The following is a 144,179-nucleotide window of genomic DNA, read 5'->3' on the forward strand; positions in this document are numbered from 1 at the left end:
AATACATCACTATGCATTTAAGGGTTAGAATATAAGCATTGTCTGGGAGAGCTGAAGAGATATAATAGACCAAATAACCTTCGCAGTCTACCCAATGAACCTAATTTTATGACTACTAAAAATAATAACGAATATGGTAATAGAACCTGGTCCTCTTATGTCCCTAAAGCTCTAAACAGCTTTCCCAGTCATGTAATTGAAAATATTAAGAAACCTAATAATATTAAGGCTATTGTTAAAAAGGCACTGATAGAGATAAATGTAAAAAGACTCAGTAGCATGTAAAAACACTTAATGGTAATGTTCAATAATTTTGATAGGGGTTGCTCCCCATGTCCCTTAGTTCTAATAATCTTAAAAATGTAAGATTAGTTCTAAGTTAATTGTATGTAAATTCTATTTTAAAAATAAACAGTTTAATTTTTTTTTTCTTTTAGATACTTCTGCGGAAATGGCGCTGGATAGGACATGTTTTACGAAGGCCAAACAACCACCTATCCAAGCAAGGGCTGACCTGGAAAATTCCCGGAAAAAGAGGGCAAGGTCGCCCACGTACCACCTGGAGGCGCACAGTGGAAAAAGAGGCGACGTCAGTTGACCTCGGCTGGGCGGAGCTGGAGGAGGCCGCACTGGACCGCGAAGAATGGAAATCCCTTCTGAGAGCCCTATGTCCCTGATGAGGGATAACAGGATGTCATCAAACAAATTGTACATTTTCGGGTAGTTATAACATTTATTGATTAACCAACCAAATACAAAACCACCTGGATCTGTCACTGAACGAACTGACTTTAACCTACATTATTTGATCATGTAATGCAGCGGTCGGCAACCTTTTAGCAGCCAAGGGCCACATAGCAGTTAGGGGACGCGGGCAGCACGTTGTCAATATTTATGACTTTATCAGACATTGTCATTTGTCAATATTATATACAAAATAGCCAGGGAGGCTCGCGGGCCGCTGGTTGCCGACCGCTGATGTAATGTAAAAACATTGGTAGATGAAAATCTACCCTCAACTGACTTAAGAAGCCATTTGAGGGTAGATTTTGTTTACTCTTTTTTAAATACCTAAATATACAGACTATAGGTACAGGAGAAACAAACAAAGCAATAATTAAAATCAAATATTTACAGTTTACACATGAAACTTGTATACCTACTTTAACATACCTACCCGTGAATGCGAAATCACAGTCCGATTAAGTAGTATAAGGTCTGTCACCTTGTGTCTAAAATTGGAATCATTACTTTGCTCAAACATCATCAACAATTATTCAGCAAATACATGGTCTAATAAAACATGGTCTTCTATTCCCAGAGTGACACGGGCCTACGTCACAATAACATTGCCACTTTATTTCAACATAACATGTTACATGGGTACATTATACCTATGGTTAATAAGTTAAAATATTTCTTTATAATTTTCATTTATATGTATTTTATCTTAAATTTTACAATAACACGTCATTTTTAATTATTCGTTAGCAATATCTTCCGATTCACGAAAGAAATTTCAGACGTTCGGGTAATTCTGTTTACATTACTGGCAACACAGGATAGCGCTGTCACATTTGACAATTCGGATCTAGATAACTTCATGCCCTGACCGTCATCCTTGTCGAACGCGTGTTAATTGTTATTTCCTTCTCTCTCAGTGTCAGCAGTCGCAGTGTTTTCCAAACTTTTCACGTCGTAAGCTTGGTAATTAATGTGTAACTGTGAATTAGTTTTTCAAACGTTTGTCTTGTACAGATAAATAAAGTTTAATTTAATACATTAGATTTGTTTTATTTTACTATGTTTCTACATGAATAACTTAAAATGAATGCCGTTAAAATAATTTTCACCGTTGGTTAAAATTCTCCCACATTTTACAGTTAGAGAACCTGTAAACAGCATGATGACGTAGGCCCGTGTCAGTTAGGTCATACGCGAATCTCGGAATAGAGTACCAGGCGGAGTATATTATTACACCATGAGCAAATAGGCCAAAAGGCCACTTTTACACGTCAACATGGAATTTAACTACTTACATACAATAAAAAAAAAACATATCAAAAATTATAAAAGACATCTAATCGCAAATATCAATTCAAACTAAAGTAGTACAATTGACATTGACAATTTGACCATTAACATAAATGTTATTGTTATTACAGTATCGCCAACCCCGTCATCCGTGAGCGCATCCCCGGAGCATGCGAACCAGTCGAACCCTGAGCTGTCCCGCTACCTGGACCGCAGCTACTGGGAGCAGCGCATCTCCAGCCAGAGCGCGCCCACCGCGCCCATCTCACACACCACCAGCGACACCTCCGAGGTACAGGGGCCTTACCATGATGTCCATATTGCGATTCTGCTTAGGACCTAAACTGAATCGCTAAAGGACGAAGGTACATAAGTTCACCAGTCGAATCCTGAGCTGTCCCGCTACCTGGACCGCGGCTACTGGGAGCAGCGCATCTCCAGCCAGAGCGCGCCCACCGCGCCCATCTCACACACCACTAGCGACACCTCCGCGGTATAGGTCGATTCACAAGAGCTGGCATGAACGGAATGAATAAGCAGTGGCGGATTTGCCATAAGGCCCAGTAGGCCCGGGCCTAGGGCGGCAAGATGTTAGGGGCGGCAAATTGTGGCAAAAAATTCGCTGATGAGAACAAGAAATATTTAACTCAAAATGTAGTCAATATGATGGGTGATGAGAAAGTGGCGGCGACAAAGACTGCAAATCCGCCACTGTGAATAAGTGAATGCTTGAATGAAAATATTGTCTATCCCATTCTCTCTCTCTCTCTCTCTCTCTTTAGCCTTTTTCTACCCTTCGGGTGTAGGCCTCCTTCATTTTATGCCATTCGTCACGGTCCTGTGCAACCTGGAGCCACTTCTTCCTCGCAGTCCTTTTGATGTCGTCGTCCCAACGCATCTTGGGTCTACTTTGAGGACGCTCTTCCCCCCATGGTCGTATATCACATTATAGTTCGTTTTTTTATTAGCATTAGAAAAAGACAACGCGATCTTGACGTGTCTTTTAAATTGAAAGTGGCTTTTTAGAAATCAGTAACTATTACTTATGAAAGCAAAAGAATGTAAATAATCGTATATGGTTCATGATTGTTACATACATATTTGCCGTGACTTATTTTTCAATTAAAAGATACTTCAAAATTGTTTCCCTTTATTCTAATGCTAAAAAAAACGAACTATAATCAATAACATGGTGGCTCTGACTGTGTACCTATACAAGTGTCACTCATACAGTTAAAGTTTCATTCATTCGACGATGATGTACAGTCAGGTTTGACGACTTCCGGGTCGCGCGCCATCTTGATAGTCACGCGTCGTGATTAATTCCTCTGTTTTTTGCTCATTAATATTGTTTAAAGTGTAATATCGATAGCTTATTATACAGTAAACTAATGTGGTAGTGTGCAGTGAATGGAGAATGAATCTTGAAATGCGTTTAACTACCATTTTGGAGTCAACGGCCGGTAGTCCACGTGCTACTTGTAAAGTCTAGCTATCGCTTTACAAGAGCTAATAAAATCACCGTACACTGTCTTGTACTAACCGTACATATTTAGTCGTCGTATTTAGCTCCTAATACCTTGATACTGGCGAAATAGTCCCACTGGACTGAAGTCATAATTTTAAAAGAATGAATGAATGAATGAAAATCGTTTTGACAGTTCTAAAAAAAGAAACTGATTTGACTAGTAGGAGAATACCCTATTTATGGACTGATCTACGTCCTCCTGTAAACTATGAAACTTCCCATAAAATAAAATTTTGCGGACGAATGGTTATACAGACGTTTTGGTGATATGTACCATGTAACCTTATAGTAATGTCTTTAAATATATAGTCTGAGACGTTTTTTTTTTTCAGGAATATGTCAAGCCGGCCACAAGCAAGGCGCAAGAGGACGACAATGAGGACAAAGAAATTGACGAGTTCGTGGAAAAACTCAAGTCACAAGTCGAGATTTTTGTTAACCGAATGAAGAGTAACTCTTCCCGGTACGTTATATTGATGTGGGGGTCTTGAATACAAAATTTGAATTTTGCGCTTTTTTGTACTTACAAATTGGGTTTGCCAGAGTATACAGGGTGGCTAAAAATAACTGCATTCCCATTGTCAGGGAGGTTTTGGGATTACACTGAGCAACTTTTACTATTGGACCAACCCCGAAATCGCGAAGAAAAAATTGGCTGTTTCAGACATTTTGGCTGGTCCATTTTCTATGGGAGGGTAATTCTTTGTTCGCGATTTCGGGGTTGGTCCCATACTCGTAGTAAAAGTTGCTCAGTATAATCTCAAAACCTCCCTGGCAACGGGAATGCAGTTATTTTTTTGCCACAGTGTATAATCGAGTAAAATGTACATACTAGCTATTTTTTTTTATATACTTACTAGCTGTATTTTTTGTTATTTTTGGTACGGTCCACGGTCCCGCATACCATATAGGTAGGTACAGACCTAGATAAAATACCCCTAAATTAGTAACAATTACACAAGTCAATACAACGTTGGCTTTCTTAAAAACAAGTTATGTATACCTACTCATTAGAACTATTTGCGTATTATCTTTTAAAGTGTAATTCTATGGAAATTGCTAACTATGTAAACAAAAATCACTAGTAAATTTATAATTCAGAGACAATTTCAATATGGCGGTTTGTTTACATAGTTAGCAAGTTCCATAGAATGACACTTTAGTTGTTAATATTTTATTGTGTTATTTTTATACAGAGGCCGATCCATCGCGAACGACACATCCGTACAGTCCCTGTTCATGAACATAACCGCGATGCACTCCCAGCTACTGCGCTACATTCAACAGCAGGATGACAAGCGAGTGTATCTCAAAGCCTTCAGGTATTAAGGGGTCCCCAGATTACCAGTTCGCCGGACGATATCAGCCTGTGAGCTAATCGCAAAAGGTAACACTGGTAACAGTGGCGAATAATTGACAGGCTGATATCGTCCGGCGAACTGGTAATCTGTGGGACCCTTTAAACATTCTTCAGTTAAATAATGGTAAAAAACCGGGCAAGTGCGAGTCGGACACGTTTGTTGTATGGGAGCCCCATTTAAATCTTTATTTTATTCTGTTTTTAGTATTTGTTGTTATAGCGGCAACAGAAATACATCATCTGTGAAAATTTCAACTGTCTAGCTATCACGGTTCGTGAGATACAGCCTGGTGACAGACGGACGGACGGACGGATGGACGGACGGACGGACGGACGGACAGCGAAGTCTTAGTAATAGGGTCCCGTTTTACCCTTTGGGTACGGAACCCTAAAAATGAGCTTTGCTTTTCAGGCTTAGTTGTCATATTGAGAAGCCGACATATTTAGACTTCTGATTCTAAATAGTTTTGTAAAGTTCTTTTGTCCACACGACACTGTCACTGACATTTGAATCTTTCACTGGATTTTTTGAACTTAGAGTTAGACCAAGCTAAGTATTAGCAGCGAGTTTGATAGCCCAGACTATGCGAGTGTTATAACGACATAATTTCATAGAAGTTTGACTTCTAAAATAACCCTTGCACAGTCTGGGCTATCAAAATCGCTGCCAACTTAGCTTGGACTAACTACGCTTCTTGCAATTTTGTTCGTAATTACTTTCCTAATAATTAATATCGTGTTACAGTGTTTTTCACAACACTTCCCAAAAATCCAATTGTTCGGAGCCATAGCCCCGTCACTTAGTAATTTTAAACGATATAAGTTGGAAATCCATTCGGCATACATCATGATCGAAAATAGTGTAATTAAATCATGTACGTACGATATACTCTTTCAGGACAAAATAATCCAGATCCGCGACAGCCGCGCAGCGCTCGACACGCTCCGCGCCGAGCACGCGGCGCGTATAGCCGCGCAGGCCGAGGCCGCCGAGCGACAGAGACAGATGCAAATGGCCGCCAAGCTGCAGGCCATGCGCAAGAAGAAGCACGAGTATTTGCAGTACCAACGCCAGCTCGCGCTTCAGAGGGTGCAGGTATAGGAGAATTCCATTCGTGTTAGGTACAGCGACAGCGAATATGTATAGACGAAGCTCTTACTCTTAGTACATTTTTGACTTCAAAAAACGGTCGATATGACTGATACTTTTCTGACTAATATCTCTTGTATAGCTTCCGTATCCCCGTAGCTTTGATTTACGCAATACACAATGTGAATATTTAAAAAAAGTTGTGATTGGTCAATAAAACGTGGGGTCATTTTTGAGCTCTGGTCAGACTTCTATAGTTATTCTAGTTGGTTGGTGTTGCATACAATCACTGCTGTTTAGGGTGGTATTCCACCTGTCCAATGTGCATTGCGTCTCAGTCTCTCATTAAGCAAGATGTGAGATGCAAATACACATTGGACCAAGATATTGGATAGATGGAATACCACCCTTAAGGGGCCCACTGATTAACAGTCCGCCGGACGGTATCGGCCTGTCAGTTAGAACAAAATTTTGACAGTTCCGAACAACTGACAGGCCGATACCGTCCGGCGGACTGTTAACCTTTAGCTAATAAATAATAATATAAATTTTAATGAACTATTCTAGAATGTGCAGTGTTTTTATTAAGTCTTTTCTCCTTTCAGGAACAAGAGAGAGAGATGCAAATGAGACAGGAACAACAGAAACACCAATACATGATGGCATCAGGCACCGGTTTCTTCATGCCAGGAGTCACCATGCAGCAGTACCAGCCCGGCTTCCCCAACCAGCCCATCTACGCCAACCCACAGTTCCACCAGATGATCCCGCAGACCACAGACGGTACTATCCCCCCAACCGGTCAACCTCAGATATCCCAAGCCATGGCTCTCAACGCCAACCAAATTGCAGCAATGTCACAGTCCCTGCCTCAACACAGCAATGCCTTCGCCATGCCCACCTCAGCTATGACCATGAGCCAAGCTCCAATGACTTCCCACATCCGACCAAACATGACCCCGCAGCAAATACAGCAAATGATGATGCATCAACATCAGATGAGAATGGCCCAACCTGGGCAGAGCGTCCCACAAATGTTCCCAGGGCAAGTACAGCAAAATGGACAGGCACAGCCAAAGAATCAACCGCCAACATCCATGATGGCTTCTATGTCTCTCGGACAACCAAACCAGCCTCAACTAACACAGGCTAACCCGATGCTCGGAATGCAATTGTCAAACATGAGAATGCCCATGATGCAAGGCCAAAACCCACAGTTTCCGATGAACCAACCAAATAGTCAGCAACCTCATATGCAGCAACCCCAATTGCCCGGGCAACCCATGTCGTTACCGGGACAGCAAGCACCAAACCAAAGTATGCCGCAACCTAATAATAATCAGAATATACAGCAGATACCACAAAACATGCAGTCTATGTCAATGCACGGGCAACCTGTACCAGGACAGCAAATGAACATTCAAGACCAGCAACCACAGAGCCTTCCTCAACAGCCAATGATGAACGCGGGACAAACGCCCATCCACATGGGCCAGTTAGGACAAAATCCGCAGATGATACAGCAAATGGGTCAAATGCCTCAACAAATGTCTCAAGGGCAACAAATGCCTCCAAATCCGACGATGCCTCAAAATCCGACCATGCCTCAAAACCCGGCCATGCAAATGGCGCCCGGTCAGCAAGTACCGCCTCAACAAATGCCAAACAACCAAGGCCAACCAATTAAAGTGCCGTCACAAAACTTCACCAATGGCCAGCCGGCGCCGCCGCCCAATCAGCTGCCGCCCAATCAGAACCAACCACAGACTCAACCACAAACGCCTGTCAAGTCGGAGAGCAACAACAACACAGCGGAACTCATCAGCTTTGATTAACACTGCTAATGAAGTGCTAGGGCCCATAGACAACACTTGGAAGTTTTATTCACTTGCTAAGTTTTAATCATATAGAGAGATAGGGACACAGTTGTATATTAGAATGAGAAATTATTGCTATCTCATTTTAAATGCTTATGGAAGTAAAACTTCCAAGTGTGAAGACGGAGCATTATTGACAATATTGTCTACCTGACTCATTTTATGTAGCCTGGCTGTCAATAGTTGAATCTATAAAATTCGATTAGGCAGGAACATATATGTTTTATGTTTTGACATACGGGGCCTAAATATGCATGCAAGTTGCAAATCGGCGTGCGGCCCTCTCACTATTTTTATTGCCCTACCTACAAGTTGATTTCGGCCTCATAATAGCAGTGTAGTCGGTAGATTATATTGTGCAATAAAATTGATCGTATATGAGAGGCCTGTATAGGAGATTATTAAAATGACTGGCGATCATCTGTACGTAACGTAAAATTAATACGCAATAATAAAAAGCACTTAGAATTCACAGTAAGATATAGCGTTTCTGAAATTATAATATTGATAGTATAATAAATGTTTTTATATTATAACTTACTATAATATAATATGATATATTCACGCTTTTCATTTTCATCAATATTTCAAGTTTATTGTATTTACCGATCAAACATTGCAATTTATGTTTCATAATTGATAGGCAAATTATTAGTCTTCATTTTAAATTCACCTTTCATTTGGTGTAGTTCTTTAAATAAACCATTCTTATGGCCTTTGTAACGTATGTAAATGTGTAACATGTAAAATATTTGTCATTTTATAGGTTTAGATAATACAAGAATTATATTTAGAAATTGAAAATATTTTTGTTTAAGTACCGATTTTTTTATTTGCTGATAGATGTTTTGTTATTTATCTAAGTTATGATTTATGATGTATAAATACAATAAAACATTTAAAATATTTATTTTTTGTACTGTTTTTTTAATACCCAAAATCATATCCCATTCATACCCTATCTAACAGAAATTATTTACTTAAGGTAAATCAGTCTGTAAAATTCCGTACACGAGCGAGTGTTTCAAACATCATATATAGTTTGTCATAGGACTGTCTCATTTCAATCATAGACAGAGAGAATCATACTATCTTTGTCTTACACTAGTACTAGGACCCAAAAGAAAAGGATGAGTATAGTTTTCCTGGTTCTTATTGATTGACAAATTGGTTTGACCAACTATACCTACTTATCTTCATCGGTAGGTACCTACACTTTAATAAACTTCAACGATAAAGAAGTAATTGTTTTTAGTCAAAGTAGGTAAATAAATAAACCTATATACTGGGTCAAGCAGATCTTGTCAGTAGAAAAATGCGGCAAATTTGACAAATGTAGGCGCGAAAGGATATCGCCTCATAGAAAATTTGAATTTCGCGCCTTTTTCTACTGACAAGATTTGCTTGACCATCTATACCTACTAGCTTTGACCTTGCACTCGTAAATTGTGTCGCTTAACTTCAAACTCGGAAAAATCCATTCGACCCTCAGCAAATTACCCTATTACCTTTTCTTATTAAGTTAATACCAAAAATTCACGTTCGGCATTCGTATTTTGATTCGGAGAAATGCGGATACGGAAGTGAAGGTGGGTCATATTTTATAAAACGATTAAAACTGCTTGGAACCTAAACTTGGTCAAGCAGATCTTGTCAGTAGAAAAAGGCGGCAAATTTGAAAAATGTAGGCGCGAAGGTATATTGTCCCATAGAAAATTTGAATTTCGCGCCTTTTTTTACTGACAAGATTTGCTTGACCAGCTATAGAAGCTATAACAGACGGGTATACCGGACCGCGACATTGGTCCGGTCAGCATATCTTTTTCTCGTTCACAGTTATAGCTGCGTCCTTAACGGACGTACGGCGGACTACCTTCTACCTACTCGATCGAACACACCTCGGACTGAACCAAAAAAATGATAATGTTGAGAAATAAATAATTTATGTATTAGTAAGATATACTTATCAATAAATAAAGAATAATATTAATTAACGCTTGCACAAACAGAATAAGAAACCGATAATATTTTAATGGTACATGACATCCCTATGTATTTAAATGGCGGGAAATGAAAATCACTTGACAGTTGATAAAGCAAGCGAGTTGTGACTTGTGATTGAATGTGAGGAAATAAAAGCAACTGTTTATTTAAAATTTCATGGGTTTAATTATTTTATTAGAACCAGCGCCAATCGTGTCGTGTCGGAGGTGTCATAAACTTTACAAATATGGATGAAGAGGGCCAAGACGGGCCCTTCACGGTATGGCAAATGTTCAATGCGCCGACTATGGTGCTCTTCAACAACTTGGAAAACGCAGCTGACGGTCTTGAAAGACTGTTAAATTCAATACTCAAGCTATCAGGGTAAATACATTTAATTTTTTTATAAAGGGTAAATACCTACCTATATATTTTGTTGTTGAAATTGTATTTTGTTGTTGGAATTGGCTAAAGAAGACAATTTTGAAATGTATATATTTTCAGTGTTTCAGAAGTCCTAGTGCCTCGGCCAGGATCGACAAAGTATCCTGATGTGTATTACAGCGCCTTTAATACCTGGTTGATAGGACGGCTGTTCTATGTGTGGTCAGTAAAGGAGCTAAACAGGTAAATAATAAATAAACAGATGTCAGATTTAATTAAATATTTCAAGGCATTTCCATAAATATGAAGTTCAAGTTAGTACAATACAAGCTTTAGTTCAAAATATAAAACAGATAAACATTAATATTTTAGATCTATCTATTTTTTCAAATGGTTACCTATAGCAAATTCTATACTAATAACAATGTAAAAACACTAATACTAGGTTCAATTGGTACTTTGCTATTTTACTCGTACTTATATATTGACAATGAATGAATGCAACTTATTTTCAGAATAAATACATTAAGTAAAGATGCACAGTTGAAAATTCTACATATTCTGAGTATGAATGACGCATCATTTTATGACAAATTGCATTCTGAATATTTTTCAATATTAAATAAACTTACTCAGTGTTATACTGATGCTGCAAATAATCAGCCTGTAGAGATATGCTTACAGCATTTTACTCCAGACAAAGTTACAATTCCAAATGTGGAATTGAAGTTAGAACCGATTTATGTTCAAATAAAGGATCTAAAGACATGTAAATCAATGATAGATCTGACATTGCAACTGTTGTCCGAGAGCATTACATTTAAAGCAATAGCCATTGATCAGTATAAGGAAGAATATGAGAAAATCTTTGAGCAAGTGCTGTATGTACTTGACAATTTTAGTGCAGACCTAAAACTTGAATCATTGAAGTTTTTCACCAATCTCTTTAGAAACTATGAGCAAATGGCTATAAGCAAGTTCCACCAAATATTTCCAGAGGTTTACAATGAAATGTTGAAGAGCTTTGAAGCTGTAGTAAAGTCTTTGCATGTGTACTATGAAAAAGGTGAAGTGGACAAATTAGATTTGGAGAATTTCAAATCTATATCTTTGACATTGATGAAGTTCATAGATGTAAATATAGAGCAAGAATATACAGAAATATTAACTACAATATGCACAGTTATTCTTCAAACTAAGAGTAATGATGTTTTTGGGAAAGAGTTAAAACTATATTGCCTCTTGATGAGCAGCAAAATTGAGCTACCGGAAGATTTGATGGACATAAAAAAACGAGATGCTTCCGAAGTAAATATGCTAGCGGAATGCTATTGCAGTAACATCATAACTCATGTTCAGAGCAACATAGAGAATAAGCAACCTGTTAATTTAACAGAAAACTGGTATTATAATCAATTAATGTCAGTTTTTCAAGAGTTACGAAAACATGACAGCATACATGGTGAAAAGGTGCTCTATGAGTACACTTTACATAAATGCCGAGCAGTTCTGAGGATATTATACCAAGTTTTTATACAAGGAATGAAAAGTAATAAAAGACAAGAATACATAAGCTACTTTTCATTGTTGAGTAAAGAAACAGCAAAAGGAATATGGTCATTACAACTGCGAAATGTAAAAGTATTTAGAGATGAACTATTACATCTTCAAGATATTCTGGATACAATGCTAAATATGATATTAGACGTAATTGGTCTTTTAGACAAATCTACATTGGCAGTTGATGATACCAATGAACTACTCCGGTTGATATGTCTGCAAACTTCTTCAGGGTTTTCATCATTTTCATCCAATTTTGATCAAAAGACAACGGCAGTTATTTTAAAACATGTGCTAGCTGCATTGACCATTATGAAGAAAAATAAAATAAATGAGGCTTGGTCCAGATTTGTGACACTCATGTTCAACTACCTGATCAAAGTTAAAAATGAATTGATGTATTTAGAGGTAAGTTTCTAATTGTTATTTTTGGATGATTTATTTTCAAGGTAATGGTACTGCAAAATTGTGTGGACACATTATGAATAAGTTTCTTCATAAAGTGGCCATGTAATCTTGTAGAAAATGTACCATAAGAAATTTTTTATTTACTATTATGGAGTTATTTTGTTTTACTATCCAGTGCTACATAACACCAAAGAGTTATTGACTGTAGAAGAGTTGTAAAGCCTAAGAAAAATACGTGCCCGCGTGTTTGACAGCTGAACTAGATGGCGCAATAAGACGCTAAATCTCAACTTATGACAACCAGAGTTACTGCATAACATAATGTACCTTCATGGCCAACATTATGTTAAACTTGCCATACAAAGTATTTTTTTGCACCCATATTCTTATACTTTTTTATCATTTCAGGTCATATCCATGAGCGGTCTCCTTCTCATCAACAAAGTTCTATCCGCCAGCAAACTCATAGGCGATATACTCATGCCTGCATTCCTGACCAAAAACAAAGACATACAAAAACTCTTAACCAAAGAACTACCCGCAATCTCTTGTATAGCATTGGGCACCTACCATGTTCTCTTAGACAATGCCGATGGCACTGAAGGCCATTCATTATTCAATAATGGCACTATAAATGTGTCTGTAATTTGTTCTAATTGTCATAAAACAAATGTAACCAGTTCTGAACGTCTGACTCTTCATTCAGAAAGTACCAATACAACAGAGAACCAAACGACAACATTAGGCTTGAGAAACCTTTTTAGCAAATTCTTGAATGCTAATCAGTATATAGACCTGAAAAATACATGCTACTGGGATCTTGTTAGGAGATTATGTAGCCACTATTATGTGTTTAGTTGTGGTGTGCCAAATGATTTGGTGTGTGAAGAGAATTGTCATCATATCTTGGAAGCTCTCAAGCCCCTATTAGGAAATGAAACGGTAAATATAAAATCATTCATTATTAGCTCAGATGGCAGAGCATTGGGCTAGTGATCCAGCCCAAATCAGATCAGATCCAGTGGTCATGAATTCAAATCTCACCCAAGACAGTAAATTTTCCGCTTTTAAATTTAACCAGTGGGGAGACACTCCTGACTTCGGGTAAACTCGGCTCCGTTCGGCTCAGCATTGCTCCGAGCAATTATTAGGGTTGGTATCACTTGAAGTCCTTTTGCGTGCACGACCACAGATAAGATAATGACTTGAATTTTGACTACCCTAAATAGCCGAAAGGGATAGTGGCATACATTTGAATCGGATAGCATGATTCATCCCTGAATTGCTGTCAAACTTCGGTTTTGTAACTTCCTACAAAACCGAAGTAATAATAGTACTCTATTATTTATTCTGTAATTTAACCTGCTCCTTTGTTTTTCAGGAGAACACAGAGGTACATGCCCATAAAGATGACGCATTAAATTTGTGTGTGAACCTACTTGTTAAGTCGACAAGATCTTGCCTAGAAGACAGCTCTTATAACAGACAGACACAAACCCTTAACAATATAAAAGTGTTTGGTATTCACGGTAATGAAAAAGTGATTTTACCAGTGACAAAGTTGTTGGTATATTTTATCATGCATCCACAATGTTCCCTTGGGCCCAAAGCGGTTCTCTATCTAAGAGAAATATGCGAAGTACATGGATATACACCGAACCAAGTATACCACAGATATAAGAAGGACTACTGCAAACTGTTTGTTGAATGTAGCTTATACAGTGGGAAAGAATTCACTGTGTCACTTCTAAAGGTTGTAAGAGCGTTTGGCTTTGTTGGATATAGAGATTTCATCTCAAAAGATGTCCATCATTTTCTTCCGTATCTCATGCCATATTCGGTCATAGTGAAGCAAGTACCAGCCATGATTGAGGAGATAGCATCGTTAGTCCAATGCTCAGTTTCAGATTTTCTAATCGACAGATTTCCACACGTTTACGTGCATGTTTATTTGAACGAAACTAAAGAGGTTGCCCAGAAATGCAATAACACGATAGAAAAGCTGACAAAAACGTCTACGTTGAGCCTTATTAAGAAGCATTTTAGGGTTATTCTAACAGAATTCCTGTTGCAGTACTGCTGCAATCCTGAAAAAGTTTTGAATGCGTGCAGATATTTGGCCTGTCACGATCCTGACGTGTCCACACCAGATGGAAGTATGAGCATGAGTACGTCACAAATAGCAGACTTCCTAAATCCTAAATTCTTAGGAGTGCTGGCATATTTTGATCACAAGCTAGTCAATGCTAAAGTAGCTTTATCCGTAAAACGGAAAGCGTTGAAAAGCTTTCCAGATATTATGCAACTGATGGGTGAAAAGTACTTAACACCGTTAAGGTTTAAGGTGTTAGCTACGTTGAGATCGGCCCTTCCTTTAGCGAAAGAATTTCCGAAAATTTTGGCTGATGCGTGGGGTGCTTTCATACACAACATAGACAGTATGTCATTAGGGCCATTACTGACAAACCTGGCAGTTTCTCTGTTACAACAGCTCGAACACGCGCCTCAAGAGATCAACAAGATATTCCAGTATCTCGTTATAAACAACGAGAACTTATTAAGCTCTCACATCCCTGAGCTCTTTTTTTTGGAAGATACAAAATTATCCGAAAAAATCAAGATGGTAGTAAAGAGACACGTGAAACGAACGCAGCCCGAATCGTTCCTTGATAAAGTGAAATGGTACTTGCACCATTTGGATCAGGATATACCGAGTATAAAGGCATACGCTTTCAGCCAGTTGGATAAGCTGCTGAAGAAGAATAGAACTGAGATTCATAAGTCTATATTTGGTGGGAAAAACATAGATTCGGCTATTGTTGAGCTGATAGATGCGTTACTGCAAGGTGAGTGATATCCGTTCATAAAATATGTAGTGGATGCAGTATCGATTGCACTAAAAAACATACCTATAGTGCTTCAGGACTTGCATCATGAAGCCTCATGAATGTCAGCTGTAATTCCGTGTGCAGGTTGAGTAGCCTCACAATAATTAATTTCCTCTCGATTGAGGATTTTTTGACGCAAACCAAACTGACGACCGGGGTTGTAAAACTTCTCATTCACACTCGCGTGGTCGTAGCTAGAGTGAGAGTAGTGACTAACGCATATAGGAGTTCCGTAGACTTGTCGAGGTTGGTCCACTATCTGAAACATCATGCCAATGAGTGCATGTTCTCTATTATTATTATTATAAGCCTATACGGTGTCCCACTGCTGGGCAAAGGCCTCCCCCTTCGATTTAGATTCGTCTCGGTTTTGAGCAATCTCCTGCCAGTCATTAAGATATGCGTCCAGATCATCCCGCCATCTCCGTCTGGGCCTACCAGATCCTCGCCGTCTTGTTGCACCCGTACCCTGGTTATTTTGGCCCACCTCTGTGGGTGCATGCGGCAGACATATACGAGTCTGAAATTTATAAAGCGTTTAATCTCTCCAGGTTGCAAGCACCCAGACCCCCAAGTAAGCGCAGCCAGCGGCGCCTGTCTAGGCCAACTAGGCGCCATAGAAGCCGGTCACCTACCCCGCCAATACGTACAACCTGATAGGTCGCCATTCGCTTTCTCTATTGGAGACAACTGCTTTGCTGCCACAGCTCTCATGGAGCTAGCTAGAGCTTTTCAATATGAGAAGGATACTATGGTAAGTCACCTATTTTTATGACTTTGTATATTTTGAAGACTGTCTAGGCCAACTAGGCGCCATAGAAGCCGGTCATCTACCCCGACAATACGTACAACCTGACAGGTCGCCATTCGCTTTCTCTATTGGAGACAACTGTTTTGCTGCCACAGCGTTGATCGAGCTAGCTAGTGCTTTTCAATATGAGAAGGATACCTACTATGGTAAGTGACATGTATTTTTGAAGACACTTACCATAGTATCCTTCACTACACCTTGTAAAACAAAGTCATCCGCCGCGTCTGTCTGTTTGTATGTATGTTCGCTATAAACTCAAAACTACTGAACGGATGTTAATGCGGTTTTCACCTATCAATAGAGTGATTCTTGGGGAAGGTTTAGGTGTATAATTTGTTAAGGTTTTGTGAAACCCGTGCGAAGTCAGGGCGGGTCGCTAGAGGTATAAACGGGTTAGCACTGATCGACTTAGCACGTTATTATTTCGCGAATTAGCAAAGCAATACATTTGTTTTAATTAGTGAGCGCATTCAGATTCAGTTATTTGTTATTGTTTCAGAATATGGACAGTTATGCTCTGACGATTCAAGAGATCCTGAAGATATACGACATTTCGCCGACCGGTAGCAAGAAAGATGTGTGGGACAGCTTTCCAGAGCACATGCACCAGATCATGTTTCCTCTGCTAAGTTCGAGGTTTGTATCATTTGTATGGAATAATGGGAAATGTAGAAATAAAGACAAACTCCACGAAAGCCAGCTCCGATCGTACGGGCATGTAATGCGTCGAGAAAAACATCACCCGGTAAAAATTGCTCTTGAAATTGACATAGGCAAACAACCACCAGGACACCCAAAAGCCACCGTGGGGAAACCTGGTGAAATAGTCGCTAAAAATACCAGCAACCTACTATGATAGAGCCAAATGGCGGAAGCATAATTCAGAGGGCCGACCCCAAATGAAATGGGAAGAGGCACGGAGAATGAAGAGTAGAAATAAAGACAAACTTTGTGACATAATTATGCATTATGATAACCTTTAACATTTAATTTTTTATTTTGTCTCAATAATCGTAAAATCTGTATTCCAAATATTATAATTATATTATGTGTATTATATCGATTTTATTCTGTTAATCTTTGTTTCACGGTAGAAAATGACATAAAAAGAGACTCACAAAAATAACCTGCAATAATATCTTGCACAACAAAGCGTGAAAGAAACAACGGGTTGAACTCCGGGAGTGCCGGCAGAAGTAAAAACTCAATGACATTGTAACAGTTTTTCGACCAGGTCACGTGTCCATCTTACGAAGCGTCTTACGCTGTCACGAGTTTAACATTTTTTCCCCATCACAAAAAGTGCACAGCGCCGCTAAAGAAGTTTTCACTTCAAAAATACACATACGCGCATCCATTGATTATCTTTTTGTTGGCAGGTATACCTTGGCCTATCCGTCTCAACCCAAGAAAGCTCATCCTCTGTTTGACAGTACGTTCGCCACAACTTTCTTGGAATGGGCGCACAAGTAAGTCAACAAATACTCTTACTTCGATAATATTTAATATTTCTTTTATGTATCTGCATGAAATGCTGCTGCTCATATTTCTTCGTCATCTCTGGGGCTCTGGGCCTTCGAATGTATTGACGACCTTGGAAGAATAAGGTCCATTATTCTTCTGCATGTCTCAAAATTTAAATATTTTTCGCATGAGTGTTCCGATGCCTAAATAGCATAAAAGTAAAGTAAATCTTGAAATGTTTCTGTTGTGCTATTTCTTTGCCACTGAAATGCCAAAATATATTTTCGTTTACAGCTGGGCCGGTCAACTGATCCCTCTAATAGAGTCAGAGAACATTCGCGAACTATTACGCACCGTGCACCCGAGTATGCGCCGTGACGTCAGAACCCTGTTCCTGTTCCTACCATACGTGTTGTTGCACGCCGTCATGGCCAACAACAACACGCAGTACATATACATACAGGAGGAGATACTGGCTGTTATAGGTACGATATAAACACTTGTGATTCCTTGCTTATGCCACCGTGCACCAGAGCATGCGCCGTGACGTCAGAACCCTGTTCATGTTCCTACCATACGTGTTGTTGCACGCCGTCATGGCCAACAACAACACGCAGTACATACAGGAGGAGATACTGGCTGTTATAGGTACGATATAAACACTTGTGATTCCTTGCTTATGCCACCGTGCACCAGAGCATGCGCCGTGACGTCAGAACCCTGTTCCTGTTCCTACCATACGTGTTGTTGCACGCCGTCATGGCCAACAACAACACGCAGTACATACAGGAGGAGATACTGGCTGTTATAGGTACGATATAAACACTTGTGATTCCTTGCTTATGCCACCGTGCACCAGAGCATGCGCCGTGACGTCAGAACCCTGTTCCTGTTCCTACCATACGTGTTGTTGCACGCCGTCATGGCCAACAACAACACGCAGTACATACAGGAGGAGATACTGGCTGTTATAGGTACGATATAAACACTTGTGATTCCTTGCTTATGCCACCGTGCACCAGAGCATGCGCCGTGACGTCAGACCCCTGTTCCTGTTCCTACCATACGTGTTGTTGCACGCCGTCATGGCCAACAACAACACGCAGTACATACAGGAGGAGATACTGGCTGTTATAGGTACGATATAAACACTTGTGATTCCTTGCTTATGCCACCGTGCACCAGAGCATGCGCCGTAACGTCAGAACCCTGTTCCTGTTCCTACCATACGTGTTGTTGCACGCCGTCATGGCCAACAACAACACGCAGTACATACAGGAGGAGATACTGGCTGTTATAGGTACGATATAAACACTTGTGATTCCTTGCTTATGCCACCGTGCACCAGAGCATGCGCCGTGACGTCAGAACCCTGTTCCTGTTCCTACCATACGTGTTGTTGCACGCCGTCATGGCCAACAACAACACGCAGTACATACAGGAGGAGATACTGGCTGTTATAGGTACGATATAAACACTTGTGAGTCCTTGCTTATGCCACCGTGCACCAGAGCATGCGCCGTGACGTCAGACCCCTGTTCCTGTTCCTACCATACGTGTTGTTGCACGCCGTCATGGCCAACAACAACACGCAGTACATACAGGAGGAGATACTGGCTGTTATAGGTACGATATAAACACTTTTGATTCCTTGCTTATGCCACCGTGCACCAGAGCATGCGCCGTGACGTCAGACCCCTGTTCCTGTTCCTACCATACGTGTTGTTGCACGCCGTCATGGCCAACAACAACACGCAGTACATACAGGAGGAGATACTGGCTGTTATAGGTACGATATAAACACTTGTGATTCCTTGCTTATGCCACCGTGCACCAGAGCATGCGCCGTGACGTCAGAACTCAGTTCCTGTTTCTACTGTAGGTACCTACGTATTGCACGCGGTCATGTCCAACAACAACACGCAGTACATACAGGAGGAAATACTGGTTGCAGGTAGTTCCGCCTTATTTATAACGACCACAATTAAATACATAATAGCTTTTTATTATAATACAGATTGCCTTTAGATTGACAAAATCTCAGTTTGAATAACATTGGTAACGGAAAGTTCAAAATTCCCGATATAATCTGTCATGTAGGTATAGGCGTGTACGCTAATTTCTATATAAAATAACTTTTTCTTGCTACACGTTCAGATACTGTGAACACAATACCTACGGTTTTATTTGTTAAAACAGGTTTTCTTTTACAACAAACACTAATGGAAATATGACAAATGTTTTTGATCAGATACAGTTTTCAGGGTCCGAGAGCGCTAGAACCGAAAGCGGGATATCAGATGGAAACCGATATAAAATGCTTCGAGACGTACGCTTGACACCTAACATTAATACCGTTCAAGCAGAGGAAGGCAACCAGGTAAGCCTACACTAAGTATATTTTTAGATACTCCTAACTTAGTTCTGCAGGTCTAGGGTTCTAGAGTAAATTCAAATTTCCACACCACAAGCATACTTTACATGCACATGATACAAACTGATCCCGCAGATCAAACCGTGGACACAGCGGGTAATACTTATGTATGGAACCTTAAGTTTACTCTATTAAGATCTGTGAAAATTGTCGATAAACATAATGATAAAGATGTATTCTAATTTCAGAGCAAATGTAGTAAAACTATCTATACCCTGCTGGACTTCTTGAATAGATGGATGTTGGAATGGTGCCATTCAAAACAGCGGCCTTTGGAGAATGAGAATTACAAGTAATGTTATTTACAATATTGAAATTCTTTGTAAAAGCTTGTGTTTTACGATCGATTAATGTTTCAAACAGCCCATCTGTCCATTATCACTGGGTTTAGCCCAGTGACAATCATTTATAGAAAACGCCAAACGAAACTTTAATTATATACCTATGTAGGTAAATGATCACGTGACTTTTCGTCGCGTTTGTCATCCCGTTACTTTGTACTTTTCGATTGGCGTTTGTTAATAAAAGATTGCTATCTTGGCTATGGTCCCTGATTTATCTAAAAAGTTTTAAATTTTAGGGCGATATCAATGTTCATGGACAAATTCGACAAGCTTCTAATAGCTCGCGGCAACTTCGCTTGCGGCGAACTAGAGCGCGCCCTGCAATACCTAGAACTATACATGGGAGAGAAGAAACACAATATGCAGGAACAACTGCCGCTGCTGGCCGAGATATACGCGCTGCTGGATGAACCGGACTCGGTCGCTGGTAAGATATTAATCATTCAAGGATATTTTATTCATATTCGTATATTCATAAAAAATCATATTACATGTCGTTTTTCATAATTACATTAAAAATAAAAATAAAACAAAAATTAACAATTAAAATAAAATTAGCATAATAAATATTTCACCGTGAGTTCACCACATTAACTCTTACCTTATTATATTGTCATTTTTGGACGGTTAGCCCAGTGTTCATTCAGTACTATCGAAGTTATTCTGATTATGGAGGCAGGAGGTAGATAGAAGACCTTATCCGCAGCTACTATCCTAGTATACCGCCCGAGTGTAGGTTGACGAAGCCCAATACTTTCAACGTGCGAAGTACAGTAGGCATTAGTGTGTAGTGAAAACATAGTTGTTTTTGATAATGACTTTTTTATAACTGTAAATTTTCAGGCATATTATCCATCAAGAGGTCAGAACCATCTCTGAACGAGCTAATACTGACGCAAGTGGTGACAGGCCGGTTGCAGGATGCAGCTCTTTGCTACGAACGACTGGCGCAAGAGGGCCAACTAGATAGGCACAGTTTGCGGGTACTTGTTTTCTATTGGAAGTTTAATTATTGTTTTAAGTGTTTTTAAGTATTTACTTGTATTTGGTAATTAAAGTGCGTGTCACTGTGACACATACTTTACACTTTTGTAAACCAACACTATACGTTCGTCGAGGTTACAGATCATCTATGTGCCAAATATTATCAATCACGACTTTAATCTCATCCTAAACCCTGTCTTTTTAGGGCATGGTAGACTGCTACCTAGGTCTAGACCAGCCTTTCACAGCGTACCGCTTGCTAAGCGAGCACGAGGCCGAAGGTTCTGCCGCAGAGTTAGCCGCAGAACCACTGTGGAGGCTCGGCCGGTTCGAGCAGCTAGACGAGTTGATAAACAAGCCACTGGTAAGACATAGGACCTAGGTCTAGACCAGCCATTCACAGCATACCGCTTGCTAAGCGAGCACGAGGCCGAAGGTTCTGCCGCAGAGTTAGCCGCAGAGTCACTGTGGAGGCTCGGCCGGTTCGAGCAGCTAGACGAGTTGATAAACAAGCCACTGGTAAGACATAGGACCTAGGTATACTAAGACCAGTTCACAGTGTATTAATTAAGTGAGCACAATAAAGGGTCTGCTGTAGTTACCTCCGAACCACTACGTGGGCTCGGCCGGTTCAGTAGATAAGCAGACAGACGGTTGTGCAGCTAAAGTCATGTGAAAAGCACATGTTATTTGACTTAGATTCGTTTACCAAAATAATGTATGTCCGACTGATCAAAGGTTTAACGATCCCACCCACCGCTTAACGATCTTAGGGGCGACTTCCATAAACTGCTCCAATGTTGAAGATTTTTCATAAGTGCTCCTCTAAATTAAATCTTGTTATACCAAGGACTCATCTTAGATTAGTAAATATCTCGTCGCTTGACACATCTATGTGTAGGGGAACCCCATGACATCGCACATAGGGCCACGGGGGTTTATTAGGCTTCCCTTCTGCTACTTGCACTAACTTACAATCCTAGTTAAGCAATAATTTATTGTTCCAGCCAAGTTCCCGAGAAAACTGGGGAGTCCTAATGGGCCGCATTCTCCTCTCGTACCGAAATCAAGACAACACTCTTTTGCACCTCTCGTGCAAAAACGCCACAGCCAAGCTATTAGCGCAAATGGATGGAGAGGCGAAGGGGGAAAGTGCTTTAAGGAGTGGATATCAAAGCGTGCTGGGCTTGCATGTTATTACTGAGGCGGGGCATGTAGAAGAAGTCTTGCAAAGGTAGGATTATGTCATCTTTAGTTCTAGGAAACTACGACAAAACTGCCATAGCCAAGCTATTGACTCATATGGATGGACAGGCGAAGGGAGAAAGTGCTTTAAGGAGTGGATATCAAAGCGTGCTGGGCTTGCATGTTATTATTGAGGCGGGGCATGTAGAAGAAGTCTTGCAAAGGTAGGATTATGTCATCTTTAGTTCTAGGAAACTACGACAAATTTGCCATAGCCAAGCTATTGGCTCATACGAATGGAGAGGCGAAAGGAGAAAGTGCTTTAAGGAGTGGATATCAAAGCGTGCTGGGCTTGCATGTTATTACTGAGTCGGAAGTCTTGCAAAGGTAGGATTATGTCATCTTTAGTTCTAGAAAACTACGACAAAACTGCCATAGCCAAGCTATTAGCGCAAATGGATGGGGAGGCGAAGGGAGAAAGTGCTTTAAGGAGTGGATATCAAAGCGTGCTGGGCTTGCATGTTATTACTGAGTCGGAAGTCTTGCAAAGGTAGGATTATGTCATCTATAGTTCTAGAAAACTACGACAAAACTGCCATAGCCAAGCTATTAGCGCAAATGGATGGGGAGGCGAAGGGAGAAAGTGCTTTAAGGAGTGGATATCAAAGCGTGCTGGGCTTGCATGTTATTACTGAGTCGGAAGTCTTGCAAAGGTAGGATTATGTCATCTTTAGTTCTAGAAAACTACGACAAAACTGCCATAGCCAAGCTATTAGCGCAAATGGATGGGGAGGCGAAGGGAGAAAGTGCTTTAAGGAGTGGATATCAAAGCGTGCTGGGCTTGCATGTTATTACTGAGTCGGAAGTCTTGCAAAGGTAGGATTATGTCATCTTTAGTTCTAGAAAACTACGACAAAACTGCCATAGCCAAGCTATTAGCGCAAATGGATGGGGAGGCGAAGGGAGAAAGTGCTTTAAGGAGTGGATATCAAAGCGTGCTGGGCTTGCATGTTATTACTGAGTCGGAAGTCTTGCAAAGGTAGGATTATGTCATCTTTAGTTCTAGAAAACTACGACAAAACTGCCATAGCCAAGCTATTAGCGCAAATGGATGGGGAGGCGAAGGGAGAAAGTGCTTTAAGGAGTGGATATCAAAGCGTGCTGGGCTTGCATGTTATTACTGAGTCGGAAGTCTTGCAAAGGTAGGATTATGTCATCTTTAGTTCTAGAAAACTACGACAAAACTGCCATAGCCAAGCTATTAGCGCAAATGGATGGGGAGGCGAAGGGAGAAAGTGCTTTAAGGAGTGGATATCAAAGCGTGCTGGGCTTGCATGTTATTACTGAGGCGAGACATGTTGAAGAAGTCTTGCAAGGGTACCAAATTTGTAATGCTAAGTTGTACTAGTTACGCCTACACCGCGCGTTTGAATTTTTGCACTTTATGAGTAGGAGAGAGAGGGAGATCACTTGTCGATCGCCGCCGTATGAGATCATATCGTGGACGGGCCGTTAAGCTCTGTTTTCCTAGGATAGCGGTGCCGTTATATAGCTGCCGTCTCCATACAAGATATTACGGCTAAATATGGATGAGTATTTTGTATGGAGACGGCCGCTATATAACGGCACCGCTATCCTAGGAAACCAGAGCTTAACAGTTGAATTAAATTGGCACTCATTACAGTAATAACATATAAGGTAAACGAACTAGTGCTCGACATGCTAATGCCCAATAGATGACACCTCTATTGACAATGGCTTAAGTCTCAAGACGACACGTACTGGGACCGCGTCGAGCGCGAGCGGAGCTGCGGGCCCGTCTAGTACTAGTATAAAAAGCAGACAGTATGTTTCTTTATACCTATGCTTCACTGAAAAACTGACTCTTATCAAACTCACATGAGTTTGATAAGAGTCAGTTTGTCAGTAAAGCATAGGAATGTATGTACTTTGCCTTGTTTTTAACATAATTACCTAACCAAACTTTCTTTTCAGACTAAAATCCCTAAACGATGGGGACAGACAGGCCGCTGACGTATTAAACAAGTTGTTAGACGAGTGGCGCCGACGCCTCTCCGTAGTACAGTCGGACGTCCGGACCGTGGAGCCTTTGTTGAGGCTTCGGCGGATATTGCTGCAACAGACACAGGTATAAATCTAGGCTACTCAATCTACGGTCAAGGATACATAGGTACTAGCCCGGCATTTTAAGCTCTGTGAGTAAGGACTCATAAAGCTTAAAATGCCTGTAAAATTTTGTCTCTTTAGGTATAACAATCACAAAATTATATTTGACGGAATTTTAATCTTGACATCATTTTATGAACGCCTAACGCTATTATTAGGTCCCACTTTGCTCATGGTTAATGGTCCTGCCACTGTCATATTATTGGCGAAAACACTCATCAAATAAATCAACCGCGACCAGGCGTGGCTCACTCCGCGATTTCGTCGCTTCGCTACAAGTACATGCAAGCCTCACCAATTTTGGTGTCTAGCCATATGGCTGCCGCTACTATTAGTTGCCGCGCACCGCAATGGACGCCTGCTCGCGCTTGCGCCACCTGGCGGTCATATTTGTCGTAATAGACGCGTTTTGGTAGAGAGTGAACCTTCAGTACCTAGTACTATTATTTATTCTGTGCCGCGTGCCATTTATTAAAGAAACTATTAATATTAAAATAACCTTGTATGTTTGTAGGAGTTATTGGAGCCAACACACCCAACGACGGCGGGCATCTTCAAAGCTTGCATAGGCGACCTGTGGCTGCAAAGCGCGAATCAGCAAGAAAAGCAGGAATATTTCAACAGGTACTTAATAATTATTAACGATTATACGAGTAGTATTAAAATAAACTATAAAGGTTTCCGGTGTTTCATCAACATCGATTCATCCATTTGATTTTTCATAGTTTCGCTGTTCTGTGACAAAATATGGATCTACACTGAAAAAACTATCTTACTAAAACGTGCATCCACGAAGTGGTAATTATTGTATAAACCTGTAAACTATTTAATGTATGAGCGTGTCAACAACACCATCTCGCCTGTAAATATTTTTTCTCCACACTGTTTTTTTTTGCAGTCATACATGTACATACTGAATGGAAAGCTGGCAACCCGAGCCAAGTAAACATTCCATACATGAGCTCCGTCAATTTATATTATCTAAAGTACGTATAAAACTCGATAAACAAGAAGAAATCGTGTGGGAGGAGTGCTCTGCGGTACCTACCATGGAATTAAAGTGTCAAACATTCCAACTGGTGCGCACTGGACACTGAACAGAACGGTGAGAAGATTCATTTAACCGTTAATTCACTGTTTTTAAATCACAAGTACTTCCTCACACCACAATTCACCAAATAAATAACGGTACTGCTAACAGCTGATTGGAGTTACAACTGGCACTGACAGCGTGCCGATCTGACAGGCACCTCGAGTGTTACCATATCAAAATAGCGCAAAGCTGCGTTCAAGTTACTGTTGCGTTTACGAAGATAGCTGTTAGACCGTAACTTGTTTAACGCCCACTTACTTATAACAAAAATCCCAAAATGATCTGTGCTGAGTGTAAGAGGAAAATCGAGCGGGGGGAATTATTGAGTTGTTCCCTCTGTCAAACATCCTATCACTTCGCATGCTTTAACTTTACGACAGCGTTTGTTAGAGAACATGGCAATGAACTGAAAAACAACTGGAAATGTCCCCCGTGCGCAGCTACTGCCCGCAGACCTCGTGATGACAACACACCCGTGTCTCCAGCATGGTTGAGACCACCGCCGATAAATGACGCAAATATGTCCTTAGATGACAGTAGTGCCTCCTGCCTAGGCGAAACCAGTTTAGAGAACTTGTCAACAATATTAACCAGTCACAATAAGAATAATCAGATAAATAACCGAGATAGTCTAGCACCTAATATAACTGATCAACACGGTGTATCTGGAACCAGACCACAAATAAATTTCCTTTCTGAAACCATCCTCACCGAACTAAGAAGCTTTCGCTCTGACATCACCTCAAAGCTTGAACAGCATGATCAAAAGTTTACTATCCTCTTTGATAATATAAAAACAAACGTTAATGATTTATACCAAAAATATAACGCTCTAAAAACGGATATTGATGTCATTAGAGAAGATACTATTTACACTAAAGCCCAGGCAGACAGCATACTGCATACAACTACTAGCCATACACAAAGTATTGAAGACACCCATGGAAAGATCGCGCACTTGGATAATGAGATAGCAGTGCTAAAGGACCGCATGAGCAAGCTGGAAACTAAGCATTCATGTTCCTACTCAAATATTGTAAAATCCAAGGGCAATATTGTCAACATCGTGTCACCAGATGGCCCCGACAACCCTACTCCAGTAATCCAGGAATCTTCTTTAATACCTCATGAAAACCATGAGCATGACGCTAAAGACAGCGTTAAACCCGCCAGCAAGTCTAAAACTCAAGTAATAGAATCTATCGAAATGAAGAAGCATAATCGCAGTTACCATCGTCGCTCTGTAATCCGTGCTACAGGAGATGTGGACTCCGACCTGAAAATCATGGAACCCTTGAAACACATACATGCCTGGAACTTCCATCCAGATACAACCGAGCAGAATGTCTTGGCGTACCTGAATAAAAAGCGACCTTGTAACTCTTACAGCGTTAAGAAGCCTGACCAGTTGCATACTCGTCATACCTGCTTCATAGTATCTGTGCCACATGCAGACTTTGATTTTTTCATGACTCCGGATAATTGGCCTAAAGACACTATAATACAAGAATGGTATGCGCATAAGCCGAAAAAAACCAGTCGCAGGACAACGTTTTTTCGTTCCGAAAATACCAAAACCACGGAAAGTTAATTTGTTTTATCAAAACGTAAGAGGCTTAAAAGGCAAACTATCTGTTGTCAAAAATACGCTTATCACATTCCACAGTGACATAATTGCACTGACAGAATCAAGGCTGGATGATACAGTCCACGACTCTGAACTGTTTCCTCCTGACTACACTGTGCTGCGAACCGATCGCCCCGGGCGCGGCGGCGGAGGCGTGTTGTTAGCCGCGCGCTCGCCCTTTAAGCTCCAGCCGCTGGATTGTGGCGCGGAACCGGAAGATGAAATCGTTTGTGCTCGAGTTATGATAAATCACCTTCGTTTCATTGTCTGTGTAGTCTATCTTGCACCCAACATTCAACAATCTCGGTACTACTCTGTATTTAACTGTTTAGAACGTGTTACCTCTGAACATTCTTTACCAATAATCATTCTGGGCGATTTTAATTTGTACTCTACTACACCTGTCACACGTAAGGATTTTGAGCTACTATTAACATATTGTAATTTATGCCAAAATAATAGTGTTTTAAATAGCCTAGATCGCCTGTTAGATCTTGTCCTGACTAATCAAGCTGTAAAAGAAGTGTCGGTTACGGAAGCTGTCGCTGGACTTGTATCCTCGGAGAAACACCATTTACCTCTTGATGTAACCATATTATGCAGCACTTTATTTACTAATGTGACGACCAGCTCAAATAGTGATAATACCGATGCGTCGAGCTTGCAGCGCAATTATAGAAAAGCAAACTTTCCCCTGCTCTATTATAGGTTATCTAACACTGATTGGTCCCCATTGACTACTTGTACTACCGTTGATGAATGTGTTAAAAGTTTTTACTTAATATTGGATGCAATCATTTCAGAATGTGTCCCACTAAAAAAGATCGCAAAAAATAGAAAAACCTACCCCGATTGGTTCACTAGTGAACTAATCCAACTAAATGAATTAAAAAACCAACACCACAAAATTTATAAACAAACAGGAAACCAGCTCCATTACGCATTCTTTTCATACTACAGGAAGCTAGTATTGTCCAAGTCTGAAGAATGCCAGAAATCGTTTCTTGAAGCCCTCCAATCAAATATAGTAAAGGACCCATCCTCATTCTGGTCATTTGTTAAACGAAATAGGATGTCTAACCAACCAGCAACTTTTGTAAACTTGTCCCCTAAAGAAGTTGCCGATTCATTTGCCGACTTTTTCAGAAATGTCTATCTACAGACACCTCCGACCCTAGATGTATCTGTCGCACAAGCGTCCGCAACTGCACGCGGTATCCAAGAAACCCATCGCCATGTAACTATTGATAACATTAGTGAGGATGATGTCCGTAAAGCAATAGCACGCTTACGCTCTAAACACACGCAAGGTCCTGATGAGATTCCTCAGTATATAGTCAAGGACTGTCGAGAAGTATTCGTGCAGCCTTTACGAGTAATTCTTAACCTTGCCCTAGACTCGAAGACATTTCCCTCGGCCTGGAAAATAACAAAAGTACTGCCGATACACAAGACTGGTTCAAAAACGGACATTCAAAACTACAGGCCAATTGCGGTGTTATCCATATTCGGGAAAATTTTTGAAAGTATCCTCTGCTCACACATAAATCGGCAGCTCGAAGGCTGGTTCTGTGATGAGCAGCATGGGTTCTTATCAAAGCGTTCGACCTCATCGAACCTTATAAACGCAACAACCATAATTGCCAATAGCCTAGATAATAAAAAACAGGTCGATGTTGCCTATTTTGACTATCGAAAAGCCTTTGACACAGTAAATAACGACATACTACTTGGGAAAATGGCTTTAGCTGGTTTTTCCTGTCAGCTCTTATCCTTCTTAGCCTCTTACTTATCAGGGAGGCAACAGTATGTGCAATATGGCCAATCTAGGTCAAATCTGTACCCAGTACACTCAGGAATTGGTCAAGGTAGTAACCTGGGTCCTCTCCTTTTTCTGGTCTTAGTTAATGACCTGCCAGCAAATATTAGGCATTCCACTTGCTTAATGTTTGCTGATGACCTAAAATTAGTCAAACCGGTTGGAGACCACGACGATTGTCTAAAGTTGCAACAAGACATTGACAGTGTCTGTGCTTGGAGTGTCCAAAACAAATTGTCTCTAAACGTAGGGAAATGTTCGGTCATGTCATACACCCGTGCTCGACATCCTCAAAAATGTTATTACAGGATCGGAAATAATTCTCTGCAGCAAGTTGCATCAGTTCGTGATCTTGGCACAATATTCGATCAACAGCTCACATTCAATGACCACATTGTCAGCGCCTGTAAGGTTGCAAGAAAATGCCTAGGTTTCGTAATCCGCCAATCAAAATCTTTCAGTACACAGAATGCACTTAGAATACTGTACAACGCGTATGTACGAAGCCGACTTGAGACGAATGCGATAATTTGGAGTCCCCATGAACAACACTACACACTTATGTTGGAGAGGGTCCAGAAATCGTTCATTCGTCATCTATATAATAAAACTTATGGTTACTATCCATACATGTACCCTAGTCTATATATTCTCGGAATGGTTAACTACACCACCCTCGAGGCCAGAAGAAATGTGGCACTCGTAAGATATTTTTATCTCCTAATCCGTGGCCAAATACATAACCCTCAGTTGCTAGCACTTGTACCGTTTCGAGTACCTGTCCACAGCAGTATTCAGCTGCGCCCTCGTCGCCGCGCGCTGTTTGCAGTCCCGGCGGCGCGGACCCGGACATTATCCCACTCACCGCTGCACCACGCATTGTCTCTCCTGAACGATATATTGGACAGCGACAGCGAACTTGACATATTCCAATGCACGGAACCTAGTTTTTTGTCAGTTAGTAGCCGATACCTGGAGTCAATAGCGACGCCGAGCTCAATTAATGTATAGTTAGCACTTAAGTAAAATCTTACTCTCAATGTTTATATAATGTCACTCCTTTTAACATGTGTAGCTTGACTGTAAATGTTAATTTAAGGAATAAATAAATAATAATAAAAATGCCGAAGAATACCGGCCAGAAGAGTTGTTTATAGAGAAATCCAAAATGTACTGGGCTCGCGGCCAGCACGAGCACGCCTTTACGACGCTCAGGAGAGGGTTGGAAGATGCGTATCCACAGCTGGACAAACTTACTAGTGAGCAGAGGTAGAGATATAGATTACATTCTCATCGATATATTGTTAATTATAACAATTTACCATGCCACAGGCGGACCTGCTAGAGGGGGTATTCTTTTTATAATTAGGTTTTTATTTTTTATTTTATAGGTAATTTCCTTTATTTTAGTATTAATTTTAATTTCTTTGTAGTTTTAGTTTATTTTAATAAGTTATTTTATATTCAATATGTTACACAGTATAAGTATAGGTAACGTTACAATGTTCGATTTGTCTTCTTAGTTCTGTTAATTAAAATTTTAAGTAATTTTATTTATATAATTTGGATTATGTATACAGGTATATCGTCAGGTGACAAGCAAAACTCACTAATTACCACCACAAGTTCATAGCCATAGTGAACCATATTAGTACTGAAAGAAGGTCGAACTTTGTTTAATTTTTTTTTAGGAATTAGTGACTTTTGCTTGTCACCTGACGATATGCACATTTATATACTAGACAAATACTAGTATTTAAAAAAAATTACTTGTAATAATTGTTATCAATTTTCATTTTCATTCATTTTCATTTTCGAAGTAATGTCTGTTCATATGCAGAAAAGTTACGTTTTTATATATTAATTTAAGTAAATGAATGTAGGAACTAGGAAAGACCTTAGTATCAAATTTACAATCAAAAACCCAGGCCCATTACCAGAGTGTATAAAGTAACAGTGGACCGACACTTTTGATGTTGGGTAAATGCCCACAGCACAGCGTACAAGAACACGGTAGGGTTGTCACAGATTTTTACACAACTGCCCAAAAAACTGCACATTTCAAATAAGACAAACTAGCCCCTTAAGTAGTACCGAGCTACTAACAATGGCGATGTATTCACTATGCAGCTCGGGAGCGCGCATGATTTGCATGACCGGGGTGACCTGGACTACATTTTCTACAGACTTCCAAAAATGAGTAGGAAGGTACAAAAAATGTGCGTGGTGGGGTGAAACTTTTTTTAAATGTCTTATTTGTTTCAGAAAAACATGTGCCAAAGCAAAGCTGCTCATAGCTAAGTATAATGACGAAACTACGAACGTTGATGTAGACGTCAATATCGGGTATTACAAAGAAGCCGTCGATGTGTTCAAACAGTGGGAAAAGAGCTTGGTAAACAATTTATACTAGTGGCTCTGTGAGCTGTAGACCTCGCGAGCAGAGCTTGAAATAACATGGTGCTAAGACCTTTAAATACACCGTGTTTTTTTTGATTTCCGTTAATTTCAAGGGTGCATTCCTGAGCTTAAATCAAGTAACTTTCTCAAAGACACCGATGTTCTAATTAAGTCCATTTCGGAGATAATCCATAATTTATTTTTTTACTATAAGGCCTCTACAAGCGTGTACACTTGCCTTAGGGCCGGCTTACATATTGATTAGTGTTTAGAATGAGTTCATACATTTGCTACTAAACTTAAGTACAATCTCGGTCGATTGATGTACGAAATGACATTGATATGTCACAGATTTCAATTGTTTGGTTGAGTTAAATGTAATGCCCGTGTTACAACAACGCTATATGCTACTTTTAATTACTTTTTAAACAAAAAAAAAACAAAAAAGAAAACAAAAAAAAAATTTTTTTTTTTAAATTAACTATGCCATTTAGTTCTTATAAACGTACTTAACTATACCCCGAAGTTAACGGAATTCAATAAAAACACGGTGTATAGTAAATTAAAGAAAAACAATACGAAATTAATGTGTAAAAAAATACAAAAAGTTATAATATCCCAGCATACAATTACTGGGGATCGAACCCAGACCCTCTGTGCAAACAGAAAAAGCGAACGTTTACAAACTGAGCCAAATAGTTCTTAGATGGGTTAGCGAAATTTAGCTACTCCTTCTCAAATTAAAATTAGTTAAAATTAAATATCTCAATACCTCCGAAACCAGCGAAATAAATTTTCTGAATTTTTGGCCATTTAATCTATAAACATATCTCAAAAAGAAAACACTCGTATGGTACCGATACCACTATTTGTTTAGGCGCGAGCTATCACGACTCCGCCATTTTAAAAAAATTCAAAAAACCGGACGGACAAAAAAATTTTATTTAGACATAGAATCCAGTCACAAAATTTCACGAGATTCGGTTAAGAATTGCGACCTGTAGAGAACATCCGGACATACAAAAGCAAAATGCTCCAGTCGAAACGTAGACCTTCGCTACGCTCCGGTCAACTAATTTTGGATTTATTAATATTTTGATATGAATACGATTAATTATTGATACTCTAACGATAGGTAATTTGCACCTCAGTAAAGCGGATAAAATAAACGCGTAAATAAAGATTCTTGGATGTAGGTACTTAGAGCTTATAAAAATACTGGATGTTGCACGTAGAATTAGTATGTATTTGAGCACTAACTAGGTATTTGCCGTCACTTTCGTTACTTTCAATAGTAAGTGACGTATTTGAAGGTCATATTTTTGGCCATACATTTTGGATGCATATTCAACATTCAGTTTTAAACAAACTTGGCATGTAAAAAATCCATGGCCAAAATGTAAAATAATCTGATGGAAAATCCTTTGTTTCTCCAGGTTTGTTTAGGCGCGTACTACGAGAAAGTAAGCGAGACGCCAGGCAGCGGCAGCCCCAACTGGTCTCGGAAGTTATACGCGCTCAACAGCTACGGGAAAGCGCTTCAGTACGGCCACAAGTATCTGTACCAGAGTATGCCTAGGATGCTGTCTATATGGTAAATACACTGACTTATTAGTACCTACTAGGGTTTGCAATCCGGATCCGAAATGTATGAAATTATCCGGATCTGAATCCGGATCCGCGGATATTCCCATACATTTCGGATCCGTCGTGCAAACCCTAGTACCTACCAATAATAAAAACGTTAGTGTTTATCACTGATTCATACTAGTTTGTATCTTGTATCACAGAATAAATAATATTACTAGGTATAGAAGGTTCACTCTCTAAAAAAACGCGTCTATCACGACAGATATGACCGCTAGGAGGTGCAAGCGCAAGCAGGCCCCAATTTCACATCGGTGACAGGTGCGACAATTGTAAAATCACTGTTGCTGACGTCACAGGCATCCATGGGCTACGGTTACCACTTACCATCGGGCGGGCCGTATTCCTGTTTGCCACCATCATTGTATTATTAAAAAAAACTTTATCATATCGGAAAAAAACAGATATTTCTCTTGCGAAGTTTCTGACAATTGTCAAGATTTAGAAGAATTGTAGGTAATTCTTGACAGGTAATGAGTTATATGTCGGAATTTCGTGACAATTGTCGTGTTTCTTGTGACAATTGTCATAAACTTAGCAAGAGAAATATCTGTTTTTTTCCGATATTATAAAGTTTTTTTTTAATTATATAATGATGGTGGCAAACAGGAATACGGCCCGCCCGATGGTAAGCGGTAACCGGCCCATGGATGCCTGTGACGTCAGCAACAGTGATGTTTTACAATTGTCGCACCTGTCACCGTGGTGAAATTGGGGCCTGGCGTCCGTTCCGTAGCGGTGCGTTGCGCGGCAACTAATAGTACTGCCATAGGGCTAGACACCAAAATTGGGCCGCATGTACTTGTAGTGACGCGACGAAATCGCGGAGTGAGCCACGTACGCCTGCTTGTATTTATGTATGGCATCTTAAAGTAGATATCACTTTTGCTACAATTTATTTATTTATTTAACATTTTAAATCAGGCAACAAGGTATTACAAATACCTTACAGACTAACATATATATGAATTTTTATACACTTAAAAAACTAAACACTATTTAGGCGACAAAACGGCGTGGCTCCGTTAAATCGACTGGTCTTGTGTCGGATTCAGCAGTTTGCCCCGGAACTTCGGTCGGAACTACACTGCTACTATATCTAAACCCACAATAACTAACTCAACTATAACTAAACTGTTCTCATTTCACAGGTTGGACGTAGAAGTGACGTCATCAGACACGAGCATCCACTCAGTGTTGGCGCAGATGACGGAGGTCATCAAGACGTACTCGGAGAGACTGCCCCTTTACTTGTATCTGACTGCCTTCTCGCAAATTGTGTCGAGGATTTGCCATCCTGTGAAAGAAGTAAGCTATTTGTATAATGAGTTGATTATATCACTTCCTATTGCCTTGCCACTTAGTGCAAAAGATAAGATTGATGAAGTAGGTGAGTGATGGTTAGAGTCTGTGCGGAAAGAGAAGAGTCGTGAAATGTATGGGATACGATACTACTTGTTGGACTCTCGCAAACCGTTTGAGCAAGTGGTAGACCTATAATTTTACTCCTTTCTTACCTTATGATGCACAAGAAAGGCATATGCCGTCATTTTGGCATTCCTTCATAATTAAAAACATTTTTGTGTTATTATTACAACTATAAAGTAAAGTTTTTTTTTTAGCCTATTTGAGTGTCCCACTGCTGGGCAAAGGCCTCTCCCCTTAATATAGTTGTTATTAGTTTGTTTTTTTTTCACTTCACAAATTCAAAGAAAAAAATAAACTACTAAAATAAACTAAAATTAGACAATTCGGGATATTGTACTTCTAGAAATTACTACAACATAGTCCATTATTTTAACCGCAATGTGGTCTCGTGCTTGTTGGTTCACAGTAAATTTCAAAAATTGCTATTTGTCCTGTATTTTCGTACATTTGTATTGTAGTTAGAAGTAAAAATTCAATCAACATTTTTTTCCAGGTATACCTCCAACTAAAAGCAATAATCGTAAAGCTAATAATCGCGTACCCGCAACACACCCTCTGGATGATGATGTCGGTGATCAAATCCGCGTATCCCCAGCGCATCAAGCGCTGCAGCGACGTGTTCACCGACCCGAGACTCAAGGAGCCGCACATGCTCAAGCTGCTCAACGACTTCACTCAGCTGGCCGAGAAGCTGATCGAGCTGTGTAACAAACCTATAGTCGGCAGTGGATCGGTAACATTCTTTAGATTAGTAAATAGTGACAGAGATAGCACTACACACACTCTTGATGATGTCGGTGATCAAATCCGCATATCCCCAGCGCATCAAGCGCTGCAGCGACATGTTCACCGACCCGAGGCTCAAGGAGCCGCACATGCTCAAGCTGCTCAACGACTTCACTCAGCTGGCCGAGAAGCTGATCGAGCTGTGTAACAAACCTATAGTCGGCAGTGGATCGGTAACATTCTTTAGATTAGTAAATAGTGACAGAGATAGCACTACACACACTCTTGATGATGTCGGTGATCAAATCCGCATATCCCCAGCGCATCAAGCGCTGCAGCGACGTGTTCACCGACCCGAGACTCAAGGAGCCGCACATGCTCAAGCTGCTCAACGGCTTCACTCAGCTGGCCGAGAAGCTGATCGAGCTGTGTAACAAACCTATAGTTGGCAGTGGACCGGTATCATTCTTTAGATAATAGTAAACAGAGATAGCACTACACACCCTCTGGATGATGATGTCGGTGATCAAATCTGCATATCTCCAACGCATCAAGTGGCAAGTTGCCAGTGGATCGGTAACATTCTTCTTTAGATGTCTCTAGTTACCCATCACAGGAGCTCTGAGCAATCATAGGGGAATCCTCCCACTCCCCCGCGCTTTTAGTCAGGTCCCTGACATAAAAGTAATTTCGAATGTATGGCGGCTTTGGTCCTGTGATTTAGTTGCCAACTTGCCAGTTCACTGTATAAGGCAACGGTTGTGTTCACTGACTACACTGCACTGCACTTCCTACCTTTTGTAATGAAACACTTTCTTGACAACTTAATACTCATTTATTCCGAAACCAAATTACTATATACGTGGCTGTGGAAAAATCTTAATAGCGTGAAGTAGCCGACAGAACAGCGACATCTACTGTGAAATTGGGCAACTATAAAAACTAAACATTACTACATTCAACATTATCGGCCCCCAAGGACGACTAGTCCTTCATAAAGATCCATGTAAACAAAACAAAACAAGAATAGTGAAGTGAAAATGTACACGAATCAATAGTAAAAGGTTAAATTACACAGTGAAACTCAAATAGAGCTATTCCTCAAAACTAAAAACACATTAAACTTCTTAACAGATAGTTAAGAATCCAGAGGTAGAGGGCAAATTTTAGCAATGGGCCTACGAAAAGTACCATTCTTTAATTTCAACGTAACCACTCGTGTTAAACCATCTCTACCAGGATGCTTATCTATTATACGACCTAACAACCACTTTCCGGGAGGGAGTCTTTCATCCTTGACCAAAACTACTGTTCCAATATCAGGATCAGGATTAGTAGCGGTCCATTTATACCGGTTTTGTAATGTTGTTAAATACTCAGAACTCCAACGAGTCCAAAGCGATTGCAACATCCTTTGGAGCAATTGCCAACGATCCAAACGGGATACTGGCACAGTTGTGAGACTTTCTTCCGGAACAGTGATAGGAGCTTCGCCTATAAGAAAATGTCCCGGTGTAATTGGAGAAGCATCATCAACCGAGTTACTGATGGGAGTTAACGGTCGAGAATTTACACAAGACTCCACTTGAGTCAAAAGTGTGGAATACTCTTCGAACGTGAGAAGAGTCTGTCCGATCACACGCTTAAGGTGAGACTTGATCGATTTCACACCGGCTTCCCAGAGTCCACCAAAATGTGGTGAGCCAGGAGGAATAAAGTGCCATGTAGTTTGGTCATTTGCCAACATCTCAGATATTTCTCCAACTACTTCTGAGTTCCTATTCCTAAACATAGTGTCAAGCTCTTTAGAGGCTCCAACGAAGTTGGTACCACAGTCGCTCCACAGATCACTACAATGACCGCGTCTAGAAGTGAAACGACGAAAAGCGGCAATAAAAGCAGCCGTGGACAAGTCACTCACAAGTTCTAGATGAATGGCCTTGGTCACGGTGCACACAAACAAAGCAATATAGGCTTTACAAGTGCGTTGACATCTACCAGGGTACAATTTTAACTGGACTGGACCAGCGAAATCCACTCCACTTTTACGGAAGGGCTTATCTGGCGTTACACGACAAGCAGGTAACTGACCCATCAATTGATTGATCGGTGTTGCAGACTGTTTGAAACAAGGGATGCATTTATGAACAACTTTCCTAACTAAATTCTTAGCACCGATTATCCAATATTTGCAACGAATTCCATTCAGAGTCAGTTGAGGACCTCCGTGCAAACAATGAATATGAGCATCATTCACAATCAAAACAGCTAAATTATATTTCGAGGTTAAAACGACAGGTGATTTTGTGTCAAAGTGTACATTTGCATTACGTATACGTCCTGTAACTCGAATAATGCCATTTTCATCTATAAACGGGGTAAGTGGGGTCAAAACATCAGATTTCGGAAGCCTTTGGCCTTTTCTCAGCATTTGTAACTCTTCCTGAAACCAAAACTCCTGAGAGAGTCGAATGCAAACCTTTGTGGCATATCTCAATTCGGTAACTGTAAGATGCTGAGGAAAAGTCTCAGGAACTGTCTGATTAAGTTTTGCATCAATGTGTGCTTTACACAGCTTTACAAATCGCAATATGTACGCTGTAACGCGAATCAATTTTGTCAGAGTAGAGTATCTAGCCAAATAGGTAAGTCGATCATCACTCTCATTCGATACACCAGCTTTAAGTGCTACTATCTTACTATCATTTCCTTTCGAATTTTCTTTGGCTTCTAGTTGTGTTGTTGGTATGTCGAGAGAGAGCGAGCGACATCTATCAAAATCATTCGTTTGGTGAAGTAAAGTTAGTCCGCGCCACCACAACTCGCAGTCTTTAAACAGATCGGGACGAATGCCACGCGACGCAACGTCTGCAGGGTTTTCTGCCGATTTAATGTGGTGCCACCGGCCACTACTTACATTATTAACAATCTCAGTGACTCTATTAGCTACGTACGTTTTCCAAGTGCTAGGGTTTCTTCGAAGCCACGCTAAAACAATCATTGAATCTGTCCACGCAAAGACAGATTCCTCAGGCAAACGAAGACTGTGCTGAACATCTTTGAGTAACTTCGAGAGCAGTACCGCGCCACACAGTTCCAATCGTGGAACGGAAACTTGTTTTATAGGTGCCACTTTTTTTTAGCAATGACTAGTGACACGTGGATTCCGTGGGGCGTGAGAACTCGCAAATAAACAACAGCAGCGTAAGCTAAACAAGAGGCATCACTGAACCCGTGAATTTCCACTCTTTCCTTGCCGTCGCATTGTGTGTGAACCCAACGATCTAAATACAAGGTCGGCATGTGACAGAGCTGGTCTCTGTAGCTTGACCACTCTGTGGCAAGTTCGAGAGGAAGTTCATCAGTCCAACCAATACCACTCAACCAAAGTTTTTGCAAAAACATTTTTGCAGTGATAATCACTGGCCCTAAAAAACCTAAAGGGTCATATGATTTCGCAATGTCCGACAGTACTGACGTTTTGGTGAAGCGTTCTGTGGGTTCTAAAATATCTACCTTAAGTTCGAAGACATCGTGATGTGAGTTCCATTTGATACCTAAAGCTTTGATGGTATCATCAAGCTTGATCTCGACACTTGGTTGATTTGTTTTTTGTGCGCTAGGTATATTCTTCAAGACGTCAGGACTGTTGGATGCCCATTTGTGCATTTCAAATTTACCATTAGCCATAGCTTGTGTGATACGACTCTGTAACTTAGTAGCTTGTTCCACGTCATTCGCACCTGTGAGTAAGTCATCCATATAAAAGTCATTACTTATGACTTCAACTAAGTCTGGGAATCCCTCTTTTTCATCTTGTGCAAGCTGCTTCAGAGTGCGAATAGCGAGGAACGGAGCACATGACGTACCATATGTCACAGTTAACAAACGTTTCTCGACGATTTCATCTTGTGGAGATGAGCGCCACAGTATGCGCTGATAGTCAACATCTTCTTTAGCGACGAGTATTTGGCGATACATTTGCTTTACGTCAGCAAGCAGACAAATCTTGTGGGTACGCCAACGAATAATGAGATCTCGTAAGTCTTGCAATAGTGATGGTCCGATGAGTAATTCGTCGTTCAAAGATGAGCCATTTGACGGCTGTGCAGTGCCATCAAAGACCACACGAAGCTTTGTTGTGCTGCTGGATTCTCTTATCACAGCGTGGTGTGGGAGATGGTAGACTTTGTGAGTTGGCTTATGTTGCGGGTCTACATCTTCTAAATGATTCAGCTTCTGATATTGATCTATGAAGTCTGCATAATCCTTCTGAAATTTAGGCTTATTCGCGAATCTCTTCTCCATGTGCATTAGTCTCTGTTGTGCGATTTGTCGAGAATCGCCTAAGTTCCTATCGTGGTCATCTTTAAACGGTAAGCGTACGACGTAACGACCATCTTCTTGTCTGGTGTGAGTTTCTTTATAGTGCTCTTCACATTGTGTCTCGAGATGTGTCATCGGTTTCTCATGAGGCTTGTACTCTTCAGTCTCCCAGAATTTGCGTAAGAGTTGATCTACCTCGATAAGTGCGTGGTATGCTACGATATTGTGAGGTGGCAGATCACTTCGTGATTTCGACGCTCCAGAGACAAACCATCCGAGTTTCGAGTTTTGTGCTATAAGCTTGTCATCATTATATTTGTGTAGTCCGTCTAGCAAAATAAATGCATAGACCTCGGCGCCCAGTAGAACATCAATTGGTCCCGGCGATTGCATGTGAGGGTCTGCTAGTTGCAATTGGGACAGGGCAGGCCATTGTGAGATGTCAAACTCCTTTGAAGGTAACCAACTATTAATCTTCGAGAGTACGTGAGCGTCAACTTGCATTACATAGTGAGTGTCTATCGGTGAGTAAATATCTAAGTTAACGACGTGTCGTGGCAGTGAAGCTTGATTTTCAAGACCGGTGATATTAGCTGGCTGGAAAGTCTTCTTCAGTCGCAGCAATTGCACTGCAGACTCCGTAATGAAGGTGCCTTCTGAGCCTTGGTCAATAAGGGCTCTAAGTTGTACGAGAGAACCACTGCTATCCTTCAAATATATCTGTGCCGTGGCCAATATCACTTTCTTGCCTTTTTGTGAAACCTTCAGACTTGTGAGTTCCTTAATTTGTGTGTCTTCAGGTTCTGTGGGTGTCTCCATAGTGACTGTATTCGCAGTTATACTCTGGTAGTGCAAAAGCGTATGGTGTTTGCGATTACAGGTTTTACATGTTGTGGCTTGTGTACAATTCCGTATGGAATGTCCTTTGACAAGGCAATTGAAGCATAAGTTGTTGTTCTTTACAAATTCTTTACGTTGATCTATGTTGAGTTGTGCAAATTCAGTGCAGTGACAGATGTAGTGACTTTTCTTACAATATGTGCATTCCGTATCAACTTCAGCGGTGAAAGATCTCACATTCTTTATTTTAGGTGCAGTAGCTAGTTGTAATGTGGTCTCTTTCTTATCTTTCTTCTGTGTCGCTTGTACCATTTCCATCGCTCTGAATCGTCCCTCTAAGTATGATGTGAGCTTCTTATAAGTGGGTAACTCTATAGAAGAACCAAGTGATTGCTCCCAAGCTTTGTGAGTTTCACTATCTAACTTGGATACTACAATATGCACGATGATCGAATCCCAAGTAGTTGTGTCAATCTTCAAATTCGCTAGACTACTGAGACACTGGTTTGTAGTATCAAGAAGATCCTTGAGGCCTTTAGAGCATTCGTACGTGAGTTTCTTCTGATTGAGCAGGCGATTCAGTATGGTATTCGCTATCACTCTATCATTGCTGTAGCGGCAGACTAAGGCGTTCCAAGCCTTTGCATAGTTGGCAACTGTGAGTTCGAAATGACGGACGACTTGTTCTGCTTCACCCTTCAAGCTTGACCTCAAATAATGATGCTTGTGTATGTCACTCAGACCCGGCTCATTGTGTACCATAGAGATAAACAAATCCTTGAAGTGCATCCATTCTTGGTAATCACCGGAAAACGAAGGAAGGTTTATCGGCGGGAGTTTACTCTTTGTGACAACTTGAGGTTGTGATGCATGAGGCACTTGAGGTGAGGCACCTTCTTGAATTGTGACAGATTCCGTCAGTTCTAACAAACTAGTCTTGAACTCCATATAGAAATCTTCGACATCATTGTAGAGCGCTTTCAGTTCCTTTTTCTCATCTACGCTTACTGAAGACTTTAAAATTTCTCGGTGCTCAGTAAGGAATTGATTCCAGTATTCTTCAAGCGACTCTATGCGTATTTTCAAATAACTTGCTGTATAACGCGTTGACGAAGTTTTCTTGTGATTGGTGAGAAGTCTTTTAATCTGACTAAAAAGTTCTTCTTGTGATGCTATGTTAGCCATTTTGTTTATAATTTGCTAAGTGAATGACAGATTTCAAAGTCTATTTTGTTCTATGTTTATTTTTGAACCATTGATATAGAATAAGAACTGGATACCCAATCAGTCGCAAAAAATGGCCCCGCAAAAGTAACGTTAAAACAGATCACGCGTTACTTTTTCGTTTAGTCTTGTATGGACCGCTCAAATGTGAAGTTGTCAACAATGTCGTTAAAATATGCAAAAATAACAATGATAAAACAAGGAAAAAGCATGGAATGTATTTCTTTCGGTTAGTGCTTTGGATAGCATTACATAATTTATGTAATCTGGTGGTAATTTCATGGTTTTGAATAAATTATTTTGTACTCCAAAGAAGGGATGTGAAGGAACAAAAATCTAATGAGTCGATGTGAGGTTAATACTTTTTTATTTTTATATGGAATTAGTAACATATAATATTATGTTTAAATTCAAGATTTCCAAGAAAACCTATGCGACGTGCAGAGTGGACTGCTATTATAGCAAGAGATAGGGGTGATGCAGTTTTAAACAAAGGCAAAACGGCACTTGTGTGTTCAGCCCATTTCCTTGTTTCCGACATATACACGACCAATAAGGTCATCGACTAACTGTAAATGCTAAACCTGTCTGAACACAGTGACAACCACAGGATTTTTTGATAAAGACCATAACCAATCAGTACCAGTAGCGACCTAAATGTCCCCGTGCACTATATTGAAAAGAACTAAAGCGCGAAGAGTATTATGTAGATCTAAAATACACAGTTATTTAATAAGTTGAATTTATTTCAAGGAAAATAGTATTTAAAGACGAATGCTTACTTATTAAAAATAAATTTGTTTTATGATAACTTACAAGGGTTGTTACCATGAATTAATTTTATTTGAACTCCCGATCAAATTAAAGAACCCCGTACCAAAAGTATGGAAAATGTGGTTTCAGTTAAATATTCTGAGATTTTGATATAATATAGATTTTAACGTCCTGAACAAAAGTCTTTATGGGGGCTACCACTGTTGCCGAGTCCCTTTCAGAGTTACGACTGATTTTATACCCTCAAGGAAATCGACTCTAGTACCAATTCGCACCTTGTAACAGTGACAGTAATATGACACCTCCAGCGTCTTTTTCAAGTGCAAAATAAATATTAAAAAAAATATATATATTTTACGGAGTTCTTATTACAACGACATACAAATCATTGGAACATATTTTTGTGTGGAACATATTACTGTAAAAATATGGGTGCATTTTAATGCACCCATATTTTTACAATAGACTGTACCAGACAAAACAAACTATTAATAACGGATAAAATTAAAGAAAAATTGTGTTACTCGTTAAATCTTATCTACATATATTTACATATTTTCATAGATACACATGTACACTTTTAAACTCGGTTTATTGAGGGTTCATTTCTGTTCGCACAGTCAAGTATGTGGTTTAAGAAATAGTAACGTGGGCTTCAATTCTAAAAGTAGTAGCCCGGAAATGTCCAAGTGTCCAACACAACATCAAGATGATGCGGGTACATAAATGTTAAATTCAATGAAGACGTTTGTTCTTGCATTGAGGTTCAACCGGGGATGGTTTTCTGGTGAGTTTCAAATCATGCAAGTATTGCTCCACCTTTGCCTCAGAACATTTAAAACAATACAATCATCGCGACGCAGCTCCTCCAACTCTGTATTTAGCAATCGGTCACAGTTAATACATACACGGGACTCATTGTTAAACTCAGCCGGGATGTTGTTCATACTTTCTCGGTATGAAATCGCCATCTGAATTTTTTCGTCGTTATTTTCCGGTATCCGCCGCAAAGCACGAGGAACATAGGCATTATTGCAGACAAACCAATGTCCTCTAACTAATAGTAACGCCATTCTACTTTACTCTTACCTATTTGTAAATCTTACATCTAAACCTTACTTAAATATTCTTATTCGGTATATATTCACATTATTATCAATAAATATTATGTTATTTATTAATAATCTACGAAGTGCACATGACGCACGTTTGAAGTTGATATTGCACTCATTTTCCCTTTCGTCAAATGGCCAGCTTATCGCAAATATCGCAATATAGGTTCAATCTAATGTCAATTGTTTAAATAAATAGTTGGTAATTGCATCTAATTAATGATTTGTTATCTGATACAAAATCAGTCGTAACTCTGAAAGGGACTCGGCAACAGTGGTAGCCCCCATAGAGACTTTTGTTCAGGACGTTAAAATCTATATTATATCTAAATCTCAGAATATTTAACTGAAACCACATTTTCCATACTTTTGGTACGGGGTTCTTTGTTTCATTTATTACTTTGATTTTTCTGTACAGTAATACCTATTAAAATGTACCAAAGGGACTCTATTCGTTCATTATTCTCGTTTGACGTTGTTTGACGTAAATACAATGGTGACGTTACGTTTAGTGCCATCGGACTTAAAAGTTTTAACAGTGTTGGTACTAATATTTACAAATTTGACACTTAATGCTTACGACAGTAAGTTCTTTTCCGTACAAAATATTTATCTTGACTCAAAATTTACGTAAGCGTTTTTATCATCAATGCAAATTTTCCGCTAATGTCATTCTGACCCACATTTTGTTGACGTTTTTGTTCCGCTCTGTGTGTCTATTTCTAATATTAAGTCAGTGTTTTGAACACAATTTTTCGGTTCTGGCCTCGAATGTCCATTTTTCCAAATGCCCAGTCCCCGTGCGTCCAATTCCTTGAACGACCAATCCCCGTATGTCTAATTACCTGAACGACCAATCCCCGTATGTCTAATTACCTGAACGTCCGATCCCTGTATGTCTAATTACCTGAACGTCCAATCCCCGTATGTCCAATTCCTTGAATGCCTCCTCCTTGTACGTCCAATTACCGGAATGTCTAATATCTGATTCCCTGTACGTCCAATCTTTGTATGTCTAATGACCCAATTGACCGTTTCGTCTGTGATGAAACATCAGAACCTGGCTGGACGTCTAGTAGAGTAACAAATAGTCCGTGTGCCTACGAAATTCGCCACATATTGTTGGCCTACTATTCAGGTGACACTAAAAACCGTTTATTTACGAAATTGTAGAAAATTAAGAAATAAAATATTTTTACGAAAATAAAACATGGCTTTTATCTTTATTTTCTAAATTTTTATAATAAGTAGTTGCATTTTTTCAAAGCATTGATATAGAATAAGAGAACAGGATACACAATCAGCCCAAAAAAGTGGGGCGCTGCCCGGGCAGCTTAATGTCGCATTATTTTGTGGCATGGCTCAAACTGATATGAAAATATTTGCGGTTTATAAGGGGTTTATTTTAAATAATATTAATAATGTCTATACCGAGTGAGGTTCGCAAACTATTATTTTAGCTCGTAAATAATGACGACAATGTGCGAAGTCGACGCGTAGCGTTGTATACCGAAAAACTGCAATGTTTACAACTCCTAAACAAATGTAAACAAATTAGAAGGTTGGTGTCCTATAAATATTTTGATACTTAGCATTTAGCATATTTGGCATAGTACTTATGTATTTTTGAAGTGAAAACTTCTTTCGCGGCGCTAGGCACTTTTTGAGGTGGGGAAAAAATGATAAACTCGAGACAGCGTAAGGTGATCACGTGACCGTAAGGTTTAGATGGCCACTCATTTAGATGGCATTTAAATCAATAAAGAAAAACTCAATGACATTACATGAAAAAGGTTCTAATCTTGTACGGGTTGAAATACGAGGATCTCACAGTTACATTCTAACTTTATATCACTCAAATATAATTCAATAAAGCTACATCTTGATGAAATCGCTAATAAAAGTGAACTCTAGTACTGGTGAATAAAACTCAAAATATCATGACCAAATATATTTAGATGCGAGGTCTGCAAGGTAACTTTATAATTTCTATTCGAATTTTAAACAATTAACGCTACAAATTTGAATTTCGAATTTTAAACAAGCTTACTGACCAGCAATTTCGGAACTAAAGTTTTTCAATAGAAAGGAGGATGGGTCAATTATACATAGTGCTGCAGACATTTTGGACTAGTCATTGAGTTTTCACTTCTGTCGGCACTCCCGGAGTGCAACCCGTTGTTTTTTTTTGGTGATGGATTAATATTAAGGTATTATCGAGATAGGTCTTATTTACACTACATTTCATTTTTCTTCTTGTTACAATGGTATATGGTGAGAAAGTGTTCACATTATGTGTTTATCGTTGACTGTACTTTACATAGTGGTAGAAACTATGTGAGCTGACTTTGAGTGCACGTCAACTTATATCCTTAGGTACCTTACGTGTGCACAGAAAATCAAAAATATTTTCTAGTATCAAAACTATAATTCCTACTACACAAAGTGTGACCAGCCCAAGATTTTATGAATTTCCCGCCAAACATTGTGTAATATTTCAGTAGCCAGACTCTAAGAGTCGTACCCGACATGCAATTCTTATCGCTATTCTAATGATCAGTAAGATGATAAAAATTTTTTATAAAAAAAATTAAACCGACTTCAAAAAGGATGAAATAAAATATTATCCTTTTTATGTCTATGCGTTACCAACTGATATGTTTGAAGTCCTCCTACCCTAGTCGGTAATGACCCTGCCTACGAAGCAGGAGGTCCCGGGTTCGAATCCTGGTAGGGGCATTTATTTGTATGATGATACAGATATTTGTTCCTGAGTCATGGTTGTTTTCTATGTATTTAAGTATTTATATATTATATATATATCGTTGTCTGAGTACCCACATCACAAGCCTTCTTGAGCTTACCGTGGGGCTTAGTCAATTTGTGTAATAAACTAATAAATGTCCTAAATGTCCTATGTCCTTAATCCCTGACCCCTTAACTCCTAACCCTAACCCCCGATCAGTAGCCTTACCAGCTTACCACGAGTTTGACATTGATATATTCGCTAGCATGTGTGTAACTTACTTCCTATGCACCTCGCTCGTACTAACCTTAGGGGTCATCCATTAATTACGTCACACGAATTTCTAGGTTTTTTGACCCCTCCCCCCCCCCTTGTCACATTTGGTCACATTTGGCAAACCCCTCCCCCCTAGTGTGACGTCACATTTTTTCTACGAAATCGCCAAATCGAATTAAGTAAGTACCTAAGTATTATTAATATTTTTACAAAATATTTTTGACGATATAAATATTAGTAATTTTATAACCCAAAACTGCTTAGGAAAGAAAATTAAAAGAATAAAAACGATTATCGTTTTAAAAACTTGTTATTTAAATGTACAGCGAATAAAAAAAAATAAAAATTTTTTTCGGTTATTGATGAAGTTAAAGTGACGTCACAAAGTTTGTGTCTCCCCCCTCCCCCATGTCACAATATGTCACATTTTCTTGACCCCCTCCCTCCCCCTAAACGTGTGACGTAATTAATGGATGACCCCTTAGTGTGAGCGAGATGCATAAAAAGATACGTTTAGATGCATAAGACGTTAGCGAATATGTCAATGTCAAACTCGTGGTAAGGCTACAGTTGCAGTACATCAAATTGGTGGTTTTCGGAAGCAAATGCTCGAGTTACTTTAGAAAACCCCGAAATCACTTAACACGTGCCTTTAAAAATTGAGGAGTTCCCTCAATTCCTCATGGATTCCATCATCAGACCAGAACCAAAAATAATACGGAAACACCTTGGAGGTAACTTCTTCCAAACAAAAAAAGAATTACTCAAATCGGATCACAGGTACCTAATCGCTGAACATACTTGTAACATTTAAAGAAATCATCATCATTATCATCAAAATAATCTTCATCATCAGGTCTACTTCATCAAATTGGTGGTTTTCGGGAGAAAATGCTCGAGTTGCTTAAGAAAACGCCCAAAACACCATGCATGTGCCTTTAAAAATTGAAGAGTTCCCTCAATTCCTCATGGATCCCATCATCAGAACAGAACCAAATTAAAATGAGACCAACTCGGAGGTAGCTCCTTTCAAACAAAAAAATAATTACTCAAATCGGACTACGGATGTCGGAGTAATCGGTGAACGTACATAGAAAAAAAAAATAGCCACAACCGAATACAGAACCTCCTCCTTCTATGAAATTGAAGTCGGTTAAAAAGTAAGTTAAATGAGTGGTAAATGTACATTTCCATGAACGCATAAGACCGTGAAGTAAGTAAAATAAAGGTATCAACTAAAAAGGTATCCGTTGGTAATGGTACACAAATGAATAACATTCAATACTAGGTATATTTTTGAAACGGTACCGTTAGAGCAGTTTCTGTCCTACGTCTACGTCCGATCCGACTCCGTGAAACCCAGTACCCGTTGTTGTAGCCGTAGATCTATTTCCATGGTGATATGGACATTCAGGGAATTGGACATTCGATAAAGGGACATTCGGGAATTAGACATTCGAAGAAAATGGACATTTAAGGAATTGGACCTTCGAGCAAATGGACATTCCGGGAATTGGACCTTCGAGCAAATGGACATTCCGGGAATTGGACCTTTGAGCAAATGGACATTCCGGGAATTGGACCTTCGAGCAAATGGACATTTGGGAAATTAGACATTCGAGGAAAATGGACATTTAAGGAATTGGACATTCGAGGCCAGAACCAATTTTTCAGAGTCATTTTTCAACCGAAATTACGCTATGTCCAAGAATTCACAAAATCGACTAAGTCCAAATTTAAGCAAATTATTCTAAGTGTTTTTTCAGCGGTTTTTTTCTAAGTCCTAAATTCACTCGAAATTGCACTATGTCTTTTTTCACGCGAAATATTCTAAGTGTTTGTTACCGCGATAATTCACTAAGTCTTTGACACTTCACATTTCCACTGTCACTGTACTCACGATTATCCTGTTCCGAAGGACCAATGTTCACTGACTACACTGCACTGCACTTCCTACCTTTTGTAATGAAACACTTTCTTGACAACTTAATACTCATTTATTCCGAAACCAAATTACTATATACGTGGCTGTGGAAAAATCTTAATAGCGTGAAGTAGCCGACAGAACAGCGACATCTACTGTGAAATTGGGCAACTATAAAAACTAAACATTACTACATTCAACAGGTTGCATACTAAAAATTGAAGCGCAGCCGCAAGTGCTTATAGGCTTTTAGGCACATTGTTTCTACGGTAACCAAAGGTATTTATTTCAGACGACAACGGTATCGGCTCTAGTCCGCACCCTGCCCCGTCTGCTAGCCAGCGAAAACTTCAGCCACATAATGATGCCCTTCCAAGAGTTCTGCAAAATAGTCTTACCATCCAAGGCGGCGCGACAAGAAAGGATCGACTTTAACATTCCCGCTACACCGCCCGTGTATCTCGCGGGTATAGAGGAACATATCACCATTCTACCGTCGCTGCAGAAGCCGAGAAAAGTCACGTTGAAAGGTGATTAACAATTTTAACATTAGACTCAGTTCTACAAGTTCGTCCTACGTTCCAATGCGGCGCGACAAGAAAGGATCGACTTCAACATTCCCGCTACACCGCCCGTGTACGTGGCGGGTATAGAGGAACATATCACCGTTCTACCGTCGCTGCAGAAGCCGAGAAAAGTCACGTTGAACGGTAATTAACATTAAACTCAGTTCTGCAAGTTCGTCCTACCTTCCAATGCGGCTCGGCAAGAAAGGATCGACTTTAACATTCCCGCTACATCGCCCGTGTACCTGGCGGGTATAGAGGAACACATCACCATTCTACCGTCGCTGCAGAAGCCGAGAAAAGTCACGTTGAAAGGTAATTAACATTAGACTCAGTTCTGCAAGTTCGTCCTACCTTTCAAGGCTGCTCGGTAAGAAAGGATCGACTTCAACATTCCCGCTACACCGCCCGTGTACCTCGCGGGTATAGAGGAACACATCACCATTCTACCGTCGCTGCAGAAGCCGAGAAAAGTCACGCTGAAAGGTAATTAAATTTATACTAATTTCTACAAGTTCCTGCCATCTAAGACAGGCAAGAGAATCGACTTTAACCATTCAACTTGACATTTACATTGAACTAACGTATAGAACCGGCACAGAGAACCAGTATTTCGCGCCATGAGTTGCTGTCGTTTTGGCAACAAACCATTGAAGCAGAGCGTGAATCGCGACCTAAACGCGTAAGCGCCATGAATTTTACGGCGCTTACGACGTTTTGGTCGCGTGGTACAGGTTGCGATTGCGACAATATCATTGTTTAGTTTTTTTAGTAAGTAATAATAACTCAATGACTTTAACATACCGCTACTCCACCCGTGTATCTCTAGAAGCATAAAGATTGATTCAAATATTTGTGTAACTCTATATCTTTTTTAGGCTCAGACGGAAAGGCCTACATCATCATGCTGAAGCCACGAGACGATCTCAGAAAAGACTACCGTTTGATGGAGTTCAATGTGGTAGTCAATAGATTCCTACAGGTATGCCTGATATTTTTATCTAAGCTATAGAATAAAGAATAAAGAATAGTACTACCGTACAGAAAGGAAACCTCCTACAAAACCGAAGTTTGACAGCGGTTCAGGGACGAATCATGCTGTCCCTTTCTAATATATGGCACTATCCCTTTCGGTTATTTAGGGTTGTCAAAATTCAAGCCATTATCTTATCTGTGGTCGTGCACGCAAAGGGACGTCAAGTGGTGTCAATGCCAACCCTAATAATTGCTCGGAGCAATGCTGAGCCGAACGGAGCCGAGTTAGCCCGAAGGGAGGAGTTTCGCGCCCCTGGTAGTACCTATAAAGATAACTGGGTTATCCTAACTTTACTACTTACTTACTCCTCAGGCGCAGTGACTCATAGTGTGTCTTGGCCTCCAACACGACTGCTCGCCACTGATCCCAGTCCTGTGCCGTTTCTCGCCAGTTTTCAACCCGGAGCTCGCGCAGATCAGCGTTCACCACATCCGCCCATCGATACCTAGGTCGACCGACCGGGCGGCGTCCTATCGGTCTTCCCTATCGGTTTTCCCTCAAACGCTCTTTTGACCGCCCGATCCCCTCCCAACTTTCCTAACTGCATGTGTAATATTCGATATAATTTTAGGATGCACCAGAGACGCGCCGTCGCCGACTATACATTAGAACATACTCGGTTCTCCCCCTAAACGAGGAATGCGGCGTCATCGAGTGGGTGCCTAACCTGGTCGGACTGAGGCCTATCTTGCTTCATATTTATAAACAAAAAGGTATCCATATAATCATATATTCGAGAAAACTGTAGCTTTAAGTATATTGTTCGAACCGCATTAATGATTGACAACTTCAACAACGTTCACTGCCAGCGACTCGCTAGGCTGGTTCTCTCTTCGTAGGCGCTTTTCGCTACAAAGCAGATACACCACACGAGATAATGAGCGTAGCTCGCACTGGCAGTGAATACGTTAATGTACAGCGTACAAAAATAAGTCTCAATTGGTTATAATGATTTTTATTTAAGTAGTGAATAGAATCAGGCGTTACTTTGCGGAAATCCATATTAATTAAAACCAAAATATTACTTTGCTAATCAGCGAAAAGATAACGTGCTAGTCAATCAGTGCTAACTCGTTATACTTACTTGCTTTTTTTTACATGCAATGAATGTTCCCACCCTCCCACCGCAGAAATAATGAACACGCAAATAAATATAACAAACCACCACCAAAATTTAATTAAATATAATATATATAATATATTTAATTTAATTTTGTATATTTAATTTTAATTTAACAAAATCTATTTATATTTCTAACATTTGAAATATTCTTATTAAACTTTATATTATCAAGGTATTCATACAAGTAACCGCGAGCTGAAAGAGATGATGTGTGCCAAAAACGACCCGTTCGACAAAAAGAGACGCATGTACGAAGAGAAACTGCTGCCGCGACACCCGCCCGTCTTCCAAGAGTGGTTCCGAAGGGTGTTCTCAGATCCGTACGGCTGGTAAGACCATCTTTACATGATACGTTAGATTGTGGCTTTAATAGTATCGAATGAGACTGCGTCAAAAGTACTATAATAGATTTACAAAAAAAATATTTTAATGTAAAAAAAAGTTTGGCAGATACTTTTGAAAGCGGACTGTAGAGAAATATATATTGTGCATGTTGTCTCCTACGCTATTATATACTAGGTATTACCAAAGACATATGTAACTTCGTATAAAGCCGCGTATCCATTAGAGGCAGCCTCGGGTCGAGCGGCTGCCTCGCCCCGAGGCCGCGCAAGTGGAGACGCTTGCTCAACCTGAGGCTCGCCGCGACATTGACATACATATTTTGTCGGTTTTTTTACCGTGCTCAAAGGAGCCTCAGTCCGAGCCGTGCATTTGATGGAGACGATCGACCCGTTTTGGCTTTAAACTTGCGTTGCGGATCAAGCTGAGGCGATTCGCCTCGAGCTGATCACAACGTGCCTCGAGCCTTTGCCTCAGAGCGAGCAGCCTCAAACTGAGGCTGTTTGCTTCAAGTTGAGGCTGCTCGACCCGAGGCTGCCTCTAATGGATACGCGGCTTAAGACGAATAAAGTCTAAGGAAAAAACGTGCCTCGGAATTCAAGTAAAAGTCATTCTCGAATAGATGCCGCACACACTTTTAGCCTATCCTCGGCTAGATGGCGTGACGACACCGTTTCATATTTAACAATTTTAACACATAGATATCAGTGAATGAACATGGATCAAAATGATATAAAAATAATAAAATCATTTATCCATATATATACATTATTTGATAACTTTATACGTTTTCATTTTGAGTTTTAGCCGTGTGTCGATAGATGGCAGTAAATTTACAGTGACTACAAAATTTACAATGACAGGACCCCTCTATAATATCTATTCTTTTTGGTATTACCAAAGACATATGTAACTTCGTATAAGACGAATAAAGTCTAAGGAAAAAACGTGCCTCGGAATTCAAGTAAAAGTCATTCTCGAATAGATGGCGCACACACCTTTAGCCTATCCTCGGCTAGATGGCGTGACGACACCGTTTCATATTTAACAATTTTAACACATAGATATCAGTGAATGAACATGGATCAAAATGATATAAAAATAATAAAATCATTTATCCATATATATACATTTTTTGATAACTTTATACGTTTTCATTTTGAGTTTTAGTCGTGTGTCGATAGATGGCAGTAAATTTACAGTGACTACAAAATTTACAATGACAGGACCCCTTTATACTATCTATTCTTTTTGGTATTACTAATAACAGTATTTGTTTCAAACGCTTTTCATTGTATCATATTTTTATGTTTTAGGTATCAAGCACGATCGGCTTACATAAGGACGACTGCAGTTATGTCAATGGTTGGATATATCTTGGGTAAATACAATAATTAAAATTGTAATTTTGTTTATGGAACAATTAAAAAACGTGTGATTAGTAGTTATAGTACGCTCGATATGGTACAGAGCTTTATCGAAATTCTATAATGGGTTTGCTTCCCACTCCCAGGCCTCGGCGATAGACACGGCGAGAACATATCCTTCGACTCAACGAACGGCGACTCCGTCCACGTGGACTTCAACTGCCTGTTCAACAAGGGCGAGTCCTTCGAGTGGCCTGAACGGGTGCCCTTCAGGCTCACGCACAATATGGAGGCCGCTATGGGGCCGCTGAAGCATGAGGGCATGTTCAGGTAAGTCTTTTAACGAGACTATGATGCATCTGTGCATCAGTAGACATCTTTCGGCTGGTATGATGATGATTTGTAAAAAAAGAAGGTCTATATACCTACCGACTGATGATTTATTTTCTTTTGCGACTGTATTGGGCGTACGGCGCCCTTAAAAATACAAAAACAAATCCAAATACTCCATAATATTTCGATTTGTATGTGTTGTAATATTTACTGCCGTTGGAAACCGCGTTTTAAACAACCTACTTTACTCTTGTTTACACACAACCCTTGCACAATCCAATGAATACATGATTTATCCCCCCCATATTCAAAAACTTGGCGCTCCATATCCGATTCAATATACACAAGTTCCGAACACCCATTTGTTTAGTAATTCATCAATCACTTTTGCTATTTCCGTTCAGGAAAAGTTGCGAGCACAGATCATTGCTTACTAATAGATAGAGCATTATATGACACACATGTTTTAGCACAGAATAAGTAACAGGCGGACTCGGGGCGGGGTGGACCCCGAATGGAATTACCTCGCCCCGCGGCGGGAAATTATGCATTATGTACAGTCAGTCAAACTATTAGCTTAACACCCCTGCATACAAATGTGTATACAAACAGTTGTATGTGGGTGCTAAGCTAGTACTCGTAGCTTTGCAGTCTGTACCTACAGATTGACAGAATCTGAGTTCGATTAGCAACGCGATGACGGAAAGTTCAAAATGCCAGTGTATTGGGCTGGGCTATGTACGGGTACGGGTGTGTGTCAAGTCGTGTAGTTAATATACAAGGCGTATACGGTCGGTGAGCGACTGAGCGTGAGATACAGTATCTAATGTTAGGTAATCCATGGTCGCGAAGTGCTATGGGGCTATACCGCCCTCACATACCCTTTCATCTGCGCCCCCTAAGAAGTCAATTACGTGAGTGATATCGGTTTGGCTTACGACGCAAAATATTAGGATGAGGACGTAAAATTTCTTTTTGGGATACATTTTTCATACGCTGATAACATGTAGGCATCTGACTTACTTAATTTGCTGTACATTTTTAAATTTACGTGAATGCATAGTATAAATAAAAAAAACATTTTATTATGACTCATAATATTCTCTTCATTTATGAGAAGTCATCATGAGCCTGCTAGATGAGTTTTTGCCGCGAAGAATGATTAAGTTTTTTAATCTTGTCATGAATGTGCGACCAATTAAGTAAATTCGTGATGTAATGTAACTTTTATTTTATTTATTTCACCGTTTTAAAAAATCCTACAAGACTTAGGATATTTAGTAATGAACAAAGCAGTTAACTCAATTATTTGGGAGTCGGCTTCTACTGAATACTGACACAAGTTAACTAAATCTATCCTGTTATCTTGTACCATCACGCTCCGCGATTGTTGTGCCATTTAGGGTCCTAGCTAAATTGGTTGTTCAATACTTACGCTATAGAATTTCCAATTTAGCAAGCACTCTAAATGGCATAACAATCCCGTGTGGTGACTGTACGTATTCTGTAGGCCTAGCACATGATTGGCGCGACAGTATCCTGCAGCGAGATAGACTACCCGTCGTTTTCTAACTATGTTAATAAAAGAGGGACGGGTGGCGAAAAAAGAAAACGATTCTCTTTTGTAATTGACGTTCATCTTGCTACAGGAAAAGCTGCGAAGCAGTGATGCGAGCGCTCAGAGCTCAGACCGCCGCCCTAATGTCTGTGATTGGTCCATTCGTGTACGATCCGCTGGTGTCATGGGGTCGCGCGCGACCCATGGACTGTGGAGAACGGACTAATGAGCAGGCTTTACAGCATCTTATACATATAAGACAGCGGCTGAATGGACTGGTGAGTACAGTTTAGTGACAGGTATATTACAGGCAGCCCTGATGACAATGATTGGTACAATCATTGTACGATCCGCTGATGTCATGGGGTCGCGCGCGACCCATGGACTGTGGGGAGCGGACGAATGAGCAGGCCTTACAGCGTCTTATACATATAAGACAGCGGTTGAATGGACTGGTGAGTACAGTTTCGTGACAGGTATATTACAGGCAGCCCTGATGACAATGATGGGTACATACGTGTACGATCCGCTGGTGTCATGGGGTCGCGCGCGACCCATGGACTGTGGGGAGCGGACGAATGAGCAGGCCTTACAGCGTCTTATACATATAAGACAGCGGCTGAATGGAATGGTGAGTACAGTAGGGACATTTAATACAGGCAGTTCTGATGGCTAAGATTTCCTGGAATATATCAGGCAGCGACATTGAGTGCAGTTAGTCTGTATTATGTACATGTACAGATGACCCTAATGTCCGTGAGGGCCCCTTCATGTGCTTACGACCCTCTGGTAGGCGTACGTAGTTAGTCATAGATACCTAAGTTTACTTTTTTAGGTCATTAAAAATGTATATTATACCGTTAAAGTTTTAAAGGTACCTATTCGAGTTATCGAAATGCTACTGTAAGAATGTAAACGGGTAAGCTTGACATGCAAGAATAATTTGAAATTGCTTGCGATACATTTAAAACTAAAGGCTAAATTGTCACGCAATTTTTTTTAAGTCGACTATGCCGAGTCGCTTGTAGCTCGATTGGTCGGTTGACTTGTACGATGTGTACATTATTTGTGTGACGTCACCGAAGCAACTGTGTAAATAAAACCAATAAAAAAACGTACAACATCCGCCCCCGACAACGGAACCGTAGTTCATTAAGCTCGGTCTCTGCGATGTTTTCCTCGTGTTTGGTCTTTGCATCGATGGCGACATTTTTTTATATTAAACCATAAAGAAGGAGGAAAAGGTCTAGCAGACATGAATTGGGGTCGACAATAGAAAATAAATAAAATAAGGCCATTTATACACTGGTTTAGAACAGCGGGCGGCAACCTTTTAGCAGCCAAGGGCCACATAGTAGTTAACGAAGTTGACGCGGGCCGCACTTTAGTAATACATATTTGTTATTTTAGCAGACATTGTCGTTTGTCAATATTACATACAAAAAAGCCAAGGGACGCTCGCGAGCCGCTTGTTGCCGACCGCTGGTTTAGAAGGTCTGCCCATCATAGTTACTACACGAGCTGAATATGACTGACGGTTCAAAACATAGTATACCTATTATTACACATCATACAAAAATGAAGCAGTAAGGTGGTGGTACTAGTGCTCGACATGCCGATGCCCAATAGATGACACCCTGCTGTCACCTCTATTGACAATGACTTAAGTTTCAAGACGGCATGTACTGGGACCGCGTTGAGCACCAGTACCACCACCTTATGTAGATCGAAAACAACCTGCGGCGGTAGCACGGTCGCATTTTTGTCGCTTGTCACCATGCCTGTCACGTTCTAACAAGTATGTAAGTGCGAAAGTTACGGACATAGTAGTAGTATTATCAATAAGGGATCAAAAAGAAAACAAAATTGTAGCTTTTGAACTCTATAAATATTTTTTTTTTTTTTTTTCAGGTAAAAACGAAGAATATGCAGCTGTCCCTGTCACTCTCTCCCGAAGGACAAGTGGAGCACCTCATAGTCGAGGCGACTAGTGTTGTGAATCTGTGCCAAATGTACATAGGGTGGGGACCCTTCTTGTGATCGGTCTAACTAAAGTGCCTTATAAATATGTGATAATAAATATATTAGATACATTAATTATACTGTCTTCTTGTTTTATTTAGCTACTACCACCCTATCCATATCCCGTTACCACAGAATAAATAATATAGTAATAGGTACAGAAGACTCGCTCTCTAACAAAACGCGTCTGTTACGATCAGCACAGATACGGCCGCTAGGTGGCGACAGCGCCACGCGCGGCTTATGGCAAACCCCAAAATTGGGGCCGAACGGATGTACTTTTAGCTACCTGTAGCAAAGCGACGAAATCGCGGAGTGAGCCACGCCTGCCGTTACTAACATCTATGGTTCATTGATCTGCAATAAATGATTTTTATTTATTTTATTTACTTAGCTGCAATTTTAAATTATTTCGAAGTAAGACTCAAGAATCTTAAATAACCTGTTACATCTTCTTAGGTCATAATAAAAGCTAACTTTGTCACAAGGGCCTTGGGACAAAATCGCTTCAGAATACGAATGAATTCGAGATCGAGAGATCAAAAGCTCGGAAATGGAGATGCGAGTATGCTTAAGAATTTTCGTTGGTATGAAGTTTTATTATTATTTGCTGGTGTTTGATTTCTTATGCAGTCAGCAGCAGAGGTTGCTAAGCGGGTGTGGTGTTCAAAATTACTTTGACACGCTCTTATTCTCTTTACAATAAAGTCGCGTCAAGATCATTTTGAACACCTGGCCCGCTTAGCAACTTTGCTGCTGACTGTGCATTTTGTTTATTCTTGTAGCAATAATAGCATTGTATGCATTACACAGTGCCTAAAGGGCCCACTGATTAACAGTCCGCCGGACGGAATCGGCCTGTCAGTTAGAACAAAAAGTTGACAGTTCCGAACAATTGATAGGCAGATACCATCCGGCGGACTGTTAATCAGTGGGGCCCCGTGTCGGCCGTGTCTCACTGAGTAGGTACTGTGTTATCTGTTGTTTGAATAAAAAAAATAACTATCACGAAGAGGGTTTCTGCTCTACCTACGAGGGGCGTTCAAAATATTCTCGGTATTGATATCTTACAACCTCTTCTAAAATTTCTTTCGTTACTGGCCGCTAAGGTTTATTCGTTGACATTAAAAAAAAGTATAATTCGAACCGAGATGTTCTTTTGTTTTTCTGCAATTGCTGAACAAACACGGACATCATGTGCGAATTGACAATGTTAACAAAATTAGAACATCGATGCGTCATAAAATTCTTGACAAAACAGGGTAAAAATCAAAAAACCATAAAAGAGGAAATGGATTGTGTTTACCGCGAGTCTGCTCCTTCTTTATCTACCATTCAAAAGTGGTCAAGCGAGTTTAAACGTGGAAGGGAGAGTATTGAAGATGACCCTAGACCTGGCCGGCCTGTAGTAGCTACTTCACAAGAAAATATAGATAAAGTGGAAAAACTTATATTAGAAGATGGTCGAGTGAAAGTAAAATCTATAGCTCAAGTAACCAATCTCTCTATTGGTACCGTACATGATATTATCCATGACCATCTTAATATGTCAAAAGTAAGTGCAAGATGGGTTCCGCGAATGCTGACTCGGCTTCAAAAAGACATGCGTGTTGCTTGTTGTTCCGATTTTATTGACCTGTGCGGTGAAAATCCTGATGAGGTGCTGCAAAGAATAGTTACTGGAGATGAAACCTGGGTTCATCATTATGACCCAGAGAGTAAACAAGAGTCCATGCAGTGGCACATTAAGGGTTCAGCTCATCCCAAGAAATTCAAGGTCATGCCTTCAGCTGGCAAGGTCATGGCCACGATATTTTGGGATTGTGAAGGAGTATTACTAATCGACTATAAAGAAAAAGGTGTCAGTATCACAGGACAGTACTACGCTAATATTCTACGTCAGTTAAAGGATGCAATCAAAGAAAAGAGGCGAGGAAAGTTAACCAAAGGTGTTCTGCTTCTGCATGATAACGCCCCCGTCCATACTGCTCATATTGCCAAGGCAGCTATTGTTGAATGTGGGTTTGAAACTGTTACTCACCCACCGTATAGCCCGGACTTAGCCCCCAGCGACTTCTTTTTGTTCCCCAATCTTAAAAAGGATCTGCGTGGAAATAAATTTTCTGACGATGAAGCATTGAAGGCGGCAGTGGAGGAGCATTTTTACACCAAAGATAAAAAATATTTTTATGAGGGATTAAAAAAAATAATTGATCGATCTCTTAAGTGTATGAACATAGGGGGGGAGTATATTAAAAAATAAAAATATCAAACTTTTCGTACTTGTTTGTTTTCATTCTCATACCGAGAATATTTTGAACACCCCTCGTACCTATTTGAATACGTATATCATTACATTACCTTTACATTACACAGTAGCGAAGCTGAAGCCAGGGGGGCGAAACTGATCCTTTCGGGCAGTCTCGGGAAGGGACAGCATGATTCGTCCCTGAATCGCTGTCAGACTTCGGTTATGTAGGAAGTTTCTTTTCTGTACGGTACTAATAGGTACTATTATAACCCACTTATTCTGTGCTGAAGCACAGAGCTCATTTCCTTCATGTCACACCAACTATCTGAGTTAGTTATTCTAGTATGTATTTCTATTCAGACTTGATATCATCCAGGTTCCCTCGGGCTAGTCGGGCTTGACGAACCCATATTCATCTCTAAATACGTAAGGTCGTATCAAAAATATGCCATGTGAAGCTTATTCGTTCGGTTTTTCTCTAGTTAATCATCACAAATCTGTTGACCCGATCTTTTTATCGCGAATCGTTTACCCGCCAGGCATTAACATACAACATGATTTGAGCCTGTATAATACGTCACACTATCAGGGGACGGGTGATATATTCCAATCCGCTCATTGTGAATTCTTCCCGCGTCCGGGATGGCCTTCCCACGCCTTCCCCTAGGTTCCTCGATGCTTTGCGGATCACTTATTCGACCTTTAATATCATAAGGTAATAATACTTGTTCATAAAATTAAGTTAATATATTCAGAGGACGTAGGAATGCCATTTTAATTTTTATTGATTACTTACGTAAATATTTCTTGAAATTGAGTGAGGCGAATGGAACGAATGGAATAGAATCTGATCGCAAAAAATAATATAATTAGGTACCTATTTTAGTAGATTGTCATTTTCTCTAAAAGGTAAACATAAAAGCGACTTCAACAAACTAATCTGGCGGATTTGCCCAAACAAAGGCCCAGTAGGCCCGGGCCTAGGGCGACAAATTGTGACAAAAAAATCGAATGTAGTCAATATGATGGGTGCTGAGAAAGGGGCGGCTACAGGGCCTGGGCCTAGGGCGGCAAAGACTGCAAATATGTCTCTACCCGAAACCAATCAGATTGTTTATCTATCACCTATGTTTACTTACGCAGGTTGACACCACCACCACTATCACCCTATTGACATCTTATAAACATCCATAGGTATTGATTATGTCGCTTAAGGGTAGCTCAAGGCACCCTATCTGTTAATTACACGCAGGATATTACTCGCTACTGAGTCGCTAGCTTAATAATCCGTCTAATATTGCACGAGAGTGTATCTCCACCCAGCACTTGACTAGAATCGCGGACGGAGCACACTAAGGGTCGTTTGCAATGAGAGGAACAGTTAATTTAATGCTTTCAACTTCCTAAAGCAACTTTCCGTGCTCCTGCTTCAAGACATTGAAAAGCAGCTGCTAGTTTTGCAGCCAACATAATGAGATCTACTTGATCCCCTCCCACGCTTCTCTCATAGGTGTTTCAAGAGGCTGTAAAATGCATATTCGGGGGTCTTAGTAAAATGGACCAGATTTATGAGGTACTATCAGGTCGGGGACACGAAGCGCGGTCGTAAAAAGGCAATTTTGCATAAAATTCGAGTGAACTGCATTTCATGGCTATTGCTTATTGGTAGTTTTCCAATATATTACAACTAATTGCGCATCGAAATAGCTTTAATGTCAATGATATACGCCCCAAGATACAGGCTCAGCCTAGTTTGGGGCTTACCGGACACCTTTGTGCATGTGTATTTTATTATAAATAAAAATTATTCTATTCTATTCTATTCTATTCTAATTACCGTATCGTTCAATGATGCGCTTAAAATCATAGCCAGGGTTCGAATTTTTAGTGCGGATGTTTGCAGACGAGGTAGACCCCCCGCTACTTGGTGGACCAAAATACAAAAAGAGATGAACCAGGACAGCCTAACTACGCAGACAACCCAGAACAGAGCTCTCTGGCGCAAACGTACAAGGAGACCCGACCCCAGATGAGCTGGGAAGAGGGTTGGCCAAAGAAGATGTTTGCAGACATGGTCAATAAAATAAGTCTCACGAAGGTTGTTATAAGGGTAATTTTATTTTATTAAATTTGTGTTTTAGACGACGAAAGACTACTGATAATTTTAAGTGGCGTAATTGTTAAAGGCTACAAATATAATGACCACCAAAAAATACTTTGGTACCCTAAATAAAAAAATCATGCTTACCAAAAAAATTTTGTGAGCACCAAAAAAATAAGACCTAAAAATACACAAGTACCACCGTTTTAATTACGACTGCACTTCAAATTGTATTCAAATACCAAATATATTGAATGATCACCAAACATCATTAATGATCACCAAATCTTGAAGGCCAAATTAATGCGATATTTTCACCTAAAAAAACCACTATGATTACCAAAAAATGTATACATATTACCAAATAAAGTAAACTGATGCCAAAATTACTAGCCCCTCCCGGTCAACCCCCAGTACCCCGCACCGCATACATACCTAACCTAACGAAATGCTACTAGAAAAGTAGGTTGAAATGCTATCAGTTAAGTGGGTTAGGTTGGGTTAGCACTGCGACCCTTACAGAAACGAAATGCTAATATAAAAGTGGGTTAGGTTAGGTTAGAATTACGACCCATACAGAAACGAAATGCTACTAGAAAAGTGGGTTAGGTTTGAACTGCGACCCTTACAGAAACGAAATGCTGCTAAAAAAGTGGGTTAGGTTAGGTTATAACTGCGACCCTTACAGAAACGAAATGCTACTATAAAAGTGGGTTATGTTAGGTTTGAATTGCGACCCTTCCAGAAAAGAAATGCTACTAGAAAAGTGGATTAGGTTAGGTTAGAACTGCGACTCTTCCAGAAACGAAATGCTACTAGAAAAGTGGGTTAGGTTAGGTTAGAACTGCGACCCTTACATAAACGAAATGCTGCAAAAAAAGTGGGTTAGGTTAGGTTTGAACTGCGACCCTTACAGAAAAGAAATGCTACTAGAAAATTGGGTTAGGTTAGGTTTGAACTGCGACCCATACAGAAACGAAATGCTACTAGAAAATGGGTTAGGTTAGATTTGAACTGCGACCCTTGCAGAAAAGAAATGCTACTAGAAAAGTGGCTTAGGTTAGGTTAGAACTGCGACTGTTACAGAAATAAAATGCTACTAGAAAAAGGTGACGAAGTGGATTAATTAATTTAATAGGATAACGATATATTAAATATTTGCACATTTTTAATTAAAATGTGGTTACAATTTTGGTGGTCAATTTTGGTGTTTGGGTTTACAATGATTATTTTGGAGTCATTTGCTTTAATAGGATAGCAAGATTTAAAAATTTGGTTATATTTTTACATTAAAATGGAGTTCTAATTTTGGTGGTCATTTACTATTTTTGGGTTTACAATAATTATTTTGGTGTCATTTTCTTTAATAGGATAGCAAGATGTAAAAATTTGGTTATCATTTCACATTAAAATGGGGTTTGAAATTTGGTAATCATTTACTATTTTTGGGTTGATAATGATTAGTTTGGTGTCATTTCCTTTAATAGGATAGTAAAATGTAATAAAATTGGTAATCAATTTACATTAAAATGGTGTTATAATTTTGGTGATCATTTATTATTTTAGGGTGGTAAAGTATATTTTTTTGGTATTAAATTTTACTAAATCTGGTGATCAGTTAAATAGCAGCCATTGTTAAATAAAGAGGTAAGTAATTGTTTACTAAAAGACTATTTGAAGTCACCTATGTGTGGTTTGACGTCATCGACACTAAAAGTTTGAGCCGTAATCATAGCATTCTTGATAAATAAATGTGTACATTACTTGCACAATATATGCCAGTGCTATTTAAGCTTTACAGAAAATGTTAGGACATTTTTTGACGTTTTCTTTTAAAATCGTCGGCATTTGTTCAGCTCTGCGTTGAAATGTTAGCTGGTATTTTCCTACATTTATCATGTAAAGCGGATTAACCACTCATAAACGAATCCCGGCGGCTCGAGGGTTGTCACCTCATTTTTTATGTAGATTGACTTGAGAAAGTTTTAATAACGGTAGCTTAGAGCGTTAACTAACTTAACAGTTTGGCATCCATGTTTAAATTTACCAAGGAAGTTCCTTCTTACGCTTGGAGTTAATTTACAGTTTCTTATTGCTACAGTCAGCATACTAACTACAGTAGCGGATAAATCAAAGCGCCAAAAGTATCTGCCACCCTTGAATACTTTTCCAAATAGAGATCTATATTAATCTATCTCTACAGTTCGCGTTCAAAAGTATTTGTAACTGTCTAATTGTTCTCTTTTTGTTAAGTTATTAGAGAAAATACTTTTGATGCTGACTGTACCAGTGGTGAAATATGTAATTGCATTTAGTTAAATATTTGCAAAATGCAAACAGGACGTAAAAGTTAATGTATACGTTCCCGTGCGCAAAGTAAACAAGATTTGCAAAACGAATTTGTACAAGCTGACAAATTGATGGATCTAATCATTTATTTAAAACCTGGCAACTATTCCATTTCCGAATAAATTGGTGAAAAAACACATGACGTACAAGTGAAATAATGAATGAATTCGCTGACAGCCCTCGTGAATCCGAAATGTTCCCGAACACGAGATCGGCTTGCCGCATACGTTATTCAACAACTATTTACTGGGACTGGAAAGCTGATCTTTTTACCCTCTGACGTTTGCGAGTCGACATAGAGTCAATCAGGGGTAATGTGCGTTAGTTTGTGTTTCTATACGTATGTTATGGTCGCACAATTTGTATATGTGCCTGCGTTATACGAGTAAGAACACAGTGAGGCGTATTCATATTGATTACGTAGTGTTAAGTACGGGTTCAGACATTTGTCGCATTTAACATTAATTAACGTGTAAACAGGCCAGCGGGCACCACGCAGTGGATCAGTACGGATATGATGGTCGTTTATGTCTACGTGACAGCGTGATAAAATGATGTCGGTCACTTTCTATCCCGCGGAGTTAAACAGTGACAGTTATTTTATCACATGGATAATGCGATCCATGATAGGCCTGCAGGTCGTTCGTGTCAACATAAGATTGAATTGATAACTACTCCTTTTTTTGAAGTATTTTAAAAATTATGTTTGTGACACAAACTTGATCCAGTCGTGAGCCAAACTGTGCGTGTGAAGTTGTAAAGTCGTGCCATCATTTTCAATTTTTAAAAATGCCTAAAAACTAGTGTCCGGAAAGAGTTTAAAAACTATTACAGAAATTTAAAAAGTGTTGATTTTATCTAGTATATTTCTTGCTTAAAATGTCTATCATACTGTCGCTAGTCTCATATTCCATATGGTCCTTTGTAAAGTAATAGAATATTTACCGACTAGTATTTTATGGCATTTTTTGTATGTTCTGTTTGTTTATAATTAATTGTACATTTATTGTTGTCTATTCCTCGACAACAACATTCGTGTTAAGAATAATAACTAAATATTGAGAATAGAAAAGAACCTTACATAGATTCATTCATGATTATTAAAACACAACTTTCTCTCGAGCCTCGCAAATAAATTTCTCATCAAAAAGCAAAAGGCAAAAGAAAAATCTTTATTTAAATGCATGGGTCAACAGTCAAAAGGAAAGTTCATCTCACGTTCAGTCTCGCCAAGGAATTTGTAATAAGCAAAGTCCTGCGCCCGCGTAAGTTTTCAATGCAACATTAAAAAAAATACCTAGTGAAAAGCTTACGAGTTTTTTTTAAGCGAAAACTTTTTTAGCGGCGCTGTGCACTTTTTGTAATGGGGAAAAATGTTAAACTCGCGACAGCGTAAGACGTAAGACGCTTCGTAAGACGGACACGTGACCTGACCGAAAAACTGTTACAATGGCATTGAGTTTTCACTTCTGCCGGCACTCCCGGAGTGCAACCCGTTGTTTTTTTTTTGTTTAGAACCCACTCCTTTTTAGGGTTCCGTACTCTTAGGGTTCCTATCGTAGGGTAAAAACGGGACCTTATTACTAAGACTCCGCTGTCCGCCTGTCTGTCTGTCTGTCCGTCTGTCTATCACCAGGCTGTATCTCATGAACCGTGAGAGCTAGACAGTTGCAATTTTCACAGATGATGTATTTCTGTTGCCGCTATAACAACAAATATGTACTAAAAATAGAATATAAAAAATATTTAACTGGCTCCCATAAAACAAACGTGATTATTTGCCGTTTTTCGCGTAATGGTACGGAACCCTTCAAGCGCGAGTCCGACTCGCACTTGGCCGGTTTTTTTAAGTCTTCTGGTTCTCAAATTGTATGTACTTATGTTCCAAAATATGTATAGGTATTGCTTTGGATATTTTTTTTTGCGGGAATGGGGACGCATTAAGTATACCTACTTACCTAAATACTTCACAATTGATCCCATTGTAATGAAGTCAGTGTAACTGTAAAGGTACCGTTCGGATCAACACTCCACCAGCGTTACTACCTCCAGCAAAATTGTCATGATTGACATGTCAAAAACAGGGGCAGTAACATCGATTTTGACATTTGCGGCAGTAACGTCGTGCTGCAATATTGCTGCTGTGATGGTGCCGACTGCGTTATTGCAAAAACCATCAAATAGGGAATATTAGGCAAAGCTCTGCGTAGGTGGCACCTTTGTGGCACATACAGTAAACAAACCACATTGACACATCACACGTCACGTCAATCACATGACCTACCGCGAAACAAGAAAATCGAAATTTCGTTATCTAATCTCTATATCACTCTTGCATTTTTGAGCGATAAAGAGGCAGATAACTAAATTTGGATTTTCGCGTTTACCGGTAGGCCCTTGTTAACAAACCGCCTTGATGCATCAATGTCATATTTTATTGTCTATGAAAACTTGTCAAAAAACAGTTTAAGGCACAGTATGTTAAGTTAGTCTATGAATTTACTGAGTCGGTAGTGCTGCACTCTGGCGGCAGAACATTGCAGTAATATCCCCTATTTAATATAAATTTGTCGTTAAAATGGCCTTTTTTTTGTTTTTTGCAGATCATATGATTAAATCTGGCTTAGAAAATGTCGTTTAATAAAATCAGTGTTTTATTACATGAAACATTCTTCATTCTTTGTTAACCGATTCTCGTGTAATTTTCTGAACAGATTCTATGATTAAATATATAGATTTTTTTTGCCGTACCAGTTTTTGCAAATATTTAAATGCGGAAATTGGCATGAAGGACTTAAGCGCCAATAGCTTATATGGCGCAAAATTATTTTCCAAAGCTATCCTGCTACATCGTTTCGTGAAGCTGTTTGCACAAAAACACCTTTGACAAATCTAGAAACACGTACGGTAAATCTACTTACGTAAACTACATAAATCAATAAATTACATACGCCCGAAAGGCTTCGTATATCGCGAACACAATCTCTTCAAGTCTCCAGGGACACCCTTCCGATCCAATTCAATTTACTTAACAACGAATAGGCACTAAATTTCATATGAAGAGACATTAATCAGACATGGTTGAATGTGCACAGTTAATTAAACTAATTTAATAAAAATAATCAACATTTTCACACTATTCGGAGACATTTAATATAGGTATTTTAATTTAATTCACAACGAACCAATATGTAAGCGTAAGTGCAATGATTGCCGAGATACCTAATTATATTTTTAGAATATTATTATTAAAACCTAAATTGAATTTGCACAATAGAGTACCTACCTATGCTCCTAATCTAAGAGTATGAACTATCATATCATAACATAGGTAGGTGCGGTAGGTAGTGGTTACTAGCAGGTCTAATAGATTGTAGGTACATATATGTGTAGATAGATAGATAGATAGAATACTCTTTATTGGCACACCTCAGTAAAAAGATACAAAAGAAAAGAACAACTGATTAAATGTAGAGGCAGACAACAGGCTGTCTTATCGCTAAAGAGCGATCTCTTCCAGACAACCTTTGGGTAGCGGAAACAGAGAAATAATCGAAAAAGTAGATGTTGCAAAAACATTATGGAGCCTACGTTTACATACACAATCACATTGAATAAACATACACATACGAAATACAAAATAGACATACATACATAAACATAAGACATACATAAACATACATAAACATACATATAAATATATATAAAATAAACCGGAATATTCGTTGATATTCAATAATTATTTTGTACGAAATAAATACCACTTTATTGCAAAATAAACGTAAATATTTCGAGTTGGCCGGATATTAAAATGTGGTTAAAAGATACGTGCATGTTTTATGAAGCAGTTACATCGCAAAAAATCGTTCATCGGCGGAATAAAATTCGTTAGTTCAAATGGGATTTTTATCAGGGGTATTCGTGTTTTATGAGAGCTCGTTATATACATGGTCATGCAGCGAGCACGGATTGGAGCACTAAAACAAGCTTGTGCTGTGCTGGCTGTCAACTTTTTGTCCTTGTTCTGGAGTCCATCTGAGCTAACTCTAATGATTCACGGTTACTGCTACTACTACCTACAAAATGAATAACTAAAAATCTAATTTACTAAATATTCAGTAAGTAATCAAATCACACTCAAAAGTAACACTGTAAACTTTCGCTAAGCAAGTTCAACTCGTACCTATTTATTTTATTACTAAGTATACAACGTAATATACGATCAAGGAATTAGATTTCTAAACCATGTCATAGTAACAATAAAACCAGATCTCTGGCGGCGCACCCGACACTTCGATTCTACAATGGGTGATCGGTGATAACGTAATCCTTTATTGACCCATTTTGTTTGTCAGGCTGTCACTGTAAGAGGTATTAGTAGGAGATCCCGCATATATGGTCGACCTTCACCAATACGTCTGACGGATGAAACTTATATTCTATGAAAGAAAATATGTTCCCGATCATAAATAAATAGGGTTGCCTAAAGAATGACCATATTTCTTTAGGCTATTTTTAATACATTTTTGAAAAAAAAATGTTTTTCGTCAAATTTCACCGATTTGTCTGACGAATGAAATAAGTTTCAATGGAAACTATATAACTTGTACAACATAAATCAACTAGGTTGTCTATCTTTTAAGCCTAAAAGTCTTCCCTTCTTATTTTATTTAAAAGCCTGGCAACCATTATTTGTGACCGGATTTTCGCAGGCAACCCTATACCCTACCCTATATGTAATTGCAATAAAATTGCCATCATATTGATGTATTATTCAAGCGTCAGACAGTGCAATTATCGATATAAAATCACCTCTTTAAACACGGCAACCACATAATAGTGACCGGAAAAAGATAGGCAACCTAGTTGATTTATGTTGTACAAGTTATATACTTTCCATTGAAACTTATTTCGTTCGTCAGACAAATCGGTGAAATTCGACGAAAAAAAATTTTTTTTTTCAATTAAAAAAAAAAAAATAGCCTTGACCATATTTCTTTAGGCAACTCTATTTATTTATGTTCTGGAACATATTTTCTTTCATAAAATATAAGTTTCATCCGTCAGACGTATTGGTGAAGGTCGATATATGCGGGATCTTCTACTATATGAAATGGTAAAGAAATCAAATTCCTTGACATTGTCACGGTGAGTTCCCTTAGCCCGGCTGGGGCTTTGCCCTGGGGAAACTCACGGACAATTAAGGTTACTAAATTAACCAATCTGAATCTTAACCAAAAACTCAAGCAGGTGCTTACACTTATTTCCATCAACTATTCAGGGGTTTCTAAAGGATGTCAAAATGAAATGTTAGTTTTGTGACACATAATTTATTTCTATTCTCACACTGAGGAAGTTGTTCTACAAGTAAATCATTTATTAAGCTAGCATTAAGCACCTTATTCTATAATGTCAGACGATAGAGCCGGGTCGTGCCAAAAATGGTTCTACAATGATTTACAAGCAGACCTATCTAAATTTGTTAGTACCTAATTTATCATTTGCCATCACATACGATTTAATAAATTCTCTAACTTTAAATTTGGAAAAAGCTTCTAGGATGGAGGGAAAGCGTACACCAACCTCATAACAATATTGCACCGCGGAGCACCACAGAAAGCCTAAGGCCTCAGCTTGAAGGTGTCGTCTCCTCCACCCAGCAGAAAAGCGAAATTCTCATGGCGAATTGCTCACCAGACACACTTGAAGTTTTAGGAATATGGACAGACTTCCATACTCTGATATGCGAACTGATTTCACATACGTAGTAACATAAAAACGAAAACCCCAGTCAGCTGAAAGAAACAATTCAAGATTAATAACTAGAAGCATGTGCTCTGCTAACCTAAGAGACATTATATGATCTAAGTTTCTCACCAGCTGGAAATTCCTAGAGTGGACTCATCTCACAGCTCTGATACTATCCCATCCCACCACATTGTTTCGCCAGCAGACTGGAAACAAAACGAATGGTCAAATAAGCAGGGACAAAGATTCAACAAGGAGTCAAACCTGAAGACAATTATATATTATCATATTCTACTTACTGTCTGTGGCAAAATAACTTCTGCATGAGCTTCCTAGCTCATGGATGCAGCGGCTGCTGCCTAATCAAGACTCGGATCGATGCTACCATAGCATGATGTATTTAGCTTCACTTTCTAAATTAAAAGATGCCCATCCAGGGCAAAAGCCAACCAGGAAATGATCTCAAGCCTAACTGTCCCTGGGATAACACAATCAAAATAACAGTAACTAATGAAATCCATGGAATAATTTTATATGTAAGTTCGACATATAGGAATAAATCATATTTAATTATTTAAATATATTTCAACCTTTTTTGTATTTATATTAAGTCTTGATTTAAATATTTAATTAATATTATTCCATCAATTTAGGATTTAATTTGAAGTAGCAACACCATCAGATTTAATTAGTTTCTAATTGGCCAAATGGCTGTCATTTATTTTGTTGCTACATCAATGACTTCCTTGCCATTAAACAAAACTATACTATATTTGAGACAAACCTAAAAACGTTAAACTGAATTATACATGCAAAGTGCAGTGTCACAATACCCCTCTACCCGCTGTTGCGTTTTACCAAGGGTAAAACGCTCGCTGTCCTCAGCGACTATCCTAAATCCAAAACATGTGTCACAAAGAAAAGTAAACAAAACAATACTAAACTACCTCGACCATACCTAGTATGGGAGCACCTAAAAAAAACACAACCAAAATGATTGCCGCAGGTTTCGAGAACCCTATCCAGAAAAGAAAAGCCAAAGTAAACCAACCAAACTATCACTACATGCCTAAACCGCTAAACCATAAATTTTAAATTCACGAATTCTCGAACCCACGCAACACTAAATACTAAAAACCTAACGTGTGTGGTATCCGAGCCCATCAGAAAAATCCACCACCTTATTCCTAACTAACCAGTGAACATTCCTTGGTTTTACCAGCACAACATTGCGTCGTTGCGCTGGAAAAACCAAACCAACTGCCAGGACTGATGATCAGCATTCCTAAACCTATCTCTACTAGACCGGGCAAAATAAAATTCCGAAATAATTCCTACTTCGAAGTTTACTTTATAAACTTGAGAAGCTAAATAAAATCCAATCAAAAATATAATTCGCAATTCCGAAATTTCCATACTAATCCTAAAATGTCGCAACCCTACAGGTTGAGGACACCTATAATTGTCTCAACCCTTCAGGTTGACAACAACAACAAACCCAAACCAACAAAATACCAATCCTAAAAAAAAACAACAACAAACGGTTGAATTGGGCACATCTTAACTGTGCCAACTCTTCCATTAAACAAAACTAACCAAACCATACCAAAACATCTGGGCCCTTCGAGTTGGTGAGAGTAACCTATCCCCCAACTCTCCGGATCACAAAACAAACCGACCAAAACCTTACACAACTCTGAGGTTGCAACATGCCCAAAATCTCAACCATTGAGGTTGAGTACTGAAACAGTATCGCACGCCAGGCATGATTGGCGGCGATACCGCGTGTCGCATCTTCGCCTACAAAATATTTCTCGTTGTACCGGCAGCGCGAACACAAAAAAATCGTGTGCCTCACCAACGCCTCTATGGCTTGGACTTATGGGCAACACGTTCACAAAAAAAGGTACCCACCAGCGAGTACCAGTCGACGCCTGAAAAGAGCAAGAACCCATCGGAGTACACAAAAAGAACGCAAAACGTCCGTGGTATGCAGTGCGCGCCCCGCCATACCTCACAAAATCTCCTGGGTGTGGACCCCTGTCGACCTAAAACACCAACGCACCAACACGGCGCTCGGGTGTGGTAAGCACCCAAAACTTCTCACAAAAAACCCCTGGCCGTATTAAGGATCGCTCCAAAACTTAAAAAATGAGCTAGATTGTAACGCCCCTTTCATACTCCACGCATTTAGAGAACTGTTCCAAGAACCCTTTCATTCATCACACACAACAAAAAATAGTAGTGAAAACAGACATTGCTGCTCACCACGTTCCGCACATACAGTCGTGATTGAATATTTTTACCACAATATCCAACACTCCAAACGAAACAACCGTAGAACGAAACGTTATGGCGTAAGCGAGGGCGTTTACTCTGGCGGCAAGGTGAAAGCTAAAAAACCGGGACCTTGCGTCCAGAGAAAACCTCCACCTCCAAAACCTACCAAAACCCTTGTGTCCGAATCCTTAATACGCCACGATCCAAACTCCATGTCCAAAATCCAAAACGAAACTTCACCTAGCACCATATAAAAAACTTCAATTTAACTTAAAACTTGGTGCTAAAAAACATTGTCGTAACGTTACATCATTAAATGCAATGTTTTGAAACACCCCGTAATGATAAACCAAGTTAATCAATAACTTCAAAAAACGAGCGTTTATTAAACGCTGACACGTTACGGCAAGTTTGGACCCTAAAATATGATGTTTCAGAACGCACCCTTTGTTGAACTTATTTATTTACTCTATGGTATAGCGTCTATGCTTTTAAAAAGTTAAATGTCACTGAGATATTTTGCGAATTATCACCTTACCTACAAAAACTTTCGCCGCATTTATCATTTATTACTAGATTCATCTATATTTTAGCCATTTCAAAGTACAACAAATTGGAAAACCAAATACGAGTGTGATCAAACTTCGAACAATACTTAAAGAACTTCAATATCTAGTTTGTCAAAATGCGAACCTGGAATGGAATTAAATCTACTAATAAACACCAAATAATCAACCAAATTATGAGAAAAGGAGTCAACTTTCGTTCTCATACTCTAAACTGAACGCAAAACCTCTGTAAAGTTCCCTGTATTTTATAAAATAACCAACCTAGTATGTATAATCAACTCTAATTTTAATGAAATTGTTACAGATTACTATAAAACTGTGCTAAATTTGAACAACAGACCACCATAAAAGCAATAGATATCCAGCTATGCCTATAACTGGACACCGGACTACAGGAATTTGCAACTTTGAAAATCAAACAATGTTAAATCATGAGAACATAGGCACTGGCAGTGCGCTGAAGAAGTATATCTTCACAAATCAAAATCATTTCCTAATCAGGAACACAACAGAAGTCACTTGCCAGCGACTATCACCTTGCTGCTGCCGGACACTCAAACATTTCCACTTCTCCGCCGTTCCTGCAAACTTCCAACTACTGCCAGCGACGCCTCAGATTTGATCCACCTTCATAAATAAGTTCAACGGGCATTAAACATTAAAAGTGTACTGAAACCGCCGTTGTATAATAAGTTTAACTCAAAATATTGAAATATGATGGCAAAAGACTTACAAATTGATATGGCACTATTGCATCATTACTATTTATAATAAACAATGCTAAATTTATTGTGTTTTTTACTACAATGAACCCTTTTTAGCTCTGTGTAAGTATCTTACATATTTCATATAAACAAAATTTGTATCAAAGCTATTGATAACAGTGAAAGCAAGCCACTAACTAAAATAAAGTACCTACTACACAAAATTGTCCTAAAATTGCAAGCTTTCAAGTTGAAGTCTATCTAGAAAAAAAACGTTCCAAAATCAAGTATGTAGACACTGTATGTTCATACATTTTACCAAAAACAATTTCCTACGTTCTTACAACTGAAAAATATCCATCTGTGGCTAAATATCTAATATATTTTTAAACTAAAAGGTATTTTGAGTTAAAATTTTACACTTAAACAATACTTCTCAAATTTCTTAACAGTTTCTGCACAAGCTCAATAGCTTTTCGAACTTGACCTAAAAAATCATTAACATTGACTTGACCTTAATAAAATGACAAACAACTCAATTTCAGTACTTATAAAAGCTCTGCCCAACTATTTGTCTATAACTAACCAAGTTATACAACAAAATTTAAAAAATGCTTTTTAAATCCTCAAAAATGCAAAATATCTTAGGTCTCAGTCTTTAGAGACTAGCTCATAAGCATAAAAAGTAGCAAAATGTACTAAAAGTTTGACACTTTCAACTTCCTGACAAAATGTCAGCACATATTTTACTAACTGAAAATCAAAGCATTTAATTCACGGTTTTCACCATATATTCTGAATTTCGTGCAGTAAATTGGTCAAAACTACCTGTAAAACAGCTAAAGCTTAACCTGGATGGTATCAAAGTGTGCAAAGCCAAAGCACAAGCTCAAAATTAATACTTAACCGTAAGTATTGCAAAACTTTTCTCATCAATATGTAATGGCAATGATATAAACTGAATTTGATGGAAATACTTAGCTTAAAACAAAAAGAAATCTCTTTAATGGGCGCCAAATTGTCACGGTGAGTTCCCTTAGCCCGGCTGGGGCTTTGCCCTGGGGAAACTCACGGACAATTAAGGTTACTAAATTAACCAATCTGAATCTTAACCAAAAACTCAAGCAGGTGCTTACACTTATTTCCATCAACTATTCAGGGGTTTCTAAAGGATGTCAAAATGAAATGTTAGTTTTGTGACACATAATTTATTTCTATTCTCACACTGAGGAAGTTGTTCTACAAGTAAATCATTTATTAAGCTAGCATTAAGCACCTTATTCTATAATGTCAGACGATAGAGCCGGGTCGTGCCAAAAATGGTTCTACAATGATTTACAAGCAGACCTATCTAAATTTGTTAGTACCTAATTTATCATTTGCCATCACATACGATTTAATAAATTCTCTAACTTTAAATTTGGAAAAAGCTTCTAGGATGGAGGGAAAGCGTACACCAACCTCATAACAATATTGCACCGCGGAGCACCACAGAAAGCCTAAGGCCTCAGCTTGAAGGTGTCGTCTCCTCCACCCAGCAGAAAAGCGAAATTCTCATGGCGAATTGCTCACCAGACACACTTGAAGTTTTAGGAATATGGACAGACTTCCATACTCTGATATGCGAACTGATTTCACATACGTAGTAACATAAAAACGAAAACCCCAGTCAGCTGAAAGAAACAATTCAAGATTAATAACTAGAAGCATGTGCTCTGCTAACCTAAGAGACATTATATGATCTAAGTTTCTCACCAGCTGGAAATTCCTAGAGTGGACTCATCTCACAGCTCTGATACTATCCCATCCCACCACATTGTTTCGCCAGCAGACTGGAAACAAAACGAATGGTCAAATAAGCAGGGACAAAGATTCAACAAGGAGTCAAACCTGAAGACAATTATATATTATCATATTCTACTTACTGTCTGTGGCAAAATAACTTCTGCATGAGCTTCCTAGCTCATGGATGCAGCGGCTGCTGCCTAATCAAGACTCGGATCGATGCTACCATAGCATGATGTATTTAGCTTCACTTTCTAAATTAAAAGATGCCCATCCAGGGCAAAAGCCAACCAGGAAATGATCTCAAGCCTAACTGTCCCTGGGATAACACAATCAAAATAACAGTAACTAATGAAATCCATGGAATAATTTTATATGTAAGTTCGACATATAGGAATAAATCATATTTAATTATTTAAATATATTTCAACCTTTTTTGTATTTATATTAAGTCTTGATTTAAATATTTAATTAATATTATTCCATCAATTTAGGATTTAATTTGAAGTAGCAACACCATCAGATTTAATTAGTTTCTAATTGGCCAAATGGCTGTCATTTATTTTGTTGCTACATCAATGACTTCCTTGCCATTAAACAAAACTATACTATATTTGAGACAAACCTAAAAACGTTAAACTGAATTATACATGCAAAGTGCAGTGTCACAACATCAGCGTTTAAAGAATTGCAAATAATAAGCGTAAAAGCTTCATTACAATATTTCATTACTAAAGTAAACACTTAGCGATGCGGGCCGTTAAATATCCGAATAAATGCCTAGTTATAGGCTCAAAGGCCTTTGAGGCACGTTCGAGGTGTTTATATAATCGCGCGAGTGCACAGCCAAGAGCGGAAGCGTTGGCACCTTCAAACAATTAAGACCAATTTTGGCAAAGGATCAGACAGCATTAGTTCAAATATAGGGATGTGATTGTGTAGTCACAGAATGTTTTTTTAATTAGGAGCTAAGTATATACATCGTGTCTTTATATGGAGTTTTAAACAGTGCATGTATTGTGCTATGAGTACAATACAATACAATACAAATACTCTTTATTGCACACCTCATTACAGAAAACAATACAAATAATACAGGAAGAAGAGGACCTACCTAAGTATCTACTCGTATAATATGTGGTTTCATATATTTTAAGGCTCATAAATAGTTTCAGTAAATACTTATTCTGCTTTTATGTCTTCTAAATTGTTCTAGAATAGAAATTTTTATACTCCGTTTAATACCTGGTATAAGTCTGTGCGGAAAGAGAATAGTCGTAGACTGTAATGGCCCCCTTACATTCCACGACTCTTCTCTTTCCGCACAGACTCTATTCATTTAGGATGTCCTTAACTAACCTAGTTCATGGAAATCAACATGTGTTTTTGTGGGATACTTATTTTTAAATAGGCATACAATGGTATTTTACTTGATACATTTTTCTTTTTACTGATACACGGCGCGATTCGGGAAATGAATTAGAAATTCACTAGATATGAAATATGTAGTAAAGATATGTGACGTTCCACGGCAAAATGTACCTTATGATGGCTGGCGCTTACGCTATTATTAACGCCGCTCCAATATATGCAGCCGGGGTAATGGTACCTTTTGCCGCGGAACGTCACATATCTTTACTATTTCATATCTAGTGAATCTCTAATTCATTTCCCGAATCGAGCCGATATTATTTTCAATGTAAGTACAGTCAGCATAAAAAGTAACAGATCCTACAGATCAGACTACGCGTCAAAATAATTTACAATTCTCTAATAGCCAAAAAGACATACGAGTAAGTATGTACTAAGTCCTGTATATGGAACAATCAGAATGTGACAGATACTTTTGGAGCATTATGTCATCCGCTACTATTCTGTACAGCATCAAGCTAACTGTACCTACATAACTCATTATTGTAATGTATATTAGCATAATCTCTTAAGTTAAAAGCAATTTGAAGAAAACGTATTAATCCTATTATTTGCGTCCGAAGGCCATGCGGAAGTTGTATTTTATTTGTCCGTGGCGGTCAGAATCGAAATATAATTGAATTTGTTCAGTAAATGACATACAAACACCACCAATTGCGTTTTGTTCCATTCGGATTAAGCGGCGGCGAACCAAAACATTTGTAGAGGTAATTGAGAATTCTAGATACCTATTACGATCTTTCGGTGTGTACATAGACGTTCCAATTAAAAAGATTAATCAACCTATTTAATGTAAATGTCTTTTAAATACATAAGGGTTTCTCACTGATTATTTTCATGTAGTTTTTTACATCAAAACTGAAATGTGGAACATTCAATTTGTACACACGTTTTCACGTTCGATCTGCAGCCTAATGCTTCAAATAGCATAATAATAATTTAAATATAACGTTCTAGTTACAACTATGTTGTTTTTACATTGTTGACTTGATGTATATTGGAAGCACCTCGATACAGATGTAGTGCATAATTATTTTCACGGAAACATACGAACGTGTCTTGCTATTCCAGTCAGTCTAGGTACAAAAATGACTGAACTAGCATTACAAATACGAACGCGTCCGAGAAAACACGATGGAAAACAATTATGCACTACATCTGTAATAATATAACAGTGACAACAGACACAGTGACGTAACAGTAGGTACAATAATAACAGGAAGTCCTCGCAAGTTACCTAGCTAGCTACATAGCTACAACCACCGCAAGTTATTCTTGCTAATTAACAACTGCAGACAGCGAACAATGTTCAGAGAAGCGAATAAACTCACTAAAGACTTTGACAAGGGACCAAGGATCAAATCTTGTTAACAAATTGTAAATTACTGAAGTATTTCGTTTATTTGAGGCAACGCTTCGAGATTGAAGTTATGTTTTGTCAACTTGGCTGGATAATTCGGTCTTTATAGGACTTCGGCAGTTAATAAAGTACTTATTTGATTAATGTTTCAATTTAATTTTCAGTCAGCGTTTAAGTGAAATAAGTTATTACTAGATAAGTAGATTAAGTAAGTTTTCGAGCTTGTTATAACAGCAAGGGCAGTCGACTGCGAAAAAGAGTACTTAACCACTTGTATAAGAAACTTTTGTGATGAAGTATCCCATAGTAAGTATTCCATACTTAGTATATTATATTTAAGATACTTATTATAATTAGTACAATATTTAATACTTTATATTTAAGTAAGAATGCGGACTGCAAAATAGCTCTAAGATCATGACGCAAATAACTTTCATGTCAGATTTCATTTTGTATGCAAACAAAATTAACAGTTCAAAAGGCTCTCATTTACCAGCGGGTCACCACGAACCCTCGGCTCATTTTTTATGTAGATTGCGTCGAAGAAAAGTTTTACAATATCAGTCTGCGACGCGCGAGGTCCCGTCAGGGCCTTAGGGACCAGCGCATTATTAAATTCAGCTATTTTCTTCTGTCTGCCGCCATTCGAACACTTCACAGGCTTAAGTGCCGCGAGAACCTTTACGAGTAGGGTTGCCAGATCAAAAGGCGCTATTATCGGGAAAAAATATCATTTTTTCGGGATTTTGGGACTTAAGTCGGGAAAAAAAATACATTGAAATTAAAGTAATTTTATTAAAAACAATGATATTTTACATTATTGGCACTACGTCAGCTGCTCGTCTGATCTTGAACAAACAAACAAAAATTCTCTGCGGCGAGCGGCTCGACGCGGGTCGCTCGCTCGCTCGACGACAGTTCGGAACTTGAAATTATTGTTTTATAACGTGAAGCTGTTTTTCGGGACAATTTTCCCTTCGTCGGGAATCGGGAACACATGCTAAAAATCGGGAGAATCCCGCCAAATCCCGACCATCTGGCAACCCTATTTACGAGGGCGAGACGAACGAGACGCTTCGAAAATATTATAACGGTTACGTATGAATCAGTAACGCTGATGGCGCACTCGAGCGATCAAACATTGTTTAAACACTTTAAACTGCGCAAATTCGAAGATGGAAAAGAAAGGAGACGTGGAATCACTAAATGTACTCAGTTAAAATAACTGTCTTGCTCTTGTGTGGTGAAATGAACATTAACATGTTGTTACCTCGTGAAATAACTAGGTAACACTTGAATCAAGTAACAATAAGGAAAATCGGGAAAATACAAATCTATACACAATCATAACATTTTACCCTCTGGGTTGGAAGGTCAGACGGCAGTCGCTTTCGTAAAAACTAGTGCCTACGCCAATTCTGGGGATTAGGTTGTCAAGCGGACCCCAGGCTCCCATGAGCCGTGGCAAAATACCGGGACAACGCGAGGAAGATGATGATGACACAATCATAACATAAACAGTAAAAAATTGTATTTATACCCAAAATGTAAAGATACCTATTAGGTACCTATACCTATATACCTGTGTTCATTTTTATAAGGCTTCTGACTACTGACCGTGCGCTCACATCAAGCATAAATAGTTAAATACCTCCGTCTGCTGAGGAGAGTTATGTTGTAAGATATGAACATTTTAGCTGAACAATGTTCCTTCGCATTTTACTTCGCGAATATAAGGGAATAAATATATTCCTGAAGACTGTTCAGGCATGCATAGAATTGGCAAGAACGAAGATTCACACACAACCAGCCGGCGTTATTATTTTATTATACAAATAGTTGAAAAATATGCTTACCAAAGATAGCAAAGCTCGTTTAGATTCCAACAACAATCCTAAAGGCGCTTCTTTGTAAATAAATAAACAACGGAGTTATGGTACAGAACGGAATGTCAGCGATTTTTATGCATGTTTCATTTTAAATGGAATAAACGAAGTGAAAAGGAGAAAAAACATCTCGAAAGCAAATTACAGGAAGCGAACGAAACTAAAATGCGGGACGGCTCGCTCTGACTTGAACTATACAATATTTGCATCCAAACGAGGCCAGCTACAATAAGATGGAAATGCAAAACCCGCTGTGGAATAATGCATATTGTGTGTTCACGCTTATAGAAAAGGGCATTTTATTAAAACAGAAACTCGCTATTAGACGACTTTACCAATCACTCAAACTAGCTTAACTTATTTAGAGCCAGTTCCTCCAACCACAGTTGACAGACTGATCAACGTTAGTCAGCAGTGAACTATGAAACTACACTAAAACTATGTAAACTATGATACAGAAATACTTATTTAGCGAACGCTTTAAGGGGCTACCCGAGGTTTTCATCGATTTTTGACGTGATGTTTAATCGTGTTATGGGAATTAGCCATTATAATGTTGTGTACCATTACATTTTTAGGGTTCCGTACCCAAAGGTAAAAACGGGACCGTATTACTAAGACTCCACTGTCCGTCTGTCCGTCTGTCTGTCACCAGACTGTATCTCATGGACCGTGATAGCTAGACAGTTGTAATTTTCACAGATGATGTATTTCTGTTGCCCTCGGTGGGCGAGTTTGACTCGCACTTGTCCGGTTTTTTCTCTAACGTTTTGATTTGTTTTCAAGGCTTGATTAGATTTTTAATATCTCTGCGTTTTAACTTACAGACGACCGGCGTCCTACACCCTACACTCCACTATACTAGGACATAGGTACAATTAAGTTTTGACCCTTTGTCAACTTGGGCTTCAGGAGGTTAAAGTAAATTCGGCATCTAAATTCTAAGAAAAATTCGATGCTTATTATTATATCGAAATTAGCAACTTTCTTTCACAAATATTTTCGCAAAATTAAGTAGATATTAACCCGTTACAACGTATATTAAGTACGCTCGAAATACTTTTGTTATATGCGAACTTGCGGTTGGCTGTGGTTGCGGACATTATACTATAACGTTCGCTCCTATTGGTCTAGCGAGCTCGGGCGAGTGTACTTCTCAGTGGAACCAATGTAAGATGACCTCGAGATCCATAACAACTGTATGTAGTTAAAGAACGCACTTATATTAGTCCGTCTGAACCTTCAACGTGCGCGTACTCGGTTAGTTATTATAATAGTGGCTGTTGATGTTGAAGGTGTTCCACAATAGAAACGCGAAATACGGGATACGAAAAACAGTTTAATTCTCGAAAGTTACAGACACCACGTGATTTTTATATGAGAGCAGTATGTACGTGTGTCGCGCGCGGATAGACAAGCCGACTGACCCGTGGTCAAAGACAAAAACCGTTGGAACCTTGTCGCTGCGTCACACGTATATCTACCTCCAAATTTCAGCTTAAAACTAAAGTTGTACAAATTATCGGAGTACCGCAACAAGAAACAAATTTAAAAATTAACCAAAAACCCATTTTGAGCTCGTCGCTAACACGCCCCACCCCAGTGCTGGCTCAGCACTCATTAACCAAAGGGATTCTAGCGACGCGCGCCGCAGGCCGTTTAAGGACACCAGATTTGGTTTTTATTTCCACAAGCCTGATCCGACCATCCCTACCTGGGAAAACTTGCTGGACGATCGCCTTCGGCCACACATTGCGTGGTGCTCCTGGATCTACAACCAAAACTAAGTCTCCTACCTTGAGTGGAGTTTGCTCATGGTTCCATTTCCTTCTAGGAAGTAGCTCCGGTAAGTATTCCCTAACCCACCTCTGCCAATACATATCGGCCAGCCTTTGACTCGTCCGCCATTGCTTCCGAAGGAACAAATCGGAATCGTCAAAGGCACCTAAAGCAGGGGTGTTAGGAGGAGAGTGGAGAAGGAAATGGTTCGGCGTCAGAGCGCCGTCGCTACCTGGTTCCACGGAGACGTGGGTTAGCGGGCGGCTGTTGACGATGTTCTCCACCTCCGCCATCAGAGTGCTGAGAACTTCGTCCTTCGGTGCCCGCTCTTTAAGGACAACGCCAAGGCTTTTCTTAACGCTGCGGATGAGGCGCTCCCACGCCCCACCCCAATGGGGACTCGCGGGAGGTATAAACTTCCAACTCGAACCATTGGTCAATGCAAAGTCATTGACAGCTTTGTTGTCGAGTTCCTGCACAGATCGTTTCAACTCGGTATCAGCTCCCCGTAGGTTCGTACCGTTATCCGAGTAGAAACAGTCTGGCCATCCTCGGCGCGACGCCATACGCCGTAACGCCATAAGGAGGGAGTCGGTGGTGAGAGAATGTACAATCTCCAAATGGATCGCCCTTACCGTAAGGCAGGTAAAAATTACCCCGTACCTCTTTTGGCGTCCTCTGCCGACCACCACCTCCATTGGGCCGAACAAGTCAAGGCCGCAATGTGTGAATGGCCTCTGGTGGTGTGCCATTCGACCGGGAGGTAACTCACCCATTACAGGTACATGTGGTTGCGCCTTGCGTATTTTACAATACATACATTTCGCTGCCACGTGTTTAACCGTTGGCCTTATCCTCGTGATTGCATATTTTTCCTTAAGATTGTTCACAACCGTTTCCTGGTAATCATGAGCAGCCTTGACGTGATAATGCTTCACGAGCAATCGTGTCACATGGTGCCGCCCGTCCAAAATGATAGGGTTCTTCGTATCGGTGCTAACACCCTGTGTGGCATTAATACGGCCGCCGCAACGAAGGACTCCACAATCATCCAGGTAAGGGGACCAGGTAAGTATTCGACTATTTCGTTCGAGACTCATACCTTTTCTAATTGCAGCTAACTCCGTGCCAAAGCACTCTTCTTGTACCTGACGCACCAGTAGTAGCTCGGCTCGCCGCATCAACTCAGAGTCATCGTAAGTCTGCCTTCGACATTTATGTACGAATACTAACACATGATATGTACTCCTCAACAGACGCAACCACGAAGAGAAGCGCTCCGGATCAAGTACAGGTAAGTATGTAGCAGGTAAGTCATTAATTATATTTATAATTTCTGACCTTTCAGGTTCTACAGCTGCAGGACCGACAATATTACGCGGCCAGGATGACTCGTCGCTTCTCAAGAACGAAGGGCCCTTTAACCACTCGTTTTGGAAGAGAGCGTCGTCATAAGTTTCGCGCGTTGCAATATCCGCAACATTCAATTTGGTAGGTACGTACCGCCATTCATTACTGCGCGTGAGCTCATCAATAGCCCCCAACCGGTTTGCTACGAATGTTTTATAATTGCGCGCGTCATTCTTAACCCAGTGAAGGAATGTGGTTGAATCACTCCAGAAATAACGGCGCTGTACCACTAACCTGTGATCCTTTTGTAGACTGTCCGCCAGTCTCGCTGCCATAAGAGCCGACTGTAACTCTGCACGAGGTACAGTCAACAAAGGTTTCACGGGTAAGACTCTGCACTTACTTGCTATAAAGGCGACATGTGTTTTATTATTATAAACCCAGCGCCAATAAGCAACAGCACACATTGCTTTTGTAGACGCGTCGCAAAAAATATGCATCTCTAAATTATTACCATAATAAATATCCGTAGCCGATGCCGGCGCACTCGGCGTAGCACTGCTACGCGGCTGATAAGTAGGTGGCGGCGTAGTATGCGCAGGTGGTGCGGCGGTCGCGGGGCGCGCGGGGGACGAGTCCTCTGCTACGCGCGTCGTAGCACTGCCCGGCGGCTCTGCCGTCGCTCGGTTACCTAAGCCGCTTGTACCTATGGGGCTTAAGTAACATCTAGGTATACGTACGTAACGCATTTCTTTTAAAAGATTAATCCATTCACTCCACTTAACGAAAATATTATTTGGAATATTTTCGTCCCAATCAATAGATAACTGCCATAAGGACTGTAGCATTATCTTACCTTGAATAGTGAATGGAGATAAGAAACCAAACACGTCGAATATCGACATTATTACACGAAGCATGATCCTTTTAGTAGGTACATGTTTACCGCTAACTATATCGCTAGGTATGCGTTTGAGTGACAAGTCAAACCCAAACTCATCTGTAGCGGGGTACCAGATAAGACCAAGTGTTCTCTCACCTTCTAACTGTCGATCTAATTTGAACCTTAAGGCTGCTGTGCCTAAGGCTTCTTTTGGCACGCTGTCCAATATTGCCTCGCTGTTACTTGTCCAGTTGCACATGTCGAACCCGCCCTGTTTGTGAATAAAAGTAACATCTTTTACCATTCTTATAGCTGCGGCCTCGTCCGGCAAACTGTCCAAGTAATCGTCCATGTAGTGTTGCTCGCAGATGGCAGCAACGGCAGCAGGCATTGTGGACACGTAACGCTGTGCGTTCCTATTTTTGACGTACTGGGCGATAAAAGGGGACGAATTTGCGCCAAACACTAGTGACGTCATAGCATATGTTTTGACTGGCTGTTTAGAGTCAGTCCTCCATAAAAACCTAAGTGCGTCCTGGTCCTCGGGTCGTATTTTGACCCTTAGGAACATGTCACGCAAATCACCGGCCACAGCGTACCTATTCTCTCTAAATCTTACCATAATGCCGAATAGGGACGCGAGTAGGTCGGGGCCTTGAAGTAGGTAATCGTTCAACGATGTACCTTTACTTTTTGCGGCACAATCAAAAACAAGACGAAGCTTTTTCTTGTTTAAATTGTCCACGGCATGGTGAGGTAGGTACCATGTGTGAGGGGAAGTGGATCGAGGGTCACTGACCTCCCGGGCAAAATCATTTTGGAACAAATGATTTACTCGATCCGTATACCTTTGAGCATACTCACTGTTTGCCGCCATTTTCTTTTCAACTCCCTTTAACCTATTGAGGGCGTTAGGGTAACTGTCAGGCATCACGCTGTTCTCGTCGCGCCACGGCAGACCAACTTGCCACCTGCCGTCAGCGAAGGTCGTCGTGCGGTCCAACTGGGCTAAGGCACGGACGTCATCGCTGTTCTGACGAGGCTTGTTACACACACCTAGAGAGTCAATAGAAAAATAACGTCTTACTTCCTCATGAAGGTCGTGGAGCGCGTCGTGGTGAGCGCTCGGGCTGGGCGCGCCTGCGCCCTCCGCCGCTATCAGCATCAGGTTGTGGGCGGCGCGGGTGCCACGGCCGTGCGGGGCGCGTATCTTCCCATGGACGGACCAACCTAAGACAGTGCGCGTAGCGAACGGCTCAAAGGGTTTACCTTTACATATTTCTAACGGCATAATTAAATCATAATTATCCTGCCCAATTAAAACCTCAGGGTTACAAGAAATTACATTAGGTGACCATTTGTCTTTTAACTTTTGTAAGTGGGCAAATTTATTACAATCAATGGACCTAAAGTCCTGCTCAGCAATATGCAAATTATCTACAGCTCGTAAACTGATATTAAAATTCTCACTACCATTTAAACTAGATACATCGATAGACACAACTGTATAAGTACATTCTAAATCGCTATCTTTCCACGCTCCGCTCACTCGCATTGTCTCAGTGCGCCCGCGCAGGCCGGCGCGCTCGGCGAGCGATTTACTGATAAGACTGATACTACTTCCGTCATCTAAAAATGCACTTGACGTAAACACACCGTTAGGTCCGCGTATTTTTATCGGTACCACTTTTAAAAACACTTTTTGGTCATTTATGTTTATAAAGGATACTGTTTCCTTAGTGGGGCTCGACTCAGCTGTTTCCTTTGTATCCGGAGATTCCGACGTAGCATCCTTATCCGTATCGCGATGTTGTACATAATGTAATAGTCGGTGATGTGCCTCGCCACACCCATCCTTGTCACACGCGGGCGCGGGGCAGTTCTCGCGATCGTGGCATGACACCAGGCACTTGAAGCATACTCCGTGGCGCTTCACATGACGCCACCGGTCCTTTCTTAACGCCTTTTTGAACATCTTGCACTCAGTTAACTCATGTTTTGCACCGCGGCAAAATAAACACTTATTGTCACTGCGCGCCGTCGTCGCCGATTGCAATAAAACTGTTTGCTGGCGGTTAGCGTTATTATTATCACTTTTGTTTCTCGAGTGATGTTGATAACTGTTGCGCTGATCCGTGACGTGAATGTTCGCTGTAGTAGTTATTTTCACTGCTTCGATGTTTAAAAAGTCTCCGAGTATCTCCAAGCGTGGCTTCTTGCCTTCGGCTATTATAGGGAAACTGTAGTCAGACCATTTCGATATAATAACGGTCGGTAATTTAGATAGGATAACATTAGCCATGTTTACGTCGTGTAGGTACTCTTTGCGGCCGACTGCATGTACGGCTGCGATGAAGTTCTGCACTTTGACTGAGAATGATACTATGTCCTTACTGTACTCGTTCGACATAGATGGTAGTTTTCGTAATCCTTGCATGATGCGAGTTAAAATACTTTCAGGATTTCCACATACCAATTCCAAGGTTTTCATCACTATATCGGGCGATGTAGCAGTAACCATTAAAGCTGAAACTGCTTCCCTGGCAGTTCCGTGTAGACATTTTCTCAGTCTCCATAGGTTCTCCTTCGGGCTGAATCCGCACACTTCGGTAGACTCTTCATAGGCCTGCTTAAATTGTAGCCAGTCCAAAGGGTCGCCAGAGTAGCTAGGTAGGTCTCTGGGAGTACATAATCGGCTTAGCAGGTTTTTGTCACTCTTTTGTTTAGCGGTACTTGCAGTTAGATTTTGAAGTGCACTTGCGAGCATGTGAATCGTTCCATTAGAGGTGCCGGGGTCAACGACCGGCGGCGGGCACGGCAGGTCCGGCTGATTACCATGATCGGGGACTTGCTGCGCGGCGGATTCCAGCTCACGTTGGCTTCGTTCCAACCACTTCTCCACTTCACTCTCTTTGTTAGTGTGCAGATCATCATGTGGACTGTAGTTTTCGTGTTCCTCATCCATCAGGTTGGCTAAATCAGCCTCAAGTTTCTTGTCGATGAGGGCCATTTCGATACGCGCTTTTTGTTGAGCCGCTTCTAGTTCCAGCTGTTTTCTTCGAGCCAGCACAGACGATGATGACGACATGGACTTTGCCCCCGTTAGCGAAGCGGGCGTACGTGGCACCGGGCGATGCTCCGATTTTACGCTGCTACCCGATAATTTAAACTCGGGGACGATAATCTTTGTTTCGTCATTGTTCTGAGCACTATTTCCATTAGTTGGCTGAGAAGGCACTTGTAGCTGAAGTTGTCTATCCTCTTCTGCTTTTCTCTCGCGTTCCCTGCGCGTTGTACTGCGAGTATTAACCATCGTCGCAGGCGGAGTATGGAACATAAATCCGGTCGAAGTGACCACTGTTGATGTTGAAGGTGTTCCACAATAGAAACGCGAAATACGGGATACGAAAAACAGTTTAATTCTCGAAAGTTACAGACACCACGTGATTTTTCTATGAGAGCAGTATGTACGTGTGTCGCGCGCGGATAGACAAGCCGACTGACCCGTGGTCAAAGACAAAAACCGTTGGAACCTTGTCGCTGCGTCACACGTATATCTACCTCCAAATTTCAGCTTAAAACTAAAGTTGTACAAATTATCGGAGTACCGCAACAAGAAACAAATTTAAAAATAAACCAAAAACCCATTTTGAGCTCGTCGCTAACAGTGGCTGTACGTTGAGCTTTTGTTCTGCCACGAGCATGTTGGTAATTAAATGGCGAAATGGCCTAATAATTAATCTCGGATTCTCTCAAATGCTGTGAAGAGATACTGGAGAGATTATTTAGCAAAAACATTAGAGAAATTAAGGGGATGTGGTATTTGATAAAGTTTGTTTTATATTATAAACTGTGTGATAAATTAACACCTTGGTGTCATCAAATAAGATATCAATCTATGTTCCAGATGGGCTCAATTAAAGCCTTTTTATTCTAGTTTTGGATATCTGTATAAGATTTTTTTATATTTTTAGGAAACACCGGCGACGGAACAAAATATGTCACATTTTTACATATACTCTATGACTTTTATTGATATTAAAGATCGAGATTGCGTAAAGTTATGCGATATTACACAGTGCTAAAACAACCGAATTCGGGATGTCACTTGCTTATCGTGTAACAACCTTTTTATTTCACCGCCATCGCAATAATTCGATAAAATCTCGTGAATATGGGGCTCGTTGTCAACCCGCCACGGCTGGACGGTCGCCAGGCGGTATACGCGGCTTTTTATACACGCACGAACTCGCTGTGGTATACTCCGTTTTAATTTAGCCATTTTGGCACGTCCCTGCGGAACTGCGGATCATTTGTATTAGGAATACGGATAATATGATCCGAGAGGCGACGACTAAATTACTCTCCCCCCTAGGGGAGTTGGTCGTTTGCGTTATTATGAGTCGTCTCGAAAGCCTCTAGTTATTCCCCTCCGTAAACATAAAACGGCGTATTTTGAAAAAATAATTACTCTGTGCATACACATTATTTTTATCACCAATTCGCCCTGTTGTTTTATTTGCCCTCGTGATGTATTGTTATATTGTTTGTTTAGATGTTGTAACCGGTATAAAATTTGTATTTTATTTCCGCATAATTAAGAAGACACTTTTGAAAGATATATAAAAGATATAAAGATATATAAGGTTTATAATTATAATATCATTATAATTATAAACTTTTGCTAAATTATGTTAAAATAAAATATGGATAAGTAGGTATCTTGTATGGTCGGTGCCCTAATGTAAGTACCCTCGTCGCCATATTAATTGTATAGAAAAGTGGATACCTGTACTAATATATCTATGTACATACATAACATTCATTCAGTTTTTAATGTATTCCTGGTACCCCGCGATACAGGCGAAGCCTAGTGCGGAGACCCCTTGCCACACTCTGTAATTTGTATTTTTGGAAATAAAGATTATTATTATTATTATATTATGATACTTTAGTCATTAGTAAAAAGGTTAACATTTGTATATTGACACCTCAAGTCTCATTTAGATGACTTTGAATACTTGATGTACCTATGTATGTAACATCCCTATTGTGTAGGCACCCTTGCCTAATGGCTCGATTCGGGAAACGAATTAGAGATTCACTAGATATGAAATATTAAAGACATTATCTTCATTAATTCATTTCCCGAATCGCACCGTAAGTGTTTAAAATCAAGACATTTCTAGCTCAAAATAGACGAAACATTTTTAAAGCATCCATTCGTTATTGAAACTACAGTAAAAGTATCGAGTCTCAATGGAAAAAGTTGACAAAACTCGCGTAGCTGCTACGAGTACACTGCTACGTGCGCTACGTCGAAACTCGTAGCTGATACATATTACTCGCTACGTGGAAGCTGTCCCAGAGGGCCTACCGCGAACCACATTCGACGTGTTACCTCCCTGTCAGACTCATGTAAGAATTTGCAAGTGCGACAGAGAGGCAACACGTCGAACGTGTTTCGCGGTAGGCTCTCAGACCAGTGGCGAGCGATCAGTGAGAAACGAGTAGAGTTAGACCAAGACAAGTCTGCAACGATTTTGATAGCACACGCAGTGCAAGTTGACGACCGGTCTGGCCTAGTGGGTAGTGACCCTGCCTGCGAAGCCGATGGTCCTGGGTTCGAATCCCAGTAAGGGCATTTATTTGTGTGTATTGTGTATTTGTTCCTGAGTCATGGGTGCTTTCTATGTATATAAGTATGTATTTATCTATATAAGTATGTATATCGTCGCCTAGCACCCATAGTACAAGCTTTGCTTAGTTTGGGGCTAGGTTGATCTGTGTAAGATGTCCCCAATATTTATTTTATTTATTTATTTTAAGTGTTATTTTAAACGTCAAATTTTATGAAATTATTCCGTATAAATAACACTTGCACTGCGTATACTATCAAAATCGTTGCAGACTTTTCTTGGTCTAACTCTAGTGATGAGAGAGATTTTCTTTCTCGAATAGGTTTTTCTTCATGTATTAAAAACTTGCATCGCCATTATGAACAGTCAGCTACAAGCGTTTATAGCCGCTCCATGCTCGCTAATTAATGTTAGAAAATATTACTGGTGTAAGTATTCATTAATTTTTTGGACGCCAATGACCGATATAACCGCACCGCAGATTCAATGCCAAAGACTGATTAATCGGTCAAAGATCACAGAACAATATAGACCTACGTGCATGTGCATAAAGTTCAATTTCAGTTTTGACACTTCGGTGACGTGGCGTCCGCGTGACAGCTTTTGTGTTTGACACGGCGTCGAAAAGATTCATATTCAGATCGAAAAATAATATCATACCAATTCCATTTTAATGACAGTTTATCCTTCTCATATCAATTTACCTGTAAAAAAGTCCTCGATGTGAAAAATCTCTTTCTAAGACGAAGGGCGAAAATTTATTCCGATTGACACTACTCCACCTCATTAAATTTGTGAATTTTAATTATTTTGTGCTGAGCGTTCCGACTGAACATCTAGCGACCTTCACCAAGGAGGAGTTTTGGCCGAAGGGTGTCAAGTTCCGGCGGTTCCGCGGCCGGCTCCCTGACACTGCGGGGTTGCGAACTGCATCGCAGCCATAATTGTGTGTCTTTAGTTTTAAGATACATTTTATAATAATATGTATGCTAGTTTTAAGGTATTTATCTATGGGTCAATAGTTGCCTGAAAATAAATATTTTCATTTCATTTCATTAAATACTAAGGGAATTATTTACATGTGTATTAGCTATACACATGTAAATAATTCCCTTTGAACCCAAACATATTGATGTTTGTGTTGGGTTTCGTTTGTGGGTGGGCACAAATTTCCATGATAACTCGTTTATTTTCAATAAACTTCAGTTTTAGGCGACAAGAGCTCTTTCATTTTACTTTTTAAGAAATAGAAAACATTTTTAAAATGAACTGTGTATTTTTAGGTTTATCAAAAAATATTAACGTAGCTCCTCCGATCCTGAAATGAATGTACTTACACCTGAATACTTTTATATTGTATACACTTCAGAAGGCTAAATAAAAATATGTAGGTAATAGAACCGAGATTTTAAAACATTGGGGTTATTAAATGAATTACTTTTCAAACGATAGTCTTGGAGTTATGGTTTAAATACTTTAACACATTCATTGCCACTATTTTTTTTTATATCGTGAGAAGCGCTGGTGGCCTAGCGGTAAGAGCGTGCGACTTGCAATTCGGAGGTCGCGGGTTAAAACCCCGGCTCGTACCAATGAGTTTTTCGGAACTTATGTACGAAATATCATTTGATATTTACCAGTCGCTTTTCGGTGAAGGAAAACATCGTGAGGAAACCGGACTAATCCCAATAATCCCAGATGGCAGTCGCTTTCGTAAAAACTAGTGCCTACGCCAATTCTTGGGATTAGTTGCCAAGCGGACCCCAGGCTCACATGAGCCGTGGCAAAATGCCGAGACAACGCGAAGAAGAGATTTTTTTTAATAGCCTTCGCGATTTCATTATGACAGGACGAATCGACAAATCTAACATCTATATTCGCTTATCAAGACGATCACTGACGTGAACGTGACAAATGCTCCCTCTTTTCGACCAATTATTCTCGTTCCAAATCTACATAAAAATTGCTTTTTATCATAATATTCCCAGCAAACGCGAGGACGTATCAGGGAGTTCCCGAGGGAGGCCTCCCGTCTGTTGATTTATCCGGCGAGTTATTCGGCGGCTCAAAAATAATAATTTAACGATGTTGTTAAAACCTCCCTATAAAAGTGAAATATCCCGTTTCCAGCTACAGGTTGAATACGAACGGAATATTAAGTTACTTTGAAATAAATACTTTCACTTTTAATTGACTGTATTCAGTGAAAGAATATTCGCCGCAGCTTTTCAGTCGAGCTTTTCAATATGCTTAGTTTTATCTCGATGTAGATACGGATTTAGTTTCAGACAGAAATCTTATTTTGTTGGGGCGAGACCAGAATATTGCATTGCAGCCTGTTCGACGAGGATAAAGTTAATTGTTTAACTTCGATTGCATTTAAGTAAATCCTACTGGAGTTAGACCAAGATAAGTCTGCAACGATTTTGATAGCACACAGTGCAAGTGTTAATTATATTAAAATTACACTTGCACTGCATGTGCTTTTAAAATTGTTGTAGACTTTTCTTGGTCTAACTCTACCCAATTTTTAAACATAGCCGAAACATCATCACTTGAGTAATTTGATTGGTAAACGAGTATATGTACAGTGTACCCAGTGTGCCCAGTGTACTGGGCCCATTTCTCGAACGGTATTACACCAATATTATTAGTCCACGAACTGTCAAATCGTATTGTAATCATAATCATAATCATAATCATAATCATAATCATAATCATTTATTTGCGATAAGAAAGGTTATATACAAGTTGTTTCTGTAAAATTATACATTTTCAAATCTCATCTTTCTTAACTGACTATGCAGCATGCAAATTTTAGTGTAATATATACCTAACTTAACCTACTTAAACTAGTTTTCTACAAATTAAACATGAACAACAATAGAAATAAAAATAATGTCAATACTGTCAAATATGAAATAATAATATATCATGTATGTATCTCAAACAAAACCACTTCAATTAACATAATTTAACTAAATTGTTGATTAACAAGGTATTCATTAATAGAATAAAATGTCGAAGACAGCAGCCATTGAAAAAGTGCTCTTTTAAATTTATTATTAGGCAATTCTCTGATATTGTTCGGTAGCTTATTAAATAAATTGACACACATCGCATAACAGTTTTTCTTAAAAGTGGCAGTTCTTTGCATTTTATTTATGACCAGCCTGTTAGTGTTCCTAGTATTTCTTAGAAATACTTCGTTGGCTGTTTTAAACAGGTCTATATTTAATTTAACAAACTTACACACTTCAAATATATACAGGCAGGGTAGTGGAAGGACATTTAATTTAGGAAATAAGGGCTTACAAGAAGTTAATGGGCATACTCCACATATAGCGCGAATGCACTTTTTTTGACATATGAAAGCATTTTCAATATCGATTCCATTCCCCCACACGATCAGGCCATATCTAAGTACTGATTCAACATAGCCGTGATAGGCTGCCATTGTTGTTTTTTCGTATGTCGTTGTTCGTAGTCTATTCAAAACAAAAACAAATCTATTTATTTTATTACATACATATTCGATGTGACTATTCCATTTTAAATCATTATCAACATTAAGTCCCAAGAATTTAATAAGATTAGCATTATTCAGGTTATGTCCATTATAATTAATGTTTAATGTCAGGTTTGATTTATTAAAATTCATAAAATTCGTTTTTGATAAGTTAACTTGCATATTATTATGTTGGAGCCAGGTAATTACTGCAGCTATTGTATTATTTACATTAATTTCGTGATCAATTATATGTTCCGTCTTATTATTCGTTACAATAATACTTATGTCATCGGCAAACAAAATACATTTATGAGGGGTAACCATCGGTAAATCATTAATATAGATTAAGAATAGCAATGGGCCTAAGACGCTTCCTTGTGGGACTCCATAATTGTTATTTTTATAATTAGATCTGTGCACTTTCGCTATCTGAGTGCTTTGCAAGCTCTTAATTTCAACACACTGTTGTCTATTATCCAAATATGATGTTAGCCATTTCAAAGCAGGACCTCTGACACCATAACATTTTAGTTTATACAAGAGCAGGTCATGAACAACGAAGTCAAACGCTTTGGACATGTCGAAGAACAGAGCGGTTGTATATCGATAATTATCGTACTGAGTAGTTGCTTCGCGTATCAAGTTGAAAACGGCAAGGGTGGTAGATTTAGATCTCAAGAAACCATGTTGTTCCGGTGTAATGACATTGAATTTGTTAAAGAACTCACTAAGCCGCAAATACATTGCCTTCTCGAATATTTTGGATAATATTGGTATAATCGTAATAGGGCGATAATTTCCAATGTCCTGTTTCGCTCCTTTTTTGTAGATGGGTATTACAATGGACTTTTTTAATTGATTAGGAAAAATACCTGTCTGTAATGAACGATTGATTAGATATGTTAGAATAGGAACTAGTTCTAGGTAACATTTTTTAATTACGTACGTTGCCAGTTCATCATATTCGCTCCTTGAGAAACATAACGTCATTATCCAAAAAATTGGGTTTTTGAGTTAATAACGCCATCTAGCTCATATGATCGTAACGCACGCAATACGAAGACACCTATCGCCCTAGCTCTATTAGAACCGCCAGAGGGCGCTAATGTCGTTATGACGAATAGAGGGAATAGGTGCCTGCCTTATAGGAACAATGTCATTAAAGGGAAGAAAGTTGTATTTTTTTACTTAGTGACGGTTTTCTATGAGATTCAATGGTAAGTACGTCAATTTTCATAAGAAATAGTGTATCTATACGTACTATGTCACTTTGAACTTATAATATGGTATCAAAATCAAAACTTAATTTAAAGCAATATTGTACTTTTCCCTTTAAGGACACTTGTACTTTTGCATTTTTTAATGTTTTGAAATAAGTAAAGTGACATTATACCTATAAAGACGGTTTTGCTTAAAAATCAAAGCCATAATGCTGACAAAAAATAAAAACGTACTGTTCTTTTACTTTAAGTGTCATTGTGATTTTAAGAAGCTGACAGCAGTTTAAGCAGGTCAATCGTCATTATCTGTGTAGTGTCAATTTTCTAGCTTAGTTTACCATAGCGACACTGGGCGTGCTTAAGTGAAAAATGTCGTTTTAGGCTTAAAGCCACTACAACTGGTACAGAACGCTTATAAAGGTGTCGTTAATGAGTGTCACTCGTTGCTTAATGTCACTGTGTTGTATTTGTTCAATAAGGTTCATAATGGGGTTGTATTATTGGTACCTACTAGACGACTATTTATAATTAGATAGATATAGCCACATTACGAGCCCGGGTCTCTATTTTTTACCATAAAGTTTTAAGGCATAATGTAGGTAGGTGTAGGTATTGTTTGTCCGCATTTTCGTTATGACTAACGAAAATGCGGACAAACAATATCTACACCTACCTCCGGGTTTTTCTCAGAAACGCGTAACTTTTTAGGATTGCCATAAAACAAACCTAACCTAACCTAAACTATCTATAGGACAACCTTACGAAAATCCTGAAAAGTAAACGGTTTCAGAATTATGACTAACGATGATCTGACAAACAGTACATCATGACTTTCATTAATTATGTCAAACAAAGGGATTCATACAAGCCGTATTTTGAACTGACTGTGGAATTAAGTTGGTATGTGTAAGATCCCCATATTTATTAATTATAATACAATATTATTTGTGTCTTGTTTGATACTTTTTCATTAATCAAAAATAGCAAGTTATTTTTGAGATGTCTGTTATGTTCCAATTTTATTTCTGACAAGGTGACACAAAACACGCATTAATTATTATTATCACTATTCATTACCCATAAAACTATTGTTCTGTTACAGTAGGAAATGTCTCAACGCAATTCAAGACAACAAATTTTAAAGTTAATACTACTCTTTTAGTTGATAATGTTAATAAAGTTAATACTGATGATGACGAAGAATTCGTACCCTATCAGAAGAGCTAGTTCTAATAATGTAATGTGTCATTTGTGAGTTTTTTGTTGTTTTTCCGGATTGGTTTAATTTTGCTACCGGATGTTTTTTAACTATTTATAATGTTGTTATTTTGAATTTGAACTTCTGAATGTGTATTTGTTGTGTCTTCTTGCAAGGTGTCAAAATTACTTCGTTATTCTAAGTTAAACTGATCGTAATTACAAATGAGAGTGTATCTCTGTTTAGGTGTTTTACCTATTTATGAATTAATTGCTAAAGTCCTAATTGCTAATTTATTTATGCTCTCACGGGTCTGTGATCGGATCTAAATTTAAACGTATTGATTGTACGTACCTACCTACATAAATCTCTAATTAAACTTTTGTCAGATAAAAATATATAAGTAGGTAGTCAATTTCGTGTGTGATATTCCGCCAGGTGAAGTCCAGGTCCAGCGACTTTGAGGTTTTTTGAGAAAGAAGGAATTACTTACGCTCATGTTTTGACCAAAGGCAAATGGAATAGGCCGAGAACTACGGTCGTTTCTGCTGCCAAGGCCATATGTGGTCCAACTATGTCAGCATCATAGCAGCAGCAGCAGTATGTTAGGTATCCAATCTGTGCTTGATCTGACTTCAGCGTTGAAATCACCAAGGACAATGGTCCATGTTTCCTGCTTTTCATTTCTAGATTTATTTAGGGGCTCATAATCTCGTAATACTCTTCAATGTTATCATCGCAATGTGTAGATGTTTATGCGTAAGTTTTGATTGGGGTTAATGTATATGACTTTTGGATTTGGGATATACTTAACGTCAACACAGCCACCTTGTCGGAGTAATTTGATAACCCGACATTGTTGTTCTTCCACTTCTTTTTGACGACAAAGCCTACTCCATATTGTCCACCGGCTGTTCCAAAATGGTTAACGGTTCACGCCTTCTCTTCGAACTTCTGACAACCCCATAACGTCCCATTAATTTATTTTACGCAGTGTTTCAGTTCCACTGAACTGCGCTCTTCGTTTATCAAAGTGCGGCCTTTATAGGTGTTGGAGTTCTTTTTTCTTGCATGGATCATTAAAATCTTTTTGTGGGTATCTTCCGTCCGGGGATTCTTAGTAGGTACCACTTTTACAGGGCACTTAGCGCCGTAACAAAGGATCGTACTTGTCAAATGAGATTGGACCATAAGCCCACCGTGCTGGTCCAGTGCGGGTTGTTGGATCGCCAGAGGCTCGTTTGTTATTCAACAGGGTGACCACGAGCAAGAGAGGCTGGTTTGGAATCCGTAACATGCCATTCGGGCCCCTTACATCCTATCCCCCAATTATTATCCTCCCCTTTGTTTATATACTTTGGTAATTTTTGATCGTGAAAATATGGCCAAACAAAACAAGCTAAGAATACTCTAATTTTAAAGAAAAAATAGTCTAATTTGCTAATTTTTTGGAACTGAATGTCGCTTACTTTAATAAATATTAATTGACATCCATGTAAAATGGTTCTATTTGCGGGTTTTCATTGAAATAAAGATTAATTTATTTCAAATAACAGGATATAGTGTCACTTTTCCAGAAATTGAATCTATATTGCGAAGACGTCAAGTGACATTAAGCAAAAATAAACGGAGAAGTGACATTACAATTTTCTTTTAATTGAATTATCTTAGAAATTAAACAATATAAACACAGTTTACTCTAACGGCTAACAAGCTTAGTTAAAAATCTAACAAAACATAGCAAAAGAATGTTACTTTTATCACTAGAACGGCAGTTTTAGACGTTTGAAGATTTCGAAAATTTTAAAGCTCTGTACCCAAAAAACACGTTTTTCGCTTAATGACACTGTGTTTCTCAAGGAGCGATATCCTTCTGCGTTGGTATTTTTGGGCGAGGTTATGATCTTATTTATTTCTTCTCCACAAAAAGGTTTAAGAAATATAGAATTGCTAATTTTATTCCCACCAAGTGTATTCTCCGTTTTATAATTTAATTTATTAGTAGTTTCAATAAAGTAATTATTAAATGTCTCTGCCATTTTAGCTGGGTCAGTAACAGTTACATTATTATGATTAATACACTCTAAATACTGATGTGTAACGCCATATTCTACTTCATTTTTTATGAGTTTCCATGAGGCCCTGCATATATTTTTACTACTTAGAACGAATTTTCTATTTTCGTTCTTTTGGGCATGAGTGATACATCTCCACAATAGTTTGGAATACGCATTATATTTGTTCCTATTTTCGTTCGTATTATTTTTGTAGAAAGCAAATCTAAGCTGTCTTTTTCTTCTAGTACTGACCTTTAATCCAGCCGTGAGCCACTTTAACTTATTATTATTTTGTATTTTAATTTTTATTAGCGGGAAACATAGAAAATAGAAAAGTCTTACTGTTTCATGAAAATTATTAAAGGCACTATTTATCACTGTCATTATACACATCATGAAACGATAAACTATTTAGGCAGTCTTTAAATTTGGACACATTCTCGACTGAATAATCTCTTTTAAGTATAGTAGTTGTTTTCTGTATTTTTGGTCCATTTTTTGGCTTAAATGTGAACAATTGGGCAGTATCGTGATCAGATAGCCCTAAGGGAATTACAGCACCGGTGCCATCCTTAATATCACTAATAATGTGGTCCAGACACGCCGTTTGCCGTGTTAGTTTATTTATGTAGTCATACAGATTATAGTTTTTAGTAATGTTTTCTAACTCAGAGCTATGTTTGTTAATTTTAAGAGTGTCAATGTTGAGGTCACCTGCCAATACCAATTTCTTTTTTGGATACTTCTTTGACACAATAAAGAGCAGCGACCTTAATTTATTGAAAAATGTACTTAGGCAAGATGACGGTGTCCTGTATACGCATACTATTATTAGGTTCATATAGGAAATCTCTACAGCACAGCATTCGAAGTGATACATTTCAGCTAATTCGTTTATCGGTTGGACGGTTTTATAGCTCATACCCTTTCTAATCATGATACAGGAGCCTCCCCTTTTGCACTTCCTTGAGTAGTGAGAAGCTAGTTCATAATGCCGCAGCAGAGCATTTTGTTCCTGGCCTAATCTAATAAACGTCTCAGTAAGACAAATCACGTCAATGCTTATGCTTGAATCACATAACTCCGATAAAGTTAGTTCCAAATGGTCTTTTTTCGATAAAAAGCTTGCAATATTTTGGTGGAGTATTATAAATTGAGTTTTCTCGAAAAAAATATGTGGCAAGCAGAATTTACTTGACGTCACGAAAAAACTCGTTGATGGTATTACTTTCAGCCAAGTCCGAATTGCTCTGTAATATAGATGCAAGCAAAGAGTGGTCATTAAATTTATCTATTTCAGACATGTAGTTTTTTAGATCATTAAAAATAATTTGCAATGCGACATCGTTTATATGACCCGCAGATGAAATAAACATTTTTTTGGAATATGGTAGGTTTTTGTTAGTATCTAAGAGGTAAGCATATTCATACATATTAACATCATAGTGTAATAACCTATTAAAAGATTCTATTCGGCGGTTGAACAGATTACTGTAGTTATGTAACTTATAACTAGGTGCACATATTATAACATTTGTATGGTAGATATCTTGTAGTTTCGATCTGATAAAGGCCACCATTTCGTAGTAGTCCATAGTGTGAGTAAAGTCGGAGGCGCCTATTAATATGATACAGTAATCTCTCATAGTGAATTTATCAATTTTCGTCTCTATTCCATCCAACATGTCGTAGATGCCACCGTACGGCTTAATATAATGGCAAATTTCATCCTCATCAAAAGTTCGTTTAGAGACTCTGTAAATTTTATTAGTCTTATTATCGCTGATGATGCAGATTTTCCTTGTTGGTTCAGAATTTTTTTGTTGATGATTAGAGTCACTCCGTTCTGCGATTATTGTTGCTTTAGTAACAGTAACAGTATCTTCTGCTACATCTATCGTAGTAATCGCAGGCATTCTTAAATGTGTGGTTATATCCTGTTGAACATTTTGGAGAAGGGCTGGATCGTTATAAGCTGTCGTCGGCTTCGGAGAATCGTGTACCGGAGTCAGGCACTGAGGTGTATCGTCGTCGCTATCAAGGTCAGCTGAAATACTCTTAGGTTTTACCAGTTCCTTCCTCACTGGTGTTGATTTTCGGATTGGACCCTCTTTGAGTAGGAGCGTTTTGTATACATCAACTTTTTTTCGTTGTTCCTCTAGTGTTCTCCTTAATCTAATAATTTCCTCATTTAGGCGTTCTATTTCCTCATGTGCACTGGCAAGCTCTGTAGAAAGAGTATTTATTTCTTTTTTATATTCATAATCTTGTAGGTTTTCTGAGGTCGAAATATTTGGTAAGCTATGAGATGAGCTATTTAGTAGCGTTGTCACTGGGGAATCCATATCTGAATCCGGGTCTGATAGGATCTCTTGAGGTTGGTGTGTTTCGTGTGCATGTTTCTCCTGGTGGTTGTTTTCTAAGTTAGGTGATTGATGTAGCGTCTCAATATCATTTTGATTTATGGTGTCCTCGTATTTTAATGGAGTATTTATGGCGTCAGGTGGTTGATGTACAGTATTTATATTGTTTGGGTCTGCAGTGTCATACTTGTGAGTGGAAGGAGAGATATCTGATGGAGCATTTTGTTTTGGTTGAGGTAAACTTGTACTCGGTGTTTGTTTTGTTTGAACATTGGTGGATGTTTTTTGTCTTGTCGGGTACCGCTTTATCCCCCCTACTAGTCCTTTTGTAGTTGAGTTACATTCGTGACACTTCCACATATCTTTTCGTTCCATTAAATTAAACCGTTTTTGAGTTACATTAGTGTTCGTAATGTCGTATATTTTTTTACACTCACAACATTTTAAAAAGTCTTTGGTAGGCGAGTTCTGTTTGCCTGTGTCGCTAATTTTATTACTGGTATTGGTATTCTTTTTTAATCTCAACGCCATAGTGTGAATTAAGCAATGTTATTTTAGGAAAAAGTACAAAATAAAAAATGTAGAAGAACAATAGGAAGAAATAAAAAGAGAAGAAAAAGTTTTCTCGTCACGGGATTCGAACGCAGACATAAAAAAAAAGCAAAAAGTTAATTGTTCACGAGTCTCGAACCCGGTACTTTCCGGAACTGACAGTCTCTAGTAGTCACTACACTATACCACTAGACCAAATGTTCTTAGCGCAAGATGACGAAAAAGTCTTAAGCACTCTAAGGCTTAAAGTCCGGTAGTCTGGTTTGGTACTGATTTTTTTAGTTTATCTTATCTACCCTTTTTTTTTTAGTTCGTCACAATTAATTATGTATCACTTTATTTTTATCACTAAAATAATTATGTTCATGGTAAAAGTTTGTTGCTAAAGGTTAAAACATAAGGAATATCATCGAGTACCACTACTTTTAACTTGCACTTTTCATTGTAGTTTCTTAATAAACACAGTATCTCATTTTACCAGAATTCGACATTTATTCAATAATTTGTTCACTTAGCACTGAGATAATAATGTCACAGTAAATTTACACTAAGTTTTATATTATAAACGTTCACACCACTTAAAACTATGCTTAAAACTATTTTTAATATTGAAATAATTGCAGAGCCAATGTTTACGTGAGGCGAGCGCCATCTACCGTCCCGTATGGGTTACCATGGCAACACACTAATATGATTAGTCTAATATCGTTCGAGAAATAGGCCCCAGCGTAGCAGCGTGTATAATGCGTCTGTGAGTGTGTGTGAATGTGTCTTGTGAGGCGTCTCTAACCAAAGGATTTTCACTATTAGCAAGGCGTAAGTTTTGCAGTAATTTCGGAATCTGCTGGAAACACATCGTCAACATAAAAAAAATCTTCTTCCTCGCGTTGTCCCGGCATTTTGACACGGCTCCTGGGAGCCTGGGGTCCGCTTGAAAGCTAAAAAAGATGTGATTAAAAAACTGAAATCTACATTCGTCTTCTTTTCATAAAAAAAGTATATAGATTTGGTTTACATATTTTTTCCTAATATTTTGAAATTGGTAAACCGGCATTGGGCATTCTGTATTACCTCATTATTACGCATACCAGACGTAAGACGTAACAGGATTTAGTAATGGCTTCTGCAGCTAATAGGGCAAAATAGCGTAAATAAGAAAATAACATGAACGCATTAGTTTTTATACTTTTATTTACGTATCCCATTTATAATGTTACGATAATTTAAACAAAAACAACAATTTTGTGTAACTGTACAGTTTAGTTTAAAAGATGTGCAAAGAATTGACGTTACCTTAAGTAAAACACAGCCATTAGCTTAATGCCTACTTATGTCTATAAATAATATAAGGACGTACATTGACCTGCCATTTTCGATCTCTATCGCACACTCGTACCTAACTATATTGCTGACCCGCTCATGATGCCGGCGGCCACTGTGCGCGCGGGACAGCTATATTATATTATGCGCGTGCGATAGAGATAGGACATTGCTGGTCGATGTACAACATTCTTCGTGCTGTTCGTCCTTACTTTAGTAAAACTAATTAACGTTCAGAGAAGCTACAAAACATTATATCTTTGAGAAACAAATGCTTTATTTTACTTAGATTAAACTCTACACACTTTGGGTATAATTTAAATGTGCTTTATACATTTTAAGTTTATTTTCGTTAACATTGAGTTATAATTTACAATGTACAAAAAATATTTTCCCGTTTGATAAGCATTGACGAGGGTATATATGATCTTCATTTGTCTTCTTAAGTTAAAGGCCAGAGCACACCGGCAACGTGTGCGTAAACGTGCACGCATGCGTCACGCAAGCTGTGTGCCGTCTCTCATAAGGATCGGTATATTACAACGCGCACGTCCACGTCTACGGATACGCATCCGATGTGCAGAGGCCTTAAATGTAACTAACTGATCATCTGATGGAGGTACATTTCTTTCTATGGACATTTTATGAAATCATTCACATTGAACTAAATTTTAATTTTGAAACGTAGGCCGGTGAAAATGTATCTATACACTTACATCTAATATCACCAGACATTATTACATCGATCCTCATAAGCTCATAAACCTTGATATTATAGTGAAGATCCAAATTGCAACTACCGCATTTGCGTTCACGTAGACTTTTCCACCTGCAACAGAAAAACAACGTGTCATTGTATTTTTCACCACACCAGCTCGTAAAAGGTTTCTTTATTGTTCAAAAACTATTGAAAAATTGCATTTTGTCCTCGAGAGCGGCAAAGTAGGTACCTAATTTGTTGCTTTTGAGTTCTTTCCGGCTGGTAGAATTGATTTTAAGTGACGATTTAAAGTGATCAATATTTAAAAGCATTCAGTTATATTTGATTTGTAATGTTTAACAATTAGTTATTTCCTTCGCGTTGGTGTAGTAAACATGTTGTGTTACACTCGGTGGCAAAGTGTAGTCGCCGTTATAAAAAGTTTTCAAAAACTGAATCTAGGTAGGTATATAATTATCAAAAGAATTAATTGAGAAATGCGACCTGGAGGGCAATTCGAACGTAAATTTTGACATTTAGTTATCAATCGCGCATGCATTTCTCTCGTATTTATCATGAAGTCATTTTGATGTCAAAGCGTAATATTTAATTGGCCCCCGTGGAGGAGAGCAGTCGGACATACGACAACATTTTTGCCGAAGTCTAATATTTTTCACAAAAACAGTAAATACTTAATTGAATTACGTAATGGGCAAATACCAAGTTATGAGATCGAATGCCTTCGTTAATTTCGCAATTATAACGTGTTTAATCTTAACCGAACTGTAGTTTTTCAGTTTTATTTATGATTTAAATTTAAAACATATTTGATCAGATGTACCTACTTAATATAAATAACAATATTAGTATCAAAATGAATCCCTAAGCACACAGAGAAAAGTTCTACGAACCTGAATAAATATTAGCCTCATATTCCCTGGTTGAGAGTTACAGAACGGGGTCGCGGCGCTGACAGCGCCCCGCCTGGCGTTATGACTCATAGTTGGTCACTAACATTTCCAAATAAACGATGTTAAACTAACTTGATAAAGTTAATATTTTGGCATACAGTTATATGTATTAAACTAGCTACCCGCCCCAGCTTCCCACGGGTTAACAAATTATACACCTAAACCTAAACCTTCTTGAAGAATCACTCTATTGATAGGTGAAGACCGCATGGAAATCGACGTGCAACGCGGCGAGCGTGATGGGCTCCTTTGCATCTAGAGGGGCGCGGGGCGAATTTCGTGAATAGTTTTTGTGTTGTTAGTTTAGGTTAAGACATTTGTAATTTTGTAGTCTAGTAGATACCTTAGAAAACTTCATCCTTGACTTTACGCTCTAGGCGTTAGGCGTTTGTAGGCGTAACACATTAAGCACCACTCGCACCATCCCACTTACCCGGGTTTAACCGGTTACACCTGTAAAAGTACTATTTGACACTGGGTTAACGGTTTAACCGGTTAACCCCGAATTAGTGGGCTGGTGCTAGTGGCGCTAAGTATACCTATTGTTTATTAAAAACCAACCTTTATTAGAAACGTATTTAGAGAGCTGCGTCCTCGAGTAGACGGTGACGGTGGCGCTGACGTCGCGCAGCACGGGGGGGTCCACCTGCCCACAGAAAATACAAATAAATACTCTAGAACAACCTCGTGTCTGTGCTACACCTCGCCGCCTCGGCCACGAAACGCACGCTCGACGCTGACGCCGACCGTCATAGGATTAAAACAATGGCGGTCGGCTCCAGAGTCAAGGGTGCACGCTCGGAGCGTGCGTTCCGTGGCCCTCGGGTTACAATACAGAGGACCAACCGCGAACGACGTTCGACGTGTTGCCTCTCTGTCCTATTTGTAAATTCGTAGGTAAGTGTGACAGGGAGGCAACATGTCGAACGTGGTTCGCGGTAGGCCCTCAGATTACATGGACTCACCTGCAGCACGGACTCGCATCGCACGCGCAGCGCGCCGCTGGCGGTGGCGGGCACTCGCACGCGCAGCACGCGCCACGACGCGCGCAGCCCGCCCGCCAGCGGCGCGCTCAGCTCCGTGTGCTGCCACGCTTCGGGCTGCAACAATACGTCTATTACCCTCTCGGACCCTTATTCACACTTCATGGGAAAGATTCGTATAAACAATACACATAGCTTGTGTAATACATTCCACTGGCTTGGCCGCGGATGACTAATGTCCCAGTAAAATGATAAACCAGAGATATGCGTAAATTAATTAAAAATGCCCAACGAAAGTATGATAAAGTTGGGAGTAATCATTACATTCTATACACACACACCTTACCGGACATTAATAACAATTAATCAATGGTCCGACGGTCCGACACACAACACTCACAAAATAAGTTCGCGATAGTTGTAGTATAGTAAGTATAGGTATAGTTAAAATAATGATCTCATTACAAACCTTCTCCAATCAGACTTTTACAGTTAAGAACGTATAAAGTTTTACAAGAATTCTTTAAATAGTGACATTTTCTATTTCTACTTAGAAAACTAAAAATAAATAAAAATCATTACAGCCTTTATACGTCCTACTGCTGGGCCCAGGCCTCCTAACATGGGCTTGGGCTATAGTCTAGTGCTAGCCCAATGCGGATTGGGGACTTGAAATACACCTCTAAATTTTTCGCAGATGTCAGGATTCCTCACAATGTTTTCCTTCACCGAAAAGCTATTGGTAAATATCAAATGATATTTTCATACATATTAAGTTCCGAAAAACTTATTGGTAGGTACGAGCCAGGATTTGAACTCGCGACCTCCGGATTGAAAGTCGGACGTCATATCCACTTATAGACTTAGAGAACTATTATGTTTAAATCCTAATTACTTTGAATTATGCGAACTAAAACTACAAGTAGTTAAACTGGAATAATTAATATGTAATTAAATGTCAAATTAATTCTTAAAACTTAATTCCCCAAGTCCCGATTTCCAGTGAAATTTAATTAACCTAAATGGAGTAGCAATCTCAATTATTTCAAGTCCCCGCAATCGTATTATGTAGGTGAATCTCCTAAAAGCAAATTAGTCAATCACAGCCCACAGCCTAGGTTTTACTCGCAGTCTCTTTATTAATCTCGTAAGGCCCGATGTGCATTACAATGGACACTCTGTTTCAATCTAATTGGAATCTTTCAAAAGCTAAATAAGGTAGCATTTCTTTTGTTTCATTGTTTTCTTAACCACACGAAGGCGCCCTAATCTACTATACAACAAGGTTCAAATTCAAAATAGGGAAACTTTGTATGGTGGGCCTTACGAGGAGGAACAATTTGTTTGTAGGTTTTATTTGTCAGGTAAATTTTTCGCAATAATACATAGGTAGGTATATACATATTATATAATCTATTAGAATTAACTTTTGTAGGAATGACTTGCGAATAATTATAATCCATGTGGGCATAGTGGAATTAGTGGACTTTATGTATCTTTATAATGAGCAAACAATAATACTTACTAATTAATTTAATAACGAAATGGAATAAGTATTTCTGTGTACTCGTATACAGTATATATAACGAAAATAAATGTTATTCCAAGAGAGGTATTAATAATCTTAGTACAGAGAGGTATTAATAATCTTAGTACTAGGACTTATAAATTTAAAATTTGAAAAATGTTTTTAGGCACTGAAATTCTCTGAGTACCTAGTCTATGTATGTAGTCTCGTAAATTGTATTCCAAATTTCATTAACAGAATTGCCTGTTAACAGGGTCAAGGCGTCCCCTGGGCGCGTTCGCCCTCATTGTGTAAAGGCTTGATATTGCCACTAACCTTTTGTATTTCGTTGTCGATGTACCAATTAATGTCTGAGGGCGGTAGCGAGTAGTCCGTCGAACAGTTCAACAGCATCTGATCCCCCGGCCGGACCAGATTCGGAGCCCCACTTATAACTGGGTCCTTGTCCGGCATCGCTGCGGGGAAATTAATTTGAATAAATCACAAAGTTGTAGTAAGCTTATTAAGAAGAAATAGTAATAAATAAGAATAAGTCTCTGAAGAGAATGGAGTCATTTAAGTTTTTTAAGAAAAATAGTTGTTACAAAGGATTGAAGCGTAATTAAATTTAGGTGTAGAAGCGCACGAAGTGGCGGCGCGACGTCTCGTTATAGCAGAATCAAAGGAATCTCTCGGCAAATTTAATAGTAGCGTATTTTTACTTGATACCTCTTTAATCTCTTAATATCAGGTTAATATTATTTAATTATTTCAATTAATTTTTAACAAAATTGAGTATATCTTTATTAACGTTTCGGCATTTCAGAATCTAAAATAATCATTTGTTAAATTAGAAACAATGTCACACAAAAGCGTATTTCATAAATATGTACAGTCGACGTCAAAGATATGTTTACATTTTTCGCCTTATTACAAAGGTCCAAAAGTGTAAATATATCTTTGACGTCGACTGTACCTACTCGTAATTCGCTCTTGGAAAATGATAATTGCTTTGCTGCGTGCAGCACGGCTGCGGCACGGGAAACTGAATATCGGCTTTATATTTGTTATTTCTCGCTTTCATTTTGATAAGCCTTCTCCATGAAATGAATTTCTTGCTGAATAAAGGGATACAAAACCTTATAGGTACCCAACCAGCCGTGTAGATAGATACCTGCGCTTTTGCTCGAAATTCAAGCTGTATTTGCTTAGATTCATTTGCATTTTCGAATCTGCATATGGCGTTACGATAAGCCGCAAGGCAGGTAACAGCAACCAGCTAATAGTTGCCAATAGGACTACAGTTAGGACTATATTACCTACTAAATAGAGTGACAAATGCAGCGACCACGGTGACGTCCGTGACCTATACGAGTGCAACCGTACGTATACCCACAAACAAATGAAACCAATCGGGTTGAATAAAAGGATGCAGATAAAACAATTCTCACCAACAACGGTCATGTGTTTGGTCTGGCGGGCGATCTGGAACATGGGACCCTCGGTGGAGACCTCGCAGGTGTAGGCGGCCCGCGTGGCCTGCGGCAGCGGCATGACGCGCACCAGGCACGACTCCAGCTCGCAGGACCCGCCCTGCACCATGACGCCGGTCACGTTGAACAAGCGGATCTGCGTCTGTAGAAAGACACAGGTGGTTAAAAATTGGCCGCTTAACGGTTGACGGTACACTATTGGTTGATCGACTTTTCTCAAAGAAACGGACGATTTTTCCGCGTAAGTGTACAGTCAGTATCAATACAAACAAACAAAACAAAACACTACAGTAGTCGTAGCGGATGAAACAAAATTTCATATTCGTCGGTGCAATATTATATATACAATCATAATTTCATTTTGAAAAGGATACTTAAAATGTCAGTTTGAATTTATATTTCACGCTTATTGGAGAAAATTAGCATAACCATTAAGAATATTAGCACAAGCAGGATACAGACTAAGACCGAGGTGAGTTGTGACAGAGGAGAGTTGTGACATGGTCGATTTTTTGGAATCTATTAACTAAAAACTAGGTCGCAATAGCGCGCATTTGTTAGTTCAAGTTGCGAGCTAACAAACGCACACTGTTGCGAGCTCACGAACAGTTATTAGATTCCAAAAAATCGACAATGTCACAACTCTCCTCTGTCATAACTCACCTCGGTCTCCCCTACTTAGGTAAATACTTATAAAATTCGTGCAAAACCTTTGCTAGATTCGACTTACTTCTTTTTTATATTTACTTACTTAAAATTTTATGAAGGTAGGTATATTTGAAGGTAAAACGGATGAAATAAACCTTGATATTTTATTTATGAACGACGACAGGCGCTCAATTATTAATTAAATTTGCTTCACGAGAAAGACCCTATAATAAATTACAAATTTATATCCTTTCGTGACGAACAAAGCCTCAAAATTTTGTCTTCGGTTTCACTTAAAACACTGAAAATAAAGATGTTGATTCAAGCCTTAAGTTTTTCTAAACTTTGCTCATTAAACAAGGTCAGACGTATTTTATTACGAAATCTTATTTTGGCAAACTACTATCTACGTTAAAATGAATATTATTTTTAGGACAACAGACGTTCTTAGTTATTTTGAAAGTCTTGAAATTACAAATGATAGAAATAACAAATATAGACATACTCATATACAAATTTAGAGTAACGCACAAAAAAGGTTTTATTACTGGATTACATGACAAAAGTACTTATTTTAAAATTTAGTACTTAGTTAAAATTTTTTTTGGCGTTCCTCTTGTCCATGAGTGTATAAACTGTCTAACCTTTTGCGAGGGGTTGTACCGGAAGATCTCGTGCAGGTCGCGGTACCACTTGACGGAGTGCAGTTTCTGGCCGTCCATGTGGAAGTGGCAGCTGAGCTCGGCCGCGCGCCGCGGGTCCGCGTGCAGCGGCACCTTCAGCTGCGTTATCTCGTGGCCCGACGTTAGGGCTGCCAACAAGGAAACATTATTGAAACCTACGGGTTAAGGATGACTCACGTTAGACCGGGCCGTGTCCTGGCCGGAGCTTCCGGCGCTTACTTTTCTATGACATGACAGGCGATCACCAGATCCTTTCCATAGAAAACGATGCGCCGGAAGCTACGGCCCGGACATGGCCCGGTGTAACGTGAGTCATCCTTTAATCTCACCATACAGCTATATCATCACACTTCAATTCACGCTTTATAAGTAAATGGTCGCATATTGTGCAGTTTTAGATGATTTTTCTCTCATGAACGTTTACGGAATGAACTCGATCCTTGCCGAGTTTTTTTTTTCAAAGAGCAGCATAAGATTTTTTTAAAGGTTTATTTGAAACACATATCTAACAAACTAAAATAAAAAAAATATTGATAATCAACCTATATATGTTCCACTGCTGGGCACAGGCCTCCTCTCGTGCATGAGAGGGTTTGGGCTATAGTCCCCACGCTGGCCCAATGCGGGTTGGGGACTTCACATACACTTTGAATTTCTTCGCGGATGTATGCAGGTTTCCTCACGATGTTTTCCTTCACCGAAAAAGTGGTAAATATCAAATGATATTCCGTACATGCGTTCCGAAAAACTCATTGGTACGAGCCAGGATTTGAACCCGCGACCTCCGGATTGAAAGTCGGACGTCAGATGCACTTGGCAGCCACCGCTTACAAAGAAGTGCATTCAAATATATTTATTATACATACCTATAGTCTTACCTAATACTGAACGTTTACCACAAATTGCAATGTGCCCACCGAAATTCAACTTTAGCAAAATAGGTTTTAAATTATGACAAATTGTATACTGGGCAAACTTGTTAAACGCACGGGCAAATGTTTGTACGCCAGGGGCGCACCCGTAAACATGCGGGTAATGCAGCCAATTTTGAGCCAGCGACCTGCAGCGTATGGCCCATGAATTCACATCACGCGTAGCGTATTTTTGTGGAAATGTACAGTCGGTGCCCTAACATAGCTGTATATTTTTATGTTAATAAATATATAATATATAATAAGTATCCACTTTTCTATACACAGCTAGTATGGCGACGTAAGTAGGTACTTTGGGGCACTTACTATACATGCGAGTATTTCGTAAGCTTTCCAATTCAATCTAGGGTGGTATATTTTTAGCCAATTCAGCAGCGATACGGCAGTGACAGCGATGGTCTCGTACCATTCAGTACCGGTTAAGATTAGTTAAGGTTCAGCAAGCATTTATTAAAAACTGATGATGGGAATGATGACAACGCTGACGAACATCAACTTCACAAATTACATGAAATCAATTAAGTATTTTGCTGACTGTTGTTGTTATACTGTAGTATTGTCCCATGGCTCGTAAAAATATAGGAATATTTTTTTGCGAAACCGATGTCCATAAAGAATCTGTCTATGACGGCTTCATCAAAAATATTCCTCGGACTTTTTTCTTTTGAACTTTTAGGACTTCTTTTTTTACACATTTGGTGTCATACTAATATGCCACGCTGGACAATAGCACACAAAAAACTTCTCCAAATTGTTTATCTCCATATTGTGCCCTAATAGATGACCTATAAACTTTTTACAATAGGTAATTAATTGTGTGCGAACTAAAACAGACTCAAATCTTGCAGACGCGTAGTGGTAATGGCGGAAAATTGTATTGGAATAAGAGCCCTCGTCTCCGAGAGCCGGAGAGATGCAGGATGCAGCCAGCGAAGTGCACTGTAACGCCGTAACAGCCGCATCCGCTCACAACGATCAAATACCACAAATCGAAATGTTTGCACTCCAATTATTTAACCGATATTTGCAACGATGGCGAACGTCTTTTTGAAGAGTAATTTACTGTAATATTCCTAGATAATTTATTCTCCAAACGGAAATTCCGGTCCATTTACTCTACTTTAGCACTTTGGTTCGGTGGAGGGAAAGAAATGCTTTTAATAAAAGTAATTTCGGAACAAATTTACTAGATTCGGCTCGGATAAAGGTTGAATAATAATGATGGCGGAGAGCTCCCGTAATTTGTTTAAGTACTACAGATATTTAGACGAAGTGGCAGAATTGGAGTTTTTATTCAAAATATTGTTTTGCTCGAATTGTAACTTTTGAATATTCATTGTTCTAAGAACATTTCACAATTTCGGCATACATTTTTAGTTATATATCGTTTGCCAATTTGTTTTATTTTTTTGATGTAAGATGCTTTTATGCTGGAAGAAATGCATGATAGAGGTAGGTAGGTACCTATATACGAGTACATAGTTACACTCCTTTTTATTCTCTCTCTCTCTCTCTATCTTGTTAACAAATGTGCTTACTACTACTTAAATCGTTTGTTGCGTTATTATGATGAAAACATAAGGCAAGTGAATATTATTCAACCACAATCACAGTACCTACTAGTATTAACACCTGTGAATTAATAACCGAAAAAACCTATACATATATTTATGTATAATAATAGGTATACCTATTATTAAACATATCAATTACGATCCTCACTGAAGTGAAAACGTGAAGTGACTAGATAATTCATCACGAACTTATTGTAGGTACAGCCTCATAACGTTAACAATGATATACGCCGCCCTGTGCTCCAGGAAGTCAGTACGCCTAACCGTGGCAGGCGCGTGAGGCATTGCCTCTTCCTCGCCTCCTGAGACCCTGTATTAATAATAAACAATTCTGCAATAACTAAGCCGGACACAATAAGCGTGTTAATAGTGATATGCTGTGGATTCATTACCGAGCTTGGGAATGTTACCATGTTCTCTAGAATATTGTACAAACTAAGGAGAAATTGATGTAATGAATAAAAGATTATTAATATTTTTAATGAAACTCGATGTGCACATGTTCTTTATGGCATGTACCGAGCATTTATTAAACAACATTGGTCAAACTTCTCCCTTCCCAGTTCTGAAGAGTTTTGGAAATGATATTAAGCACAAGCAGTAGGTAAGACGTGCGTATCTTTTAGTTCGTCAATATGTTATATTAATGTATGGAAAGCCAGAACTCCCCAAATAATTGAATAGTATCACAGGTCAATGAATACATTATATCACAATTATTAATAATATTTATGTTACACTGATATTAATGAATATCACATTTATTTTGTGTCATAAATTTTTATTTAAAAAAATGCGGGAATATACATATTCTCGTGGTATGTTTCTAATTGAAAACAATATACGTAGGGTAAAAAATCTTCGTAGGTACTTAAATATGTATAAAATAATTCCAGCAACAGCCACTTTTTCTATCTAACCTTAAATACGCAATAAAAACGGGAATATTTCTAGTAATATTCCCGGGATACATCCTTATAGTAGGAGATCCCACATATATGGTGGACCTTCACCAATCTGTCTGACGGATGAAACTATGAAAATATGTTCCAGAACATAAATAAATAGGGTTGCCTTAATAAATATGGTCAAGGCTATTTAAAAAAAAAAATTGAAAAATTTTTTTTTAAGCAAATTTCACCGATTTGTCTAACGAACGAAATAAGTTTCAATGGGAAGTATACAACTTGTACAACATAAATCAACTAGGTTGCCTATCTTTTTCCGGTCACTATTATGTGGTTGCCGTGTTTAAAGAGGTGATTTTATATCGATAATTGCACTCATCTGTCTGACGCTTGAATTATACATCAAAATGATGGTAATTTTATTGCAAGTACAATGGTATAGGGTTGCCTGCGAAAATCCGGTCACAAATAAGGGTTGCCAGGCTTTTAATTAAAATAAGAAGGGAAGACTTTTAGCGATAACTCATAAACGGCTTAATTGATCAAGTTTGTTTTAATTTTATTTGATTGAGTTTTTAAGCACTATTTTTATGATTTTATTCATATTTTTTGGACACATGGTTCAAAAGTTAGAAGGAAAACCCTTTTTTTTTCTAAATGATTATTTCCGAAATGATTTACTTTATCAAGAAATGTTGTTTACAGACCCCTATTTATTTTGAAAGGCCTATATCCAACGACACCCCACACTATAAGGTTGAAACGATAAAAAAATTGTCACACACATCTTGTTCCTTTCAAAGCGATTATTTCCAAAAATATTCACTTTAATAAAAAAAATCTTCTAAAACCCCTATTCATTTTGAAAGACCTTTCCAACAACATCCCACACCACAGGGTTGACACGAAAAAAAAATCCTCACGTACATTTTGTTTATTTCGAGGCGATAAAAAAACGTATTTATTTCTAAAGACCTATCCAATGACATGTCACACTATAGGGTTGAAGCGAAAAAAATGGTCACATATATTTTTTTTTTTCGTTTGATATCTATGTTGTAAAATGACATTTGATATGAGTTTTAAAATAATTAGGGTTCTTCAAAAAAACATTTTTTGATAAAGTGAATATTTTAGGAAATAATCGCCTCGAAATAAACAAAATGTACGTGAGGATTAATTTTTTTCGTGTCTACCCTATGGCGTGGGATGTTGTTGGAAAGGTCTTTCAAAATGAATAGGGGTTTTAGAAGAAAATTTTTTGATAAAGTGAATATTTTCGGAAATAATCGCTTTGAAAGAAACAAAATATGTGACAATTTTTTTATCGTTTCAACCTTATAGTGTGGGATGTCGTTGGATAGGCCTTTCAAAATAAATAGAGGTCTTTAAACAACATTTCTTGATAAAGTAAGTAAGTAAGTACCTAAGTAAATATTCTTTATTGCACCAATAATTATATATTTTACATAAATGTAAAACTACAAAGAAATTTTAACGGAAAAATAGAACCCGGTAACAACAGGCGGTCTTATCGCTAAAAAGCGATCTCTTCCAGACAACCTTTGGGTAGCAGGAAATGAAGAACTCAAACAAAAGTCAACAGGTAGTGCACGGAGCGAAATATGGAGACTATTAAACACAAACACACATATTACATACTACAACAAAACCTAATACACAAATAAATATACATAATTTATATTTATACTTACATATATACAATATATAAAATGGCAACTTAAGGCAGAGATAAAAAGTATACTTTCAGCAGATTTTTGAAAATGGGGAGAGATTTAGCTAATCTTAATTCTACTGGCAAAGCATTCCACAACCGAACAGCCCGGAAGGTAAACGAGGTGTTATAGAATTTTGAAGTAGATAAAGTGAATCATTTCGGAAATAATCGTTTAGAAAAAAAGAAAAAGGTTTTTCCTTCTAACTTTTGAACCATGTGTCCAAAAAATATGAAAAAAATCATTAAAATAGTGCTGAAAAAACTCAATCAAATAAAATTAAAACAAACTTGATTCAGTTAAGCCGTTTATGAGTTATGGCTAATAGTCTTCCCTTCTTATTTTAATTAAAAGCCTGGCAACCCTTATTTGTGACCGGATTTTCGCAAGCAACCCTATACCACTGTATTTGAAATAAAATTACCATCATTTTGATGTACAATTCCAGCGTCAGACAGATGAGTGCAATTATCGATATAAAATCACCTCTTTAAACACGGCAACCACGTATAGTGACCGGAAAAAGATAGGCAACCTAGTTGATTTATGTTGTACAAGTTGTATAATTTCCATTGAAACTTATTTCGTTCGTCAGACAAATCGGTGAAATTTGCCGAAAAAAAATTTTTTTTTTTCAAAATTTTATTAAAAATAACCTTGACCTTATTTCTTTAGGCAACCCTATTTATTTATGTTCTGGAACATATTTTCTTTCATGTTTTCATAGTTTCATCCGTCAGACAGATTGGTGAAGGTCGACCTACTATTACGTATTACTCTAATTAAGTATTCCCATGTACCGCCCCCGCCCTAATTTACGGCTTCAACTTGACTTATAAATAAAAGTAAGTTTATTCAAACAAAGCCCAAGGGCTTATCCTTATCTTTTATGACAATAAAAACAAAGGCTCTTGAAGTTATGATTGTAGGTACCCGTCATTAATATCGTGGGAGTAGCGATGTGCCGTTCTCGAAATTTTCTCGAGAACAGAGAAATCTATCGGAAACGTTCTCGGAAATGTTCTATGAGAGTTTTAGGGTAACATTCCATTTCTGACCCCAGCTGCACTACTAGTACGAACGCGTCGGTGTTATTGTCAATTTCCATAGTAAAATGAATGGTAGCTAGTGCTGCTGTCGTTGGAAATGGACTGTCACCGTCACCTTCTGTGTAATCGCTTAGTGTAGGAGATAAGACAAATACCATAGAAGCTTAAAAGCAAATACTTGGCACCATTCATAGCAATATAAAAAAATAATACTAATTGATAAAAAACCAGGAGTAAAACAACACAAAATTGCCCAAACAAGTTATTTGAGGCAAAAGGTATAAAACTTAACCAAAGTAAATAATTATGCCATTCCATTAAAATAATTATAAGATTGTTTATAACTTATTTATGCTAATAAGAAAACGTTCTCGAGAAAGTTGGAAATATTTCCGGAAATTATTCGGAAATTTCTTTCTCAGAAAGGAAAACGTTCTCATCGGCACATCACTACGTGGCAGACCCACGAGCCAAACTTTTCTCGTTTTATTCGTACTTCAGTTTTGTTGATAGGTACTTTATTACTCATCTAAATATCCTTAACTTTCCTTCATAACTGCGAACTTTTGAAATTTTATCGGCATTTTTATCACATTTTCCGTGCTGGAAAATTGTCGGGTGTACGTTGCCTTAGAATGGTATAATGGCTCAAAGGAATTGTCGCCTGTTCTGTCCACAATATTATATTGGGTGCGGCCATTTTATCTAGAAATGGACAAAACAAATGATATCTGCAATTTACCCAAATGTACAAATAGACAGAGACGGCCGAAGTAGCCAAATATATCTTACACACCTTTGCTACCATGGAAATAAGGATGTCTTTCGATATATTTAGCCGCTTTGACCGTCACTATATTTGAAACTAGTGTGTTTACAAAATGTATTTATTTGTTTAATACGAAGTTGCAATAAAACATATTAAAACGATTCTAATGTTTGATATTTGACTCGACTAAGCAATATTAAATATTTACTTTACTACTGAACAATTTCATAGTTCAGGATTAGCTCCATTTATTCGAATTACGTTGCAAATTCTGAAACTATAACACATGGAATGGTTCGGCTATACAATAGTAATTTACCAAAATCTATTGGCCGTCTCCGTGCACTTATCGTTCCATTAGATGAAATTGTCAATTCGTACGCGGTAGTGACCTCAATCGAGCCAACTAATAGCGCGGTCGGCGTTTTGGAAGGACCACAGTAATTGCGACGGAGTAATGGGATCGTCACGGGACCCGAATGAATTGACGTATTTAACCACTTTCTCTTAAGACTGTTGTATAATCCAAGCTGTCGCTAGGATAATACAAGAAGCAAGCTAATAAAGGCGTAGCTCACTCCGCGATTTCGTCGCGTCGCTACAAGTACTTACTTGCGGCCCACACCAATTTTGGTGTCTAGCAGTACCTAGTAGTTGCCGCGCTCCACTACGGGACGCTGCTCGCGCTTGCGCCACCTTGCGGTCATATCTGGTCGCAATAGACGGGTTTTGTTAGAGAGTTAACCTTCTGTATACCTAACACTATTATTTATTCTGTGCTAAAATCTTCCATTGGGTTTGTTACAGCAGAAGCGTGAAAAGGGTAGATGTCACTGACAATTTCCTTGATAAATTATGTTGCAATCATGGTCGCATTGCTGTCAGGGAAGTATAAACTCCATTAACCCACCCACCCATTTTATCATGGAAATTGACAGTGTCATCGCCCGTTTCCCGCTGCTGCAGTCGCGATCGGAATGTACCTACTAGTTTTTATACAGGCGACGTTACTTAGAAATTTCATTTCTTGCTATTCTCGCTGCCTCTCAATGTGTCTAAGTAAGGTCGATTCGGGTAAATGTGTCTGCTAAGTGTGTCTGTTCATACATTTGCTACTTGCGTTTAACTCGCAATAAACACTAATCCATATGTAATGTAGCCCCAATAGGAAGGCCAGCAACATTTAGCCCGCAGCTACACTAACCCGTAGACTCAGACCAAGAAAAGTCCGCAACGATTTTGAAAGCATACGCATTGCAAGTGTTATTTTAAACGTCAAATATCTACGAAATTATGACGTATAAATAACACTTACACTGCGTGTGTTATTAAAATCGTTGCAGACTTTTCTCGGTCTAACTATATTGACCTTACCTTTTTCGTAGGTATATTCAATAAAGACGAAAACACAAGAATTCCGAAAATGCTGGCAATCCCTATAAGTGGATAAGGGGTATGTGGATGGTGTGGAATGCAGCCTCTTTCGCGTAATATAGCCACATTCCGCGCCATGATGCCAATCCGTTGAGATTTTGGCAACAATAAGTCAATACCGTAAAATGTACATTCTTTGCTCCGCACTGGGTAATTCATCTGCTCCAACTTTTTTTATATGTACTTATATCATGACCTAATTTAATTGTTACAACATGCTGATGGTCTTCTTTACTAAATTGATTAAACAAAATCTATCACTATTATCCTGTAGGGCTAAGATGGTCGACTGTTTATCATTTGTCACCATGCCTGTCACGTTTTAACAAATATGTCAGTGCGAAAGTGATGCATGGCATGACAGGTGATAAAAAGCGGCCAAGTGCGAGTCGGACTCGCCCATGAAGGATTCCGTAGCAGCAAGTAACATAATAAAATTGCGACAAACAGACATGACGAATCCATAAGGGTTCCGTTTTTTGCCATTTGGCTACGGAACCCTAAAAATGCGACCATGATACCGCTTCTGTACGGATATATGATAGTCGTTCTTGTCTACGTGACCGCGTGATAAAACGGTGTCCGCCACATTCTATCCCGCGGTGTTAAAAATTGGCCGTTATTTTATCACGTGGATAAAACCATCTATAATACGCCGGTTGAATTTTTTATTAGATACTTTGATAGATAGATAAATCATTTATTTGACACTTACTTTGATATTAATTTAAAGTTATTTTGATATTAATTTAAAAACAAATACATCCTTACGTCTGAACAGAAAATAATCAACCTTTCAGAGCCCTTGGCGATCAAAATACAATAACGTATTATCCAACTAAACGTTACTTTACACTTTTCAACATAAAATGCATTAAACTAACATTATTGGATCGTATAAAATAATGGGACCTCGTAAACGTATTTCCGAACGACAATATCCATCTTTCACGATTTATGCTCAACGTAGACAATGTCGGCACCGCACCGTTTGCATATCAACATCCTCAACACCGACCCTTTTGCGCCCCTGAACATAAAAGATAGGAGTAAATATTTTTTACAGTACATATGGTGCTACTTTACCGCCCTAGGGCGGGATTAAAGACGATACATGCCTAATGTCAAAAATTTAAAGGGTCATATGTACTGTAAAACGTTGTACGATACACGTGCGAAAAGGTAATTCGCAACTCGTGCCGATTTAAAACAATGCCTTCGGTCGTGTTTCAATTTATCGCCACTCATTGTGAATTTGCTACTTTTCGCACTTGAATCGTAATGTAAGTACCATGGTCTAATAAAACATGGTCTTCCATTCCCAGAGTGACACGCGATTACGTCACAATAACATTGCCACTTTATTTCAACATAACATGTTACATGGGTACATTATACCTATGGTTAATAAGTTAAAATATTTCTTTATAATTTTATAATTTTCATTTATATGTATTTTAGCTTAAATTTTACAATAACACGTCATTTTTAATTACTCGTTAGCAATATCTTCCGATTCACGAAAGAAATTTCAGACTTTCGGGTAATTCTGTTTATACTACTGGCAACACAGGATAGCGCTGAGGACATTTGACAATTCGGATCTAGATAACTTCATGCCCTGACCGTCATCCTTGTCGAACGCGTGTTAATTGTTATTTCCTTCTCGCTCAGTGTCAGCAGTCGCAGAGTTTTCCAAACTTTTCACGTCGTAAGCTTGGTAATTAATGTTTTGTTACGAAAATGGTTGGCTGTTCTATTCGGAACTGTAAGAGTAGGAGTAAAAAGGGCAGTATAATCAGATTTTATACGTTTCCGAATAATGAATCCGTAGCCAATGAATGGCTTCGCTATTGTGGACTGAAAACAATATGTAAAAATGGTATGTATACGTAATTATCGACAATAATTACTATTAATGATAAAATTTTATGTTCTATGTTTGCTTGTTAACGCAAGCAGCCCCACTAAGAAATTAAAACGAAAATTGCTTAAAGTGTCGAACACCGTTTATTGATTAACTGTGAATTAGTTTTTCAAACGTTTGTCTTGTATAGATAAATAAAGTTTAATTTAATACATTAGATTTGTTTTATTTTACTATGTTTCTACATGAATAACTTAAAATTAATGCCGTTAAAATAATTTTCACCGTTGGTTAAAATTCTCCCACATTTCAAAGTTTGAGAACCTGTAAACAGCATGATGACGTAGGCGCGTGTCAGTTAGGTCATACGCGAATCCCGGAATGGAGTACCAGGCGGAGTATATTATTATACCATGGTAAGTACCAATTTCTCAAACTTGCAATGAAATGTTGACATAACTTACTTCAAATTAGGTCCGGAAATACTACGTATCCGGTGCGATGAGTGAAGATGATATGTAAAGGGATTTCATACAGCCTTACACACCTAGGCCTGTAAAACAACCTTCTGTTTTTGACAGCAGCCGCGGCCCGCGATACCTTCATACTCGTACGCGCCCCGGCCGCGGGGCCCGGCGGGTTGGTGAACGCGACACCTCCTCGTAACAGTCGTAATTCATGAGGCCCTGGTACTTGCTCCGCGCTAAATTACATTTTAGACAGTTTTTTCTCGATTTTGGCCACCGTAGCCCAAGGATATTTCATTGCAAATTTGAGAAAAGCACTATACAAATCTCTGCGAGAAACGGGGTCTATATCTACTTGGTCTGCAACCCTTCGTTTCCCGGCCTCTATATATAGAATGTACTATTCACAGGAACGCCGTTTTAAATCCGTGAGCTTCCCTAGCTTTCAAAGAATAAACGTCCATCATTACAGTCGGTCGCTGCACACGAAAATTCTTTCATGTCCATTCAGTCGGGTTCCGAAGCAGTTTGAATAGTGCACCAGTGAAATAATCGCCATAGTAAAGCACAATCGCGGGCTGGAAGGGTGCCAAGCCATCGCGACGTACGAGCTAAGCTAGGACGTGGTTTCCTATGTGTTTCGTTTCGATAGAATTAACAATTTCCCTTGCCATCGGCCATCGACAGTCACGGTCCGTAGAGCAATGCTTGTCGATAACCGTTCAGGATAAACTAAGTATGTTGCGTACAGGGAGGCTCGGCGAAAAATTCGGATTCATTTTTTGTCTTTGGTAATACCCCTAGCACAGAATAAGTAATAGGTAGAGTACTAGTACTACCGTACAGAAATTACACTTCCTACAAAACCCTTATGACAGCGATACTGGGACGAATCATGTTGTCCCTTTCTAATGTATGGGGTAATAACAAATGTGAATAATTCTTGAATTCCTGATGTAAACAATATTTATTATTAATTAAGAGTGTAAGATCTTCTATTACCTACCTATCTACTTGCATACCTCTTTGATTTATTTTTGTTGCAACTGTACATATCTCACATCTGACATTGACTCTAGTAATTCTGATTCTAACATAATTAATCAATACAGTTAATTTTACTTTAATAGGATTATAATTTTTAAAAATTGCATAGCGTTAGCGTCTTACGTCAGCATTTCATCGACTTCAACATATAGTAAGTTTCATTTGTCCTCTCCTCGCACTTTTTAACCGTCAAACCTAATTGCACCCGTCAACTCGGGATAATACCGGATAGGCTGCCGGATTGAGCCGATTGTGTGCGATACGCGTTACGTAGCCATATTATCATGTGTAGGGATTTAGCTGATCACTAGAGTAATTACGGCGACCATTATGAGCGTTTTAATAGTCTCATAATTGCTTATCACAGGATATATGTAAATGATATTAATATGTACCTACTCGTATGTAATATTAACGTTATTTAAAAGGACGTACGATGTAATTATTAAATTGCACAACGGGACTAAATCGCGTATTTACCTTCAGATTTACCTCCGACGTTTCGAGGACGGCGTTGTCCCCGTGGTCTTGGAGAAGACTGGCTAAAGTTGACATCAACATCTTCTAGCCGCGCGAGTTTTTCGAACTACCCGCACTTGGTCTTGTTTATCAGTTTGAACGTCCTCGAAACGTCGGAGGAAGTCCTGTTGTGCAATTTAATAATGTTTAAAAATCGTGAAAGTTTAAATCAAGTATCATGTAACCAGAACACATGACAGAACCCACACCACCACCAGAACAGAGTGTACATGCAACCAGAAGATAATCAATAAAAATGTATACCTATATACATAGTATTTATGTTTGGTCTTTTTAGAAATGTTCTTAGCTCTCTATCTTTAGCAATAATCGTTTGCATTAATGTAAGTACAGATTTGTGAGCAAACAGTATGCAAGCTCCATCCTTTTTTATGGCCTAAGTAAGGCTAGCTTTCGCAGAGCACTGAATATTAACTTTGTAACAGCTGTTTACATTCTGCCAAAATAAGAGTTTTTTCAAAATTTAGATATTTATTGTACAACCACGACCTTAACTTTTAATGTAAACGGCTGGGCGGATAAATAATTTAGAGTGAAAATTTGATCCGCGGGTCTAACAAGTACGTACCGTAAAACACTATAACATTGCCCTTTAAACATAACATTGCCCACCACGGCACAGTTCAGTGCAAGCGAAATAACTTAAAAGTAACTTAAAAGACTAAGTAACTTAAAAGTATGGTGGAAAGATTTGCTGGCTATAGATGAGGTCTTGGTGGCTCAGATGGCAGCGCACTGGAGTATCGATCCAGGGGTAGTGAGTTCAAGTCTCATCCAAGACAGTATTTTTTTTTCCACTTTTAAATTTATTCTAAGCTTAATAGCATCGTTCGCAGACGTTTCTGCTTGTTAAAAATTAAAACTTAAAAGTAGTTACTGATACACTCTCTGAAGAAAGCGAAGAAAGGGTAGGGATCTGTAGGTAACTACTTAGATTATTTCGCTTTAACTGAACTGTGCCGCGGCGGGTAAAGTTATGTTGAAACTGCAATGTTATAGTGTTTTACGGTAGGTTATATGAGTTCGAGAATGGCGCATAAAGAATGACATCCATCCATACTGAAATATCGATATGCACAAGAGCAACTAGGTACGTGACAGGACAACACCAAATTAAAAGTGTCACTGGCGTAGTTAGAACCTTGTACACGTTTGATTCGTTAAATATAAATAAATCCGTTGCCACTTCAGAAACTTATAAATTTGATAGTCTCGTACGGATGTTGCTATACGGAAAGATGATGTTTTACAACGTTTGCTAAAATTCGCCTGTTGTTCTTAAAAACGAACATAAGAAATCAGTAAAAAGATTGCAAGTTTACCTATTATAATAAGTAACAACAAAGTAAGCGAAACTTCTCTAACGCAACCACAGAACTATTTACAGAAAAAAAATAGTCATGCTTTTGAGTCTTTTGACTGAATGTTCAAGACCTTCGAATAGAAAGCAAATAGAGTCAGAACAAGCTAACTCTGCAAGGCATTACAACGACAAATTTCTATGAAAATAAAGGATGATTCACGTTAGACCGGGCCGTGTCCGGGCCGGAGCTTCCGGCGCATCGTTTTCTATGGAAAGCATCACGTGATCACCTGTCATCTGTCATAGAAAGCACCGGAAGCTCCGGCCCGGACACGGCCCGGTCTAGCGTGAGTCATTTTTAAACCGTTTAATATATATATAATGACTTAATGACACTCCCTCACTTCTATTCAACTAGGTGCAAAGTAATCTTAGACGGATCCTGGTGCAGTGATTGATTTTCCATAAGCCCCTTAATCCCAGTTTGTTAAAAAAGCGCTAATTTCCGCAAGCTAATGAATATAATATTCCCCCAGGGATGAAGGCAGGCTTATCCGTCGCACGAAGGAGATCCACGATTTATTACATTTTTTCGTTTACCTTCGTCACCGGCACATTCTCCGCAAATTGTACCAGTAAATAAACAAAACTACGGCTGGCCACGAGCCAACTCTCCCACTTCGTCAAGAAACGGCAAACTTCGTTTAATTCCGCAGATAATCGACAAAATTTAAATTAAAATTAATTAAAAGACGTTGACGAACTCAACAATGGATGTTGTTTCGAGTTGCTGCGACTTTAGCAGGATTAAAATACCACGCCTTTGTAAATTACGTCTAAGATAATCCTTTTACAATAATCCCACTCAAACCCCACCATTTGTAAAGGGAGACAGTTGAGCCCCGTCAAATTATCTCAAATTCGGTTAATTCCTTAAAAGAGGTTCGCTTTATGTCGTGCGGATTGTTAGGTACTTAAGCTAAAGGAATCTTGGAGTTGCCAAATTTTCATGTAGCATTGATGTTTAACTAGGTATTGCCTAGTCGTAATTATAATGTTGCGAGAGCTCTCAAGCATAATTACTTTACAGCTAAACCTAATCACTGTTTGGTAAGTGATTATGAGGGGTGACATCCCGCCTGGACGCATAATTATTAACAGTGCTTAGCTCAAGTGAATATTCAACTTGCCTATTACAAAGCAATTAGAGCTGTTTCCCACTGACGTCCAGTTTTTTGCGGGTACGGTTTTCTGCAGGATCCCGTTTTAGTAGTATAGGTACGTGCTAGTATAATAACGTTCACACGAGCATTCTGTTTGCGGAATACTGCACGCATACTACTGAAAACTGGATCCTGCAGAAAACCGTACCCGCAAAAAACTGGACGTCAGTGGGAAAGAGTTCTTACAGCAATCCAGGTACTAAATAGAAAGAGATATGTACAGACTCCCTAGTCTGTCAAGACATCTATTAGATATCTTTTAGACATCACCAAGATACGATAACGATATGTTTAAGATCTAACCTGTCAAATTTGCCATTTGCGCGATTCTGGAGATACTGTTGAACGATTTCCACAGGATATGACTTAGAGATCCAATTCACATCTAATAGATATCTTACTCTATCTAACGTAAAAGTGACATTGGTTGCCTGAATTGCGCTGCAAAAGAGAACTAGTTGATATCTAAACTATAACGTATCTAGAATGGATCTAGTACGTGTCGTCTCTTGTGAATATCTTGAAGTTCGAATACGGCAGTAGTACGAGCGAAGTCGTGTATTCAGTGCGACATCAGTTAGTCATTCTGATGTCAGTGGCGACAGTGGAATGCGGTGATACGTTCGAATTGGCCTGTTAGTACCAATTTGCTATAGGTATACCTTTACTAGGCTAACAAAATAAGCTTAGCTGTCTTGACCTATCTTTCCATTTACAAGTCTTATAAGTTTCTCGTAACTATATTTCAAAGCCAAGGATTTAACGGATCCAAGGATTTATGTTAGAGCTCAATTTTAATATATTTCGATCTAAAATAAACGTATTTCATCGTCGTTTGAACATTATATAACGCCATGATGGTGCCACTGAAGCTGTGCTTGTAATCCTAGAAAATCTGGAAAAGGAAACTGGCAGAAATAATTAAACATGCCTTAATTAAAAAACTTGTTACTGACGTAACAAACATGTTAAACTTAGCTTGGTTTTGAAACTTGCTACTGAATTTCTCGTTTATATTAATATTTTGCGAATACAAATTACTTTCGGGGAACTATTTTAGTAATTAAAACTGATATAAAATGTCAGTTATTAAAAACTTCATTTTTAGGGTTCCGTACCCAAAGGGTAAAAGCGGGACCCTATTACTAAGACTCCACTGTCTGTCTGTCTGTCACCAGGCTGTATCGCATGAACCGTGATAGACAGACAGACTAGACAGTTGAAATTTTCACACATGATGTATTTCTGTTGCCGCTATAACAACAAAGACTGTGGGTGGGCGAGTCCGAAACTTGTCCGGTTTTTTATTATAGTTGGTCTAACTAATTTGTCAGTCAGTAACACCAATAAAACTATACTCATCCTTTTCTTTTGGGTGCTAGTACTAGTGTAAGACAAAGATAGTATGATTCTCTCTGTCTATGATTGAAATCAGACAGTCCTTTGACAAACTAAAGGTATGTCATTTGGATAATGTATGGAGTAAAAAAAACTTAACTACGGAGACATCCTTTTGACATAACTATGTATAGTCTGACTAAATAAAGTAATACATTCTCTGAGTAATCTTTATCTTTTTTATCCGTGTGTTTTGTCAAAAGTTATATCTAATTGGCAAGATAAGCTTCTTGGCAACATGTCAATGGCTTTGTTCCACACAAAGTAAAAGGATCTCCTCCGAATGTAAGTTCTTGTAGCTCCACCATTTTCACGTGTTTCGTTACGTCTCTATTTATTGGAGAAGCGAGACGGTCGTAAAAATGTTTATGAGCAATATCTAAACGCGAGCTCACCCGCCGTTTATCATCTGTCATTGGCTAAACGATGTTATAATTTAAATAAAACCGTTAGCGTGGACATTAAAATGGCCGCGAATTTACACTTAACGTTATTGTTGAAATGGTATTAAGTTTGGTATTTGAACTGAACAATATGATTAGTCTCATGATTTATTGGAATGGGATCAAAAATAATTTTATTAAATAGGTACTTAAGTACACATAACCGAGTGTATATTGTCACTTGTACATGTACAATGTACATGGCATGTCATTGTATAACTGTGATCACATGTAGCCAACGTTGGATTTGAACCCACAACTATTGATTTTAATTAATTAAATTAACTCTGTCTTCTATTTACCAAAATGTACATACAACATACCTGCACCTACTTAAAATTTCAATTTCATTTACCGACGGCTCTGCTGTATGAAATAATTATTTTAAAAGCTTTATCTTTACATATGTATATACATCCCAAATATTATTTTATTCAAAATTTCCATCGTAAATCAACGCAGGAAACTTTAATCATAAATAACAGGAACAATATTGCGGTGGCATCCGTTATTCGGGTCAGATCATAGATAGCAATCAAATTTAAATTTACGAACCTACAAAATAAAATATACCTATATACCTAACACCTATAATATACTTACTACCGCAATAGGGTATTTTCCTACTAGTCAAATCAGTTACTTTTATAGAACTGTCAAAACGATTTGCTAATATGGAATTTATATGAAACATTACATCGTGACGTCACGGTCAACTCACCTACTTTTTATATTCTATCCGATTTATTAAATAGAACTTGTGTTTAAAAATTACTCCTATCTGTGTTTTTCTAATAATTATCTGCTGCTTTATTTCATGCATGGTGTAAAATAATTTATTTTAGATACAATACATATAATACCCTATTAGGCCGAATACAGCAACAAATAAAATCATCAGAACCATTCGTTGCGGAGCTTGTACCTACTGATTTATTAATACGAAAGTAAATTAAATCTGTCTGTCTAGTTTCCCTATGTCAGTATGTCTGTTACCCGATCCTCTTCACGCTGAAACTGCCGCGGTTTAGATAATTTTTGATATGAAGATAGTTTGAGGCCCGAGAAACGACAGAATAGTTCTTATCAATGATCATCATAATACCACACAGAAGAAGTTGTAAGCAGAAGCTAATCCACAGTAAATCGGGTAAAAAACGTAGGTTCAAATTGAGAATACAGAAAACTCAATAGATTAAAACTCTGCAGAAAAATCTTAACGTCTAGAAACGAGCCAATCAGTGCAGTTTCTGAGAGGTTAAAATAATGTCCGGCACCAACCACAGTTTACAGACTGATCAATATCACGCAGCAGAGATCTATGAAACTTCCCATACAATAAAATTTAGCGAACGCTTTAACGATGTCAGACGGTTTGGTGCAACCGACCCTTAGTCAGGTATTTTAGGAGCGAAAACTTCTCGGGCTATCGACTCAGCTTTATGACGGCGCCATATTTATTAGGCCTTTAATTTATCCGAATCTCGAAGGTTTTAAACGAGCGGAACGAGAGCCTGTGCATTATTTATTAAAAACCAAAATACTGACTGTAAAATACTGGCTGGGAAATTTGTATTTGGAATCGGAGTCGGGATCAGAGGTTTTAAGAGAGTTGTAAACAATTCGCATTAGTGTACTAAAGGGTGTTACATGGAAATGTGATAGCCTTTGTTCCTTTCAATTAAAAGTTTTGGATAGGCTCTCTCTTAGCCGTCTAGCGATTTAGACAGAAGTTCTTAGCATTAGTCCAGGAAAATGGGCATAGTTTTCCTTATTATCTGTTCAAATTAACTATGTATTGAATAAAAGTATCCCAGTTCTTTAGATAACTAGAATATGTAATCAGGAGCTGGCGGGATGACCTTAAACAACAAATAAAATATAAAATAAAACAGAAACACTGATTATGGGACACTTTACTCACCACATAACGTTATTAGCAGCAAAAGCATCATTTTAACATTTTTATACAGCGTTTTGTTTGATAATGGCATAAGTTCATTCACACGTGCACTTCAAATAATTACAATTCAAGTAATTACTTAGTCACATCATACGTTTGTAATTCACTAGTCTTATCAACTCCATCTCTTCTTTCACCATAAAATACCCATTCAATTTTTTTTAATAGATTTCGTTCAAATCTCTTTCTAAATTTAAAAACTTTCGTCCGGTAGACGGTTTACAATTTACAAATAACGGAGCGCGATCGTAGGCCATGTCAGCGCGAGGTGCCGCGAGCGTGCCGGCCGAGTGCGCGCCGCGAGCCGAGTGCCCTCCGTGCTCGCTACCCTAGCGACATGCGCACTCCACACTACCCCTAAAGGGTCCTTAAGTGGATTAAGTTTTTAAACTTTGACAATTGATGAAATGACGTAAACTTTGCTAAGTGAAAAGTTGGAAATTAAGCAATGTTTTGATTGCTGTTGTAAAATTTGTAACATGCCGGGAGCGAATTTGGAGCCAGATTACAGCTTTCTTCGCCTACATTTTTTAACGTCCAACCCTTGTAATTTTTGTAGAATAGATAGGTTTATTGTGAATGTAATTTTTGTTTTCGAAAACGTCAGTCAATTATATTAATATGTCATGAAGAAATACATTTTCTTTGTTTTTTTTTTCAATGGTTAGTCTAGGGCTCCACAGCCTCTACTATTTCAGTCAGTAGTTCAAAATCAGTTCGTTTATAACTGGATAACTAATAGAGACTACTTACAACAACCATCTCAGTTCAAAAACGTATCCTGAATCGTCCTTGAATATTCTTGAAAAACTTATACACACTAATGAAATCAAGATTTAAAGAAATTCCACATTAATATTTTAGTATTAAACCGCATTTAACACTAATCAATGTGTAAATCGGGCCAAAGGGAAGTCACTAATATGATAATGAAAATGATGTTGGCTGATTTATCTTTAAAATTGCATTACACAATTTCACGTCCTCGTGCCGCCCACTGTACATTAGGATGTATATTCAGTTTCGATGGAATGTCAACCTTAATAAAAAATAAAGTAGGAAGCATTTCATTTGTCTCGTAAAATTTTCGAACAAATGAAATTCAACCCAATTGAAAATACAACAAGATTCAAATTTCCTTGACTATAATTTTGTATGGTGGGCGGCACAAGGTTTTAAAAAAGTATAGAAACGAGCACACAACGTCTACTCCTATTTTCACTCGCCGCGGTTTTAAATGGCCGCGCGACACACGACTGCGCAGCCTTAGCTACATAAAGTCATATGTCACGCATACAAAATGCACGCCAAAGATATCTACACATTTTACTCCCTGCTACAATGACATAAGGTGCATATTTGTGAACATATAATTGACGCTGATCGCCCCTTCATCATATAGGACTTTCCCAACCAAGAACTAGTATCGTGGACTTTTTACAGAGTGCAGCGACGAAGATTATTGCTGACGCGGCCTGTAACAGGTGCTTAGGTTATTTAGGTCAAAAGCACAGGAGTACTCGGAAACCTAGAAGTGTGTAGCTTTTTTTTCACTTGCAATGTTGTTACGTATTCTTTCAAACGATTGAACTGAGATTTGGCATACTTACTATGCTTAGGCAATGGAATTTTTAACGTGACTGCATTGCGTCCCTTTTCAAATGCGTCCATTTGAAATTTAGTTCAGTTGCAATTGGAGGGGCGTTAAAACTTTTAAAATCTGTTTTTGGTGTGTTCTTAGACAGTGCATCGTCAATATTTAAGTATGAGGAGGATGTAATTAAAGGAATTCAAACGATTGAACTGAGATTTGGCATACTTACTATGCTTAGGCAATGGAATTTTTAACGTGACTGCCTTGCGTCCCTTTTCAAATGCGTCCATTTGAAATTTAGTTCAGTTGCAATTGGAGGGGCGTTAAAACTTTTAAAATCTGTTTTGGTGTGTTCTTAGACAGTGCATCGTCAATATTTAAGTATGAGGAGGATGTACCTACGGGTGAATGATGTTAAAATGAGTTAAAAGTTACACCTAGTTGTAATTAGATACGTTTAAATTATCATGAGTCATTTTTTGAGTGTTTTTATTTACTTCGTGGCGCAAATGCGTTCATGAATTTCCGACGTATTCGAAATTTAAATAGGTAACTATAATATGTTTGTATGTCTAATATATTTGTAGTTATATTCACTGTTATTCTACGACCGTATTGCTACATCGTCGTTGCCCGTAGCATATTAAAATCTACAAACACTGGTGTATAAATTTTTGTACTAATCAAATATGCACTAATCTTGTGTAATAAGCAAATACTAAGCTCATTTCGTCAAATGAACCGACTAAGAAGTAATAGGTGTTCCATAAAATTCCTAGACAATAGGTACAAAGTTACAAACTCAAAGTCCTCAACCGATACTGAGCGAGCACAAAGCACCTTCTAAAATATTGGAATCCTCTTGTGAGTCTAAAGAGGCCGCGACCGTGTACCTACACGGTTCAGAGAATTGTCACAGTAGGTACCTACCAACTGTGACAATTCGCAAGCTATATAATGTGTATGGTCCATAAGCACATATTGTATAGCCGTGCACAGATTACTCCAACTATCCGTTACTCGGGTTAGATAAAGAAAACGGCCCACTTCACGTTTATTGGCAAAGGACAAACGCTTTCACGAAAGATAAGGGTGATTATTGTTGTATCCTGGAAAAGCTACGGGCGCCCACGTCCACAATTAGCCTCGGGTCGGATAAGGCAATGCAATTCCGGGAGTATTTGCGAAACTAGGTCCGGGGTGGAAATAGTGTGAAAAATACTAAAATTTTATAGGAAGCTTAGTGGTTAGAAGCTCACACTCGGCAGTGTAGCTTGCATGAGAGAGGCTCGGATATTTTTAGGAGTATTCAGAGCATTCAAAGCTGTTGTTTTTCCTAGGACGTAGTTATCGTAGTTGTACTGAGTATGGCGCATAGCGAGTTGGTATCTGGCAATGCATTTTCATATACAACATTACCGGCCGGCAAATACCTAGTCCCTCACGCACGTCACATGTGCTGCAGCAAGCCGGCTCGCGCGTGATATTAGACAGTCAATTTCTGTATGTATATTTTGTTACTACGCCTGAAAAATGAGCTCAGACTAAGTTTATTCCGAAATTTCCGAATAAAGTACAAGGCCCCTTTAAACAATAGCTATTTCTTAAGTTTCGGCTTCGGTAACCGGTTACCATAAGAGCCGGATTATTTGCCACTGACGTAGCGTAAAGAAAGTTTTTGCTTAGTTCCGAAGTTTATTTGGCCGGAACCTGTTTTTGTGGGAAAACTAACGAGGGATGATCTCTTGCTTTTGCTTTCATTCAATAACTTGGTAGTTATCAAACTATCTCTCAGACTAAGTATATGGGGGTAACTGATCGGTGTAATAGAGAAATCATCATTTATTCGAACGTTTTGTCAAATTGAGCTAAATGTAGGAATAAATACCATGCCTATAGGCATGGTAGACCTATAGGTCTAAATAAGGGCAGATTGCGAAACTACTGTCTCTTGTGTTGTCTCTTCGCTCAGAAATTTATAGATTGACCTAGTTTTAGTTTAAACTCTTTTGCTGGCTGTAAATTAATTGCTAATTTTCTGAGTGCAATGATCAAACGAAGTATATATACTCTGTCAAGCTATTAGAAAAGAGCGGCAAATTTAAAAAGTGTAGGCGCGAATAGTTTTCACGGGCCATAGAAATCCATAAATATCCAGTAGTTTCTTCATTTCTGTATTATGTTTGGTTTATGTCAGGATCTCAGGATCTTCGTGTCTTTAGTAAATCTGTAAACGCTTCATCGAAAGGACTGACCAATCGTCCATTAGCGGATTGTAAAGTCGGCATTAGACGGCAGTGTTGAGTTCCCTCAGGAACCGCAAGGTACAGAGAAAGGGCCGGACCCGCGGCCATTACAACACTCCGCAAGGCCCGGATACTCAGCTTTTGGCCACGTAATAAAGTATGGACATGGATTTCAATTTCTTAACTTTTCTATTTTGTTAGTAAAGGCGCTTAGAGGTAATTGCAAAGACAAGTTTACTCCCAAAATTTGTTTTAAACCGTAGTAAATTGCACTAAATAAAACTAGATACCACAGTATTATCCCCCAAAGCATTTTCTACTAGTAAGTATAAAATGCTGGATGAAGAGTGAAAAATATTAATGTAAGAAGCGAAAAGCTAGTTTTGCTATTTTATAACATCAGCAAAATCCCGCTAACTTTAACTTTGGTACTCGATTTAAAAGTTAAATACTTTTAGAAGTTAAAGAGTTGAAAATAGCCATATAACAAACTGAACTAAGTGTCCATATTTAAAACATGATTTAGTAAAAGTGTTCGAGCTTGTAAGTTCTGGCACGGCAACAATGTAGCTTGGCTGGCTTGGCACACAGCTCGGTTATTGAGCATAACAATTTACGGCGACGTCGCAAAAGATAAGCGTATCAATACTACACAATGTTACATGGTTTTTGATGGAATGAACTAAGTTATGCTGAACATGATTGGTTAACGCAAAATAAGATTAAATAAGTAAAGATACACTGCGTCCCTAAAATTCACATCTTTTTACCCAAAACTACATAGGTGCCGAATATTGCTTTGATTTTAGATCAGTATATGCGATATATATTTTGCGCTTTTGAGGAGCGCATCGTAATTAATGTTCCATTACGTTGCTACATTCCTCCGTTAATCACTACACCTTATAAAACAAAGTCCCCCGCCGCCTGTCTGTCAAAGTCTGTCTGTTTGCGTGTATGTATGTTCGCGATAAACTCAAAAACTACGGATTTTCATGCGGTTTTCACCTATCAATAGTGGTTCTTGAGGAAGGTTTAGGTGTATAATTTGTTAAGGTTTTGTGTAACCCGTGCGAAGCCTAGGCGGGTCGCTAGTTGGTTATATAATCAACTTCCCAATTTAGATACATTCTCATGTAGTTGACTAGTATTTACATTCGATGTAACGCCTCCACGTGTGCAAGTTTGTCACAGAACCCGTATTCCGGTCACACGGAGGCATCAGCATCTACAGCGATCCATTTGTATCCATTTATTTGTCCAAATCCTCATCTGTGAGGCAAAGCTGAGACGAAAATCAACGCTTCCTATTCAAACACAGTTACGTACATTTCGGTTTAGCGTTATCTTGTGAATCCTAGACTCGTTTATGTGTTTCGTGGATAAGGATCCTTAATTAAGCGTGGTTTTGAAATTGATTAATTGTGGGTATTGATGTTAAGATACAAATATTTACAGCTGTTTTTTGCTGTTTCTATGCCAATTTCAAGAGTTTCTGATTCTAATTAAACTAGTTAAGTTGTTTTGGTGTTTTTTTTTGTTGTTCACTTTTTTGGGGTTTATTAATTAGGTAGGTACCTACCGTAATTAATTCATAAAATTGTGTAAATTGAACAGTACCTACCCAAAGACAATAGGTACTATTATCTTAATCGAAATATTTACCAACCCGAATGTTATAAGCGTTTTCCGATGTTCAAAAGTAGTGACATCGATCTTTTTACCTATTTCTCATCAGGCGAGTTTATGGTCGTAAAAAGCTGAAGTGTTCGGTTTGTGTAGGTATTTCACCAAATACCAGCCAAACGTTCATGTTTAATCCCCATCTCGTTTGTTCTTACAAGCACTACGAGTAATTTTAAAATTAAATCTATATCAGACTCAAGTTCGAATTTTCTTCCGTATTTGATGACAGACCTCTCGAGTCGGACCCGCGGGGACATGGAAAGGGTCGATCGTGACCCGCGGCACACGGCACAAGGTACCCAATTACATTCCTGAAAGAAAGACAATCACAGATGAGATTGATTTAGAATTGTGACCGGGAAATACGTGTTTAAAAAGTAGGTATGTTAATTCGAAATGGAATCTAAATATAAATCTGAAACTGGAAAGATGTATAAGCCAATCTATTCTAAGGTAATAAATATTGGACCTAACCTTAGTTAATGCCTAAAACTGCCCAAGGATAAGTACTATTAAGTACATTCTACAGCTAATTTTCGTGAGTAAATCCTAAAGTTTAATCGCATTATCAGTGATAATTCACTTCAGAAGAACTAATATATAGAACTTTCGTCCAAGGTTAAAGGTTAACCTAGGTTTTTAATTCAGAAAATTGTTGACTTTAAAAGTTGCGCGGTGATTTCTATAGTATATTTTCGAATAGAAACCGCAGCTGGTAGCTGTACTGTTGCAGCGTTACAGCTGCGGCCTTGACTCGGGCTCTCGCTGTCACTGTCAATGTCCTCAGACTCATTTTATCAAGGAAATTTACAGTGTCTCATTACATTTGTAGGTATGTCAAGGATTTTGCTATTTTAAATATTTAATCATTCACCGGTGGGTAAACATTTCACGAACCGCCATTAAAACAGGTCGAATCCATTAAGAATGACAAGGAGGCCCACAACGGTCGCTCTTAATTAAAATCCAAACGCAATCTATTAAGGGCCTATCACACCGCCAGCGTATGAAATTACAACTCTAATTGGAAATTACTCGCATGAACCGCACAAATGCCATCTTAATGAACACATTTCAAGGAATATTGCTTGTCAGTGAAGTCGTGCATAAACTCCACTGATGGGAAACCTGGTTTATATTTTAGTTTTGATTGATCTGTTATCTATAGCAGCGGCCGGTATATTGGACTTAAGATATCCTTTATTTCTCTACAATATGGAAAAAAGTCCTCAGCTCTACGATGCATTTGTCAAAAAATATGGGAGACTTATTGAAAGTGAAGCTGAAAAGGAGATGAGGTATAGAGAGTTCATGAAAAATGTTGAGTATATAAATAATAACAATGCTATGATTGGTTCGCAGAAGCTGACGCTAAATAAATATGCAGATTATACTGATGGAGAGAAAAAGAAGTTAAGTGAACAGACAGAGAAGCCTTATCGGGTTATAGATCCAGAACTACAGATTCTAGAAGATGAAAAAAAAATAAACCATCCTAATATGAAAGTGAAAAGCTTGTTTAACATTCAATAAATATAGGTCTTTTAAAAGTAAATAAATATGATATATTATTAGTTTTTCCTTTGTTTCTATGTTAATAGTAGAAATAGGTAGTGTCTTCTTTTCTTGATAAATAAAATTAAAGATTAGGATTCAGTTATCGCTTATTTGGCTCTGAAACAAAGAGAATTTTCAAATGTTATTAGGTTTCAAATCTCGGTTTAGGTACCTACCTACTACTACCTATCTAATACTAACGCAAGTGTATCTACCCTTAAATATTTGGCCCCCAAACGCCTATAAAATTACAATATCACTTGAAACTTCTAGAACTGAGTCAGGACCATTCAATTTCATAGACAAAATTGTTGGGATTTCCGCTCAGATGAGAACTCCCGAAGGGTTAAGCTAGTTTTGAACTTTGTGTTTGTGTTCCGAGGGAGTTGTCATAAATATCGGGCCTCTGCTTGTCTATGTCTAACTCGAAGGAACTACATCAAACTGCTTTGTTGACGCAAAGTTGGAGAGCTCAATATCCGGGTTCTTGTGGAGAGCTATTGCGAGTTCTTTAATGACTGTCTGTACACAGAGTGGACATATAGGGGTCACTCCCAAAAAAATATGTTGGCGCTCTAATTGCCGCGACCCATACAAAATGTATGAAAAAGTCGTGGCAATTAGACGCAACGGCAGCGATTTTGCACGCACGTTTACTAAGTACTTACTAATCGGGTTTAGACGAAGAAATCTGCGTGTTATGGAAACAATTTTTCACCACACCAGCTCGTAAAGGCTCTCTTAATCTTTCGCTTACTCAAGTAACATTAGCACAAGAGGTTAACAACTTTGCCCCTTTGTGACAGAAATAACTATTTTGTCTTTGCGATCGTGGTGTTCGACGGTCGCAAAATCCACGATGACGCTTGGTTAGACACTCGCAAGTAAGCGAGCCAAGCGTCATCAGCCCGACATCTGGTTGCCACGGACACACTACACCTGCCTGTTTTGCGGTCGTGGTTGCCGCTCCCGTATTGGCTTATACAGCCATGACAAACGTTGTCGCCCTGCCTGACACTGTTTGTATAGTCTGCAATAAACTGAAAGGCCTATGATGATGATACCTACAGTTGTCAAAAATTTCGTTAGGGAGAGGGAGTTTCTCAGGAATTTGGGTCAAGTGCGTATCGCATTTGCGCGTGCATTGTTTGAGATTTGAGATCATCGTTCAGATTTGTTTAGCAAGTATTTAGGTTAAGAGGAAATTCATTCGCTCTGGAAATCTGAGCTAATTTTCCACGTTAAATATTGCGCAGGTTCTGGGACTAAGCGCTTCAATTGTAATTTTCTATTTAATTACTAGGTACAGTCAGCATCTATAATAGCTTATAAACAGTGCGCGTAATGTATCTGCCACCCTCTAATACTTCTCCAAATAAATATAAATCTCTACAGTTCTTATTGAAAATTATTACCTACAGTCTAATAACATTTCGTATAAAGATATATGTCTCTCTTTGTCAAGTTATTAGAAAATGTAGATACTCGTCTCATTTCTGATCCACTACTTTTAATGCTGAGTGTACCCATATAATACAATTTAAACCGATATGCCATAAAACTTAGAAATTGATGTACAAAATATTTGCTCAATTTATGTCTAAAATATTTAAATATTCTAAGTACATATAAACATTTATAAGACATCCTTTTTTTTCTTAACCGCAACCTTAATTCTGGTCTTCATAATTTGTTAAAGGACGTACAAACCAAACACGGTGTTATAGAAAAAAAAAGACAATTTTAAATTTAAAGTATAATTGTATGCTAAAATTAAGCGGAATCATCCCACAGGAAGCTGTCATAAAATTAGCGGCAAAGGAGCTTATAACTCTGAAATACACTAATTATTCCCAATTTGTTACAGAAATTAATTCGCAATTTTATCTTCTGTCTGAACTGTATTACTTGGCATTAAAAATTTCTAAAAGTCAAACACAATTAGAGAACAACTGGATCTTGCCAATGTACGGCAAGCGATTGGAATTGATCACCTCGAAGTCGCCACGAATATTCTGCTAAGATTTAGTTCCACATGATTTATTGCATCCTGCTGGTCTCCAAATGGGATGAAATGGATGTGCAGCGTTATAATTTAACTGCACATCTTTACGACTTTCGGAATGATATCGCTGGGACAGAAAGAAGAAGATAGGAAGAACTTTTTACCACACCAGCTAGTAAAACAAAATCAAAACAAAAATATACAACAAACAAAACAAACCAACTAGAATAAGTATATTAAGTAAGTGTAGTGTAAGACACGTTTTCTCATTTTCACCCCATTTTTTTCATCGTAGGTAGGTACATGAAATTATAGTGACCCCTGTCCCCTTGTAAAATTAATAACTACTAGCGTTAACAAATTTTACACATAAACCTTCCTCAAGAGTCACTCTATCGATAGGTGAAAACTGCATGAAAATCCGTTCAGTAGTTTTTTTTTATGTAATAGGAAGCAAACGCAACGAGCCGCCTGATGGGAAGCAGTGAACGCCGCCCATGGACATAAGCAATATCAGAGTAGCCTTTGATGCGTTTTTGAGTTTATTGCGAACATAAATACACACAAACAGACAGACGCGGCGGGGGACTTTGTTTTATACGTTTATGAAAATTACACGTGTCAGGAAATAAATATCACTTCCTTGCTAATTCAATAGCTATCACAAAGTAGGTAAGTACCTACGTACCATAATAACTTTTATCCATTTCCGCCGTCGAAGTACAAACTTATCTGTAATAAAATGACTGCTTTCTAGTTTTGCTTACGTGTTAGTGGATATTAAAGTTAATTCCCACACTAAAACTTTCGGGAAATTGGAAAGCTCGTAACCCGTTTACCGGTTCGGTAAAGATAGATATCAATGTGCATCTACTTAGGTACACTGATGTCCAAAATAGGGATGTTGACTTAAGTAAACCCCTTGTTATTTAACATACTTAAGTAATGCTACCATTTAGAGCGTACTGTCAGGTGTTTAACACGTGCGGTTTGTAGGTAAGTTTTACACAGAGTTGGGCTTAAAACACAATGCGAGTCCAGTATAACAATATCCTTAGGATGTTGTTAAGGCTGCCGAGGCAGTGTAGTGCGTCAGGCACATTTCTCAAGCGATTCTCGTTAATTTTGTGAGCAGGTTCTATAGTGATATTATAGTTTTTTCCAGTCGCTTTTCGGTGAAGGAAAACATCGTGAGGAGACCGGACTAATCCCAATAATAAGGCCTAGTTTCCCTGGGTTGTAAGGTCAGATGGCAGTCGCTTTCGTAAACCTAGTGCCTACGTCCTACGTCAAATCATGGGATTAGTTGTCAAGCGGCCCCAGGCTCCCATGAGCCGTGGCAAATTGCCGGGATAACGCGCGGAAGAAGATAGTTTTTTCTTTTAATTTATGAGTTCGCCTTCAGGGTATACGGCGCTTAATTTGGAAAAAGTTTCGAGCCAGGGGTTGAACCCGCGACCTCCGGATTGAAAGGCGGAGGCAGATCCACTCGGCCACCCCAGTTTTATCCATCTATCCAAGATATTAATCAGGGTGCCGCCATGACCATGACATATAGATACCCTCCATGACACCCTTCATGCGCTCAATAACGGTTGGATAATCTGAGTCCACAGTACGTGACTTTCCGAGGACACTGGCCGCCGTCGGGCGCATTTTTCACGGGAATAGATTTTGCTAGAAGAAAAATTGCAAATTTCTGCAACGATCGCTACGAACGTCACGACCCTGCTTTGTTCTCGAATGTTTATTTGACGTATCGAAAATGTATTGGTTGCTTTCGTTCGGTTTCGAGCCCAGTTATACACCTATTGAAATGTAGAATAAACACAAAAATTCAAGACAAATCCACCGTCACCGGCAATTAAAAAACAATTATCAGTCCCAACACGCATACAATTTTGAACTTGTGTACCTAACTTTATATACGGTTGCCAAGCGTGCTGTAGCAGAAATTGCTCAAATGTAAATTGGTATTATATATTTTGTTTCTGAATGTAGTCCCCAGTCCGCTAGTGTATGTTGCTACATGATACTTTATGTTACACTTCATTTAATGGACTGGAATGGATTTCTCAGGTTTCTGAAAAATGGTGGATCTTAACATTGTAATCGTCTATCTCTACATATATGTAGTACCTTTAGGTAAAGTAACTTTACTTATATGGTTATGCAGAGGTCAACGGAAAAGTTTATGACGTCTTCCAGTACTCAAGTCAGGAAGAGACTTACATTTGTTTACACAAACCACCTTATTAAATATTTGTTTCCAAAAAGTTACTGGTTTCCAAAACTTCTAGACTATTAATAATCTAGAAGTTTTTACTTTATGTAAGTATTTATTTATTTTAACCTAAAATAAAACATCTCGAATCCAAGTCTTTAAATTTCATAATTGTAAAATAAATAACTAGCTAAAGTCGTCGTTTCCGAATTTCGATGTTACATTATACATCGTTAGGGTGTTACGTTATAATTTCATACCCTGGTATTATTCTGAAACACTGAAACCAACCTGCGTAAATCAAATTTATCGTATTGTATACGCAATTATCTTAATTGGGCGCAATTGATTTTAATTTCACCGGTAATGGCAAGGAAAGGCAATTAAACAGTTAAATTTCAGGCCAATTCACATATTGGAATTTCAGTTTTGTACGGCCGGGTGCACCGCGTAGGTACATCGAGTGTATAAAGAGGCATGAGCTCACAAAGAGGAATTCTCCACAGTTCACATTAGCAGCGGTTTCCTGCGGAGTCGAATAAATGTGGGCAATTTGCGAGAGCGTTTATCACCTAAAGAAAAATTCTGGCGACGTCTGAAACTGCTGTAATTCCGCACCGAAATTCGAGGGTTAATCACGTAAGCTATATATCAACGCTTAATTTGATACGGGCAACTTTGTTTGGGATTCAGTCCTGGGTTTTCACAGCAACTCAAGGGTTTAGCAAACATTACCTTTGAGAGTGACAGAGTGTCCGAGCTTAGCCCTCGTCCGGTATGATATGAAAACTATGAAAACGAGACGCTTATCTTTACACAAACAGGGAGGAGGTAGCCGCTAATCTAATCTTCATTTTTGGTAAAAACCTTTATTATCTCAAAGCCTAGAAGTTTGCTTATTACCCGCCGACAGAAGATTTGACAACAAACACTGACACACAAAATAAATTGAATTAATAATAACCGCTCTCTCTATTTACCGCTGCAAAATATTTGCTTTAAATGATAATTCAATAATACTAATACCTATTTCATTGCTTTAGGTATATACTTAATTTATAAAATAAATAAACCTATAGAAACATTTAGAAAATTAAAAGATTTATAGATTCGAAACCAATATTAATAAATGCCTAGATTTAGGAACCATACCGTGAAACGTACCTTTTGGTACCTTCAAACCTCGAAACGTACCAACCAACATGCCTATGTAGGAACCATCAAATTACATCAAATTAAATAAAATTATATTTTTAAACGAGCAATTTTTTTATATATATTTATTTATATATATGTTTTGGGGATCTCGGAAACGGCTCTAAAGATTTCGATGAAATTGGTAAAATTTGTAACGCGCATTTTTGAGTTTTTATATGTTTTCCGAGCAAAGCTCGGTCTCCCAGAAGTCCCAGATATTTTTCGTTAAACTAAATATTACCTATTACCTCGGCGTCAGACTTATCGGTTTTTTATTGTATTTTTGTAATATTAATCAATACGTCTTGTAAAAAATACAAACATATTTTTTTTTCTAGCTAACGTTATATTTAGTAGGTGCATTGCGCACACTTTGTTGATGCAGAGCTCGCTCGGCTGTGTCTAGAAAATGTTCAATATTTCCTGTTCGAAAATCAATTTGCTCCGATAGAGTGTTAGTCGGCAGCTCGTGTCTTCTCATCTGTGAAGAAAGTCACGTATTCATTATGATGGCAAACGATTTTATATGCGTATAACAGCCATATAAGGTTGGTGATTAGGATTATAGGAACGTATTTTAGAAAGTACCGTAAAACGGCGTGAGTAGGTTTCGCGGGGAGAGGTAGGTTATGAATGGGTAGAGAAGGTTTGAGAGAGGGGTGAGAAAGGATTTTAAGGCTACTGCTACAAAAATAATGTATTCCAATTTAAAATGGAGCTATAGTAATACGCGTAATAAAAAAAAATCGATCCAACAATCTTCCAAAATCACCTTTGTATGAAAACCCAAATACGATGCACTACGGGGTGAGGTGGGTTTTCCTCTTTATAGTCAAAGTTATGAAATGGAACTACCCAAAATAAAATAAAAACTAAAATACAAACGTCCGGAGCACTTATTATATACACCATTCAGTTTTCATTATGTAAAAATAAAATGTTATCGAGGTTTGAATTTCAGTTTTGACCCTACTCACCCCATTTTACGGTACTTGGAATATAATATATTATGTATCGTCATAACCTAATCTGGGTGACGGGGTTTGAATAAATTTCGTCGAGAACAATATAGAACATGAATAGAACAGTATTTACACAAATGTAAAATATGTTGATGGACCCATTATACATAAGTATATACAATTATCCTTTGAAACATTTTTAAATCGAAACGAAAGTTGCCTAAATACTGAATATCACATACACCATAAAATATGCGAGCCGATTCTTAAACGCGTAACATGCGCGTAACGATTTTTGCGTATCTTGATTACTTACCGATATTTTAGCAATAAATCAAAGAGATTTGATGGCGTTTGAAAAGGGGGAGAGAATTATTGGAAATTAATCATGCACGACTGTGGTCAATCGAGCTCAGTCACGACGGATAAAAAGGTTAAAAAAATTGCTAACCGATATAAGGTTAAACGAGGGGACGGATGGAATAAGTTTCGCCGGTAGGAACTAATCGAACGCAATTAATCTCGACCAATCCCGGCTAATAGTATTCGTAATGAGAGGAAATTTTAATCACACGGCTCTAGAGCATGGAGAGATTACCGGCCTAACGCGTTTAGAGTTTACCCTCGAATATTATATTAGATCAAAGGCCCAAAATTAAATTCGTACCCTCAGCGGTGATAGCGGGGATCTAGCTTACCCATGAATATTAAATTTAATTACATTCGTTTCGACATTCGCTCGGGTAAAGACAATGAATAATATTGCAGTAGTTGAATATGTCTTTGTTCACAGTAGGTATCGATAGAAATATATCCTGGAATGACATCATAAAGATCAAAGAGAGCGTGAGGGTTAAGGCTCATCGATTTCACGGTCAATATATCATTGACTATGCTTTTATTTGGGAAGGCCAGGAAGTGGGACTAAAAGCGAGTGATAAATAAAGGTCCTTTCAGACATGTGATAGTGCCCTCCTCGGCAATATTTCGCGACGGGCTGAATGTATCCCTGATCCTTACGGTTGTAATTTCACGTCTGGGAAGTTCGCTTTCTCTTTTTGTTTGTAATGTAAATTTTCCTCGTCCAAGAACTTTGTCTAAATCTCTCCCTTTGTCCCGGTCCAATGTCGGGATAACAGGAGATTTAATATAGACGCCTGTAAATTCCGTGCCTCTTACAGCGTGTCGAACTCGAATTCTGTATTTCACGCAAGATTAGCTGATTACACGATGAATCCCTTTTTATTTTGGGTCGCTCTTTTGTGTTCGTACAAAATGATGTCGTATGTCGTTTTAGTAGGTAGCATTGTCAAACGGGTACCGATATCTGAGATGGTGCGTTCTGCGTTAAATCGATTAGATGTACTGTATACTAATCAAAATGATAGGTGTTCAGAAAAATAAGTATAACCATTTCGCCAGTTGTTTTGTATAAAGATGTTGTTTCACGTTCTATGTATTTGCACTCTGATATTCCATATCCCAGACATTTATGGGGCGGTTTATACAGTTGCTAATACAACCGATAAATTTACCGATTTTAAGCTAAAATATAATAAACAATATAAAGACTCGTTTGATGAAAGTAATCATTATTTGGCATTTATAAACAACTTGAATGCCGCTGCGGCACTGAATGCTACATCGCAAGGGAGCAAGACCGTCTATGTGATGAATAAATATGCAGATTTGGACCCGGCGGAAGTTGAGGAAAGCTACGCTATTCACTTAAAGACTTGTGAGTGCAGTTGGGGTATTTACTTTATAGGTCGATGTTACTACGTCACGAGGCAGAACTATAACTCTGCATCTTTAGGTATTTCAATAAAAGGAAACAAAATCTACTCTCTAATGGCTCCTTAAGCCAGTTGAGGGTAGATGAAAACATTACATGATCAAATAATGTAGATTAATTTCAGGTCGTTCAGTGACAGATCTTGTATTTTGTTCTTGTAGGCGGTTTTGTATTTGGTTGGTTAACCAATAAATGTTATAACTACCCGAAAATTTACAAATTGTTTGCTTACTTTTATTTAAATACTCATACTCATACTCATTTATTCATAAAGCCAATTTACATGTCAAATAAAATTAGAATTATACAGTTAAAATTGTGATCGAAAATTAAAATTAAACTTAAAATTATATATACAATTGTAATCGAAAATTAACCTTAAAACTTTAAAATTAGAAATAGTTTAAAATTAAAATTGAGATCAAGAATAAAGATTGAAAATTTAAAATTAAAATTTAAAATACCTAAAGATACAGAGTATAATGTTGAATAATCCTACAAAAGCTACGTTATATATCTTTCTCTGTTAAGTGGGTGCATTACATTTGTTATAAATTACTTTTCATATATTATAGTTTGATATATAATTATTTTGAATAACGTAATAAATGGCATACTACCGTAATACCTAATTAACGGTATACATAGTATTATTATTGGTATAATGGTCATAAGGTATCTTTACACTTCGTCTAATATACATTGTCATAATTATTACATACTCTAAAGCATATTATTTGTTATAACAAGTGACATCACATAATTATTTGTGTGGCATAATAGTTGCATGACATAAATGGGTTAGGTTAGGTTGGAATTATGACTCCGCACAAACGAATAACCACCAAACAAAAGGAGGGTGAGGTTAGGTTAGAACTTTGACCCTCCGTAGAATAAAATACTCTGGCAAAAAAGTGGTTTAGGTTAGGTTTGAACTGTGGCCCCCGCAGAACGAAACCTGTGAAAAAATTGGTTAGGTTAAGTTAGAACTGCGACCTCCCTAGAATAAAATAGCTAGCAAAAGCAGTAGGGGTGCGTAGTTATAAAAAGTATGTAAATCTTTACGTTATCAGTAAATTAAATATGACAAAAAAATTTATACAATATATGTATTTACTAGCTGTGCCCGCGGCTCCGCCCGCGTGGAATTCGGTCTGTGTCAGTAGGTAAGCGGCTAACTTCTCTCCCTCTCCCCTGGAGGCGGAACATGAAGTAGGTAAAGTTGACAGATGGATATGCTAGAGGACTGTAGTCCAGATAAAATATTTTACAATTAGGTACCACTAAATAAAACTACACTCCAAAGTCAATAGTTTTTTCGCCCTTATTCAAATTTTACACGTGATTTAAACGACAGAGTAGGTAGTAGGTGTATATCGGACGATACAGTAAGCCGTAAGGTATACGCGCGCGAGCGAAAGCGAAGCGGCCTGCCTGTGGCTAGACCGCCACTCACCGTGGTCTTCTTCAGACTCCTGAGGAAGACACGTGCCCCTTGTAACTTCAATGCGTTGCGAGACTTTCGGGAATGATTCGATTATTTTCGGGAATGCATGGTAATGCGTAGGTATAAAATGCGAGTCCCAAATCACTTGACTTGACAGTGCTGCAGCAATAACGTTGCAACAGAGTAATGCTGCTGCAGTCGTCATATATTAGAAAATGATTAAAAACGCGAGCGAAGCAAGCGCGAAATTTTTTCGATATAAATAGGCAATTTGATAGACAGTTGTACATTTTTACTTTTAGTATGGAAATCAGTCACATAATTTTATCACGAAAATTGACAGTGCTGCAGCAGTAACGTTGTAACAGAGTAATGCTGCTGCAGTTGTCATATATTAGAAAGCGATTAAAAACTCGAGCGAAGCGAGCGCGAAAATTTTTCGATATAAAAACGCAATTTGATAGACAGTTGTACATTTTTACTTTTAGTATAGAAATCAGTCACATAATTTTATCACGAAAATTGACAGTGCTACAGCAATAACGTTGCAACAGAGTAATGCTGCTGTAGTCCCCACCCGAATGTCACCTTTATCATATCTTATAAAGTTATTGAAAACGCGAGCGAAGCGAGCGCGAAAATTTTTCGATATAAAAAAACGC

At 38.6% G+C, this 144,179-nt stretch overlaps 1 protein-coding gene, 1 long non-coding RNA gene and 2 pseudogenes across 2 annotated transcripts in view; 3 read left to right on the plus strand and 1 right to left on the minus strand.

The window, feature by feature from the left end:
* The first annotated feature begins 451 nt into the window (after nt 1-451).
* On the plus strand, nt 452-8,696 carry LOC134791552 (hepatocyte growth factor-regulated tyrosine kinase substrate-like; annotated as a pseudogene).
* Nucleotides 8,697-10,112: 1,416 nt separating this feature from the next.
* On the plus strand, nt 10,113-57,093 carry LOC134791328 (serine/threonine-protein kinase ATR-like; annotated as a pseudogene).
* A 44,811-nt stretch (nt 57,094-101,904) lies between these two features.
* On the minus strand, nt 101,905-108,268 carry LOC134791837 (uncharacterized). Its single transcript, XM_063762970.1, has 6 exons — nt 108,113-108,268; nt 106,779-106,962; nt 105,664-105,803; nt 103,803-103,937; nt 103,399-103,483; nt 101,905-101,995 (listed from the first exon to the last, which is right to left on the minus strand). Exons 1-6 carry the CDS (start codon nt 108,188-108,190, stop codon nt 101,916-101,918), a joined length of 702 nt encoding a protein of 233 aa, XP_063619040.1. The 5' UTR covers nt 108,191-108,268; the 3' UTR covers nt 101,905-101,915.
* Nucleotides 108,269-141,702: 33,434 nt separating this feature from the next.
* LOC134791343 (uncharacterized) overlaps nt 141,703-144,179 on the plus strand; it is a 7,754-nt gene continuing 5,277 nt past the window's right edge. Inside the window, exon 1 of the long non-coding RNA XR_010144287.1 lies at nt 141,703-142,013. This is a non-coding gene — a long non-coding RNA (uncharacterized LOC134791343). The remainder of the gene's footprint in view (nt 142,014-144,179) is intronic.

Source organism: Cydia splendana, chromosome 6 (assembly GCF_910591565.1).
Source record: "Cydia splendana chromosome 6, ilCydSple1.2, whole genome shotgun sequence".
Classification (NCBI taxonomy): Eukaryota; Metazoa; Arthropoda; class Insecta; order Lepidoptera; family Tortricidae; genus Cydia; species Cydia splendana.

Excerpts from the sequence above, each read along its gene's own strand:
- LOC134791837 (XM_063762970.1), bottom strand. The coding sequence starts at position 108,190 with ATGGACGGCCAGAAACTGCACTCCGTCAAGTGGTACCGCGACCTGCAC. Across the intron at positions 106,963-108,112 it reads GGTACAACCCCTCGCAAAAG|ACGCAGATCCGCTTGTTCAA; the intron begins GTTAGACAGTTT and ends GTCTTTCTACAG. Across the intron at positions 101,996-103,398 it reads TAAATACGTTTCTAATAAAG|GTGGAAAAGTCTACGTGAAC; the intron begins GTTGGTTTTTAA and ends TTTCTGTTGCAG.